Below are 123,423 nucleotides of genomic sequence, written 5' to 3'. Positions count from 1 at the left end.
CATATACGTGATTTTTTTCGAAATTTTCTTGATTCTAAACTAATCCGCCGGCGGAAACATGGAAAACACTTGAAATGTCCTCATTAAAACACTTTGAATTAGAGAATCGGTAATGCTGAATTTCGCAATCGGGGTAGGGGGACCAAACAGCAACAGGAAACCATTTCCCATTTTCCCGAATCTTTCACGCTTTTTTATACTGTATAACTGCAAGTTTAAATTTTTTTCTTCTTTCAATTAGTTACTGACAGAGTGCAAAATACACGGATGTACATGCAAGTTAAACTGCGGAAAATATCGAATTGTTGTAAAAAGCAAAAATATTTTTTTAAAAAAATATATCATATTAGCTACACTATTGATAAACTGTAAAAACTTAATATGCCGAAATGACAGCCTAAGGCTATGACATGAACACATTACTCCGTATCTGAAATGAAGCCCCCCCCCCCCTTCCATGCATCTACTCATACACAAAGTAACCCGGCCTCAAATGACATTTAATACTAAGCATGCGCGGATCTAGAGGGGAGGGGTTGGGGTCACACCCCCCCCCTTGGAAAATTTTGACGGAACCGGTACTGGACCAACCCTCTTATGCTTACTATACATGTATATGCGTTTTGCAATTTTAAACTAAATTGTTCTACAAATGAAACACAAAAACTATGATGTCTCGTATTTGTTTCATGTAAAGTTGTGAACATATGGATTTCAGTCATACAATATTTTTTTTACACAAATGTGCGAATAAGAAGTGCATGTATATGATATTATATAAAACTACAGTCAATGCATGCGTGCATATATTTTTCCTGTCAAAATTATGTCGTGTCCAGGCAAATAGCATCGTTATTGAAAGTGTGTGTGTGTATGGGGGGTTGAGCTCATTCAATCCAAAAATTCTTGAAAAGTACATGTATGAAAAAAAAACACTTCAGGAATTTTGCAAATTGCTAACATCCTAATCTGTTGGAGAGGGAATTATATACCTATATCACTTTGATTTCACAGTTAATTTCCTTATTTTCACTTCATCGTTTTTTCTTCATATACTTCCAAAGCAGTGAAAGGAGGGGGGGGGGGGGTGTCCTCAAAGATAATTCAGTTTATAAGTTAAGTAAATAAGTTTATAAGAAGAATGTTTGTTGTGAATCCTGTGATGCCATGTGCATGGTGTCCAATATTACACCAAACTCTCAAATTTCTGCCTTAATATATCAAATAAAGTCCAATGGTTATTTTGTACTCTTTAATATTTATACTTGCACTTGCATGGATTTCATCATTCAAGTTAATAACTTAGCGTGCGTAGTTTGAATTGGTCAACTTACGGAACTCACAGGGCCCGTGAACTTTTTACATATCTGCTATTTGTTTGTTTGCTTTTTAAAAATTATTTTCACGAAATTAATAATTTTAAAAAAGTTGATAATTAAGAGTTCATATACCATATATCCATTATTCGAAGTTTCATATTCCCACTATAAAAGGTTAAATAATTAAAACAGATTTTGGTTAAATTCTAAAATTTATGCACATGTTCGAACCATATCTATTTTCCTTATTTTTTTCGATTATCATGGCATTTATTTCTCGCATTATTCCAAAGCCAATCCACAGACTATAGAAAGAACACATTAAGATTTGCTGATGGTATTATTTATATATAATATTGATATAATTATATCACATTTCGATAGCCTTCTCAGCGGTGAATTTACCAATGATTGTCATAAATTTAAATTTTTCTTCCTTTGAATTTTCGTGTCTTTTCAAAATCAATACACATTTTTTTTTAATTAAAATAATTATAATTATAGATTTTTTCCTCTGTTTTTCATACAGGTTTCGTGTAGGCTAAATATAAATTCACAGCATGATTAGAAATATCAAACCAAAAAAAAATATTACGAACAATTTCTTTAAAAATATGAATTCTCGCGCTTATTCATATTTTTTCTCCATAATGCAACCGACGAAGCATCTGCAAATCCTGCATTTCTGAATGAAACTTGCTAATTTCGTATGCAATCTGAATGGCTGTTCCGATTGGCTGTTCCGTCAATTGGACACTGCCGCGGACCGTCGCCGATGTGTACCAGTATTTGCCGTCAATTAAATCTCCCGACCTGAGTTGTACACGAATAGTTTCCCGAATTTTCCTTCCATCGAGTGCAATTAAAAGGACTCTTATTTTTTGTTAATTAGATGCAACCGGGCTAGCAGGTGTGCGGGAGCAGTCGATTGGCCATTGCAAGCGTCGAGTTCTTCGGAACATCAGCACCACACCCTAAGATAGATTTCACGTCGAGGCCGAATATTGTTATTAACACAGGCTATATATCGCTTTGGACGCCATTAAATTGAGTGGTTGAATTTGGGAAATATAAGCCCCATGAGTGGGTGAATTTTACGCGGCGTAAGTCTCCCCCCATCGCTACCCCTAACGCTGGGTCTTGAGCGTTTTTAGTCGACGAAGATAGAATTTTATCGGGGGACTCCAGCGATCGTCAATGCGAAAAAATGGCATGCTGTCTGAGCGACGAAGCCAAGGAACAACGCCGAATTAACGAGCAAATCGAGAGGGAAATTCGGCGAGACAAAAGGAACCAGCGAAGGGAGCTCAAACTTCTCTTGCTAGGTAAGAAGCGACATTTTTCCCCGGTCATACACGGCAATGAAAGTGATGACTTTAGATGCTGATCCCGAACCCGCCGCCATTTTGAATAATTAAGGTCTTGATTCACACGAAAATAAACCGGGTTTTCGTCATTTATACATCAAGATAGCATTTGTAAACGGTGTAATTTTGTTGAAAAAAGCTCACAAGTATTCTTTAATAGGATTTGAGTCCCGGTTAATGAAAATTCCGCCCCAAATCTTGTGAAAATTGGTGATGAATGTTTGATGCTTTTTTGGCGTTAAAGCATCTCGCACCATTGTAAACTTTGCACGTTTTGTTTGGCGCATGGGTTGGGCTACCACGTAGGGATGTACCCAGAACTTTTATGTGCTCTTTCAGGGGTGTACTTTAGACGCAATTTGGCTTGCAACAGCATCGAAGCCGCTCGAAAATGATAACCTTAGCATCAATGTTCGACGCCATTTTGAATAATTAAGTTTTTGATCACAATGTATATAGAGAATGCATACACGACCTGAAGTCTGTATGTCTGAGCTGTGTGTAGCACACCTGAGACTGTCTCATCACGGGTGTTGCAATACATAGCAAGGTATCCAGGCTGTCAAATTGGGTCAGTTGACCTAATTTAGAAGGCAAAAATGTACACGCCATTTTGATAATATTTAGTTAAAACCAAATTCCCTGTGAAAATAGCCTATTTTTAGTTTATCTCGAGAAACTGAAACCTAGACTAGTCACCTGATAATGTGGAAATTATTGAGTAACAATAGATTGCATGCATGTAACGACTTTGAAATGGGATGTTTACATCTACATAATGATGTTTGTGTTAAATACTCATTAATACTGTAGAACTGTATCGAATGACATGTTTTAGCTGAAACCATGTTCTTTGGAAAAGTACATGAACTTAATTTTACACTCAGTGTATTAGGTATAGAACAGATGATGACATTCAATAGCAAAATTTGCAAAAGTGTTGACAGACACATTAACTATTGCCTGTTTTGACAAGTTTGGCAGAGTGATGAAACTTTTGCAGTACAAGTTTTAAAAATATCAAAAATTGATGTTAATAGTATGTACGTCACTGAATAGTGGACAAAACAATTTGTCAAACAATATGTGGTAAGCTGTCAAACTTGTCCAGCAAGTTATATATATCTTGAAAAAAAACATTAGACGCACAAACTTATTTGCAGTTAAAATGGTCTTGCACAAGTGATGATCTCTAGAAAATGAAATGTTACACCCCCCCCCCCCCCAAGATTAGGGGACTTTTTTCCATCATCAGATGTTAGAGGATAACCCTGAATCTTGGAATATTGTTAAAACAAAAGAGTGCAAGTCTAGAGTAAAAAGCCATCCTCATTTCTTGTATATAAATGTATGTTGTGTTTCTCTATCTATATACTGTAATAATATTATATTTGGTGTCTTCGATATTTGGCGGAAACTAGTTTTTGGACAAGTTGGTGTGAATTTGAATTAGCGTATTCCTGAGTGTGACTATTCTTATACATATATATGCATGGCATTTCGCAATGAACTTTATTAAGCAGAAGCCGCATTACGCCTAAAGCGCTTAATAGAATCCACAGCCAAATGTATTACGTTTACAGTGCATGCTGATGATTTTTACCCAAAGTTAACACTATATCGGTCAGTAAAAGTATTTTGCTTTGTATGTACGCTTCTGTCACGATGTTTTACATCTGTGCTTGGAATCAATCTGTTCAACAACAGTCTTCAGTACTGCATGATGTGCCTATATATAGATCAAGGACTTTTTTTCTAGAGGGCAGGGTTGTCTCTAAAAATTAAAGTAGAAGGAGGAAATGAAAAAGTAGAAGGAGGTCTGGGTGTTTTGCTTATAGCTACATTGTGTTTGAAATGCAAAAATAGCCGGGTAATTAAGACATTATAGGTAGGGGAATTCCCCGCCTCCCAGGTCTTGGAGACAACCCTGAGAGGGGTTACACTCCTTTCCCTTACATACTCCCCTTTACTGTAAAAAAGATTTGACAGTCCTTAATACCCAGTGACCAAAATGTTAATGGAAGGGTGGGTGTGGGGGCATCAGAGAGTTTTCTTCACCATTTGCCTAACAAGTACCAATATTCTGACAAATATAACTGACCCCCCCCCCCCTTCTTGATCTTGTCATGGTATTCAAAAATAAATTAGGGGAAGGGGGGGGAGGGAGGTTCAAAATGAATGAATTTGATTTGAAATCATAATGGCAATTTTTTTGACTGAGATATACTAGATGCTGACTTCAGTTTGCCGTTATCAGGAAAAGAAATTGAATACACAAGTAGACGGATGCAAGTACAGCGACCAAGAGTTGGATTTCACTGTATACGATATGATAGCATAGCAGCTGTCATCAAGACTGGGTGATTCTTAGTTCAAGTTTTTTTTAGGGGGTGGGGGTTGAAAGGGGTCAAAACAAAAATCTTTTTTTTAAGTGTGTAGTGTATATTTCTGTAGCATATTGATATATAATGACAGATGTTGGACCAAGTTGTGTTCTAATAGTTGAATGACCTACTCGACTCCATTTAACTCGACTGTCACCTATAGCTCTTAGAAAAACTGTTGTATTTCATTAGTGGAAAGTATTTGACATTGTTTTAAAAAGTGAATATTTTTTTTCCTAAAGACACGATTTAGGAGATTTCCTTTTGAGGAATGGGTGAGTCGGTAGGGGGTTATAAGGAAGGAATCTAATGTCATCGACTTTATATCCTTGTGAATATTTCAAGATTCCTGCGTTGTGCCAATTTTAAGAAGTTTTATTTTAAATGAATAATATCACATTTTCACTTTTAACTTGCTTGTTCCACCTGCTTTCCATTACTCCTTCCCATATAACTCCCCCCCCCCTCCATTATTGTATAATGAATTTTGAGTTCATATAACCTAGAGAATTTTAATCTGCCTACTGCCTAGTGTTGACCATGATCTGTGCATGTTTTGCCTGTGACACAAGGATGAGCAGACATGCAAACAGCTGATTGAATGATGATGATGATAATGTGAGGGGCGATGTGAATTGTTGGTGCTTTGACGGAATTGCATGTTGTGTAATACCTGGGTGTAGCTAGGATCGCCACCTTACACTTGGTCTGAAGATCTTAGGAAATCTTTATGGATGCTCTCCTTCATGTCACACTTATTGTTGTAAGGATCTGTAGCATTTTCTCAGAAACAAAATCTTCACAGGGCATTGGTCAAGGAAAAAAAATCGGGCACAACCCATGTTTACATAACAAAGAATGGTGTGCTCATGCAGCCTCGCACATTAAACTTAATGTGCAAATTTTAGTGGAACTTTCAGATGTCTTGGTTTAGCATTGTTGTGTGTGTACAGTAGTAGAATTCGGAGAAAAAATATGAAAAATTTTAGCTCAAATTGTAGGACTATGATGTATTAAGGTAATTTTCACGCAAAATGTTCAAGTGCTTTCATGAATGTTTTTTGTAAAACTAAAAGATTGCAGGTAGACCTAGCTATGATTTCATTTATGAACACTTTATATTCATAAAAGTACAAGATATTGTACATATGTCAACGTTCTGTAAGGCAGGACTCTTAACAGAAACGTCAGACCACAAAATACAAGTGCGATCATCAATATGTTTCAGGAAAAATTGAAATGCCACATCACAATATGTACGAAAATCTTGATAGAAGTTTTCATTGAAAAGAATTTTGTAGTAGAATTTTTTCTTGACACTTTTTATCTTTTAAAAGTTCAAATTTATATAAAAAACCATTGAATTGGGCTTCAAAACCTTCAATCAAACATACATTTGGGTGTATTTCTTCAAAACATTCAATCAAACATACATTTGGGTGTATTTCTTAAAATTTTCACACAGTGATTCTCAGAGCCACAAAGGCGCACAGGGCCAGTGCTTATCTGAAGTTTGCGTTTTTGTGCTAACTGCTAAGTTGATGAGAGTCATCTCCCCCTGAACAGGACACCAGTCCATCGCAGGTTAACCCTTGGCTAAAGCTGGTACCCACTTACAACTGGGTGGACTGACATAATGTAGATAAAATGCATTGTATAAAAACACACATAATCAGGGTTGTCTCTAAGACCCGGGAGGTGGGGAATTCCCCCACCTATAATGCCTTATTTACCTGGCTATTTTTGCATTTCAAACACAATGTAGCTATATGCAAGACCCCCAGACCCCCTTCTACTTTTTCATTTCCTCCTTCTACTTCAATTTTTAGAGACAACCCTGATAATATAAAGTGAACACAGCAGGGCTCAAACCAGCAACCTTTGGGATACTAGCCTAACATATGTTAGGCCACTGAGCCATGTGCTCCTATTTTCACATAATATGATGATATAAATAAATAACTTGTGACCTCAGGTGAATTTACCTGAACCAGTGACCTCAGGTGATTTGACCACGAACTTGTGATCTTCGGTTTCTCATTTAACCTGGATTGTGACCTCGCCAGCAGGTGTATAGATCTAAGGTGAGTTAATTAAATGAACCTCATCTCGCAATCACAGGTTAAATTACATAGGCAGTATCACCTTGTATTAACTCTCCATATCAAAATTGATTTATTTATCTATGTCCTTCTCCATTGCTGTTGTCATTGTAAAAGGCAGTTTGTTTTTCTGTGATTGGGTCATTGGGGGGGGGGGGGGGGGTTCCACCGTCTACAAGCTTGGATCCACGTTGTACCGGAACATGTTGAACATTCAAGGCCATTGATGTTCAAAAGATTGTTACTTGTTCATTCAGCGCTTGAACACATACAATGCTTTAATTGTTGTTCCAAGTAAAATAGTAAACACAAAAGTTGGTCCCGTTATTGACATACACAAAGCCCTTTTAATGACAAAATTACTTCACTGTTTTGTGATTGCTTGTAAAATTGTATTTTGTGGTCAGTTTCCACAAAGAGGATGGCTTGGGCATTGCCATAGATAGGCTATTTAAATCTCTTAGGGGCAGGGGGTGGCTCTATTTAGAAATATGTAGTTTATTCAGGAATAAATTCGAATTGGATAGATAGATTATTCAGGAATAATTTCAGATTGGATTAAACTCTTTCAAATTTGCTTGGTTCTTTACTAAATACATGTATTAATAGGTTTACGATAAAAATTAGATCAAATTTTTTTAGTGAAACTGACGGGTGGATTGTTGACTATGTCAAGTCCATGCAATCAAGCCACTTAAATTATTTGTTTTTTCTAAGAAATATATATATCTGAAACAATTTATCAGATGTTCTCGGTTTCTGATAAAAGAAATACCATGCTCAGATTTGAATTATTTATGTTTGTCATTCCTTTTGAAAAATTGATGCATTAGTGATTACAATACAAAATTAAGATAAGATTAAAAATAATGGTAACTTCTTTCAACTTTCACCTTGAAAATTGTGTCATGTGAAGAAAGATAAACTAATTTAATGCGTTGTTTGAATATGAAAGTTCCCTTGTGCCCTTGTTGATCCCACTTGACACTGTCATGACTGTAATCAGATTATATCATCAGTTTCTGTTAGTACTCCCTAATTCAAAAACAGCTATCATATTCCTGTCCCTTGCCTCGTATGTTGGGTCGTCGCAGACGTGTACATGTGGAAATGCCATTACCGGTTTCCTGTATTAAGTGATGGCAGTGATCACTAAGTGATTACTAAAGGTTCGAAAACAGAACCAAATGCAGTTAAGTACGCATGTTTGTTAATTGCGTCGTAGAGGTCTCGAGTTATGTAGAATTCATGTACAGTAGGTAAAAGTGTATTGGAGTTCAAGGTTTTCCATTAGATAGGGTCAAAGTTGAAACTCCCAATAATATGTTTTTGGCATTTTGATAAAGTAAGACTAAGATAGCAGTGTTGATATGTTGACTTCTCTCATGGTGTGTAAAAATTGATTAAATGTTAAGCTACTGTGTTGGTTAAGGTCAAAGTTGTAAAATTATAGTTCAAGGTTGGGACCCTTTTTATAAAATTATTTGACCTATTTGAGTTCATGCAGTTGTCTCTGTGTGTAATTTATCCCCCTGTGAGCCTAACACACCAGTTTTGCAATATTTGCAATGATATTGGACACATTCCTACTGTCTGTTTTATTTATTGGACACAGTTGGCAGATTATACCCAGGTGAGCCTGAAAACTGGACAGTTGGTACTAATCTGTTTGTTTTATGAACCCCCAATTATACAGTATGTTCAATGATACTGGACACCTTCACGCTGTATGTTTTACTTACCGGACACTTCTGGACCCAGGCGAGCCTTATACACCCAGGGACTTTTCACTTAGAACTGGACACATCTGGTGAAGTGACCTTTGACCTGTGATGTGACATCAGAGATGCTAGGAGCCGCTTGGGGCTAATCCCTACTGATAGGATTATGGGCGTAATTATCCGTGGATAGGAAACCGTGGTTACCCAGAGGATCTACTCTCGTGTGTAGGAATTGGACGGATCCGGTTTCTCCTGCCATGACAGCTGTGTGATTTGGAAGGCGGGGCTGCTAGTTCATTTTTTCGAATATGTGTGAAAAGTGAAGAAAAAAAAAGATGTGTAAACTGCTGAAGTGTAGAAAGTCTTCTTAGTATTGATCTATGATTTACTAACAGTACATTGAGATTTGTATGCAGAAATGAATGGAATTTAGAAGCGGTTGATGCAGCTGGGCTTGTAAAATTGAGCCATTGTCTTTGTAACTGGTCATCTGGACCTGAGATGCCATTAAAGAGGGGCAGACTTTTTTTTTTGTTCATTGAAGGAGGTGAAAGGATATTTTTTTTTCTCTCTGGAAATAATAAAGCTTTAAGCCTTTAATAGATCATGAGGTTATTGATCAAGATACCAGAAAAATAACAACTATGGTTATTTAAAACATTCAAAAATTTTGCCCTTTTCCTTCAATATATGATTATAGGATATATGAAGACAAAAAAAGGTACATGTTAATTATCAGTCTTAATTTCTGAATTTGCTCATAGAATATAAAGGAAAAAAAAAACACAGAGTAAAAGTATAGAAAGTTCATAGAAAGTTTCCTCTTCTCTATGGACCATTGACCCAATTTGCAAAAGTCGGGAAAGCCCCTATATGCATTTACATTATGCCAGTACTTTAAGGATGTTTATTCCCTGGAACCCTCTGCGGCATAAGACAGTAGAGTAGTATTTATTTTAGTACTAGTAATACTTTGCACTGACTGGTACTAACTGTAGGCAAAATAATTAATTGGAACTAAGGTGATTATGGAAATACTTGTACTTAATTACATGAAGTCTCTGCTTCATACAGCACTTTCAGTGTAAAAAGGAAACCTGAATAAAATTATTGTGAAAAAGACAATTGCTTCAAAACATTCAATATGTGCGTTGAAATAAGTCTTCGAAAAGTTCAGGTGCATTCCTTTAGTAGATTTAACATTTTTTGACTTCGTAATCCTATGATTTTGAGAAATTCTCTATAACAAGTATGATGATTAAAAGAAAACTAATTCGCTTTCAGATCAATAAAATTTGATTCTATTTGTTTGGATTTGATTGATTCAACCCCAGTTGTGCTTTTGTGTCAACACTCAAGAAAGAGGACAGATAGTAATCCCCAGCCAGAGATGCAAAAGATTAAAACCCTATTGGATCCTCATACTTGCTACAATGATGACCAATAACTCATTATGACCTTGACCTTAAGTGAATTGATGAAGGTCAAGGTCACACAGATTTATTTCATATCTGCTCCTGAAACTCTGTTGTCAAGAACATCTTTGTTCTCAAGAACAAGATGTTCACATTGTCAAAGTAATGTGAGTTCTTCATTGCTTGCTACAAAGATTCCCAAATAAGTTGACTTTGTATTTTTGCCATGACCTTGACCCCCAGTGGTATTCGTGATAAGTCAGGGTCACAAAACTTGTTAGGTTGTTAATTTGGTTGGTGGGAAGCCTCTCTCAATATGTTGGTTGATATTTTGGATCACAACTTTTTGCCGTCATGACAGTGTTGTGTTATGTTGTTCGATTTCATGTATTCATAAACCATTTACACATTTAATGTATTGCTGGGTTTTCTCTCTGCTGGTGCAGATTTTTGTGTTCTGGTAACAGAACACACGTTGAAAGTTTTTAGCAATTTTTGATATTGTTGACTCATATTTCAAATATATACATATATTAAACACTTTTGTTTAAAATCAATTCTTTTCAATTTGGATGAATCTGTAAGGAAGCTGTTGGAAAAATCCCGTCCTAAGGCTTGAGGATTGGTTTTATTACAAATTTATTTTTTAAAAACATTTTGATAAAGTTAAATTTTTTGGGGCCCAAACTGAAATTAGCACTGAATTTAAGCATCAGGTAGAAAATCCAGTGATACGACTTGAAAATGGCCTTAATGTTAAGGGTTTTTAAACATTTTTAAATCAAAATTTTAAAAAAAATTATCGGTTGTAATTGCAGGAACTGGAGAAAGTGGCAAAAGCACCTTCATCAAGCAGATGAGAATTATCCATGGATCCGGATACTCGGATGCGGATAGGAGTGGCTTCATCAAAATCGTGTACCAGAATATCTTCATGGCTATGCAATCCATGATTAGGGCCATGGATACCCTCAATATACCATATAGTGATCCAGCCAACGAGGTCAGTTCGAGCGCGGAGTTACTATATTGTCAGTAGTTACTGTAGATTCCCAAAATAAACGCGAGAAATTAATGTCTGCGTAAAATAGCAAGAAGCACATTGCGCTGATTTTAAAAAATCTTGCTTTTATTTTTCGGACAAATGTAGAAATTGTATAAATGAAACAAGGCTAAGAATTTGGAGTTTGCGATTTTATATTGTCACGATTTGATGTAAACTTGTTGTTTCGCGGAATTATGTACTCGTGTTTAATAAGGAATTTACAGTACACCATGATTACATTGATGTTTTCTTCCCAGTTAAAATTTCCAGACAAAGAAACTATAAAAATGTATTTCTTACTGGTTATTATCGACTGATTTAAAATTCACAAAGAAAAAGGATTTTTTTTCTGTACATGTATGTATTTGGAGGGAGTTTAAAGAAAACTCTTTTCAGCTCCTTATAAGGTGATAACAAGCAATGTAAAGTGTTGAATTAATTCATGACGAAAATAATGGTTCATTTTTTTATCGTCAAAACAACCTTATTTCAAGACAATTTATTAATATCTAAAACAATGTTGGATTATTTCAATCATACATGATTGTATGTTGAGACAACGCAAAATCATTGCATGACACATGTGATTAAATTTTTAAGACCGTTTAATCATGTTTTGTGTGTCTAGGAGAATTATCTACTGGCCCGACAAGCAGACTATGAGCCAATTTAAAATGTAAAAAAATTCAAAATTATTACATAATATATATGTGCTCTGTTTTTGTGTAAAATGTTGAATTTATTACATGTCTGTTAATTTAAAACACTGTGCTAAGTCTGTGTAAATTATTACATGTCTGTAGAAATGCTAGGTCTTCTAGCCTGACATGCAGACTACGAAACCATTTTATACTGTAGATTCTGTATTTTACGCAAACACTTTATTTCACTATTCCACCGCTTTGCAACAAATCGCCAGAATATAAAATCTGAGTGCCAAACTCTAAGTCTAGTTTTGTTATCCCCTCGCGCAACTTGTTGCGAGGGGATATAGCCCCCTCCCCAATTTATACACCACAAAGCTTGGGGATTAGGATAAAATATATATTATGAATTCAAATTAGTTTTAAGAAATAATTTGTGTCCTGTTTATTTTGATCTGACAAAGTTCCATGTATTTTCTGAAATATTGCATTCTCCCCTACAACAAGTCATGTCGCAAGGGGATGCTCCGCTTAGTGGTGCCCTTGTTTAGTTTACATTTGTCCAAAAAATAAAAGCGAGATTTTGTAATCCCCGAGATGTGTTTTTGACTTTTTCCGTTAATATTTATACCTCGTATTTAATAAGGAATCTACAGTATATTTTTTAACTTCAAATTATTCCAAGACATACTTGCTCCACATTTATAGATTTTTGAAACATTGCATGACTGTATATGTGGTCGGTGTTTTGTAGGAGAACAGTCTACTGGTCCGACAGGCCGACTACGAGACCATCACCACCTTTGACGAGCCCCACGTACATGCCATCAAGGCCCTGTGGGCAGATGAAGGCATCCAGGAGTGCTTTGACCGTAGGAGAGAATACCAATTAACAGATTCAGCTAAATAGTGAGTATTCAGTATCTGCATTCAAGAAGGCTTAATGGTCAGGGCCATTTCATGGGCTATATCTAGTTCCTTAAAAAGAAGAGTTCTGCCACTTTCAGATTACTGTAGAAGCAGAAATATTCATTGAGGATATAATTACGTTATTTTCGTTGGCAGTTTTTATCAACGAAATTCAATCCATGACAAAATTTTCACCCAAGTATTTTTATGTACAGAGTTGATATGTAATACATTTTAGAGATTACAATATGACGAAACCTTCGCCAGAGTTCAATATAGTCTCATTCAACTCTACGCTGGGCTGTCCCTGTAAATCCTTAAGTCGGAGATTTACGGTGTCAGCCGAGCATTTGGTTGAACGAGACTAGAGTTCAATATTGCTTGGATCCATACAATTTTCGAAAATATTTCTATTACTGATACATAGTTTGATTGAATTATTTTATCTTTAAATATTATTTTACATGATTCATATGGGGGTTTCTGGACATTCTTGTCGAAAAAGTCCAAAAATTCATGTTATAAAACTGTGCGTAATTCAAATTAGAAACTACATATACTTGTCATGCAAAATAACATATCATTGATTTTAAAATAAATAAACATCGACAAAATCAACTCCCGTCAGTTCTTCAGTACTTTGATTCATTTTTATCAGAATGAGAAATCATATTTGAATCCATTAATTTGAATCACGGAAATGTTTAAAAGCTTAAAAAAATTTGTCTTGTGTATGTTAAGATAATGTTAAGGTTTTGGTTGGAGGTGTGAAGTTGTTGCTGACAATTCATGTATTTATGAACAATTTGGTCATTTGACCTTTAAAATGAGGTTAATTTGTACAAAATTCAAATGTAACGTCAGACGTATTGATACGTTTTTGACGTTAGTCTTATTATGACGTAGGCAACATTCTTTATACGATATAAAATAATTTTTTAGCCTATCAGAAAGCGCGTTACAACCAGAATTAATTTATTAACAATTTGGTTTCTTTTTCTGTCTACAGTTATCTAGATGACGTTGATCGTATCGCAAATCCGAATTACCTACCCACGTTACAGGACATACTGAGAGTAAGAGTACCCACAACGGGAATTATAGAATATCCCTTTGATTTGGATAGTATCATCTTCAGGTGAGGGATAGTGTTTGGTTCAGTGTCTTATTCATTTGGATAGTAATGTATTCAGGTAAAGGTGAAATGTCAGAACAGTGTAGGTATGATTTGGATGGTTTTATCGTCACATAAGGACATTTGCTAAAGTAGTATGTGTTGAATCCATCTATGAAATGAGAATCTGTTGCAAAAATTTGTACTTTTACAGTTGTGCAAGGGCAACGATATCTCTCTCTCTCTCTCTCTCTATATATATATATATCCAAAAAGAAATTATTTTCTAGGCAAACATATAATGATGTTTTGACTCGCATACATTTTTAATGGAATAGACTGAAAGGTGCAGACTTTATCCCTTCTTTGTATGCCAACACCGAATATCCTTGATTTGAATTTCTTACCTCTTTTGTAAAAAAATAAATAGCATTTGATCCGAGTTCAAAGAAAATTAAAACTTACTATACCGTTTTAAAACTGTTTCCTACGTAAGATGTCTGTGAATCCATTCAGGCCTTTGATTTTAAGTGGTTTTGTACCCTGTGTTACAGAATGGTGGACGTGGGGGGTCAGAGGTCAGAGCGAAGGAAGTGGATCCACTGTTTTGAGAATGTGACGTCCATCATGTTTCTGGTGGCCTTGAGCGAGTACGACCAAGTGCTAGTGGAGTCCGACAATGAGGTGAGCACACCGAGCGGTTCAGTGGTGCGAACTATGAACAAAGTGGTTACTGGTTCAAGTATTTAGTGAACACGCGCAAAGACCAATAATTTTCACGGGGGTTTGACATTTGGTTTGATCCTTGATGTCACTGGTTTAAATGTTGCCACTTAAAAAAGTGGTTTAAAAAGTTAACCTTTCTGTCAGTGATCGAAATCTAGCTGGCTATTTTATAAAAAGTGGAAGATTAAGAGTATCTGCATTTGTTTAATGTCATAGATGGCCTTGTTATTCATCCAAAAACTCTTAATGATCTCCATTATTGTTATGGAGGCTCCATCTTAGGTTTTAGTTAAAAGTTGAACGAATAAGATTGTGTTGAAAACTACTGTAAACGTATTATATTTTGCATGTACGATATTTGGCAGAATATGATTTTTGAACAAATTGGCATAGATTTGATTTAGCGCATTTCTAAATGTAACTATTTATCTACTTACATATTTTACATTTAGCGATGTACTTGATTTAGTGGATGCCGTTTTGTGCCAAAAACGCTAAATAGAATACACAGCCAAATGTAATACGTTTACAGTATTTGATAGAACCTTTTGTCTATTTTTAGAACCGTATGGAGGAGTCCAAGGCCCTCTTCCGGATGATCATCACGTATCCATGGTTCCAGAATTCCTCAGTTATCCTATTTCTTAACAAAAAAGACTTACTAGAGGAGAAAATCATGTTATCACACCTGGTCGATTACTTCCCGGAATTTGATGGTAAGTCGGCCATGTTGGCTTCATCCATCCCAAGTTTTTGGTACTGTGGTTTCATCAATATTCGTTGAATACCAATTTTCGTTGATTTCGTTGTTAAGTTTATCCTTGAAATTAAATATTCATTGAACAGCAATGTCTACTAATATTTTGTATTGATAGGGTCATTGGCCACGAATTTACGTATCCTTGAAACAGTGATTTTCACTTCATCCACGAAAATTGACACCCTTGAATATTAATGAAACCACAGTATACAAGTCTTATTACAATAACTACGGAATTGTTCTAGTCGCGAGGTATAATCCGAAGTTTTTGGTGTAGTAGTGTGTGGTATAGTCAGGTGTATGGCATTTCTACTAGCTCTGGCCTGTAAGTTACTGTAAACGTATTATATTTTTTGCGTGTATGATATTTGGCGGAAAACAGTTTTTGAACAGGTTTTCGTGGATTTAAATTAGCGTATTCCTGAATGTGACTTCTTGTACATATATATGCATTTCATTTAGCGATGTACTTGAATTAGCGAGAGCCGCATTCCGCCAAAAACGCCAAAAAGAATACACAGCCAAATGTAGTATGTTTACAGTAACCTTTTAGCTGGCATGCCAGAGGACCGGAGTTTAAACCCAAGCAGAGGCAAAAAGTGTCTCTGTTAAAACACCATCAGTACAAGTGTTTTTTACGATGACTATATACTGTTCTTATGTAAAGCAAATTTATGTAGCTTACGTTGGCAGACGATTAGAAGACCTACAGTAATTACATCAATATTCGTTGAATTCCAATTTTCTTGGATTTTTGTCATTGATCCAGGAAACTAGATGTTTTTAAAAGCAGTGCCGTGAATTTCCATATTGTTGAACCTGTCATTTACAATAGATACACAAGAACTGATGTCTATGAAAATTAATGAAACCAAGTTACTGTGGGATGATGAGAATTCATGGTGGTTCAATTTTCTTGGTTTTCGTTGATAGCCCTCCTTCATGAATTTACATCTTTGACTAAAACAAATTCAGAAAGAGTTCTGTTTCTTACTGAACCTGAAAACCGAAGCATCCTCAAATTTACATCTCGACCAATATGCATAAAATCCACTATCCACGAAAACTGGCCCTCATGAATATAAATGATTCCAAAGTATATTAAACATTTACTGTTTTGTCATATTTTAAAAGAGATTCGTAATGCAATTGTCTTAAAAGAGTTGTTGGTTATTCCATCAATATTCAATAAATTTATTTATTTCTACCAAAAAGTAAATGATTTTAAGAAATGAAAGACTGAAAGAGATGTGCGACAGGAGTCATCCTAAAAACATTGATCAAAGGGAAATAACTCTATTATCTTTTTCGGCCATACATTTAACATTGGGACAATGGTAATGTGATATTTTTATACAATGTTATTTGTTATTTAAAGATGGTACTGGAGTCTGACACTTTAACTTTCAGGTGCAAAGAAAGACGCCCAAGCTGCTCGAGAATTTATACTGCGGATGTTTGTGGATCTAAATCCAGACCCTGACAAAATTATTTATTCTCACTTCACCTGTGCAACAGGTAAGATAGTTCAATACTCGAAACATTTACAGGAAATCAGTTTATTTCTTGAAGATGCAAGGTCTGGTCTATCTTTCTATTTCCAATGATTAAATATTTTGTGTGTGTATGTATTTTGTTTACATGTTAAGAGAAATCCTGTTATATTTTATGGGATTGTTAGTAAGAATTATTTATGTTATCTGTGACATCTAAAATTTTAGTCTTTCATAATGTTGAAAGTTTTTTTCTGACACATTTAAAAAAAAAATCTCTGTAAGGCCTTCCCTTTTTTGGGGGGAGGGGGGGGGGGGTCATGAAATTCTCACACAGATGAATTTTATATATGTTCCTCCACAGATAGTCAGATATAGTCAAGATTGACTCCCCAAAAAAAGATATGTTTTTATCGCTGCTTAAAAGATCAATTTATATATCAGACTCGTGAAATATCCGCTTTGATATGATTGAGTAATTTTGTTGTTGATGTTTTATTTTTCAGACACAGATAATATCCGCTTTGTGTTTGCTGCAGTCAAGGATACCATCTTACAGCTTAACTTAAAAGAATACAACCTTGTGTGATTACTGTGTGGATGCACGTCATGTAAACAAAAACAAAAAAACCTGGAGGTCGAAAGGTTAACTGACGCTTCGATCTCAATAGGTCAAGGTCATTTTTCACTTTGACCCTGGTCAATTTTGACTGACCACACACACATACACACACACAAAAAAATAAACCTTGAAAAGTGTCCTTGTACATGAGAAAAAAAAACTTTTGAAAAAAAAAATTTACAAAAAAAAAGGAACAAATGAACTTGCAGTGTTTTCTCATGGTGCGATGCACAGCCAGTGAGTGGATTAAGAGGAGCCTGAGAATTTTTTTATATATATTATATATACATCTATATATATATGAATATATCTTCATCATCTCGCGATAGGCAGTGTTGGGGATCCATTTCAAAGCCGCAAACAGCCGATTTTTTTTTAGCCCCCTTCCTTGCATTTTTTTCAACGGGTTTTTTTTTTTTTTTGGCCCAGCCCCCTTTTTTTTATTTTTCTGTGTTACAACACCGTAATTCTTTTTAATTCCCCCCCCCCCCCCTGATGACCAGCTAATGGCAGAGGACGTTGAAGATGTTGTTGCATTCAGATGGGCATTCGATTGAGAAAAATATACCGACAGATTCAGAAGAGGATTTGGGGAATTCTTTTCCTTCTCTTATTTTTTTTTTTTTATACGCAAATGTGTTGTGAAATTAAAAACTGGTCCAAATCAGGAAAAACACACACACACACAGAAATAAAAAAGGCAAGAAACAACCTGTTTTTCAAAGAGGCTGTGAAAGTTGGAGAGATTTCTATCGATATAGGAACGGAAGTGAGAGAAACTAACACACCATCAGAAGCACCAGTTATGTCTGTTTTCATATCCTGCAACAGATGTGTTTGAAAATAACCCCCCTCCCCCTCCCCCCATTTGACCCTCAACCCTTCTTCCAACTTTGTTTCCTCCCCAATCCCCCCCCCCCCCCATTTTTTCATGTCCTCATGTCCCCCCCCCCCCCCCCCCCCCTGTGAACCCCCTTGTGGTGACTAAGAGACAAAACCAGTACTAAAATTGTGTGTTGTGGATGTGAACTCAATATTGTGGTGTAATTCTTGTAAAATTGCCAAGGGATTAAAAAAAAAATTATACACATATACATATATATATAAATATATATAACTCAAGTTTAAATGTGTTTCTTACACTACAGTCTAGGAGGAGATCGGATCTGTGATTTATAATTTTTTTTTCCCTAGGTCTAAATTGTTTTTTTTTTTTTTCGTAATTGATTGACCATGGCCTAGGGGACATTATTGCTTCATATGATAGAGAGAAAGGCAAAGAGAGAGAGAGAGAGAGAGACTGATTTCTATGAATACAAATGTGCAGAGACGATATGCGTCCTTGTTTTTTGTTTATGAATGTTGTTTAGTTTTAATCTTATTCTGTGCATAATGAAAATCTGTATAATTTGAGGATTTATTCTGTTCTCTTTGTGTGTTTATATCTAATGTTCATACAGCAAGGTTTAATATTTATATATATTTTTTTCTTCTTTTCAAATCCATCTTGTGAATGATCTGAAAACCGAGAGCCCAATATGAAGGCACACACAACTTCAGTTGAGTGTGTTTTGTATATGTACGTGTATAATTATTACTGACTGATTAAAAGAACCTTAAGGCATCTTTAGAGTAATTATGTCAGCCTGTCACCTAGATACAAAGCAAGTTACTCCTCCGTGTTTTGAAATGTTCCCCCTAACAAGTCCACAAATAAAGTTTCCGGGGGGGGGGGTTGTGTTAGAGTTCAAAGTTGAAAGTATGCTATAGAAATATCATAACAATTTCAAGTGAAGTTCTGGTTTTGAGTTTTATGGGAATGGAATTTTTTTTTAAGGGGGGGGGGGGGGGGGGGGGGGGGGGGGGGTCGTAGACCCTTATAAAATGACTTTAATTGTAAATAGATGACAAACTGGGTCAGTAGAAAACATCTGGAAAATAAATATTATCTTATTTGTATGATTACATTGGATGCATATTTTTTTGTTGGTAAGATGCAATGCTATGTCCTTTAGTTATTTCAAAAGACTTCCAATCTTAACCGTAAAGAGAAAAAAAAAACCCACTAAATAGTGCTAAGAAGTGTCTTTAAGAAATTCGGCACTGGATTTGTTGAACTGATATATGATCTTGTATGTAGTGATCTACATTCCACCTTGAACTTGCCCAGATTTAGTAAATAATTGGATATAATTCAGATAGGGATTGATTTGTCGGTATCAATTATTGATTTAAAAATTTTGGATATCAGTCAGGGTTTTATTTCCATTGATTTGGCTTGTCTTGAGTTTGAAACTTAATTTGACTAAAATTTGGAACTCTTCAACATAGAAGGTAGAAACAGTCATCAGAAATGTATCCTGCTGTTTACTGTTAAAAACAAAAAAGATTGAAAATTTTCTGTTCTGTTGCATTTTTTCTCCAAAAGAATACACAAATTATACTTTGTACCTTGTCAATAGTAGATTGTCATATTGCCCCCCTACCTCCCTCCAAAAATAAAATCTTGATATTAGGAAAAGGTTCACAAATCTCTACTGGTACAGCTTGTGCTAACTTGTTACATTTGATATTGATTACCATCTCTCTTACAAGTAGGTTTTTTTTCTGACCAGTTTTGGGGGATGCTGGGGAGGGGGAGGAGGTCTAGTTATTATAAATAAAAAAATTGAGAATCTTTCATTTATAATGTGCAATATTGATTGTAGGAGAACGTCGCATGTCAATTTGTAATAGGCTTGATAACTTTTTTTTATTAGGCATCTACAATATTTATTTGTGCATTGTCATTTTTGTTCTGTCATTGGAACACTATACTGTGTGTGCATGTTGATAATGAAAACAAAATGACTTGATTGATAAGGTTAAAGGTCAAAGGTCAAAGGAGATTGAATGGCTTTAAACCTATAGGTCATCTGTCTTATTTCATGGTCCAACAGAAAAAATGTATTCAAATACTGATAGAATTTAGAGTTTGTTAGACCCCAACATTTAAATTTTTTGTTTTCTCACTTGGGACTTGTGTATATATCGTTTTTTTGTACTCTTTTCATTGGTTGACACAAGTCACATGTATGACATGTGCTATTTTTACAACATTGGTCACATGGTGTATCATGTGATGTATCATGTGACTAAAGAATTCCCCCCTTTCTATATGATGATGATGATGATGATGACCCCTCTTTAATGTAGAATTTCTATGGTAGGAGTTTTTTTGAGTCTGTGTATCATATACTATAAATGTCTGTGGCATTTCATGGTTAATTTTTTAGGGGGAAAAGACATTAAAGTGGCCCAATGATGAATTGATGATGTTTGATTGGGGGCTCTTATTATTTTTCCAACCATTTTTTTTTTAGCTAAAAGCCAGGGGTGGCAAAAATTCTGTAATTGTGAGAGTGCTTATTTGTGGGGATGCCCTTGTATTTGTGAAACTAGAGAGAGAGAGAGAGAGAAAGAGAGATACAGAAGATTTTAGGGGTGAAAGAGTGAGAGAGAGAGACTTAGGGGATGAGAACTAGTGAGCAAGTGGTATGATATTTTTTTTCTGAGTATCGTCAAGTGTAAACATATTCGCTGGGGTTCCGACATTTCATACAACACATCAAACGCCTGTCCATGTAGCCACAATGTATCAGTAGAAACAAACCTCTCATCGCAGGCCAGAGATAGAGAAAGTCTTTCTTTTTTTGTTTTCTCTTCTGTATGTACCAATACATGAACCTGATTATAAAGGCAGTTTTTAAAATATATTTTCCACTGAAATTTGAAAAAGAAATTGGAAAAGGATTTTTTTTGTTTTTGTTTTTTTTTTTACTTTTTTGAGGGGTGGGTTCATAACTTGTTCAAAATTCAAATTTTTTAAAAAATTTCATTCAACCTAAATAATTGATATCTTCAGTTGAAACTGGGGTACAAAGAAATGTTTTCCAAATTTTTTGTTCAGTTTTCCAAGAAAAATCTGTGTTTTGTATTAAATTGCAAAAATTAACACAAGATGGTAAACTAAAAATATGTAGTGATGACCCCCTTCTGCATGCTAATAGATTTTATGCTTATTTTTATGGTGGAAAAAGGGTCGTGTTTTATATATATACATTATATATTTTAAGAAACTGCAGTCTTCTGTGTGTGACTGCATCCAGGCCGTGACTCTCTTCTGACAGGTTTCAAAACTTGTATATTACTATTCTCTAAACGTTTGAGAGACCCGGCGATTTTTTGGGGGCCCCAGAACTGAGGGGGGCCCTGGCAGTTAATTCGTCAGTCCATATTATTTATTGTCACCAGTCAAATAAAGCTTAAACTGTACGTCGACTGCGTTAGTGTTTTTTTTCTTCTCTTTGTCTGTTGTTGCCGATTCTGGATTCGGATGGTTGCTTTTTGGATTACAACCCATATACAGCAAAACTCGGTTATAACGAAGTCACTGGGACCTAAGAAATTACTTCGTTATATCGGTAATTCGTTATAACCGTTTAAGAAATTCATTAAATTTACATAGCTGGGGATCCAAGATGACTTCTCTATATCCGTAAATTCGCAATATCCGTGTTCGTACTAAACAAGTTTTACTGTACCATGTTAAATACCATGGGTTTCTTATTTTATGCGAGTACTTAATTTGCGATTCAACCATTTTGCATCAAATCACCAAAAAAAAAAATTGTGAATGCCAAATTTTTTCATTATCAATGATAGTTTCATTCAGTTTACATCTGTCTAAAAGATAAAAGTGAGATTTACAAAATCCAGGACACATTTATTAATTCCTCGCATTTAATAACGAATTTATAGTAACATAATTATTGTCTGGGTTTGAGGGCAACATATGATTTGTGGACATACCCAGTCCATAACTGGAACACTATTCAATTTGAATATTTTGAAACTATGATTATATTTTGAATATGAAAATATTACTGGTACATAACGTACTTAAAATTAAACAATTAATAATATATATCTCTTCACATTAAAAAAAACATTCTTCCTAAAAACATTTTATTAGAAGAATGACAAAAGCTGCACTCAATGTCATGTACATGATTAAAATTTATAAATATTAATAATTTTTTAATTTTTCAGGATATTTATCGGTTACTAAATCTGAATGGTATAACTTTTTAAAACACTAGCACAATTCTGTAAAATATGTTTCTTTCTTGATTAATAATAATAATGTAATTTCACTCGTCTAACACTTGCAGTTTCGCCTTGTAACGAATTCGCCAAAACACAGTTGTCTTTAAAAGAGAAATAATTTGAGACATTTGAATTCACCCAGAGGCGAAATTATAATGGGGCAAACATTTCCCTGTAATCCGTACTACATGTAAAGCATTTTTGAAGATTTGATGTATCTTGTTTCGTAAAGAAGAACTATAAATAGCCTTGGCGGATTTTCATTAAGACATTATGAAAAAAGAAAATTAGTATTAATACTAACTTGCATATTATATGCTAATCAGATAACTACATGGTAAATTTCCACTGTCTAAACAAAGACTTATGGAGAAAAATATTGATACTAATTTACATAAGTTATGCTAATTAGATAACTAGTCATGGTTTGTAATAATTTTTTTCATTCAATCAAAAGCTGCTTTACATCCTCCGAGGTTCTGGCTGCCTTTCACAATTGCGTTAAATTTTGGTCTCTTCTTTAGTTCATCTCCTTTACTCAACACAACTTGATTGGAAATCCCAGGAGTTCTAAAAATAAAAGAGGGAGTTATTGATAACCGCTTAGAGTTAATGAACGATGTGCGTAGCAATTTGAGCAATTTAGAGCAAATCTAAAAATTATTATGTGTGTCAAAGTTTGAATTTTCCAGTAACCACTATGATCCAAATAATGAAAGAATTTTTTTTTTAATATTTCACTATATAATATAAGTTTTCTTCTAGATACTTTAAATATAATATATTTTAACTTGTGAAAGAAATAAAATATGATAAAATTTAATCAAATCAGATTCTCTTCAGTTACAAGTTGCAATACAAGTACTGTATATTCCTTATGTTATGCTAGTACCTACTTAGTTTCCAGATAATTTCCATTAAATTTAAATTACATTCACTGAACAATTTGAAGAAAGGAGGATTGAGCGTATAAATACAATGAAAACATATGGCAGGACCGGGAATCGAACCAAGGACCCTTGCAACTCTATCAGGAGCTCTACCACTGAGCCATCATGCTGATATCCATGGTCCATTTAACCCAAACTACTACAAATTTTTACAATTTCATATAGATCACAGCAATCTGAAAATTTAAAATCCCCAAGGAGTGATTCTAACGATCTTGCACAGATATTAAATCTTTGTGTTTAATGAGTAAACTACAGCGACTGTCCATTTTTACGTACGCCATTAGGATATCAATCGTTCTCTCTGTATCCTTGGCCTTCTTGTGACCTTTCCCCAAAACGAGACACTCGATGTCATGACACTAAAAATAGAAGTCGGGAAAATTAAAACTTATCGTAGATGTCAACAAAGAAAACAAAACATTGGCAATGGGGAATTAAAATTTCTGCTGCAAAATATCACCAATCTTTGAGCACCAAGTGATGTGCAAATTGTGTAGATATAGGAATAAACACCTTTTTGTAAGTTTTCAGGGCTTTAGGGATATTGCCCTGGGACAGGTGTATGGAGGCCATCATTTTGTATGTGTCCGAAACATTTTCTGAGTAGTCACCATAAACTTCGCATTTATCTTTCACACTGGAGGAGAGAAGGCTGAGTGCTTCCTGTAAAATCAAATGAATAGAAAAATGATAAATGAGTTGAAATTTTACAGTATTTCTGATATTTTTAATTCTGTGCTCCCTCTCACCCCCCCCCCCCCCCCCCCCAACAAAAAAAACAAACAAACTACATGGTGGGGTACAAAAGATAGATAAATGAGTTGAAATTTTACGGTTATTTCTGACAATTTTAATTCTGTGCTCCCTCTCACCCCCCCCCCCCCCCCCCCCAACAAAAAAAATAAACCACATGGTGGGGTACTGGGTACATGAGAACAATTTGAAAACTCTTTTATTCTCAGTAAAATTATCAAACCATATCTAAAACTTTTATTTTTAAACTGACCAATCAGAGAAGAGATTATTATGCATAGTACTTGCAAAAAAATTGAATAAAACAAACCAAACCTAAAAATGTTCTAAATGAGCATTATTTAAACTGACCAACCAGAAATGAGATTACAATTAAATAACTTACAGCGTTCCTGTCCGTTCTGATGTAGAGCCGCGCTAGCTCGTCCTGTACCAACAGTGTCTGTTTGTGGTGCGGACCGTGAATCATTTGGCAAGTCGCCAGACTTTCATTCATGTATTTTTCAGCAGCAGCTGCAAATTTTATAATGAGAAAAATATTTTATTTTTCAATAAATGTGAAATTGTCAGTACCCTTTAAAGGTTTGTAGATCTGCATTTTAAACTCCGAATTATACAAATGTTGACTGGGGTTGAAGGCAATGTTGGTCATGTTAGCCCCCAAGGAAAAAAAAATATTGTCCAACAAAAAACAAAGGAGTTTGTAAAATTGGACTCTTATTTTCTTTAAATTAATCTCCTTTATGTTGATAAAGTCTTCTACCCTATGTTGGTGGCTGTCATTTTTTATCTTAAAAGTTTCTCCCTTATGTTGAGTTTGTTCTCTCTATATTAAAAGTCATCTCCCCTATAATTCTAAATCAAGAGTCATCTCCCCCTTGATGCTAAATCAAGAGTCATCTCCCCTTGATTCTAAATCAAGAGTTATCTCCCTTATGTTGGGGGTGTACCACATTAACAACAGTACTGAGTCCTTCACCTTCACCATCTTCATCCCCTGTACTACTGTATGCCTGGGCCAGGGCCAAGGAGGTGTCAATCAACTGGGCGTGGCCATCCTTGTAACTATAGCAACACAAATTAACAAAATCAAATGTACAATTATTACATCAATTTTAAATAATGGTTTTACGATAAAAGTTAAAAGGGCTGTTGCTCTGCATTACTGGTATTCAATCAGTCCATTTCAACAAAATTTTTGAAAATTGTTTTTTTATAGACATAGATTAAAACATGTAAAATCTATTGGGTAAAATTAAAATAAGACTGGAATTAATATGTTCTCCTATGATATTCTGTACAAGCAATGCAAGTCAATCTCATACAAATTAAATTTATATTGACATGATATACCTTTTTATTCTTGCCAATTTGAACAAAAATAATGGATGCATGAAAAATATTTTCACAAATCTCTATATAGCAGTAAAATCAGAATATCTTGATGTATTCTGTTGAGTTATGTTTGTACCCATACTTTCAATTACAAATCATGGTTATTCATGATGGTTTCTTATTTCTACAACTAGTACTCATAAGGATGGGGGTGGGTCCAATGGGTGGAGGAGAGAGGCTTGTCTATAGATCTACTTACTGTGAGCCAGCGATGGAATGTGCCTGAAGAAACATGTCTATGGCTCTCTCATGATTTGCGTATCTTCCTTTACTCTGTTCCAAGTTTCTCGGTCAAGGATTATACATCAACTATCACATATTAAAATGCTTAAATGGAGAGAGAGATGAGAGGAAGACAGTCAGACAGACAGAATTAGCAGCATTAAAGTCTGTGGTTCAAAACAAAAGAAATAATGACATAAACTGTGTGTATTGAGCAAAAAGAGACATACAACTACATTGTAATTATTCTTTTATCAACACAACTTAATCCTTTTATAAATTACCATTTCTTGACAAATTACTATCCAAGTATGTAATGTAGCAACTATAAATGTTGCATGAAAATTTTTGACATCCTATGTCATGAAATAAAAAATTGTGTAAATTTAGACACATGGTGGAGTTCAAAGTTTAGAGGTCAAAGGATATTTTTCCACACTCCTGATACACAGGGATCAGAAGGATGGAGTCGTCGCCATAGCGATCCTCCATCAGCTTCAAGAGTTTGTCATACTGAGACGAAGCCAATGCATACTTCTTCTGTTTCCATTGTAATCTGCATGCAAAAACAAAAAGTGTTAAATAATTAAAGCCATTATTTATAATATTTTATTGGAATCTAATAAAATATTATATTTTTAATTAGATACATTGTCTTTCAATTTGGAAATCCATGTTTTGGAGCTATTTTATATACTGTTAAATGATCAGAAAATAAATATTTTTTTTATTAAAATAAAATCCATTTCATTTCATTTGATGTTTTCATACATTATATATGAAATGAATTTTTATATTTTTTCTTCAACCGTAACATATTGCTAATTAAAGTGAGTCGCCACAAATTCTTAAAGTCTTTGGTAGTAATTTCTGGAAAACAAAATAATAAGAGGATCTGAAAAAATCAGAATTGCATAATCTCTCTTTTTAGCGCCATAAATTTCCCATGATACCTTGCAGTGGCTTGCGTGAGCTTGATCTCGTAATCATCCAGCTGGTTGTCGTCCACACAGGACAGCTTGTTCAGCTCGCCGATCACTTTTTCCGTCTTGGCCAACATCTGATCTGCTTCGTTGTACTTCTTTAACGCGGCCAGAGCCCGGCCCTGAATGTAGTAGATCTTGAACAGAACGTCGTAGATGTCCGCTTTCTCCTGGTCCGTCGTGTAGCTAGTCACTGAATTCAACATAATGGATTTGGCATTTTCTGTGTGGTATTCTGCCTGTACTGCATAACCTGAAATAGATAAAATGGAAATTTTCATCAATTACTACACCCTATATGGAATTAAGGAATTACCCAAAGTTTCCTTATATGGAATTAAGGAATTACCCAAAGATGCGGTACTTTTTACCTACTTGCTAGCAGAATTTATATTTCTAAAATTTTGGTGTCAAAGGATAGTTTTACTGAATGAAAGACTCCTTTAAAAAATTGTACATTGTTTGAACCTTAGATTTGAATGGTAAATTCTGGGGGGATATTAATTCTTTGAATATTTATCTCACACATTCGATGGGTAGTTGGGTACATTTTCTTTTTATTGACTACTTTATTACTAATACATTGCACAAGAACTTTTCTATAGTATATCAATAAAAATACAAAACAATGTCCAATGATTCCACTTTGGAATAAATTTTGAAAACATAAATTGTGACTTGGAAGGAAAGTGATCAATATCCAGAAGTGTCCTAAATTTTTTATTGTAGTTTTTAGCAGCTGCTTTTCTTTCTTTTTTTTTTTTTTTTTTTTTTATTCATTTTAAATACAAATACATCTATACCATCATTCACACCACACCACTCCCACACAGATTGGGAAAGTAAATATAAAAATAATAATACAATAATGATAGGGTCTTACTACACATTATGCCACGTCAAAGAGGCATACCCATCTTGACCATTTCTTTTGGTAAAATCTATTTTCCAACATTAGTTTCTCTAAAGAATAGTAATTTTGTAAATATTTCACAATATTCTCAAATGCAATATTAGCAGATTTTCTGGATTGACTAAAGATATGTCTCTTAACTAACATGATAATTAGGTTTATAGCTAAGTATTTCTTTTCTGGAACACCAAAAATAACAGTTTTGGCATCAAATACAATTCTTTCACCAGACTTTCTAAAAATCCAATCAGACATTAATAACCATATCTGAAAAATAGATGGACAGTAAAAGAAGAGATGTGTAATTGTTTCTGGTTCTAAAAAACATATTGAACATAGTGGGGAATTTTTAATTTTACACATGTGTAGTATTTTGTTAGTACCTAGTATTCTGTGGATAATTCTATAGTTAAACCATATCAGTCCTGAATCTTTTGTGGCAGATCTAGGGTTTGAATAAGCCTGTTTCCAGTTAAAATCTAGAGGTAAATTTAAATTGAAGGCCCATTTGTTTTCACAAATAGGTTTATGATTAGATTTTACCATCAAGTGATCATAGATATTCCGTGCTCCTTTTTTACACAAGCAAAGTATTTTGATAGATTCAGGTTGGTATGGTTTGATTATTACTTGATGTGAAAACTGCTTAACATTTGGCCAAGCACAAATAATTGCACGTTTCAAACCTTCGTAAGTAGTAAATGGAATCTTAACTGGATATTCATTAGTGATTCTCTCATAACTAATGAATTCACCTTGAGTATCAAATAAATCATGAACAATATGAAATCCTTTCTCATAAAGAGCCTTACAAAATACATATTTATTTTGAATCTTTACTTTATTATTGTACCATAGTGGCTCAAGCATGATATTGATATTATCAGTCTCTATACTTTCTAAAAAATCACATAAATAAAATAAGGTTTCTTTCCAAAAATTATTTCGAGTGGCTTTTGCCCTCTGTCTACAATATTCAGGTCCAAACTGACATAGTTTATAAGTATGACACCCAGTTATTTCAGAAAAAATACTTATCCAGCTTGAGTTAGTTGTTAAAAGTCTCCTAATCCATGTTAGTTTAAGAGACTTAATAAATATTTCAACATTTGTCATTCTGCATCCCCCTTTTTCATAATTTAATTGCAATGTTTTTCGAGATATTTTGTCTATTTTATTTCCCCAAATAAAATTATACAGTGTTTTTTCAAATTGCCGTATCCATTGAGTACTTGGTTTTGGAAGAGAGGTAAACAAATGTGTGAATTTTGATAAAAGTAAACTTTTAACAACTGTAATTTTTCCCAATGTTGAAATATTTCTTTTTAACCAGTGGTTAATTTCTTTCTGAACTAGTTTTAGTTTATTATCAAAATTCAGTTGTTCCATGTTTTTTAGGTTCGCAGTATATGTTACTCCGAGAATTGTAAAAGGTTCTGTCGTCCATTGTAAACCAGTATCACTGCAAATTGTATTCGAATTAATTTTTGAGCCAATCCAGACTGCTTTTGTTTTGGAAATGTTGGGTTAGAGTCCAGAGAATTTTGAAAACTGCTTTTCTTTCTAATAGGCAAAGTTCAAAACAGTTAAAATTAAATTAAATGTGGATGACAAAGCAGAGCCCATCTGACACTTACTTTTCAGATCCAGATAGGCTTCTGCCAGATTGGCATGACAACGAGCCAGCTTCCAGTGTCCGGCTCCATGCAGAATCCGATTCAGAGCCAGACATTTGGTAAGCTCTGTGATGACTTTATCCACCTGTAATAATCCATTCATCTGTTTACGGTACTGTAAGGTATGTGATGGTTCAGAGAACTGTTTACAGTACGGTAAAGTATGTGATAGTTCAGAGAATTGTTTACAGTATTGTAAAGTACAATGTATGTGATTCTAAAGGTAAAAATTGATATATCAAACATTGCTATCTTGAATACAATCAAATACAGCAAGATCTTCCTATCAGTGTTTTCCACATGGAAAAAATCTGTACAGAAAACAATTACCGATATTTTCATCTCCGAGTCTGTAAAGATAAATTTTGAGAATAAACTAACCTTGCCATTTTCTGTAAATCTCACTACTTTCTTTTCAGCAACTTTAAGTTTCTTGTCAGGGGGTGTCATGTCAATTTTGGAGCGGCCATTTTTGCGAGGGGATCGTTGTGACATTCTCTGACTTCTGTGTGTGGGAACGACGGACTCATCGTCACTTTCATTATCTTCCGAGGCAGACCTTAAGATCAATGTAATTATGAGATGATTAAGAGAGTTGGTTATCTAACAAAAAGTAGCAAGTTAACAATTTGAACTTAACAAGCATTACCAAACAAACTCTGCTGATAATCAATAAATTTAGCAAAATTTTTCATTTCACCTCTAAAAACACTTTCAAGAAAAGAATATACTAATTCACGTAACTGTATACACAGATGCATGTATTTTCACCCAAGGTAATCTTTCTCTATCGCGATTACAAAAGATTTTGCCTGATTTTAAACTTGCAGCTCCTTTCTAAGTTATGTTTTAAATTCACCCTCTGGCAATTTGATTAAATGACTGGAAAGATTTATGTGTGTAGAGTTATCGCCTTACCATCCATCATCTTCAGAGTATTCATCAGAGTCGTTATGATGTCGTCGAGGCGACCTTGAGGAGCCTGGGGTCCTGCTTCGACCTTTGACCTCTACAACCATTGGACCACCCACACCAATCCCGAACTCTTCCTCATCAGACATTCTTTAATTCTTCAGTTTGTATGAAATACCTAAATTTTATAATTATTCATAGAAATTAGGAGTTTACTTTGAAGTAATGAATGAAAAAGAAAGAAAATTGTACTTAATCAAAATACTGTTGGTAGTAGTATGAGTGTTTGGTAGCCCAAAGATCTACTCTATGGGTTTGTGTTAGTTGAAAAGAATTAAATGTATTTATAGGGGGGATGTCAATAATAAGCAATATTCACATTTTCCAAAGTCTTTGTCTGCAATAACCTTTGGGCTTTTTTGGATTTGATCATCCCTATCTTATTTGATCACGCCCCGCCGTCACCAACTTTCCTCAAGTCAATACCTGGCTACAAATCTGAGGTTTGACCTCAAATTTATGTACTTTTCTTTAAAGGATTTGAGTTGAGGAACAAGTTGAGGAATTTGAAAAATTTGGTGACGATGGAGCCACCTCATATTACTCAGAGAATTATTCCTTACATAAATCTAAGTCAAAGGGTGTGTGTGTTCTCATCAGCTTCCCTGTTATTCTGCCTTAGAGAAGAAGACAGTCAATGTGATAAAAACAGATCTTTGATGATCAATACATGTATTACATCTGAGCTACAAATCCCTAACCAGCTAGGAGCATTGAGAATCTGATTTTGATCGGATTGAATGAACAGGAATAGACTTCATCTATCCTAGTAAACCCTCATATTTTGTTTCTGCAAAGTGTTTTAATGTTGGAACTATATATGCAGATCTTAATTATACAGTTTGTGCTTCAACTAATGATTTTACTCATGAATTTATGATGCAGATATGATATCAAAATGATTCTCAGACGCATCTGCACGCTTTCTACCCAAAGCTCACTAATGAGAACACCCACTCTTGTATGAGTCGCACGCCATCAAAACCATCATAATACATGACTTACACTGTAGGATTTAAAATATTAATGCACTCTTATAGTCCCCAGTCTTGGTACTAGCGTAAGGACATTTGGTTTCCCTTTCATAACATATAAAAACTTATCAATCATCTTACTTCCATTTACACCACAATTTTATAATGAAGGATACTCAGACATATGTCATGGCAAGCACCTGCTTTCATCATTTGCAAGTTCAGCATCTTCAAATCACACCATAAACGCGTGAAATAATTTCAGATAAATTATCAAAAACAATCTGTGAGTGATTAACTGTACCTAGAAGTGTGCTTTCTTGCTCAAAACCGGTGTATTTTCTAAAAGTGCTGCTTAGCAATATATTTGTTTATCTTCTTCTCCGCCATTTTGAATAAAAAGATACATTGTACTTAGAATTGATGAAGGTATTGATTATGCACAAGAATTTGAAAGTATTTTTACCTTTAAAATATCTAAGATCTTGACAAAAAATATTTAATTTTAGTCCTAATGTTTTACCTATTTAAGCGACAGAAAACGTGTTTTTCTACCGAGACATTTACTGTATGACTTATCTAATTGATGGATAGCAACAAACATGGCGAACACCGGTCTCTCACAACTGGTAACTTTTCTTTTTCATTTTCCTGTCTGTTTTTTGTGTCTTCAAATGAGTCATATGATATCATCGAGTGGACCTTTCCATCAATTTTTTCACAGAAAAACAGCATTTATAATATTGCTCATAATTGCAGCAAAAATTGTTAAAAAGTACAGTACAGCTACTGTCTTCTGTAATAACAAAATGTTTATTTATTTTTAGTTTGAGTAGTTTTATTGTTATAGTCAAAGATATGAATGCATGTAATACATGTGCTTATATGATTTAGTCATATGATTTAGTCAGGAATCATTCCATATTGCAACCATTTGACCATTTACATGAGGAAGAGTAGCATTAATAGATGAAAGCATTGTCTTTAATCAGGAATCCCAATTATAGCCCTTGTATCATACAATGTCATAAGTCAAGTGCTTTAACACTGCATCAACATCCATTGCCAAGTCATTTGTGAAACCAGAGACATAAATAACAGAGATTGGCAGCTGATCGAAATCTCGCGAAATCCCGCGGTTCCTATTGTAAAGTGTTCCCAGTTTAAATCAGTATATCTTTCTAATAAACAGTTATATTAAAATATAAACAGCTAAAACCTATTACCAAAACATTCAAAATATTATACTTTCATGAGTTTATGTCATATAAACAATATTAAAAGAGGAGTTTCAGGAGGCAGTTTGCTACCCATCGTCCGAGATTTCGCCAAAGTTTTAAAGCAGGCCAATATATTTTCTATATATTAATCTTATTTTTAAATTTTTTGTTTCAAAAATGTCTAGAACCTATGCACACTTTCATTAAAACAATATACTTTTGGTTTAAGATCATTATCTCAGTTCACTAAAATGTAGTTCTCAAAGTAAGGTTGGTCCATTTTTCAACAACAAAACACGCTAATGGCGGAGTAGCCAATCTCTGTTATTTATGTCTCTGGTGAAACTGAATCATTCAATCAAAACTAAAAGTATGTAAAAGTAGACTTGAGATCTGAGAGATTAAGCGCCTGCAGCATGTGTTGTGGGTTAATTTGTAACAGGATTGGGGCAATGAATACCACAGGAGTCGGCAATCTTATCAATAAAAAATACCTAATTCGCCGATATAGAGCTTTAGGGGTTGAATTATCCGAAGTTTAGGACAGAGTTAAGTTGTTTGACGCTAGTTCTCTTGATTGTTATTGATTTAATCGCCAGTTCAAAGCAAATATCGGCGCGACAGCATATTTGTGAAAAATCGCGTTGCATTCCTATTCGCTTCGCTCACTTTGTGAGCGAAGCTCATGGCTTGGTTTTTACTTACTTTGACTCTAGGTATTATTTATTGATAAGATTGCCGACTCCTGTGTGAATACTGATCAGACCGAGATTCGAACCCAGGTCTCCTTAATCTCTAGTTAGATGTTCTACCTACTGAGATATCTGGCACCAGGCTGCAATTGAACCAGTCTGTCGATTCTTCCCCCTTAAATGATTAAGTTCCCACTGGCAGGAGATAACCTGTCAGTTTCAGGGGCTGACACTGTAATAGGATGGGAAAAATAATTATTGACAAGACTTGGATTTGAACCATGACCCTTTGAATCTCTAGTCAGGTGCTCTCCTAACTGATATGATAGCTGTTTTCAGCTGTCTAATGCTTGCAATTAAACTTGTTTGTCTCACAGGTTTATTTCCTGGTTAATTCATGGATTTTTGTTCTCTTCAAAATTTTGGCTCCTATGATGTAACATGTACACAAGATTGAGACTTCTTACATTCAACTGAGTGAAATTTGGAAACTAATAGTATATAATTAAGCTGAGCTATAGGTTCATAATATAATTTTAATTCAATACACTTTCAATTTGTGTTTCAAGATACATTTTTGTCTTTTCTTGCAGTACTCGATAATATTCAAACAGGAAAATGGTGAGTTATTTCCTTGAAACTAATCTAAAAGCTGATAAATGAAAAATGATTCTTCGATTTATAACAGATTATAGCAGATTTTACAGATAATTTGAATATTTGCCTTATCTTTTTATACAAAGCTCTCCTTCTCAAGGATTTTGATCAATTTTTTTTCAAAATGGCCAAGCAATTCTATTCAAGTTATTAAATGCATTTTTTATTTGTTGTTGTTGTAAGCTCATGAGGACAGTATCTGGAGCTGTGCATGGCAGCAGAGTGATAGAGACCGGTCAGAAAACATCATCACTGGGGGCATCGATGACCTCGTCAAAGTCTGGAAATGGTGAGGAGGAAAATGGCATTATGTCCTTGTATTGTGATAATATTATTGCTTGTAACTTAAGTTAGAAATGGTAGCCCCAATTTCAGTTTGGCCTCTTTCGGACTCGTTGTCAGCAGGCAGATTTAAGACTGGACAAATTTAAAAACAATATTGAAATCGCTGTATTGATTAGAAAGAATAAAAGAATATCAATCAAAAGCTGTGTCTGGGCAAACTCAAGACTGAGTTAAAGCATTTGCAAGTATAGAAGGGCCCAAAAAAAAACATGGGGCAAAATAACAATGTATACAGAATTTATAGACTGATATTTACCCACATGTATACAGTGAGACACATATTTTATAATCAGAAGTTGATTTTTATGTGCTTGCATAGTAACCAGGATTTTAAATAAAAGATTGAGAAATATAAGAACTTTTTTTGATCCAATGTTTAGCAGGGGTAGAAACTCCCAAAATATACAACTTGCAAATAGGGAGTTCCAAAAAATGAAATTGATTTCACCAGGTTACACGCAATTTTAGAATGTTAGCTTTATTTACCAAAAAATCTACAGCACTATTATCCATTGATATCTGTGTGTTGTGGACGTCTAATGATATCTATTGATATCTGATAATATCTGTGTGTATTACAGGACAGGAGAAAAGCTGGAGCTCAGACATGTCCTTGAAGGTCATCAACTCGGGGTCGTTTCCGTGGATATGAACCTGAGTGGCACATGTAAGATTGTTTTAAAGTTAAGCTCCTGGTAAAGAGAAAAATATCAAAGTCAAAGTCAAAGTCAAATACATAAATGATCAAATTGATAGTTTATGAATCCATAGATTTTTTATAAAGAAGTTTAAAATGATAGTTGTGATTTTGATACCAAATGTTACTGGTTCCAGTTCATTGGAATTCAATCTCCAAAGTGTCATCATGATGCTAAACAGAATCAAATACAGGACAGCACATTAGCTGTTCCCAATAACGCTCAGTATTGTTATCCTGGATGATGAAAAAAAAAATATTGTATTTTGAAACCCTGTCAATAACTTCAATACTTTGATTCCCCAAATTCAGGACAACGTTTAGGGGTATGATACAGATATGTAGTTTTGACATATATTTAAAAAAAAAATTCAATTTGAAAACCCTGACAGTAATCTCAGTACATTGATTCGCCAAAGTTGGAACAATGTTGAGGGATATGAAGTATGAAGTTGTGTAAAATGTACATTTGTGTTACTTGGATTGTTTCAGTGGCGGCCTCCAGTAGTCTGGACAGTCACGTCAGGGTGTGGGACGTGGACACGGGTAAATGTATCAAAAGTATGGAGGCTGGACCAGGTAAGTCATCACAGAAAGTATACGTACAGAAAAACACTCTTATAACAAAGTGCCAGGAACAGGAGATTTTTCTTTGCTATCAACATAATTCATTGTATCCATCAAATTTACAACATGTAATAAAGTCCCAGGGAATGAAAATCACTTTGTCAAATGTCAATTTATTATAAGCGTGTTCACTATAACCATGTTTTATTGTACCTGTTTGGTATTAAATAAGTTATTTTAGACATATAGAGGGGAAATTTATATAAAGTAAAAATTATAGCTTATGTAACGATAGATCTTTCCTCTGTTTTATATTGGCATTTGCAGTCTTCAAACTTTTTTGCAATAAATCAACGAATATTTACCTAGGGTTCTCAAAGGTCGACAAGGTCTTGTAAAATTTACTGGTTCAAAGTCAAAGAGAGTGAGCTAGAGTTTAGCATTTGTTTCAGTGGGGGATTTTCATTACTGTTATAACATTTTTTAATGTTGACTTTTTGATAGAAGAGATAAAGTTTCTTTTTAGTGTTTCAAAATTCTTTGGTCTTGCATCTTGTTGGCACCAGGGAACTGTAAGTGATGACTTTTTCTTTGCAGTGGATGCCTGGACAATCAGCTTTTCACCAGACTCCCGATTTTTAGCAACAGGAAGCCACAGCGGAAAAATCAACCTGTTTGGGGTGGAGTCAGGACGTAAAGAAGAATCTCTGGACATCAGGGGAGGCTTCACTCTAAGTATTGCTTATGTAAGCATCTCATTGCTGAAGTTCAGGTCTCAGACAAAGGCAAACTCTGTCTGCATTCTCTATCTGTTTGTTTTCATTGTTTTCTCTCTATCTGTTATCATTCCGTTTTCTCTCTCTATCAGTTTCCTCTATTTGTTTGTTTCTCTCGATCTCTGTTCTCTATCTGTTTTCATTCTGTTTTCATTCTGTTTTCTTTCTCGATCAGTGTTTCTCAAAATTGTTTCATAACATGTATTGGTAAACTTATAAAGATGATGTTTGAATTTTTTCCCCCTTCTTTCATTGAGTCTGCAGGGTTTACCCGGTACATGTATTTAATTTTGTCTTTATTCATATGAATTTTCTTTTCAATCAAGAGCCCTGATGGGAAATTAATTGCCTCTGGTGCTATAGACGGAATCATCAACATATTTGACACACAGACTGGTCGATTAATACATACTCTGGAAGGTAGGCATTAGATTATTGAATTATCCTCAGTTCAAGTCATACTAGATACATAATAAGAATATAACTCACTGTAATTTTCATCCATTCAGCAGTCACTAAATATTCTATTAAGTGATGCTTTTAATTGTTTAGAGTTTCTCTTAGTTCACAGCGACGTCATATTTTCAAATGACTGCTTAAATAACTGTAAACAAAAGAGAGATAATATTTGATTGGTGCAGAACTTTTGATCAGCCAATGAAAAAGTGGGTTAGGTTCTAAGTTAGTTAGATCATAGTCATTCCCTCCCTTCCTTGTCGCTAAAATTTAACTTATTAATATGATCTAACTGTTACATTTTCAAATATGAATCAATTTTAATAGATTGTGCAGTCTCTACAATTTGTAGAGACCTACACAAACTTTCCTTGATATGTCATTTTCTTAAAGAAACAATTATTTGAGGCTAAACTGTGTGTGCTGGAAAGTAGAAAGTTGAAGGGGTGATTTATAAAGTACCCATAGAATTAATGATGGTCACCTATAGAATGATTCCAAAGTAGGATGTAATGATATTAAAAGTTTCTGGTATAGAAAAAAAGTATCAGATTATTATTTTCAAACCTGTTTAACTATTTAAAAAGGTTTTTCAAAAAAAAAAACTCTCTCCTTATATGGATATTCAGTCTTTTATGTGTTTTTAGAAATTTGGAAATTTCACAACAGGGACACAAACTTCGTTTGTTGTTGATTTAATTGAATTTCAACAACAGGAACCAATTTCAACACTTTTAATTATAGTATTTACAATTGTTTTCTTATTTTCATATATCCATTGTTTTCAGTAAGTCCCCTGTTTTTAAAAAGATATATAATGTGTTTTGAAAATTATTGGGTGTAAATAGGAATCTTCCAATCCGAGTTTTGAACTGTTCATAATTTTTATAAACCGATCAAAGAGTTGTCTTTCTTGCAAGAAAAAATAACAATTAATCTTCCAACACAGACTTTGAACAGCTCACAATTAAAGGGTTGTCTTTCTTGGTGGATACTTTCATCCCTTAAACAGGAAAATGATTGTATCCTGAATATGATTTAAAGAGAGTTGTATTTCTTGCTGGACACCTTTATTGACTTGTTGAAAAATCAAATTGTAAGAGGGTTTATATAGGTTGTTTTTGTTTCCCAATCCATTTGAATATCAATAAACTATGTTTGAATTAAATTAAATGCATGTATTGTGGAATTAGTAGAATTTGTAATGGCTCAATTTTTGCATTTTCTAGGGCATTCTAAATAATTACAGCTCCATTTCCTCAATCATGTACTAAGTAGATATGCAAAATAACATCCCCACAAACAAGTAGAAAACAGTGCTAGCTGTAGTTATGTTTTTTGGAGAGAGAAAAATATGTCAGAATAGAAAAAAATCAGAAGGCTACATTTTCGCAGCTACACATGTAAAATTGCAACATATATTCTCAACATAAGTTTCGAGTAATATATGTTGAACATATGAATTTTTCACAGCATATGTTGGAAAAATATTGTTAACATGATTGTTTTAAAAAATATGTTAAACATATTATAATAGACTCAAAACATATGTTTAACATATATTTGTAGTAATCATATTTGAATCAACACATGATGAAATTTTTACCTGTGTATAGGTTAAGTACAGCAGTATGTGACTTTATGATTAAGAGGTGATTGAACCGGTTTATTCTAATCCAGGTCACGCTAAGCCGATCCGGTCACTGTGCTTCTCGCCGGATTCCCAGCTGTTAGTGACCGGCTCTGACGACAACCAGATCAAGATCTACGATGTGTGAGTGTTCTATACATTGTATGGCTGACCTTCATTTGTATTTAAGTCATCCACCTTTGTCTGTAAACTCTTGTGAAGGGAGAACTTTCATGTGTATTAAGATAATCCCCGTTTTCCTCAGTTATCCTTTTTTTGCAGTTTGTGTTTTTTCCATTGTATTCCATCATTTTAATTCATCATTCTTTAGTACTCTTCCAAATAAAGTTCAATTATGTTTTTTAACAAGTGAAAGTCATAGCCTTATTTTAAAAAATCTTAAAAAATACATTATCCTAGATTTTTATTCTGCTCTGAGATATTCTGGTAAAATTCCCAAAATATAATACAATGTTCCATAAAATGACACTTTATATTAGTTGTGTTTATTATTTTTATCTCTCGTAAAATATAGGCAGCATGCTAACTCAGTCGGAACCCTCTCTGGCCATGGATCCTGGATCCTCAGTGTGGATTTCTGTCCGGATAACACCCACTTTGTTTCCAGGTGTGTATTTGACAGGCTTTGTTCAAAAATTTGTATAATGCAAATTTTGGTCTTTTTTTAAATATGTCTGAAATTTTGCAAGACTTTATGGAATATGGAATGAAAACTGTTTACATTATGGTAGTTATATGCTCATTATAATTGGAAATAAAACCTTTAACTCAGGAAATGGAATGAAAAATTCTGGATTGAAATATTTGATTGATTGATTAACTGATTTTAATAAAAGTAAATCGTTTCTTGACCTACAGTTCCTCAGACAAGACGGTGAAGATCTGGAACGCTGGCAGCAGGCAGTGTGTACACACGTTCTACGATCACTCGGACCAGGTGAGGGTGTGAAGACAGAAGAAGGAAATCTCTCTTTCCATAAGACCTCTCTCTCTCTTTTCTCTCTCTTTCTCTCTGACCACAAAGGACCAAAGGAATTGTTTTTTTGTTTTTTATCACAGTTATAAGTGGAAGTATCACATTTTTCCTGTGTTCTGTATCATATTGTGTGCTCTACTCTAATTAAGTCCAAGATGTTTTGTTCTACAATCTATGTTTCACTCTTACAAACTCCCTATGTTCTGTTCTACAATCTATGTTCCACTCTTGTATGTTCTGTTCTACAATGTATGTTCCACTCTTGTATGTTCTGTTCTACAATCTATGTTCCACTCCTTGTTGGTTCTGTTCTACTCTTACAATGTCCTCATGTTCTGCTCTACTGTCTATAAGCCACTCTTAAATGCCCTTACTTTCTGTTCTATAGTATATGTTCTATCGTAACAGTTTTCTTATGTCTTATTCCACATTGTATGTTCTTCTCCTACAGTATCCTTATGTTCTTTCACAGTGTAGTTTCTACTCTATCAGTGTCCTTATGTTGTGTTCCATATTATATGTTCTACTTAAACATAGAACTTTTGTTCTGTTCCACAGGTATGGAGTGCCAAATACAACAGTGCAGGGTCTAAGATCGTGTCCGTGTCTGACGACCGGGCCATCCACATCTACGACTGTCCACCTGTGTGATGTCATCACCATTGTTACATCATCATCTTATTCATCATCAGACTTGTCATCTAAACCAAAAAAACTGTTGTTTCTTTCAAACTCCACATTTGGGTGTTTTTAATCACACAAAGCAATGTGTGTGTGTGAAATTTAAGGGAAAAAAATGTACAGACATTGAAAAAAAGCTTTTTTATGCTGATTTGTTGAAGTACTTTTACACATGATGAATTGTGGAATTGAATGTTGAGCCTTAGAAAAAGCCATGTCTTCGAAGAAGACATTTACTGCATTGTTATGTATACATATGAATCTTTATGAATTAAAACACCGTGATGTTATTTTTTATCTGTAAAAAGTACTGTATGATTTCTGAAATGAATATAATGACATTACATGTATTAGGAAAAATCCCATTCATACAAAATATTTTAGAAAACATATACATCGTTAAGATTTGTAATATTTGTTCATAAAAATGGGCAGATTTTCTGTGAACATATCAAATTATATTTTAAATAGATCATTCCTTATGAAAATGAACATTGAGGAAATAAAATTTAAAAAATAAAGTTACGCCTTTGTGTTGCACTTTTTTTTCCCTCAATTTTTAATATCTTCTCTACAAGGATTGGAGAGTATTGAGAAATTAGCATGTTGAAGAGTTTTTCTGCAATGCTTTTTTTTTTTAAAAATTCAGTAATTAAATATACACCGGATATTTATATGAGAAAAGAACATAATGAAAATTGGGCTTAAATGCTCTTCTGTCACAAAAAGAACTTAAGTAAATGTTTAAAGGTTAAAAGAGTTGAATATGCGGTAAGAAAAAAAATTAAAGAGCAGAAAAAATCTGCTGTAAGAAGTGGTTATATTATATAAAAATGATGAAGATTAGTTCATCTAATTTTAATTGCTAATTAGAAATACTAATATTTCTTAATTACCCTTGTCAGCAAAACACGCCGAGCTAACGAGGTGTAACCACATCACAGAGGAAATTCTAACGCGACTCGCACGAGTTGTCACCGAGGCATTCAAAATTAATAATTGTTTTAATGCTAACTGCAATGAAATAAAGGAAGACTCGGAGAATGAAAAATGCATATATGTATCTCATCCTTTCTTTTTTCGGGGGGGGGGGGGGGGGGGTATGCATTATTTTCTTTCCTGATAAAATCTCCTTAAATTTTAACGTAACTTTTAAAAGAACTGGAAAATAATATGACGTTTTGCTTTATTTTCAACGCCTTTTAAATCCATCTAATAATCTCAATTTCAATCACAACTTTTAAAAAACATGTTAATTATAAGTTAAAAGAAAGTCAATTTTGAGTTTAAATAATTTCTTAAAGCCATGACAAAAACTTCTTTCTTCGGGTAAAAATTAAAATACGTGTACATTAATCTTAATTTTTCGGAGATAATTTCTGAATTTTTATATTATGTGGATCCGATAGTCTAACTTTGCTGTAATTGAATGATGACTGATCAGAGCTTCTTTTGATTTGTGGGGTAGAGGGGGGGGGGGGGTTCTATCGTATCGAAATATCAACAGAGCTATTACAGAAGACTAAAACTCACTTTATGATTAAAAAGGTTTGACTAAAGGTTTATGGCTAAATTTGCCCCCGAAATACTGGTAACGTGACTGTGTGATATGTGTTACAGAAAAATGTGCTTCGCGCACCTTCAACGTAAGTAATACCAAACATACGTATTTAACTCACGTAAGTCATACGTATTTTATCAATCCATGTTAAACGCATGCGTACAACATACATAAGTGATTATTAAAAAAACACGTCTAACATACAATTTGCTGTATATATGTATTCATTTACAAAATTTATCTCTAATAGATTATGTAGTATTTTGAGAACCTGATCGCCAAAAATGAATAAATGGCAAAATAAAAAAAAACTTTAAAAAGTTTAAAAAAAATTTTTTCATATGTATATACATGTGTCAACAAATCCATAAATATGAACATTAATAGATTTGTATATATACTAAATAAAAACAAACAAATATTTAGCTTCGATCTCTCCACGAAGTTTTCGGTATGAACATTGTACCATAATGACTAAGTATAACTCTTCATAACACTTAGACTTGGGATGCAATAAACGACCAGGTTTCAGATGCTTATGGTGTCCACTAGGAGTCACTCGTACCTTTGTGGGTGAAGATGCGAAAATGTGAAGTTGCGAAGACGAATTAGCATAGCAACTTAGCTTCGCACGTTCATCTTCGCTCTTTACCGTCGTATATTTGAACTTTTGCATTCAAGCATATTCGCTCTATAGGCGAAAGTGTAAAGGTGGAAATGCCCCAATCGGAGCATCTTCGCTAGCCAAGGGGTTTCGGTCCACTTCGCTCCACATTTATGCGGAGCAGAGTGGACCGAAAACCCCTGGTTAGCGAAGATGCAATCTATCGGAGGAGCACCATACCGATGGTGCTGCGATTTGTGTGTAGAATGTGTAACATTCTAGAGCGTTTGAAAACTTGATAGCTTTAGCAGCTACTTAGTACATGTATATGTGGGCCAAACCTGAAACAAAGCTGGATACTAGTACATGGTTTATGTGTTGATTATTGTATGAAAGGACAAGTTATAAATTCTATGGTGAAGATTGATTTTAAACTTTAATTGTAGGCGATGCAAATCAAATTATGGCACATCTGAGAAAACATAAACTTACATGACTCAATTGCAATGTATGACTATTCTATATGAATGAGCAAGTTATAAGGTGGGTTTTTTCCCCTGGTAACTCCATTTCGTTTTGAGGGTTTCATTCATCGAACTTTAACAGTATTTGAATATCATTAGTGCATACTGCTATTAATTGCAGTTTGACGTTCATGCTGTAATATTTACATTTTCCAGCGCCTTTGTCTATGATAACACTACGAATCATTTTTGTAATGTATAGTCCAATACATTTCATCAACGACTAATTTAATATTTAATCGTACAATTGCTGAAAATTATATATCATATATGACTAAAATATAAGTCACAAGGAATCATTCTTCGATTGTTATGAGATGATCGAATACCGCCGGGATTTATGAGATTTGATCAACTATTTGATCACTTCATACTCATGATTTCTTATCATAAGTCATTAAAATAATTTATTTACATTTGCAAATATCGTGTTTCCTTATATAAATCTATATAGTAAACAAAAAACGTTCCTTTATGTGTGAACTCTGTTATGGGTTATGACTCGAAAGGTCATATTTTTGTCGTCGGAGTGACCACTACGTATTTATTGTTAGGTGTTTGCTCAAAACATAAAAAAATCACGGTTAAATTATTATTATGAACCTTTCGCATTTCTTAAACGTAATGAAAGGAATAAACAGGCATGTAAAAATATTCATCGGAATGTGAACTTGGTTGGTAAATGTTAAAATCTTTAGAGGATTTAATAACATGACCAGCCAAGTTCATATCCCGATATAAACGTTTTGACTTAGTGTTTATTTCTTTTAAGAATAGATATAGATAAGATTTCTCTTCATTCCGTTCGTTAATTCACTAATTTTATATTTTGTCATGACTTAATTATTTGATATATTTTGGGGGCAAAATGATATACAAGCATACATATGTATTATAACGTTCAGCATACATGTTCGTCTTAGTTATTTACAATTATGTCAAACAGGCATTCTTCATAAATCAAATGACGTGTTTTTTTCCTGTGAGAAACTTTCGTAAACACAACATTTTGCCAAGTGTCAATATACTTGTGACATTTTGTCCAATGTCAAATTTCTGACTTCTCGCGAGATCCCCGAAAACACTTCCTTCAACACCTCTGTTCGTTTTTACGATCCCGAATCCTTGTAAATGATTGTGTATAAAACAAAAGAAGTTTATTTTCTCCACTGCGCACTCATAAAAATCCCCTGCCCCCGTCTCCTGATTTATATAAATAAACATGTCAAGGGACCCACTCTTACGTGTCAAAGGTCAATCTGTCCTCGTGAACAAGAAACGAAAAAACTGTCGTCTGCGACAAGCCGAAATAATTGAAAACGCATTGGAGACTACAATCGTGTCGATTGATGACGTCAGAGATTCAAACCCTCAGGGGTGGTGTTAACACGGACCAATTGTCTCCGCCCCTTAAATAATATTAAAACAATCGACTTACTAAATACATGCATCTATGCGTACTATATAGTAGTATATTGTTAGGCCTGAAGCACGTGTTATTTTTGAAATACACAAAATGTAACAAGGGCCTCTCTTGTTTTGTACGTCGATCTTTCCAGTGACACTTAGACCATTGAGGATGAAATAGTTCCGTCCGAGAGGAAATCTAAATCGGGGGGTAGACCAGAAATTAATCACAGATTTCCTTTCTTTTTATTATATATTTTTTTGTTTTTCAATTAGAAAAGGGGAAATAGGAGAAACAAAAATGTTTTTATCGAGAAGTAGTGCTATATTGTTTGTGATGTGTCTAAGCATCGGAGAAATTTCTTCACAGGTACGTATTAGACATGTATTAGACTTCTTTCATAATTTGCTTTCCTTATTTTTTTCTTTCTTTCTTTACGACTCTTGGGAAAATATTTCCTTTCTTTTAAACGCCTTAATTGAAGCTGTAAAAATTTTTTGAATTAAATTAAACTTTATTTCTTGGAATTTGCAGCAGTATTGGGGGGGGGGGGGCTTAAGAATGATTTATATAAATTGAGCTACCTTGCCTTCCTCATCTTCCTTCAGATGAAATACATTCACGCAATTAATTCTATACTAGTAATTACCAAATCATGACGATCGTAATTTTGAAATGTGTGATTTTAAGAGATGAGGTATTTCCAGACTATATCAACTTCCATTACAGAGCGCTACGTATTAATATTTTCATTAATAAATGTCACTTTATGACCAAAAAATATTTATATGAATTATTTTTATAGGTAGATGTGATAGCAATTTATTGACTATCCAGTCTCCATAATCGGCTGATTTAGGGTGGGTGGGTGAATGGGGTATTAAGGGGGCTCTATATATGGTCGTTGCCATTTTTATGCTGTTTTAATCTCCTAAAAAGAAGAACACTGTGTAAAGGTACTTTGGAATATTATCAAAATTTAAAGCTAAAATACTTTTTTTGTCTTTAATAAATGTCAAAAATGCCAGACGAGTATTTTCAAGTTTAAGTATATATATTTTTACGTTTTAAATGGGTATTTTCCGATATTCTTACAAAGAGCTCTCCTTTAAAAGGAGTTCAATGCAGTCTAAAAATGGCCACAACATCGAGCCCCCTTAAGGTAGATCTGATGGTTAATTTGTTGACCAATCAGCCCCCTTAATATAAGTAGTATCTTGCTGTAACGGATCAAACACGAGGGACATACAGACTTGTATAATTCTGAATGAATTAAGGAATAGATGGAGAATGTCTTCTTGAAAATAAACGAAATTATAAGTTTTGAAAAGAAGGGCATGAGAAATACGTTTAACAGGGTGGTTAAGGTGCATTTATTTTTGGCTGTTTGGACTGTCATTAAACGGCCTTGGTGATATTTTATAATGATGATGTATACTAGACTTTTTATCTTTAAATAATCCCAAAAGTTTATGATATGCATGCAAGAAAAATAGACATGTTTTGTTTTTATACGATACCGGTATGCACATTTCGAATAACAATTTTACAATGTAACAAAAATTATAAAGATATATAATCTTTTTTCCCATTTTGGGCCCAGAGGGGATATGCAAGTTTACAATTATAAGATATATATTCTTAAATGAGAGATCACACATACAAAATAGTCAATACACTGTATATGACTGTGCAGGTGCTGAAGCAGTTGGGTAAATCCTGTGCATACATATACATGTATTACTGGTATGCCATTAACATAGCAACATGTACTTACGGAACCAAGAAAACTGAGCCACCGCAAATTTTAATGATTCCTCAGATTGAACTGGAATCTCTCATATTTAAACACGTTGGGGTCTTTAGTTTAGAACAACAGAAAAGCTAAATCTTTTAGATGCTAGTAAGTGGTTAAAATTTGTTTAAATTGATCTCCTTTAGAAAAGCTCGGCCTATTAATATCCAAATTCTAAAGGTAAAAATATTTTTTTCTATACTAAATAATAGCTTATAGCTAAAATATCATATCTTAAAAACTCATGCAGATCTGATGGTTACGTTTGTTGACTATTCAGCTTCCTTAAAATTATACCAAGAACGTGGATCATCTGTGTGAAGAGAACGTATGAAACGTATAAACTATATAGTATACACATCTTACAAACGATAGCTAAGGTGTTTATATATACATCTTACAAACGTAAGCTCAGGTATTTATATACACATCTTACAAACGAAAGCTCAGGTATATATACACATTCTGCAAACAAAAACTCAAGTATTTATATACACATCTTACCAACGAAAGCTCAAACCATACAGAGGAAGTCGTTTAGATTAAGGAGGCTCAACATATTAAGCAACAGATTTGCCATGAATTTTAAGTTATGACTTAAGCTATATAAACTAATATTAAGTAAAAAAAAAAAGTCCATATATTTAGCTTTAAAATTTGGGTATTTTCCCCATATTTTCATGTTAAGCTCTTCTTTAATTAAAGGAGATCATTACAGTCTAAAGTTGGCCCGACCATCGAGCCATCTTAATCTTGAAGATATATTTTACAGAAATGAGAAACCAGTTGAATTTGTCATGCACGGTAATTGTCAGAAACGATGATGGCCCTTCTTATCTTTCTGCGTCATGACACTTCGTTATTAATTTAACACAATTAGTGGAATGATAATTAATAACAAGATAAAAGAAATTCCTGAAAAATGATACTAGAATAAAAGGAATTCATCAAGCTCGTTTTAGAACATCAAAGAGTGAAATTCGTGCAATTGTGTTAATTTTTAATTTTAATAATCCTCTTTCTGAGGAGGGGAAGGGGGGGGGGGGGGCAAACATAGAACTTAATGTACATTGATAAGATTATTTTAAAATGACAATGGTGGAAGAAACCTACTCTATAAAGAAGCAAATGATTTGATAAAGTAATTTTAAAATTTGTTAGATGTTTACCCGTATTTTATTTTATTTCTAGTTATGATTTATTTCTTAAGCATAAAAAAATATTCAAACAAGAAATATCGTACATAAACCCTCTACTATACACATGAAAAATAAAACAGGCGGGGATGGGGGGGGGGGGGGGCATTTGAAGTTTAGAATTTAAAAGGTATTTTTTTTCCTTTATCTGCTTAATTTGAATCAACCGTTTTTTTTTAATTTATTAAGACATCGAATGATTTAGTTAATATATAATTTCGCCAACATGCTCTTCACCCCCAATTATTTTCTGTTTTTATCGTACTGTGTCTTTCCTTGTTTAATTTTATTGAAGTATATTTGAATGTTTGAATTTGCTTATCACGCTCTTGTTTGTTTTAGGGAAACCAAAGAACCTCAAGCTCTCACAGACGAGTATCAGCGAGTAAGTATTTTTGTACCTTTTAATTGAGAGAGAGAGAGAGAGAGAGAGAGAGAGAGAGAGAGAGAGAGAGAGAGAGAGAGAGAGAGAATTTTTTTGTATTTTTGTAAAACAACATTTTTGCTTTAAAACATAAAAAGCGTTCAGGTTATCAGATCAATCAAGCATTAAAGCTTTTTGTATAATGCTTTTTTTTGTTTGCTTGCGATTTTTTGGGCTTAGGGGTGCTTCTAATTATTTTCAATTACTAACCATACTTACAGTACATGATATTATTTTATAATCTTGATGTTAAAATATTCAAGAAATAAACATTTCTTGATTCAAAATGACACAAATATCGCACAATTATACATTAATTAAATATTATTTCTTTTCAGATGGCAGACCTTTCGAAATTGTCCAAACCAGGGATGGGCGGCGAGTGCTGGTTTTCTTGGAGGAAGGTGGAGGCAGACGACAAGTTCAGACATTGTCTCCACGGAGCCTCGATGTTGCTGAAACATTCCCGCCAAATCCAGACTCGTTATCACAGAGACAGCGGGAAGGTCTCGAGAGCTTACGAAGAAACTTAGCACGACTTGTACGGAGACGTACGAACTGGAACAGGTACACAGTAAGTCTTGGCCGGGACGGGGTTCCCGATTTGGAACGAAGAAGAAGTAGTCGTCAGAGGGCACTATCAAGAGACGACGCAATTCACATGCTTCGTGTCCTCAATCGGTATCTCTCTGGAAATCTCGTAACAACGTCTCAAACAACGAGATCTGCAGCGACTTCTGCTTCCTCTTTATTCACTTCAATGATGACGCCACCGGTAACGTCATCTTTAAGGAGAAGTACCACAACTATACACCCATCATCATCAACGCGCACCACAACAATGCGACCTGTTTCTTTAGTGACGTCACCAAGACCGACGACGTCACGGCTCACTACGTCAGAACAGATGTTGACAACACTCAGGGAAGAGGAGCAAAAAATCATTCGAATGTTGCAAACAACTACTTCACCTACAACAAGCTTGTCGACCGACAGCGGAATAACAAGTAGCCTAAAAGAAAAAGAAAGACAACTCATACAGGAATTAGCTAATTTAGAGCGGACGACTTTATTGCCCCCGACTACGCAAGTGAGACAGACGTTGCCTCCTCGAGAATCCACGCTCAATGAAACAAGAAACGAAATTGCTAAGATAAAACTAGATCTTCAGCGTGTGAAAACTGCTCTTCTCCAAAGACTTCGAAGAGGAGATCTAACAAACGAGCGCAATACCCAAAGGAGGTCGGAATTTTCTCGACTTCGAAACATGGAACAAAGCCTTACTAATCGGTTGCAAACGCTGCAGACGAGGTTGAACCAGATGATTACACGTGACCGCCGTATTCGACCAATCACAAAGAGTAGCAGGGATGAGGTCATGAGGTCAACTGAGATGATAATGAACCAACAGCGTTCCGGGACGATTTCTAATCCTGTCAACCAAATGGATGCAAACTCCCGACTTGAAAGCGTGTTGCAGTCTTTGGAGAAGACGTTAAGTGGAGGAGAACAGTTATTGCTTATCCGAGTCTTAGGAGAAATAGAACGAGGCGTACAAATAAACGAAAACAACGCACAAATCAGTCTACTCCTAGACAAACTGAAATCGGTGATGACAAATGCCGATTTTACATTTATAAGGAGTCTTATCTTAGGAGATCAAAGCAATGTATCGTCGACTCTTGTGAGGAATGAACCACAAAATAACTCTCCCTCAGCCGTTTCAGGCGGCCCTTCTTCATCTACATTCCACACAGAAGACGTAGATAAGATAGCACACGTCGTTCAAACTAACTTCCAGCCTCAAGAGCAAGAAATCATCATGAGCCTCTTTTCGGTAGATCATCAGAGTAACTCACACCTTCTTCAACATCCATCCGTGCAACCGATTCTTCAAAAATTGCAGCAGCTGTTATCTTTTTCAGAATACAAGACGTTTGAAAGTCTTATGAACGGACAAACTGATCCAAAGCAACACATGGAAAGTAATGTTATATCAAACACGAATGTACAAACACCGCAACCATTGCCACAATTAGTACAGCATTTACAGCATTCGTCAAACATCGTGCAACATCCGCAACAACAAAACCAGCAACTACAGCACATGCAACAACAGCAGATACAACAACAGCAAATACAACAACAAACGCAACAGCAACAAATGCAACAACAGCAGCAAATGCAACAGTTAAATGCATTAAGCAACCTCTCTCCATCCACATCTGAGTTTGTTGGCCAGCAGACCATGATTCAACACCAGAACCAAATACCACTGCAACAATCCGCGCACCTGGCTGGCCAGGCAGCATTACACCGAATGATGAATCCAGCGATGGCGGCGCAACGTTTACACGGTTTGGGCATGAATCCAATGGGACTCCCTATGTTTCCTCGTCTGCCGTCTGCCATGATGCAGGAACTTATGTTTGGAGATACAACAGATCCACCGGAGATTCCTACCCCGACCACTGCGGCTCCTGTTATACAAGAAACGTTAGGAGTGCCAGGGATAACAGAACAGGCTTTGAAAGTACCAGCGATGGATCAAAAGATGCCAGAAAATATTCCTGTTACAACTCCGAATCCTGCTAATCATGTTGGTAACCATTCAGTGGATTTCACCTCACATCTCTCGAATATCATGAATGTGTTAAAGAATTCTGGCATGCCTAAGAACGTAAAGCTAGAGTTCCATTTGCCACAAAATACCAAGAAGGAAGATGCCAAAAAGGCGCAACCAGCTTTTGAAAAGAAGGATGGAAATTCAGCTATCTTGTCCAATACGTTACAAATGGTTCAGGCACCGAAGATTTTCCCGTACAAAGTGGGTCACAATGTTCAGACCGATAGTAACTTTAATTCTAAAGATAACATAGTTATAAACAATCACCAGTCACAAGTTTTCATGCCTTTGATACATCCTCAGGAAAATAACAGCAGCAGCATACGGGTTCAGATTCATGACACCCAACCAAAAAACAAACCAGTTTTTGCTCTCACTCCATCAAAAGATCAAGTTATTGTCCACAATTCGATGAATGGCGTCCAGAATCTTCCTCAGAAGACGCAATTCGATGTCATTAGAGAAACCCCGATTGTCTATCAAAATCCACTGCCTCTAGGAGGTACAGCTTTTCAAAACAACATTCCACAAAGCAGCATGACCATGAAAACTTCGAATTTGATAAAAACAAAAGCAGAGGAGGTGAGACCGTTTCCCCTTCGACAACCACCGAAACCACAATCTGTAGAAGACTTGGAACAATTCAATAAAATAAATTTTCAATTCCCGTTAAAGCAACTTGAATCACAAACTTCAACTCATGATATTGCGTTGCCAAACGAAAATGAGCGCAATCGAGTTCCCCCTAGACCGTCAGATTCAACTTTTCACATTCCAGACCTACCCGAAAGGAATTTTATCCCGTTAAGAAAACGTTTTTTAAGCAACTTAAGAAATGAAATAACGCCAACTAACGATCAAGAACGCAATCGAATTCCCCCCAAACCATCGGATTCCACATTTCCTGTTCAAAATGCAGACGACAACAACATTATTTCTCAAACTGTAAGAGAAGAGCCATCTAATAATATATTAGGACCGATTTCACTTCAGAAACTATCGCTTCTAAACAGCCAGAAACATGCAAATTTAGAACACAATAGACACCCTTCTTTGCATAATCCTGTAGGTTTCGTGAACGACAAAATGGAATCAAAAAGTTTCAATCAAGGACCACTGAATAACCATAACAACCAGAACATCATCAAGTACAATACGGATTTCGCAGCCGATACACAGGCAATAGGAATCCCTGTTACTCTGCCTCCCCAGCAGATGACGTCTTTCAGTGTTCCAACAACAAATCAATTCCTGCGCAAAGCGAACGAACAGACTATGAAATGGGATGAAGTTACAAGTAAGAAGGTAGAGACAAGCGCCAACAACCAAATCAAGAACATAATTATGAACGCTGGCGGAAATGTCCACACCTCGTTTTGGGATACCTTGATAGAGAAGACTACCAACAAATCTGGACCTTCCTCTAATTCTGTGATAAAGATTAACCTGGATTCAAACATGTTAAAGTCGCCATTATTTAATACACAGACGACAGTTAATAATAACAATAATGAAGTTCCGAAAGTAGAAGAAGAGGTTGAAGCAGAGGATATAACAACAACGACTACTACTACTACTACTACAATGAAACCAAACGAGGAATTCCGAATGGAAATCCATACCAACCAAGACGGGGTGAGTAAAATAAGCATTATTCCACAGTCAAGCCCGAGCGAAAGTAAAGCTTCAACACCCTGCAGTCCTTCGTCCGAAGATTTCAACTGCTTTGGAAAGTCTCCATTCGATTCTGTGAAATCTATAGGAACGTGGTGCCTAGCAAAGTGCCTCCAAGGTTCATGTATAGAAACAGTGTGTAGCTGTTCTTGCGACAAGAAGCAACATTCTACAACATATCATTCTCAAGTGGAAAACATGGCTTCCGCTCTTTCCACCGGGAAAAACACTGACTCTGGTCAAATTCAGTCAACGCTGAACGAGATTTACTCCTCCCTAAGAGAAAATACACAGTCGTCATCGAACACAAATAACGTTCAAGCACCAATGAATGGCAATAACCAAAATAATCAGAACCTAAATACAAATAACAATAACAACAACAACAACAACAACAACAGTCCAAATTCTGACTCAGGAGATTCCATGAACGTGCAGTTTTTATTGCGTTCCATTGAAGGTATGATTGAAAATAAACTTCGCATGATGGCACCAAGGACCACACCGAAACCGGAGGAAGAAGAAATAGAAGCAGAGGACTTGCAGAAAACACCAGACCCCTCAAATAACTGGAATAACAATGAAAATCACAATCGAAACAATGGTAACAACATGAATAATAATTGGAATAATAATAATGGTAATGATGGTAATAACAATGCAAATAACAACTGGAACACAAATGGGAACAATAATAATGCAAACAATAACTGGAATAATAATGGAAACAGTAATAATAATAACAATTGGAACAATAATGGAAACAATGGAGGAAATAATTGGAACAACAACAATAATAACAACGGAAATTGGAATAATAACCAAAATAATAACTGGAACAATAATGGAAACAGCAATGGGAATAATTGGAATAACAATGGAAATAACAACTGGAATAATAATTGGCAAAACGGAAATAACTGGCAGAATAACAGCCCTGGTCCATGGCAGAATGGAAACTGGAATAATGGACCAAACAACTCAGGCTGGAATGGACCTCCTCCTAACTGGACTCAGGGACCGTGGAACAATGGTGGAGGAGGCGGATCCTGGGGTGGAGCTAACAATCAATGGAATAACTGGGGCGGATCAGGAAACTGGAACATGGCTTTTTCTCGCCGAAACCCATGGCAGAGGCATGGGGGAGGTGAAGGGGGCGAGGCAGCGGATTAAACTCGATTAGTGTCAGACAATCCAGGACAGTAAAAATGGAAGATAAAACTTATTAGCGAAAAGGGCGAAATGCAGGTTATGATTACTAGTATTTAATAAGCACAGGAAGGTGAAAGGGGGATAACTCTTGGAAATAACTTCTGAGAGATTTCTCCAATTTATTCGCTCTGTTTTATTTCGTTTCGTTGAAAAACCAGTGAATGATTAATGATGAATTGATTGAGTGTCTCTGCTGATTTGCAAACCTTTTTCTCTATATTTTTAAAATCCATAGCTTTTCTGGACTTCTTGGTGCATCGTTCATCTTCGTCTCCCGAACTCTTGATGCCGTGTAGCGAAGCGCAGGATTTGTGTCATTGCGTTTCAGTCGTTGTTTCGATTTCATTTGCATAATATTTTTGTATTCGTCTGTGTATATATGCTTACTGTTAAGTGTTCATTTCTGGCTTAAATTTATTTCATAAAAAAGAGATGAGCTGAATATATACATTTGCTAAAGAATATTGTTGAATTCTGGTTTAACAATATCATATTTTATTTGTCTGAAATTTGCGCTGAATTCATACATATGTCTGTGTATCCAAGATTTGCATAATATAGGACTACCGTGAAAGATATACTGAGAGAGAGAGAGAGAGAGAGAGAGAGAGAGAGAGAGAGAGAGAGAGAATAAATATTGACAATATGGTTTAAAATAAAATGTTTTTGTAATTACAAAATTCTTTCTTGTTGTTACTGAATCTGTAAAATTAGAGTATATTTCATATACATGTATTTCATTCAAATATATTTTAAAAAAAATAAACAAAAAGATTTATTCTAATCATTTGGAATATAATGTAACAATAATATAAAATGAATCAAACCAAAAAAAAAACCCCTCTTCATTCAGCTCTTATTTTGACAAGAGCGAGATTAACTTTTAAAGACCTTTTAGTTCGTGTCTCAATCTGTTTATGCATAATTTTTAAAATGTACATGTATAATACTGATTACTTAATACTGTTGAAACTAAAACAAAACAAACGAACAGACAAACATAATTTTAAAAAAAGATTTAAGTACGAAACTGTATAGATACTGGTATAATAATAATAATAGGAATTAAGTTGAATTGAGTAAAAAAAATCTTCAAATTATATGACAATTCATAAATAATGATGAATTAATTAATAAATAAAATAAATCATAAATAAAAATAATTAAAAAAAAAAACAACAAAAAACGAAGGTCCGGTTTATTTCTATCTGAGGACCTACAGGTAATATATTAGGACGGAAAACTACCTCATTGCGCCTAAGACATTAGTACATGTACATGTATACGAACCTACTGTCATTTATTTGATCAGGTGAAAACAAAAACTTAGATAAATGAAAATTATGCAAAAACACACATATATCTATGACAGATAGTTGGTATTAAATATAGTTCCTGATTTAAATATCATTATGAGGAATCACATTAATATAATACTTAACATTATAATATGAATATTTATTATTATTCATGAATATAGTTCATGATTCATTCATGATAATGAATATTCATGAGTTATGATGAAAATTTTGATGAATTTGAAATTAAAATTGTTAGCTTTTAAAGATGATATGAGAACTTAAATGTTTCGTTAATTTGAATTTAAAAGATCTCATTTAAGAAGGCTCAATTGGTCATGGACATTTTTATGGTAAATTGGTATCCTTTGAAAGAAGAGTTCTATATAACAAAAAAGTTCAATTTTTAAAGTTTTTTTTATTGAAGTTTAGCTTTGAGCTTAAAAAATGAAAACACTTTCCCGATAACAACATACAGTAATTACTAATTTTAAAAATTGGGCACTCTATAATAATTTCGTTTAATAGTGTTCTCAAACCTAAAGAGACAAAAGCCAGCTGTCGACAGAGATGAGATTTTTGATAATTCAGTTAAAAAAAATAAACTGAGTAATAATGTAAATGAACAATTGTTTTCCCTTGTTTCCGTTATTTCGATTGCGGTAAATAACATTTGTATGAATCAAAAAATCTTAATAAAGAATTTATTCTTAGTCTTTATATTAATGCATATAAAATTTCTGACTCTCGTCTTTTGTTAAGACAGGGTTACAAGAGTTATAGAACTTTTCCCCAATCTCATCGTAATACAAATTACAAAACATGTTCAAAGTAAGAGGTAACCGATACATCGCTATGTCCATAACGACTTAACGAAAAGAAGGTCAGAATGCAAAGCATGCGATTTTCGGATCCAATCAAGTCCTTCAAAATCAATTCAGGTCTTTAAACTAAACGATTAAGCATTTTTAGCAAATGGTAGCTTTTATGAGAACGTCCCTCTATAGTCTGCCTCAAGATATTTACGCTGCACATATTGACGATTTTTAAACAAAAATACACATACATGTTAAAGAAGTGCAATTAAAATCGATGAAATGAAAAATTTTCATGATAACATCATACACATATTCATTGTTCCCTCGTAAAAATTCACAGGAACGAAAACAGATTTTCTACGGAGATTTATAATTGGGAATGTTGACATCTTCTCTCCATTCGGAAGTCACTTGGAATACCTCGCACAACTTTTCAACGTTATCATCCGGGCTTTATAATGGCTGATGCAATGCAAACTCCTGTAGACTTTCTTTCTTTTTTTTTGCTGTGTATTGAAACCTGACAAGCTAGAGGGGGCGTTTCAAAAGTGAAATCATGGGATTTTTTCATGAATGAACATCGTCTGAATCAAGGGGTATTTATAAATATCAAATAATTTAACAAAAATGCGGCAAAAATATCTTGAGACAGACTCTTAATGTTGATAGCTTTTATACGAACCCAAACCTTCTGTATTTAATGATATACATGTATAAATATATCTTTTTACAAATATTTATTTATATATATATTTATTGCGGGGATAGGATGGGTTAAGAGGGGAAATGCAATGCGTGTAGTATTCGGATTAAATCAAGTTCTTCAGATTATCTCAGGTGTTTTAGGATTTTTCAGCCTTATACAAATTATACATTTTATAAGAATGTACCTCTGTATGAAAGCTTTCATATGAATCAAAATACTAATAATTTTTTATATATTTCATGTATTTTATTAAAAACTCCATTTTCATGTTTTAATAAATTTTTATGTATGAATGATTAAATAATTTTTGATTTTTAGTGATAGTTAAGGATTCTTTTCTGCTTTTGTTTTTTTTTTAGAAAAAAATCAAATGACACTTCGTCTAATATCATAAATTGTTTTAAAAATTAGGCACTTTTATTGTACATGTATCTTCTCAAGGATATAAATGTCTCCACAACTACAATTGCAGATTTTTTATCTTCCCTCCCTGACGATAAATAGCCTGGTCTTCTGCCATACAGAGAGAAAAAAAAAACGATTTTTGCATTCATTTCAGAAGTTGACATTTAAGTCATAAAGCGACACGTGTAGTGTTGCTACTCGCGCCTTATAATCATTTTATGACAGGTAGCAGTTGTCTGCCCCTGGCGGTGATGGCGCCATTGAACGGCCATGACAGTTTTTATTACCAAAAGCGGGGAGAACTAATTAAGGCACGTAAGCGTCCACCGAACGAGTTCTGAATGGCCCCCGTGAATGCTGGGGGCCTGGGTCTAATTGGACATTTCTTTCTTATATTTCTTTTTATATAAAATCGACCCTCCTTTCCTGTTCGTAAATTAGTATCATCTCCGAGTTTTGTATCGACTGTTCATGTTTATTTGTTAAATGTTGGTTGATGTTTTTGTTATTTTGTCAATTACTTATTTATGTCTTTGGTTGATTTTTTATACGTGAACTTTTAAACTATAATGAGTCTCGGTGGCTTAATTTTCGTGGATTTCGCGCACAAGCCACCACGCACGAAATTACATGCACAGCGAAATTAAATACTTAATATGTAATACATGTAAGTCCAAATTAGCCTTTAAAACATTCCGAAAATTGGGCCCCGAGATTTTCTTTATAATTGAACATATCTTATCCATCAATAAAATGTATGCCCATACTACACTGCGACTCAGTTCCAGTTATTTTATCATTGTGAAAAAAATTTTGTCTACCGTGCCTTAGCAATAGTGCTGGTGGTTTCCGCAACCAGTGGGATAAATGTTCCGCTACACTTTGATGGGAAAAATGGATTTAAATTTACTTTTGATGAAAATATTTCGTAAAGTTGTATACATGTATAGTGGGTTCACCTGTTGCATTCCCAAGATAGGCTTTGTGCAATATTAACCAATGAATGAACAAACAATTTCTTGTTGGTCATGGCCATTATGGGACCATAATAATCTCCCCAAGAAAAACATTCCTTTATGAAAACATTAAAAAATAATTTCATAAAAGCTAAAGAAAGTCTTTACTGAAATCACTGGAACTAGTTTAGGGCTAAAAATTATACCCCCCCCCCCCGCCTTCCCCCGAAAAAAAATAAAAGTAGATCTGCATGACGACTAGTTTGTTAGCCCGCACACTAAGCCTTAAATAAATTTTGTACTGCAGGCGCCTTTTTAAACTAGCATGCAGTTAAACAGTGAATACATGTATTGTGTTATGAATAGAGGGTCCTAAACACAACTAAAGATGGAACTGAATAGAACACTGGAGAGGGAAAAAATAAATAAAATCATTGTGTCATGTATAGAGGGTTCTCAAAAAATCAGAAGTTTGGAACTGCATGTACAAGTATAAAACGGTGGAGAGAGAAAAAAATGGAGTACGATCCGCCACGACCTACCGCGCAGAGAAAGCCGAATGACTCATTACGACACGATGACGAATTGAAGCATTCTTTGTTATATATATTCAGTGCTGCGATAGTTGCTGACCTGTTGAATGCAGTTTACACCGAAGATTGAATATATTTTATTAGCCCGCAATTTATTAAATTGAAAATGGTGAAAGAGAATTTCAAGTTAAATAATAAAATCTTAAATCCAATATCCATACCGATAAAAATGGATAAAAACAATTTTTTTTTCTTTTAACGAATATTTTTTTAACAAATTTTTTATTTCAAAAATTAATCCACAATTTGAATTAATTTTTACACGCCTTTATCTTTTTGTTCATCATTTATGAAACGAAGTCGATAAAAAAGTATCCTAAAAAATAACACATCAATAACATTATCTTGTGTAGATTGTTAGAATTAAAGCCCCGCCCCCCTTTCTACGAAATACACGATACTTTATATATAAATTATTTTAAAAATCTAGTTTTATCAAATTTTATTCCTCATACGAGACACTGCTTAAACATTGTGGTATAAATGGACAACCTTGCAGAACACCAATTAATACATATAAATTATCTGCTTGTCATAAAAATAATAAGAAATATTCTCCGAAAAAAAAAACCATATTAAAAACGAACTTGACAATGAAAAAAAATCATTGTCTTTATTATTAAACTAATAATTACAATGAATTAAACAAATGAACAATAACAATATATAAAAGAAACAAGTCAAAGGGGAGGGGTTTGAATGCATGACTTTAAAATAATAATTATCATATAAGTCCTTGCAACTGTTCTCCACCAAGCATAGGCAGAACATGTCATAAAATACCACAGTCCTTCATAAATTATTTGTTATAGTTATGAATGATATGTTCGTGGCGACTTGTACTAAAGCACTATATATTTGATCGATAAAATAGCTGTATTACATACAGTTCATATAAGTTATTAAGTACACTGATGATTTGAATTGATTGTTCTTAAAACATTCGTTGCTGCACTCGAAAGATAAACAGTCCAACAACTTTTAGTGTGTACAGATTTGATGGCCATATCTTCTTTTATGTCTATAGTTGAATCTGTTCTTGGCAGTATTATTTGTTTGTTCCTTTGTTCAAAAGCCCAAAACCACAAGCCCGCAAGTATAAGATCAGCCCCGAAAAAGGCGCAACTGGGTTCCAAAAAATCGCTGTCAGCTTATCGTTTTTCACGACCAGGCGATGGGCTGATATATAAAAACGTCCGGAATACATACATCACCTCTGTCCATTTATCATTATGCCCCCTTAACTCGACAATTTTAGTGTTCATCAACGTCTAATACAAGAATCAAATAAGGTCAAGAAAACTATTCACGGATAAGTTAATGATCATTCCTAATCAATACAGAAGCAATTAGTGATTTTGTTGCTATTTAGGCCATTGTTGTTGCTTGTTTAAACATGTTCTATATTTTAGAGAAAGTATCATTTTTGCCCTATGTAAAATAAGTGTTATTGCCGTTAATTTCCACCATTCGATAGGGCTAACTGGTTTCACGCGCACGTACGTGCTATCAAATATATAAATATATGCTCTCAACCCGGATTCAAACCAAAAAACTCATCAAAAATTTCAATTTTGTAGATCTCAATTTAGATAAGTCGATTTCAGAACTTTTGTGAACCGGAAGAGCTCATCCGGAAGTCAAATTCCGCACCCGAGATACAAGAGCATTCGCACCTTTCATAATTACAGGCGCCATTTTGACAGTTTGTGTTACACCACCCCTGGACCCCGGGAGTGCTTCCCCACGAGGGTTTTGCGTCACACCAGAGTTCTTCACCCCGAGATAAACATGATTCCATTGTCTCTCTACCATTTCCACCTGAAGCACCACCTTTCCCGCTCGCAGCGCCCCCTAGGTCGGCAAGTCCTATAACTCCTCCACCAGAATGTCCTTGTTCTCCAGGACCCCCCATATTTTTGTTTGAAACACCGCCGTGTGCATTGGATCCACCTGTTAAATCAAGTCCACCTAACACATCTCCCGGAAGTAGAGAGGCAAGATCCAGGTTAATGTTTCCACCGGAAGCGGATGCGCCGGCATGTTGAGCATCAGGACCCATGGGTATTTCACCATGGGGTCCACCGTTTGGTTGTGTCGGATCTAGAAATGTCATCTGGTCATTGAATCCATTGCTGGCTTGAAGCATAGGATCAATTAAGCCTGTAAATAAATATCATATATAGTTGACATGTTGATAGACATAATAACTGTGATTGATAATGATCGTATAAATTTTTTTTGTGCCATTTTTTTTTATTCTCAAAAATGAACCACACGCATTGAGTCGAGAAACGTAAGTAATAAAATGCTCAAAGCAGGGACAAAATATGAATCTTCTGTAAGAACTAAGTTAAAAGAACATGATTATGGTGGCCAGTTTTAGACTATATTGATCTCCATTTAAAGAAGAGTTGTTTTTTTTTTTTGAAAAATTTTATTGACAAGAAAAGTTATTTTAAAGCTATGAGAAATTCTCAAAAAATTATAAAGCTACATATTCGAATGGAATTTAAATTGGTTTTTTAAACTGTGATCGACTCCTGTTGTGTTCATGTAGTTCTGTTCTTATATGAGGCATCCGGCAAACTCAACCATTTGCGCACGCATTACGCATCGCACTACTTTGTTAATCTGCAGTAGCAGCTTCATGTAAATCTTTAATTGATAGTGTTATGACTAAAGAAAATTTATTTGAAGTATTTGTCGTGAGTTTTAAACATTAATACAGTTACCTAATGATTTAAAACATGTTTTGTTTTTCTTTGCATGCGTAAGGATTTCATCCGTAAGTACATTTTGCCGAATAAACGTAAGTTATAATTTGTTCCATGCTATTTTGGAAGACAATAAAACGGCGCTAGGCTATCCTATTTGATGCATGCTGTATGATTGACATAACCAAAAAACATCACACGCCGATCATTCTTTCAGAATGAATACTTGTTCGATATGAATTGAAAAAATCTAGGTTATGGCCAAAATTTGAGCAATCGCAGTAACTTGTAGGGAAAAAAATATTTGAATCACTGAAAATACATATATACAGCGCACATGAATTAAGGTGGAACAACACATCATCACAAAATGGCTGACCTCTGATTGAAACGACATTTCTTTTTATTAAAAGGATTTTATGGACGGCAACATGTTACTTACTCCATAGCCGAGTGGTTAAAGTGTCGGGCTTCCGAGTTCGAATCCAACATGGGCTTTTGTTGTTACTTACTGAATTGAATTTTTTAGATATCATTTTTTATCCCCAAACTACAAATTTTTCGCTTATTTGATATATGTACCATTTATTCATCACCATATCTTTCATAATGAATTTGAGTGACTTTTTCCAGGTATGTTATTCCACCTTAATAACACCTAATCACATGTCCATTAGGGCCTACTATTATATAACGGTTTTTTTGTCATTATGAAGCCATATCTACATTTCTTTCGATATGGAATTTTTGTAGAAAAAAAATTGAAATTTAATTTCGTATATCTTCAAACAGGTTAGGTGTAAGATGCTAACTAAATTTCTTTATAGCATAAGTAGTCCTATATAAGGTGTATACGCTTGCCGTAATTTCTCTCACATCGCTAGCTACAGCTTATACAAGCCCGTGTATAATTTATGACTGCATAAACGCTCGCGTTATATCAGGTGAAATCGTTGTTCCGGGGTCATAAATAAGATGGGGACGAATCACACACATCCCTGACACATTTTATTGTCACCGGGGGTCTGAGCCGAAATATACACGTCAGATTACCTCGGAGGTAAAGGTAGATAATCAGAAATAAGAAATACGAGAGTTTTACGATAGCAGTGCAATTTTGAATAATTAATATATGAGCGCTTGCTGTGGAATCATCATTGTTCGTGGATGACCAATGTTCGAGGCTTTCGTGGATAACCCTTGCCCACGAATTAACTTTCCCACGAACCTATATTCAATAATTATTTGATTTTTATTTCAAATTTTCCCGATTACACTACCAACGAACCAGGAAAATTTTTTCTTCCCACGAACATTAAACCCCCGCGATTAAAAATGATTCCACAGTATGGGAAAAAAAATCTTTGTGCATAGCGAAAATAGGTAGCTTTCTGTATACTAATATTATTTTAGAGGCACTTTGACAAAGAAATAGGATGATCGTTATCATTTGTACACTTTATTCATCTTCTCGAGAAGAAGAGTTCTGTAGGAAAAGTTATGTTTCAAAGTTAAAATATATGGATTTTTTCTTTACTGACTGAAACTTTAAGGGTTAAAAAATTCATATCTAGAATTTTAAGGAAGATCTGATAGTTATAATTTGTTGACTATCAAATCCCTTTGGATGGTTAGTATCAACTGTTCATTTGACGTAGGCATGTCTAAATATCAGTCAGCTACATTAATTTGTTTTCCAATGCATGAACTTTAAACGAAATTAAATGAAAAGTTAATATAAAGTTATATAAAACGGAAAATCCACTGTTTTGTTAAAATGGTGCTAATGTTCTCAAACCTTTATATTTCTTTTAACACAACAGATATAAAGGAGAAATATTTGTTTGTACACTTTTCACAATTCTTCTGGGCTTCATAATCAGCAATAAAAATAATGATATATGATTTTTAATGAATGAAAAATTGTTGTTTTTTTTTCTCAGATGAAAGCAAGCCATACCATACTGTAACATCATGGTTTTTTTTCAACTTGTGCCACTATTAATATTTTTATTTAAATTGAATTTTTTTTTCTAGATCTAAAGTTGGTGCCATACTGTAGCAATAGACGTAAAATTTTAAAAAAGGATACATGAACGATTGTATGATAACAAAATATTAAGGAGGCTGGGGGGTAAACAAATATAACATCCGATATATACATCAAATTTTTAAATATTTATATATATTTTGATTTCTCAATTAATTATCGTTTATTTTATTATCATTTATTAAAGAACGTTTTAGTTATAAATAATTAACATTTTTCAATGTTTTTTTTTTAATACCGAGTTCTTCTTCTTTAGGAGATTAGTTTAGTCTAAAAAAAATTACCACCTCATTTATCCCTCTTAAGATCGATTAATAAGTGTACTGACCCTGATTATCGAAAGCCTGATTTCCTGCTCCTGCTCCTACTCCTAAAGCTCCTGCGTCTGCTGGGAAGGCGTCAAGCCCTAGTCCTCCTGACTGTCCTACCAACCCATCAAACCCGATTATTCCTGACTTCCCCCCTGTACCGGAGCCACCACCTCCTTGGATTGATTCGGGTCCAAAATGTCCATTTTGCAAATCAATATTTCCGGGAATTCCAGCAATTGCGTCAATGCCAAAAGCGTCTTGGGGACCCCCCTGGAAAATGAGACCACCGGAAGCTCCAAGATCACCATGTACACCTCCAGCGCCTGCGCCATTAATTTGTCCGTCCATTAATATTCCGAGCGGGTTTTCCATTCCTTGGTCTACCAGTGCGCCACTGCCCCCAATACCTCGACCCCTGCCGCCCCCACCAGAGGCACCACTGAAAAATGCCGAGGGGTCGACGATATCACCTGGAAGTAATCCAGCCCCACCTGGGTTAGCACCAAATGGTACAGATCCTGATCCAGATTGCATGACTCCCTTTGCGCCAGGGTGTCTACCTTTTCTGTTACCGTTTTCTGGTTTCTTATTGCCGCCTTTCTTGATTACATCCACTTTGATGTCCACCGTTTCCGTGACTTTTTTCGGACTTTTTGATTTTTTCCTAGACTTTGAAGATGGCGCCCTGCCTGCTCCGATATCCAAAATTGGGTCAAATGGTCCGCCAACCAGACCACTCAAGTCTTGGAGGGCATTTGTATCTAATCCAACAGGACCCATATCCGGAGCGTTTATTCCGAGAAATCTACCCCTGGTGCTTGCTCCGAGACCAGGATCAATTAGAGCGGGTCCGTTCATCTCCGGAATAGAATCCATCAGAGACAATTCGGGCTCAAGCATCTCTGGAATTCTCTGAGTTCCATCAAGTGGAAAGTCTAGACGATCTATCGCTTGTAACTTTGAAAAATCTATTGGAATACCCTGATCAAATTCACCAATAACACCTATTTGTCCGGCGCCGTTATTTGTAAATGACCGGAAGTCTCTCTCGTTGCCGATTATGTCATTGGAAATTCCCACTCCAACGTCGTTAGATATTCCTCCTAGATCATTCCCTAATCCAAATCCTCCACCAAGTCCTAGATCACCACCTGCGCCTACTCCATTTCCAAAATCTAATTCATTGCCAACACCACCTCCAAATCCTTGTCCAGTCCCACCGGATCCAACGGCGATTCCTAACCCATTATCAAAGCCTAATTCGTTTCCGAAATCCAATCCGTTGTCAAACCCAATGCCTGGGCCTTCTATTCCACCATTAATATCTTGTCCGATGCCAATTCCACCGCCACCAAATCCACCTCCGCCACCATTGCCTCCAAATCCACCTCCGCCGCCAAATCCACCGCCACCTCCGCCGCCACCACCAAATCCTCCGCCTCCGTTGCCTCCAAATCCACCGCCACCTCCACTGCCACCACCAAATCCTCCGCCTCCGTTGCCGTCAAATCCACCGCCGCCGCCACCACCAAATCCTCCGCCTCCGTTGCCTCCAAATCCACCGCCACCTCCGCCGCCACCACCAAATCCTCCGCCTCCATTGCCACCAAATCCACCGCCGCCACCACCACCAAATCCACCGCCTCCATTGCCTCCAAATCCACCGCCACCTCCGCCGCCACCACCAAATCCTCCGCCTCCGTTGCCTCCAAATCCACCACCCCCTCCGCCGCCAAATCCACCGCCTCCATTACCGCCAAATCCACCGCCACCATTGCCGCCAAATCCTTGACCGCTTCCACCGCCAAATCCACCTCCTCCATTGCCACCAAATCCCACTCCTCTCCTTTGTCCTCCATTTCTGCCGGAGAATCCTACGACACCACCCCCAATAAATTGTCTATCCACTACACATTGGCAGTTACAGGAAATTGGACAAACTCCATCTGCGCATGCCTTAACACATAGCCCGTGAGAAGCGGGTGAATATTTATTTGCGCGGCATCTTAAGAGTTGTGATTTCTTGCAGAAAGGTATGGTTGATTTTTTTCCAAGCGGAAGCAGTTTAGATCCTTTAAATTTCCCGCCCATTGATGGGACGCATGTGCAGGAGCATGGTTTATAGCAAGGTTTTCCGTTTCTGCATATACTAAAGCATTTTCCCGACCTCATATTATACGGAGCTGGCGAACACACCAGAGTTTCGTATTTTGGGCATCGAGTCGGGCTCGGCCTGTAAGGACGGCCTTGTAATGGCGGAGGCAGCCTATACTTGGGGATCGGACGAATCAACACGCCTTTCCGCTATAAAAAAAAGACCAAAAAATAAAATATATGCATGCCATAATAATATTTCGAGTTTGAACGAAAGACAATCCAGATCCAGATACACATGTCCAAACAAATTTAACAAGGTACATTAAAAAGATTGAAATTGTGATTAAGAAAACGTGAGAGTTTTTATTTAAAAAACGCTGCACGAATATTAATTGGATAAAAAAAGTATTATTGGAAACAGCAATTCATAAATTAAGTCAAACAGTATTAAGTTTCTACTGGTAGGATATTTGGTGATACTTCATCGAGGATTTAAGAGGCTTGATAGTCAACTAATGAACCATAAGATCTTTCTTAAAATTATGATTTGATTTTATTTTTGGCTATAAACTAGCATAAAGTTAAGAAAAATTTTAATATTCAAAAAAATTGTATTTTTCTACATCTTTATGCAAAGATATTAATATAGCCTAATAATGGCCACGAACACAAAACACTCTTAATCTTAGAAAACTTACTCCTCTGTTTAAGTATTGGTCCCCTTTCTGGTATCCGGATTTAAAACGAGGCAATGACCTCTGGAGATGAAAATCCCTTCCAATGAATTGTCCCAGAGATCTATAGCCGGGTCTTCTGTTCGGATAATACCCGGCATGTGAGTTCCGGTATCCTCGGTATTTATCCACATAGTGTCTGTACACGGACTTACTAACGGGTCTCACCCGGTATTTAGAATAACCCGAAACCAGCGTCACGGAAAGGACTAATAACACGAAAATTCCCTTCCTCACGTCCATGGCCATTTGTAAGACTGAGCCGTCTCCTCTCTAGGCCGACTCCCGCTGAATGCGTCGCGACTCGCGGGGTCCTGATGGTTTTATAGCCCGACCCGAGAGAGAGAGAGAGTTCTACCGAACCCTTGTTGTTGACCATTTGTCACGTTCGATGCGGTCACACCAGCTAGCGCCTTTATATTTACAGACAACGCATTAAAGACGATACACGCATTTATAGTGCAAATATTGCAGAGTTTGTTATATATTGGGTTTTTCGTTTATTTTGTCCTATAAGAATATGTGTAAGCTTAACATTTCTGAAAATTTGTCTTATAGAAATAGTTTATGCAGTATTGTTCTAGAACATCAACGTTAAACAGATGTATTAAACTCTTCAATGCATAAGAATAGAAAAAAAACAGTGTAGCAACTTAAAGACAATTACAGTTACACTTAATACACATTAATTAAAAGAATAATTGGAAACTGAAATTTTAAAAAATTAGAAAAAAATGTAAATACCTCATACCCAATACCTCAGATATGGTAGGCATTTGAAGATAGTGTCCCTGTCAAACTGTGCCACACCATTTCCCACATGGAGCCTGGGCCCAGAGAGAGGTTGAGTGTCCCCCTAAGAACCCGCCCCTCTATTATACAAGGAGAGGATATACATAGGCTATGCCTGTTGTCCAATCCTATTGAATTTATTTAGTAAAATATGTTTAGACCCGTCCCTCCAAATCAACCACCACGGATACCAGGTCCCCCAACATCATGTCTGTCAATCAAAAAATATGTCAACCAGAGAGAGAGAGAGAGAGAGAGAGAGAGAGAGAGAGAGAGAGAGAGAGAGAGAGAGAGATTTCCAGATCATTAAGTGACATTTAATTTATTCATATTTGCTGCAGTTTATAACTTTTGGGTTAAATAACTTCTGAGGTGCTACGTTTTTGTGCTGTATTGTACACGCTAAATACATGTACATTACATCGCGCACAAAATATGTATGGTAGTTTTGACAAATTTAGCATCATGATAAAATCTTTGACAAAATATTTATATTTTTAATCCTTTAACTTTTTTACATGTATAGCTTTATCGTACTTACCTTCTGCATTCTTCTTTAACGCTTTCACCAAATTCATCAAGTGGAATAAGTAATGTGGTTTTATTTTATATGCAGACAAAAAAAGATGGTACCAGATCTTAGATTGACGAAAAGGTTTATTTAATAACCCACATTAACTTATTTGGCAGTTAAATTGAAATCAAATTTCTAGAGGAAGTAAAATGACCATCATATGTACACATCGGTCAAAAGTTATTTGATTTCAGGGTTTCAACACCTGCACACCTCTCCCTTTGCAATATAATTGCGTGGTTCAGTCTTGCAGTGCTTTTTTTTTAATTGTTTGGTTTGGTTTTGCATGTACAGAACTGTATCCCTGAGGACTATCAATGCAATTTTTCCTTAACAGTTCTCCTAGTTTTTATGTCTTTCCTATATACATCTCATTATTCAAAATGAAGAAATGTACAATATCTATTCTAAATCCATACTGAATAATATTATTAATAAACATATATTCATGTACGTATAAATAAATGAATAGACTGTCGCGCACCTGTCACATTTTTATTATTTTTTTTCTCTCCACCACAAGCTGTCACTGACCACCAGCTCTAGGGGCGTGAGTAATGTCGACTGTGATAATTCTATGACGAAATTCATAAACCAGTCGGGCTCATCATACCGCTTGGCACAAATAAAACTGCGCTTCCGGTTAAGCACTGAATCATTTCCGTCATTAGCAATATTTTTAATGGCATCTACTGTGCAGGTGATGACTATGGTTATTGTCTTCTTTATATTTTTTCTCACAAGAACAAAAAGTGTTTGTTGTTGAAATATACCCTCCCCCCCCCCCCCCCATTCACAAAAATGCTTCTGACAACAACAATTTCAAACTTTTCTTTCTTTACATGGCATCGACATCGTTTACGACGACATCATCGCATCGTCAGCAAATCCATTAACATGAATACATGATTGAACGGATTATTTCCAAACACCCATTAAAGTAATTGAATCAAACAAATTAGGTTACAGACTAATTGCATTTTATATTTGTTATTTTATAAGGAATGACTATAGCTAGTCTGTCCCGAGTTATTGCTTCCATCAATTTTTAATGACTTTTAATAAAAATACACACACCTGTGAACAAAATACATTTGAAATCGATGAAAGGGAATATATCCAAGATATCTTCATTGAACAATTATCCCTTTTCAATCATAAAATTTCACAGGAACGAAAACAATTTTCTTACGGAGATTTGTAATGGGAATTGTTTACAACTTTTCTCCATTCGGAATACACTCGGAATACATCGCGCAATTTTTGAACATTATCATTCGGGCTTTTTAATGGCTGATCCAATGCAAAATCTCCGTAGACTTTCAATTTTTGGATGTTTTGAAACCTGAAGCGGTAGAGGGGGCGGTTCAAAACAGATAATCTGGACATTTTTCATATTTTAGTGGATGAATGTAGTTTGAGCACAAAGGTATTTACTATTATTGAAATATCAAGCAAAAAGCGGTGGAAGCAAAAACTCGGGACAGAGTATACTACTGTAACAAATAAGTTTTGTTTAAATTTTATAGAGCTTTTATTTAAAAAAAACCACCAACTAACTGAAACAATTTAAAAAGAATGAGATAGAAAGTTGTCAATTTTACAAATCTTTCCCCCAGTCAAAAAGAAAAAGAAATACCGGTAAATTAATATTCAAAATCATCTGTTTTTCAGTGGACGAAAACAAACTAATTGAAATAACAATAACAGTCCTCTTGAGTAGCTGTTAACGTTGCCCTCGTGATAGAAATGAAGGATTTTATTGTCCAATAAACGCCAGTATTCAAATAAACCTGATGAATATGTATGACATGGTTATTGCGCGTTGCATAAATGAACATAAATCATCGCGCCGGTGTAAAAAATAAAGAAAATAAATGACCAAATAGGCCAGTACAGAGTGTAAGAGAAAATGTGTTTCAAATGGATGTAATCGGTCTAAAGTTTATTCTGAGAAAAAAAAGACAATGAATTTATTGACCCTCGTAAAGTACTGCAAAAAGCCAATTTAAAACAGACGGGCTAATTGTCAACATGCCTATTAAGAGTGTATGACATCTTTCTATAAAAAAAGCAAACAAAGGATATTAAACCACCCAAATCGCACATGAGAGATATATTTTTGTCTTAAAAAGCCATCGTCAATCATTTAAAAAAAAAAACACGATCCGAAAGGCACCGTCCACAAACAAACGAAGATCATGCATTTCTTATATTTACAGATCCGAATAGTTAGAGCAACAAAAATTAAAAACACACAAACTTAAGTGATTGTACGTTAAGTATAAAGTTATCCCATGTCTTGGTATGTCAATACAAGTTAATTAATTGTTGCTACATGTAAATATACCAGCCTATTTACATGTACAAGGTTTAGGAAGATAAAGATAAAACTTTTATTATTTTCCTTTGATTCCCTGCCATGCACATCATAAAATGGAATTAATACGGTATTTATGATATGTTTTGAAGAGGATTTGCAAAAATTACCTCATAGTTTCATTGAACCTTCGATCGGCGTATAAATGTGCTAAAATGTTCAATAATCGCACTACGTCACATCAGAAAAATTGCAAAATTGTTTTAAATTGCACATGGCCTTTTGTATCATAATTTTGCTGTAGGTCGCTCATGTCAACATTGCATGCTAAGAATAGGCAAGTCAAGCGAGAATCTTTGTACAAAATTTTACCAAAAATGAGGTTCGTTCCTCTGTTTTTGGGTAGCCATTTCGGGTCCCCTCTATTCTAGAAATTATGCATCAGATATTGATTCTACTCATAAATTCAAATTTTATAATGCCAATTAAACTATCTTAAATAAAAAAATTGAAGGAAAAGTTAAAGAGAAATAATATTAGACATTTGAAATCGCCCAGTCTCAAATCCGTCCGCTGACAACGAGGGCGAAAGGGACGAAAATAAAACGGGGGCGAATATTTCCCTGTATGTACACTGTATCTAGATTTTATAATTAAAATACATGGATTTTTTCTCTACTAAAGAATAGGCTAGCTTATAGCTAAACAAATATTAATCATATCTTAAAATTTTAGGCGGATATGATGGTTTTATGAGTTGACCACCCAGCCCCTTTAAGGGGGCTGGGGGGTGGCTGCTATTTTAGACAATATTGATCTCCATTAAAAGAAGAGCTCCATATAAAGATAATGGGAAATGATGAAATTTTATATTAAAATAAATGAAATTTTTCTTTATCAAATAGTAGTTGATAGCTTCAAAATTTTCAAATAAATCTGATGGTTTTATATTATGTTATATTTTGACCCCCTAGCCTCCTTAAGGGCAGATATGTGACTATATAATTTGTAAGTCTATTTGTCTACACTGTCAGAGTATGCTTTGATTTATCTTCTGCTTGTAAACAGCACGAATTGTGCTATAATGAAATATACTATACATGCAGTTAAATGAATGAATTGAATGATTCTCCAAATTAAAGCAAGAAGTATGCATAGAGACCTAAAAATTATCCACGCATCGTAAACTAATTTTAAACACTTTGAAAATTTAAAGGTGACTTACATGTATACTCAAGTTATAGTAAATCTCCGATAAAGATGTGCTGATAATCCCAAAGAGTTACAATGTTTACTAAATCGATTTTTATAAATGAAACAATTAATTTTTTTAATAATCTGATTGTGATTTTATATTGTATCGTTTATTGCATGGTCAAAAGCTGTACAGCTCATAGACAAACACAAGACAATTACAGTACTACATGTATACACATGTTAATATACATATAAACGGGTCACTTGTGAAAGTCCAGGTTTATGCATGGAGTTTTATGATAACATAGGCATTCTGAACATTAACCTAATTTGCACAAAATCCTTTAACTTTTGTGTTGACAATAGTTGAAATAATTTAAAGACAGATGGTTCAATATAGTAAAACTTCTTACGGAATTTGAGCACTGTAGTGCGCATACACATCAACATTGCGTATCATTGTAACAGGCTTAATTGATCTTGTTACAGATTAATTAGCGTCAATTTTTGGTGACAGTCTTGTTTATATCAGCTTCTCGCTGAAATCAGTAGAATGTCGACACTTTGTCGGCATCAAAGTCTTCAATATATAACCATGCGCGCTTATCTTCTGAATTATCAAGAGAGATACTTTTTAATTGTTCTAAACAAGAAGAATTTGTAAAGCTGTAAATTTTGAATTTAATGGGTGGGTGTAAATTCAAAATTTTAAATTTTGTTTACAACATGACAACTATAGTTGTCATGTTGTAAATTTTGTATTTACACCCAATCAGTAGTCATGTTGTAAATTTTGTATTTACACCCATCCAGTAAATTCAAAATTTACATGATAAATTCGACAATGAAACATTTTGCTAGCAACCTCAAGGTTTAATGAAGTCTTCTTTCATATAACTAAAGAAAAAGTATCTTTTTAGTGTGTGAAAACAATCTCTCTCTCTCTCTCTCTTTCTCTCTCTCTCTCTCTCTCTCTCTCTCTCTCTCTCTCTCTCTCTCTCTCTCTCTCTCTCTCTCTCTGTATAATAAATGAAAAAATAAAGGAATGAATAAAAAAATAAAAAAATAAAAAAATTAATTTATTTATAGAATGAAACCAGCTTTATGTCACGTCATCACCGCCAATTATTTATTGCGAAATTGCTTTGACTTTTGCTTTGGATTTTAAAAGTACCCCGCGTGAAGAAAAATAACCGCATTCAGCTTCCTCTGCACGTCTACCCAACGAGGTGTGGGGTACGCTGGCTAATTATGGCTAAAAGTGAAAACGCATTAACATTCAGGTAAACAAGGAACTACTGCTTTTTCATTGACTAATCCAAACTTCTGAGTCTGTCTGTCTGTCTGTCTCTCTCTCTCTCTCTCTCTCTCTCTCTCTCTCTCTCTCTCTCTCTCTCTCTCTCTCTCTCTCTCTCTCTCTGGGTACGGGACATTTTATGTAACGGAGCCAATACCGTGTTAAGTTACAACATTACAATTACAAGCGTGGAGTTAAATTAAATTGAGGTTGAATAAAGCTTTTAAATTTGTGGCAAATTAAACCAACTTTGAGAGTTTGTTTGCTTAATATGGCAAATTGAACGAACTTCCTGTCACATTCATGTACACGCAAAAAGCATGATTCAACCTCAATTTAATTTATAAACTTACTGACGATTAGACGAAAATGCAACTAAATAGCGACCCCGCTTGTATAATGTGTGAGCTACACCTATACTAGTAACTGATGTAAAAGGGTCTTAAAATTGACAACACCTGCCAAAGAACTGGTACGTATTTGAAACTGAGAATAAGTGTACGACTCTGTAAAAAAATAAGGGTTATGATACTTATTTTTTTTTCAAAGAAACAGTTACCATCTTTTACAGCGTCTGTGCAGACAGTCATGTCATTTAATTTCTAAAAAAAAAAAAAAAAAAATCGGAATTTTTTTTTATAAGAGATTTATATATATATGTGTATGGATAAACTTTTGAAGGGAGAGAGAGAAAAATAACAATTATAGTATTCTTATATATATTAATGTAGAGTGCACTGTATCATGCAGATCAACAATACTGATGACACACAAACAAATGATCAAAACAACAGTCGTATATTACCACTTCATTAGCCAAGGTATATATCATCCTGTTTTTGTTTTTGTTTTTTTTTAAAATTAGCACTTGGACTTATTACCTCCCCAAAATGTCAGTGTGTTTTTGTGACGTTCATATTTTTTTTTCTTCATGTGAACCTCACCTTTTGTTAAATGCTCCAATTTGGTCGACATCATCGCCACGTTGCCATGGCAACGCAGGACTTAAATGATAATTATCACTTTCCAGAAGGGAGGGGGGATATGTTATATATTATATATATTTCGTACCTAAAACGAGCAGACGATAGGTATTTCCGGCGCGAGACCTAAAAACACAGTGACCAACGAACCGGGGTAAAGATTTAGACACCGTGATCTTCTACTAGAGAGAGTCGTTTACGAAGTACCCGGATTATTTTGGAAGATTTTTAAAATAAAAAAAAACGCGGAGGAGTTATCTAATTCTTAATCAACCGATTCTTCGACATTGATTACAAAAGAGTTACAAAATTGAAGGAACATTTTAGTGAAATATGATATTAGGGATTTTAATCTATGCAAGAATAGTGAGGATTCGATTTTAACTGCCTTTTGGAAGTAAATATACGATACTTCTGTTTCAGAAGACTCAAAATAAGGAAAAAAGAAGTGAGGGAAAATACGTTACAGAGAGCTGATCTATGTTAACAGATAATTACAAGGTGAAAGAGGAATCAAAGTGCCAAGGCAAAAACATTTCATTATAGTCTTCCATTTCTTGGATAGAGTATTATAAGTGAAAAATAGAAACAGTCGACATTGTTAAACATTCCAAGCCGATCGTTTGGTTGTAAGTAGCATTTTTTTAAATCAGAAAAAAGAAAAGCTCCCAAAACTTAGTAGTCCTTTAAAAAAGGGAAAGAAAGAGTAAATCTGCCATCTTGTAATCACCAGCTTTCCGAATATCGCTCCACTTCCGGTATCGAAGGGTTCCAAATGGCTTTCGGCGGAGTGGAACCTTGCGGACAGAACGGGTACAGACGGATCAGTGACGCCATTGATGCTATATTTAGTCAAGAGTCATGCAGTTACAACAGATTTCTTGATTTCTGGGGTAAGATTTTTTTTATTGATTGATCGATTTAAACATTTTCATTAAAATCATTGGCACTGAATTACACGAGAAATAGCTGACTGTACATGTATATTTATACCCCCCCCCCACTCCAAAAAAAAAGAACCTGGAAAAATAAAATTTTCACATGTTCACCACATTTTTTGGGGGGTATTTCTGTCTTAGAAAATTACTTTTCTTTCAAATATATTAAAAGTTTTGTAAAATGACACTAAATGAAGCATTACAAAAAAAAAGGTTTACCCGTGTTTTGGTCCATGGATAATATCAAAGTTAGTTCCTTCGCCAAACATTGGCAAATTGGGGTATATATTGGGTTATAAAAATTATTTTTTTAACGAAATAACAATTTTGGTATGCTAATGTGTTCCCCTTTATGTTCTGTTCTGCCGGTAGAATTGTTATCTTTTAAATCTATCGCCGCCTCGAATCTATGAGAATGTCATACTTTTTTCTTCGGTTTTATATGCATAGTGAAAAATACCAGGATACGATTACTCGAGTAAGCGCCATTTTGGCATTTTACTATATCAGTTAATGTCATGGAATCACAATTTCTCAACTTATAAACTAACATATAATTTTATATAAAACCATAATTCAAAAGAAAGTTATAACTTAGCGCTTAAGGCTCAATCGCAACTTCTCGGGCCTTTCCCGCAGGCTCGGAAAAACACCTCGAATGTATTAACTAGGCGTCCATGACAACCCCCCTTTTCCGAGCTTGCCGGAAAGGCCTGAGAAGTTACGATTGCTTATAAGGCTATGTGAAAATAAAAAGATGCGCGGAGTCATGCGCAACCGAACTGTACTCGCCTTCGTTTACAGGTCATTTTTCGTCATATCTGAATATACCCAATATTCATGCGTAAAAAGTGCTTTCAAATATATTATTCCACAGTGGTCACAATATAACAACGATTTTAAGCACTTTAATCAAGTTCTATGCTTGAAATATATTGATATATTTTGCAAAAAGTTTGTAGAAAACTCTGCAGTTTTTTATTTTGTAAAACTTTAATATTTTTCATTGAATAATTTGATTTGAACATATTTTATTGTATACATATATATAAGATACACATATAAATGGTTTGGACACAAGTTCTGACAACTTACTAGGTCTTTTCCATTAAATAGAAAAATCATACAAAACTTGCAACTGTTATTACATGATATAGAATTGTTAAATACGATATCGATAAATGAAAATAAGTGATATATACGAGAATAAAAACATGCACATAAACTATATCAAACAAATCTATACCTGGTTTTTTTTTTTATATACAATTGAACTAATGAGAATAATTGCTTGTTAATATCAAGGGATAATGACTCATCGCCTCGTGATAAAAGATGAGTATTAATTATCGGATAATGAATAAATAAAATGACTCATGTGTTTCACATTTTTTGTCACAGTCTAATTTGTACGTTAGAAATATCATCTTATAACATATCATTAGACGTTTCGTGAAAATGGAAATTCGTACTTTCTTGTTGAGAAAACTATCAATGTACAACACAGTACAAGTATTTATACCCCCGAAAATTTCATGACTTTATGGATTAATGGTTATATTTTTACAAATTGTTCACTGTCATTGATAACAGTGTGAATCGATTTTGTAATGTACAGTCCAATATATTTCATCAATGACTATTTTATTATTTAATATTCATATATTTTGCAGTGGGTTTTTTTTTTCGTGATAATACAGCCAATCGATGATGTAATGTATGGCCCAATACAGGTCAATCGATGAATTGTAGTGTATATGGCCTAATACATGTCTCATGAATACTCAGTTACTAACTATATTAATATCAATTATGTTCTTATTCGTTCCACTCAACCGAACATAAATTATTTACAATAATAACAAAACACATGATTAGTGAAGGAAGCGCTTATTTTGCTGCATTTATTTACAGGTACAAATACATATAAAGATTCTTCAAACTTCTTTCTGAAATAAAACATTTTACATAGTGCACAGTCCTTGATTTTTAAATGTCACTAAATAAGTGGGTGGGTGGGTGGGGGTTGTGCAAATGCGGCAAAGAAAAGCCTTCGAATGAGTGAAAATCGTGCTTAACTTGAATACCTGTTCTACAGGTTATATGCTATAAATAGTAGCCAATGGCTACAGGTTTAAATATATAAAACCAAAACATATAACATGTGTTCTAGTACCTATGATAAATTAATATCGAAAAACCGCTGAAAATTATATAAGTGACAAGGAACCATTCTTTGAATATTACGAGGTAATCAAATACGGTCAGGTGTGATCAAATCTAGTATCATAAAGCCCGAAGAGCTTTCTTGGATTTGATCACCCCGAACCGTTTTTATCACCTCATAATACTCAGAATTTATTTCTTATTCCTTAAAGCGTACAATTCCTGAAAAGAATCATCCAGATAATCTTGACGAGCCAAAAAAAAAACCAAGAAAATTAGGAATTTTCCAAAATCGTCAAAATCCTAATCTGTGGGGAGAAGGGGGGGGGGGGGTGTATTATATAACTTCAATTTTAATCCTAATTTCCTTATTTTTATATCAATTTTTTTATACATGCTCCCAAAAAAGTGGGGGAGCCCACTCCACGATAATTCATTTTTTCATATGTAAATTTTAAAAAATTAGTCGCTGCGAGAAAAAGTGGGGGGGGGGGGGCCAATCCTAATCCGTGGGGGGAAGGGGGGGCGTGCTATATAACTTTAATTTTAATCTTAATTTCCTTATTTTTATATCAATTTTTTACATGCTCCCAAAAAAGTGGGGGGGCCCAACTCCATGATAATTCAATTTTTTATATGTAAATTTTAAAAAATTAGTTGCTGCGAGAAAAAGTGGGGGGACCAGGGCCCCCTGCCCCCTGCCCCCCCACCCCCCCCCCCCCACCCCCCCCCCCCCCCCCCCGATGCTTCGTGCCTGCAAATATATAGTCTTAGCTCGAAAGCCAAATACATGTAATGTTGTGATTGTGTTTTGTTGTAAATTTTGAATTTACCGGATGGCAGTAAATTCAAAATTTACAACATGACATATATGGCTGAGTGGGCAGCAATGAAATAGATAGGCATATGTCACATTGCTGTTTGACGCGACTACCCAAAGGCCAAGCTCCCAGATGGTTCTATTTTCATCTTTAAAATTAGTTGATGATAAGCCATCGTACCCCAAAACTCGTTGGGTGAACGTGCAGAGGAAGACGAAGGCGTTTATTTTTCTTCACAATGCAAAGCAAAAGTCAAATGCAACTTTGCAATAACAAAAAAAATTGCTGCTGCTGGCGTGACTAAAAGCTGGTTTAATTAATTTACCCATTTATTCATCTTTATTCGTTCTATTTTTCATTCATTTATGGATTTGCCAAAATCTTTGACAGTTGATGTCAATTGATCTCAAGTTATCGGGCCTATGCAAAGTATTTTTTCCACATGTATCGTACATGTAAAAGTGTTATTTTATACCAAAATTTAGACTCTGTTAAATCAAAATTATTATGTATGGAAATAATTACCATTGTTTGTCCATATCATCGATTAAATTGGTGCTCGGTGAAAGTGATTATTTTTTTTTTTTTTTTTTGTGTACTTTTTTGAAACTGAACTTAATTTTTCATTCAATTAGCTTACGTTATAGACCGGTACTAGTATTTGTTTTTAGAGTGATAATTTTGTTAGATGAAATATTTTCTTGCCTGTTTGAAAGTTCTCATTTTATAATCATCAAAATCGTGGTTGACTTTTTGTAATTCATGATACTAAAAGAGGCCGATGACATGTGTTACGGGATATTCCTTTCAATGATATTTTTAAAAATTTATACCCGAGAGAGTCGACCCGGTTTGGTGCAAATCTTAGGCGAAAAAAGCTTAACTTCCGAGTTCTGCCGGAAAGGGCCTAAAAAGTTGCGACGGTTGTCCGCATAACTATCTGCCGCAGTCCAGACTTTCCCCACAGATCGATTTTAGCAAACTGCACGGAAACACCAATGACTATGGGTAGTATTTGTGCAACAGTATGTTTAATTGAAGACCGATGCTAAACTTACTAAATATATAGAACTGACAGCGGTTAACATCTAGACTGTGAAAACAAAAGAATAACGTCAACTTGATTTAAGAATGTAAAATACATGGCATTTTGTCGAGATAAACTTTTTTTCTAAAAAAAAATTAATGCATTTATACAGCTATCCTTGAACTTTTAATATTTATGTTTCCAGAGTCTTAATTTTGTCTGATAACACTTTGAATCGATTTTGTAATGTATTATCCAATACACTACAGTTCACCAATAACTGATTTAATATTTTATCGTACAATTGCTTACAAGTATATATATAACATGATGACTTATAAGTAATAAGAAATCATTCTTTGAATGTTACGAAGTGCATGATACTAGTAATCAAACACGACCGGATGTGAACCCTCTCGATCGACTGTATTTGATCATGCACCTATAGGTGATTCCTTATCCCTTACAATTTTCAAGAGAACATCATTTTTACTTGTATATGTATAGCTATATTATATATACTGACAATTGAATGTGACAAAACTACTCAAAAGGTGTTAAACGTGTTTTTATGACAAATATAAAATGTAAAAATGGTCAAGAAAACAAAGAAAACAAGAGTGGAATTGATTTTATAGGTATACTACGCCCCTTACAAATAATATTTATGATTTGGGGACATACTTTTTTTCAAATTATCTTTTATGATATTCCCCCTTCAAGGATTAGGATTTTTATCATGATATCGTTAAGTTGTTTTGTGAAGGTTTTTAGAATGAGTCTGCTCCCCCCCCCCCTTCATAAAAAAATGCTACCTGCCTGATATATATACATAAGTTAATGTAAAAAGAGCATTAACTCTGTGTATAATACAGCGGTCTTCCATACCCTCTCCTATTTTTCTGCACTCATGACTGAGGGAATCATTTTTTTTTTAGTTTTATGGGGTGATCAAATACGGTCGGGGGTGATCAAATCCAATAAAGCCCGAATAGCATTATGATCGATTTGATCATGACCCTGACCGTACTTGATCATGCATCTCATAATATTCAATAATTCCCAATTACTAGTACTTATCTTTATATAATTTTCAACAATTGTACTATTAAAAATCAAAATAATCATTAATGGAATGTATTGGATTATACATCACAAAAATCGATTCGTAGTTTCTTCACAGATGAATTTAAGACGCTGGAAAATCTAAATGTATGTTTACATGGATAAGGTATGTGGTCATGCATGGAAAATAAGTACATGTATACTGTATCTCATTATGGCCAGCGAAAATCATCGCTGAAAACCATGCACGGTTGATATTTGCGTCGGTTTGCTTAATTAATTAGCTATACATGTACATATATTATAAACCAGGTGGAAATGTGGGGAATCTTATAGCCTGGGCCGGGTTCGTCTCGGGGTTCATTTCAAAACTGACGCCCTAACCGGTGAAGGCGTCCGTCCAAAAAAAATAAATAACCACGTCGCGAAGCCGTCATGCCGAGACTTTGGGTGTTAGGTTGGGGATTTTTTGGGGAGAGACAGGGGTGAGCAGCTCGGTCTTAATCGATTCTGTACTCTCGGTGGAAAATGTTATCTCGGCAAACCGTGGCGTCGGAAGGAGCGTACGATATGAAAGAAAGAAAATAGGTGTATATATACACGTCTAAATATAATGATTCTACCATTCATGATCCTTTGATCTATGTCGAAAAATGAATCAAGGATTTGGATTTAATAATTGCATTTACAGTCAAAACTTGCATGTATATCACTGGAATAGTGCCACTATGCATGGGACAGTACTAGTAGCGTAAAAAATATGGGATGATGGCGTACTTGTCATTTAGAAAAGCTAATGGCAACAACGCCATTATCCCTTGATTTTTACGATAAGCTGATACATAAGATAAATCCTTTAACCATTTTATATATCTTCTATCGAATTTATATACATGTATATTCCCTCGTATTAATGTGCTTATGAGGACTTGGAATAGAATTCAAATATTATTAAATTTCATATAAATTGTCTTTGCAAATATACATGTAAGCTAGACTAGTGTCAGTGAAGATAATTAGCTTTTAAGTTATAAAGAAGTTGATACAGATGCCATGATCAAGCCAACATAATTTAGTTCAAACGTTCTGTCATAGTTCTAGTCAAAACTGAAATTAACTGAACTATGAAGTTGTAGTCAAAGGGACGGGGCTCCTATATATTTATTGATTACGCAAACACGACAAAAAAAAGGCTTCTTCTGTGATACATTTTTGCGTCATTTCCGCTTCAACAATTTTCTGTCGTCAGATGCACTTAATGCAACATGCATGAGCACGCAATGTTTTCTGATCTTTATTGTCTTTTCTTGTTTGATATTTTCGATTTTTGAGCAACATACATTTTCTTTCTTTCTTCAACTACTAGTATCCTCATCTCTGGATAGTTTTCTTTTGGTTCGTTTCATCTATACATGCACTGCATTGCTATGGTATCTATTTTCTCAATTTCATGCACGGGGGACACCTTTTGCTAAAAAAAAAAAAGGCGGGGGGGGATTGCTTTGTAAAGTTTCAGCAGCGGTACAAAATTATACCATTCATGCACTTATTATAAAATATATTGATTTTGCAAGCAATATCTATACTGACTAACAAATCATCAAGTTGTTGAATCCCAGACTGGTTTTTGTACGAAAGAATTAGCTGTTTGTGACTAAATTTGGAAATACGTGTACTGTACATAAGAACTCATCAGTTTTTTATGCTTCAGCTCACATGTCAATCAGTAAAGTAAAATACTCTCACGGGAGGTTGAAATTGCTGTCATCAGCAATTTACACTGAAATGACACCATTCAATGCAATGAATCAGTGCCGTACAAATTGTTACGTTATTATGTTACATCATTTTTTTATTTTGATTAAATTTTAAATTTTTAAAATTTTGTCCCTAAACCCCCTCCCTCCTCCTCGCCACTTTTCTTGTCATTTCAGAATTAATTACCCCCCGTTAACTGTTACTGATATTCTAAATTTTAACAAATTAAGATGTGATAATTGATATGAAAGTTAAAATTCCCTCCAATCCCTCTCCCTTACAAAAAGAAAAAAAAACTTGCACGAGATATCTGCAGCACAGCATAACAAATTAAAAGTTTTGAAAAGAAAAGACGTAACCCTAACCCCAACCCCATTCTTGGTCAACTTCTGGAGAATCAGAAATACTAGCAGTTTAATCAGACTGAATGATCAACTCGACCCCCCCCCCCCCCCCCCCCCCCCCCTCCTTTCCAAGCTTTCCGATTTAAATGGTCTTTTCTGTGGACTTTAAATCGAGTGTAACTGCTCATATTATGTTCTTTGAGTTAATTATCTTCATTGCCTCCAGATTAACGGCTATAACCTTGCTTAATCCCTCTGCGATCAATACGTCACGAAAGTTGAATACCCTAATACACAATGACCTGAAATCTAAGGCGAAAGCCTTCATAAAACGTAACAGCGCCATCTATATAACATATACGGACCGGACAACACATGTATAGATTACGGCATTTTATACGCGGAATATAAACCTCGCCTATAAATACCAAGTTTGGATCAAAGAAATTGAATATAATAAAAATTATTATTATTCGATTGATTTTAATATCATTTAAATTTTCATAATGACAGATGGTGTTTTAAATTTGAGAAAATATATTATTACACTATCGCACTATTTATGCTAATATTTTGTAATATCCCTCCGCGCGTGACCTGCTGGCACAATTTGTGTCTATTTTTGGACGTAGGACGGATGTAAGTGTGTGTGCTCTGTGAATTTAGGTCGAAGTAGGTTAAAATAGGGAAGTTTTCATGAATGCTGTGGCAAAATTATGTCAAACGAAATGAAAGGTAAGAGAAGACTTATTGATGTAAGAGGCATAGATTTTCAAATTTGTGAGCTTTGATTGTGTGTTTGCATACGTGTTTGTGAGAAAATGGCGCTAAATTTTCTCAAGCCATGTGGTGTGAGGGGGTGAGAAACGCCAATTCTCTACAAAAACAGAAATGCACCAATTTTAAGCAGATTTTAATGCAAAACAAGGAATCTTGGTTTGCATGCACAACGTCACTAAGTACCTGAAAAGAGCTTCATATTTGATAGAGACCAGGTGCAAAGAAGGACAGAATGAATCTCGCTTCGTATAGGCCTATCTCGGCTGCAAAAAAACCTTGCGATCCGACACACCCCCATTTTCCACGCGCTTGTGTCGCTACGAAACTAATACCACATAAGATCATTCATGTCTCTATTGGTGCATTTATGGAAAATCATTTCGCATGTGTCTTGTGGACGCCCGAGTTATGAATGGTTTATAGTAAACAGTCCATTATTTACACAGATATGGTCTAAATAGAAATGACCTTTGATCCCAGACGAGTCTATTTTCGCTGGATCGGGGGAACAGGATAACTGTCTTGTAACTGGGATGAAGTTTTTTTTATTTAAACTTTAAAAAGTATGAGAATTTAAATATTTCAGTTTCATTTGTGGGTATATGGCTTATTTACACCTTTCATTATTTGGTTAGATAGACATAACACTAGTAAAGAATAAATTGCACCCAAGTTGGTTCAACCTTTTAGCATGAGGACAGACAAAATCAGTTATCTTATAGTTGTGATCATTTCGCAGACAACCTGTGGCTACCATGGTATTTTTCAATGGGTTTTATAGCTCTTAAAGGCCCACTTTTCACTCTCAATTTGTGCATTGTCCACAACATATGTTTTGTTATATCCGACAGGTTCAATTTTAAGAGAAGCAAACCCCCTTTGCTGAGTTCACCAATCCACCATATGATTAATTGTCATATATATTATATAGTAAATTTATATATCAGAACAAAAACTTACATATTACTTGTTATTAGCATATTGGTTGAAAAATGAACTTTCAAATATTCTTGTTTTTTCTCTTGACAAAAAGAGGATATTTCGGTGGAAATTCTAAACAATTCTGCTAGGTTGTATGCAACAGATGTAGTAATGATTGTGCATGACTGTTTCAATCATCTGTTCACTCTCTCTCTCTCTCTCTCTCTCTCTCTCTGTTGATGACTGTATAACAGTCTAATGACCTGACACGTATCTCCACAGTTATATACACACTCTTTTAATGTCAGCTTTTTGTATTAATGTATAAATTGCATTAGAGAACAATAATCAGTTTCTCTCTCTTCATTATCTCTTTCATCACACAGTTCTTTCCCCTGCCTCCTATCTATGTTGAGAATGTTATAACAGTGTCTAATTGTCTTTGGCGTCTTTGCTGTCAGACTATCTCTCTCTCTCTCTCTCTCTCTCTCTCTCTTAATGACAGTAAGAACAGTCTAATGGCCTGACTTAATTGTCTTTGACATCTCTCTCTCTCTCTCTCTCTCTCTCTCTCTCTCTCTCTCTCTCTCTCTCTCTCTCTTAATGACAGTAAGAACAGTTTAATGGCCTGACTTAATTGTCTGCAATGCAACATGCATCTTATTAAATGTTGTTTATCATCATTATCTTCAATGTGTGGTGTGGTTTTTTTTCTATCAAGGTCCAAAGATACTTGAAGTAATGCCACTGCTATATGAAATGTAAACAACATTCCGTCGTAGAAAGTTACGCAACTTGGTGTATGAGTGTGTTTGGGGGGGGGGGGGGTTTGGTTGATATCAGTAGAGCCAAAGTCCTGACTTTTGTGGGAGAAGATAGTAAGAAAATGGGGGGGGGGGGGGGAGGGGGGGGGGGAGGGTGGAGAGGATATCATTATAAGTTATATACCGTTTCATGTCTTGAATTAGTTCACTCATTACATTAACCAGTGACTGGTATTGAAGTTTCCTATCATTTTCAAAATTGTAAGTCAAATTTTATCATGAGAATTTTTGAGATTTACCTCAGTATCATAGCCTTTATACATCATCCTGTCTTTTATACATTCACCCATTACATAGTAATATTGTAGTCTCTTATTGTTTTTGGACACTTTTGAGTCTTGTCTGGATATCGTTGAAATGAAGTTGTTTCTGGTCTTTAAAGTCGGTTGAAAGTTTTTATCACCAAGACCTTTCTTGCTATTTTTAGGCTATCTCATTCTATCTTTGATATCTTGAAATCATCAAATTTCTGATAAAAATTTGTTGTGGAGAACTTAATGGGAATAAGGGAACCTCATAGAATGTTTGAACAATGTTTATATATTTGGATAACAAAAATACAGTACTTCATTTATAATTTATATTACTTCAAATAAAATATAATTCTACCATAAAGTTTTAGGTCCCACCAAGGAAAAAATTGTAAAATTTTGGGAACAGTAATCAAATTCCCTTTCCAGAATTTAATTCCAAGAAGCTATTAAAAATGAACACTTGGCTGGAGGAATCAGGAAAAGAGCTTTCCAAATTTTCTTGGATGTGAAACTATTAATACCAGTAGTTCCAATTTTAATTAGAAAGGACCTAGTTCATCGCATTCTCCTTTTATGTATTGTACTAATGCTAAGTATAGCTCTGGTCAAAGCGCTAGAACTAATTTTCAAAGGCTATGTGCTCTGTCCTGTAGGTCTGATGAAGAACCAGTCTTGTATTAGAAAATCTTTTCTACTCTTGGAATCTTTTTGATCATCTTGTGTGATAGAGCGCCTAAATAAATAATCTCTCGCTTTTCATGGTTTTGGCATTTAAGATTGAGAGAAAGAGAGAATGAGAGAGAGAGTGAGGGGAGGGGAGGAAAATGACTTAAGTCTTTGTTTGAGGTTAGGTAAAGATAAATGCATATACTGAAAAAAAAAATCATTTAAGTTTTATACAAAGACTATCCAAAAATTTATAATAAGAGCCCCTTTTTTCCCAAAAACCCAAATAAATAAAAAAAACTTAACCTTTATGACACATCATCTCATCTTTGAACTCAAGGCTGCTTAACCCACATTTGAAACCAATATATCACAATGAAGACCAAACAATTACTAGTCCATTTCTGGACAAAATGATCTATTTTTTAAAAAAATCCAAAAATTCTTTTTCGTCTTTTAGTTTTTCTCGGATATAAAAATGAAGAAAGGAGTAAAAATGGAACCCCCTCCCCTCCCCTCACCCCCTCTCCAGATAATAACATTTTAAACTTTAAAAAAAAAAAGCCATATAAGTCTCTTGAAGGTAAACATGTAAAGAGTGCAACATGAAGAAAACAAATGAATTATTTATCAGTCTTGGCTGAGAAGTGATTTCAGCCGTGTTATGAACTGAGGGGTTGTTGAACTCCGCATTGGATTTTTATCTTTTTTCTCTCCTCTCTCTATCCCTCTCTCTCCTCTCTCTCTCTCCCTACCTCTGCATATGAACAGTGAGGAGTCTACACTACACACAGGGAAATTATTGATCCATGGAAGAACCACTGGCGAATTGTTCGCGGTTGATTGATCCCGAGGCGTTGACTCCCCGGTCAGTGACCACGAGTTGAGAGGAAACCTGTGTTGCTTCTCGTTGTTTCTCTGCTTGATTTGTGTATTAAAACAAGGGGTTTTTGTGTATTGATACAACCCCCCCCCCTCTTCTTTCCCCAAAAATGTGTGTGTATTTACCTATTCAAACAAGGCTTTTCTGTGTATTAAAAGTTTTTGGGTAAAATTTTAAGATTTTGGATAAGACATCTCTCATCTTGAAAAGAAAAATCCCAAAATTCTGTGGAAATTTTTTTTCTTGATGGATGTTTTAATTGCAGATTGTGATTTCTAGCTGGTGGTTATTAATTTGAAATGCTAGCTGGAAAATTAGTCATGTGACAAAAATATATGGTGCTATCTGGATTAATTCAGAGCAGAATTTACACTCGGGATTAGTTTTACAAAAAAAAATGATATTTGAGGATTGTCATTGGCCTGATATACCAGCTGAAGTTTGGGATTATTTGTTCCCTCAAAACAGTAGTCACAGTAAGTAGATTGGTTCTGAGAATCCTATATAAATATGGGATTTTTTTGCTTGTTGATATCAGTGATTGTGATAAGGCTGTGAGATTTCCCAGAGAAAGAATATTAGAACCATTTTAACAAGACCTTGGACTTTTGGTTGGACGTAGCTATCTATTTCTTGCGTCAAAACAAGTTAAAATGACGTGGTTTCAAGCAAAAAATGCACCGATTGCATAGTCTTAGCTCAAGAGCCAGACAAATCTTGTTGATTTCAAAGAGCCATGGCCGAGTGGCCAGCAATGAAAAAGACAGGCCTACGTCACATTGCTGTTTGACACGACTACCCAAAGTCCAAGCTCTTGTTAAAATGGTTCTACAATATTGAGTCTGTGGGATAAGCTGTTCCCATGAAATTCCTTAGTATTCCATGTATTCTGAGATCCCAAAAAGATAAATGGGATTTTTTTCTCTTTTATTGAGATAAAAGACTTGTGAGATTACTTTTAGCTAGAAAGAAGTAATATTGTGATTATTGAAATGTCAGATTATTTGTTCTCATGAAAGGCTATAATAGATAAAAAGGACTCTTAGTAAATAAGTTCCATTGTGTCTGGTAGAAAGAATTTTCAATGTTCCAAAAAGTCCTTGAACTTTATTTAAAGGTCATAAGGTCAAAAGGTCATTAATTGATTGCCCTTTTAGATGTGCATACATATATCATGTACAGATATATATTTTTGTCATTGGTTATATGAGAAGGTAATGATAGCATGTACAATTTAATGAAAGTTTTTTTTTATGATATTACTGTTTTACAAGTGAGAAGAAAAGTCACTGTGATCTAAACTTTATTTATAAATTTGGGCTCATTACAACTCTGCCAGTTTTGCCATTGTTTCTCATATAATAAACTTAATAACAACTTGCATGTAATTTCGTGGAAATGATCAGTTGTTACGAAAACAGAACATGTGATGAATACCTTTCAAAATTACCACCTTATTAAGCATTTATACTGTTTTGTTTTTGTGTTTGTGCATGTATATGTACGGAATTACGGCCTCTGCTAATTTGCTATTTAATTAAGCATTAACTGGCACAAGCGTAATTGTAATTGTGAAAAAGGGAGGATTTATTATAAAATTAATTCATTCTTGACCCAAAAAATTCAAATATATACACTGAGAGTTGAATGCCGTTCCTAAAAAAAAAGTGTTACGTCTTCAAGAAGCGATAGTGCAAGAAAACTTGTGTGTTTTTAATACTGTTAAAAAGCAAAACAAGTGTGCGATATGGGTTTCGGTTTTGTTAAAATCATAAACTTTATATGGAATTTTAATGACCAAGGGAGAGAATTTGCAATGGTTCAGTGGTGTTAAACCATTAAGGGTTGGTATAACATAACATACATATCATATTACCCTGTTATCTATTATATAGTGTAATATTCTTGACTTCTGCATAGAGAGAGTTGGAGAGAGAGAGAGAGAGAGAGAGAGAGAGAGAGAGAAATAGTATAAATTGTCTGATTCCTGTTAACATCATACCCTGGGCTAAAACGATTTTTAAAAAAATTTCTCTAAGGCGAGAGAAATTTAATTTTTAGTTTTACGGATTTTTTTGTAAAAAATTTGGGTCGGAGGAGGGAAAATAAAAAAAATAAAAAACTGGGGGCAAACTTTTATTAATCAAAATTACATATTATTTGCTTGAACTTATAATATTAAGTTTAATTTGTCCACTATCTATTGTGTACTTTGTGTTTGTTTCAAGATCATTGGTATTAACCTTACTAAACTTGTTAAGGATGACATATTTTCTTTGCTTTTCATAAAAACTTTTAAGCCAAACCATGCATGGCTGACCTCCATCTTAAATACTCCATGTTAGAGAGACGCTTACACTTGATTTTAAAAGCTCCCTTTGTCAAACGTTTTGCAGATTTCAAATAAAATAAAGTAATTTTAAAACCAAGATCGGTCAAACTTGAAAATTCCGGAAAAATTTCCGAAGATACGAATTTTTTTTCATTATTTTTTTTTTACAAAATCGGAAAAATTGGGTCGGCGGATCCGTAAAACTAAAAATTAAATTTCTCTCGCCTAACTGCTCTTAAAACTTGGATCTAAGTTTTGATACAACTTATTGAAACAAATTTTGTTAGAAACATTTACTTATAATTACTGCTTTAGTATCTTCTTGGTGATTCTAGAGAGTCGGAAAGTAAGGGGACTTTTTTGTATTTTACTAATCAACATACACAGTGCACATGTATATCCCAAGATGGTGATGATTTTCTCCAGTTAAGTCGGGCACATGGTAGCTGTTGAAATTAGTGTGTACGGTAATACATAGAAGGAAGGAGTACTATTTCTTAAGACCCAGCTGTAGGGGTTTTTTCGAAGTCTTGTCCCTCGGACCCCATTCTAATATTAACAGTTTTCTCCCCATCCCCACATTTTTTTTGTTTGTTAAAGATTAAAGATTAAGTATACAGCAGATCGGAGTACCAAGTGTGTAATACTGATATTGAGGTCAATGAAACACAATAGTACGGCCCATTGTATGATAAGTACCTAACAGCAGAGTGACCTGACCTTATTGACCCAAATGTTACCCGAAATGACCCCAAAAGTCAGAAGGTGAAGATAAGCTTCAGACCCTACCGTAAAAAGCATGGACATCATTGAATGATTCTATATAGTGATGCATAAGTTGTCAATTGAAAAGGGGGAGGGGTAATGTGAAAGCTCTCTTCTTGCATTTAAAAAATATGTTTTAGGTTTACCTTTTTAAATTATTAATTTAAAACTTGAAAAATCCAAAGTGTTTTTTTTTCCTCGTTTTTTAATTGTGTAACAGTTCACCTGCAAGTTTGAAATTATACTTTTTTTTTTTACTGCTTTACAAGAAGTTAGTTGTTTGATGCAATAAATACATGTGATTTCCACAAGCAACATACTTTAGACCTTCCTTTCTTTTTCTTCATACAAATGAAAAAGTGATCTTTGACAATAAATATCAAGGCCTCCTCCATGAGCAAAGCTAATTGGTCACGAATCTTGCAGACATTTATAACATGCATATAATACTGTAAAACAACTTTTATTCATGAGATCTTTTTTTTCGCAATTAACTGGGTATAAACTGGTTCCCAGCAACTTATTCTCACGATCAAGATGTAGACTATCTGGAAAAGAAATATCAGAGGTATTTGGGAATCAATTGGTTCACAACGAGAAGTATTTGCAACAATGAGGCTCTTGCGATTTTTGTGAAAATTTCTTGCTGGTGGATAATTCTAGGTTTGCTGTACAGTATTGAGTAGAAATTAGTGTATAAGATAAAAGATTTAAAGACAGGCCGAAGCCTGATATTGACAGAGCCATGTGTCAGGATCTTACAATAGTGATAACTAGATAATTAATTTGGAGACTGAGTCATAGCCATGCTGTCATATTTTTCATCGTATTTCTCTCTCTCTCTTTCTTAGTACAGAGGGGGGAGGGAGGCATACAGGAGGGAGTGTATCGTCTAATCAATTTGTAGCACAGGTGTTTGGCAGGATCAATTCATGGCTGTTCCTGTTAACACCCCCTGATTTTGCTGTTGTGAAAATGCTACATGTAATAAACTGATGTTTGGGGGGTTATATTACATGTAATTTAAGGTGGTATGGGCCATCTGTCAATATTATTAATGTGGATTAAAATACATTAAAATTAAAATACTTTCACTGGTTTAGAATTTTCAAATTTTCAAATTTTACAGTACTGGGTATTTAGCCAAAAATTATGTTTTAAACATTTTTGGAAAGGTAAAAGTTTTAAAAACCCCAGCAGGATTCAAATTCATGACTTACAGATTTGAAGCGAACCCTCTAACCCACTGCACTGTGCTGTTAGTGTTATAAAATTACACTTGATTTTATTTTTTATTTCAATACGTCTTTATATGGAAGCGTCCCATTCCACTTTAAGTCTGAGATTTTTTTTTTAGAAAAATTCCTCAGAGAAGATTCACAATATTCTGACTATGAATTTAAGAAGTTGTCGCCATATAATGATTTTACGGGATTAACCGAATTCCTGGATTCCTGGCACACTGGGCAATCATTGATTAAATATTTATACTTAATCCTTTGTGATAGAAACTGACATCTCTTTGTAAATGCATAGTGCTTTTCACAAAGAATACTCCCCTACCCACCCCCCTTCCCCCAAGCCTACCCCCCCCCCCAAAAAAAAAAAAAAATTAAAACTCCAAAACATCTGCAGATGACAACATACACCAGTTAAATAAATTAAAATGCATTTCATATGTCTGGTATCAAGCATTCCATGTTTTATTGAACTTCTATTTAATAAGACTAGACGGCCCCCATTATCATTAATCAATAACTTCAAAATGAATCAAATTAAAGTCATTAAAAAAATGCTATAGTACAGTATTATTGGTCTGTATTGGACAATGCTCTACCAATATATATCACCCATATGTTCACATTGCTAAACTGTGGTAGCATTTATTGGATTCCCTCGGTCCCCATTCAGTTTTATTGATGGCTGTACAGAGGACGTTCACACCAATATGATGAGCGCAGTGAGCGCTAGTGTTACATAGAATAGGTGAATAACCTCTGTTTATTGTGTGGTGTACAAGTCAAGGTATAGATAACAGAACCTTCCCGTACAGTCATTAATTAAACAGACTCGTGTTCTGTCGTCTGTTTTGTTTGTTCGTATACTATTGCATGTATCTTGACGACAAATATTAAATGGTTCAGCTGGTGTTAGAAAGGGTGGGGTTTTTGTGTGTGTGGGGGGGGGGGGGGGGGCAGGAATTGGGATCTAACGAATTTCTTGCATCTCACATGATTTTTGATTTTCACTACCCACCCCAACCTTCCCCTTCCCCCACAAAAAATTTAAAAGAAACTGACCACCCCTACCACTCAACCCCCACCCCCCCCCCCCCTTATAAAGAATTAAAAAAAAACCCAGAAAAACTCCAACAGCCAAAAAACAACATAATAACCCATAAAAATCAATGAATGAGGACACAAAACCAGATCTATACACTAACAAATCCTAAAACAGAAAGTTTGCTGGGGAGGAGTGGGGGGGGGGGGGGATATCGGAGTCAAAGGGGAACGGCGAAGACTTCCTCCCAACATGCTATTGCAAGGTGATCCTTATCTGTAGAGGTCTAATCCCTCTCCGTTCAAGGACAGGGCACTTTGGGACAGAGGTGGATCCAGAAATTTGTTCAACTTTTACCTTTAGAACACGAACGTTGCTTGTGGTCGTAGACGCCTGACAGTTTGCATTCTTTGGCAGATGTGTTTGATTATTAAAGTTTTGAAAATCCAGACCAGCATCCTGTCTTTTGATTAATTGAATCGCAGGTCTATGAAATAATTAACAGATTCTATAGAGGTGTGATAATTATGAATTTACAAAGTTTGAATATTTTAGACATATGTCAAAATTTGTGAGCATATGTATGGGCTGGACTTAAAGAGAATGAAATGTATTTTATTAGTTCCCAGTGGTTGCTTTTAAAAAGAATATAAGTTTGACCTTTGTTTGTGTGTATATCTCAGTCGTAATGTGGCCAAGCTTTGTGCATTGTGATTGTAAGTGGACAGTCTGGTTTTATAAAGTGATTTATGTACATGCTAAATGTGGCCACTGTGTTTTTAAAAAAAATAAATGCACATCATAGAAATAAATATTTGTTGAGTATTTATAATGAGAACGCCTTCCTTGTTACAGATTTTTCTGCCACAGCCCTTGACCAGACCCCAGTTTCCTCCCTTGACCATGGTTCGGTGGCGATGTCGTCGGAGGGCATGATGCAGATTATTCCACCGCCCGCCGTCAGCGTCAACAAGTCACCACACGGCGGCATGCCACTAGACAACCTCAAAAGTTGGTGTCAAATTCTTAAATTTCGTAAACTGTGTAATTACAGTCTCTCTCATAATTTGGTATAATGAAGAAGCACATACCCCGGTATATTCTTTTGGGTTAGAATTTCGTTGTTTTTTAAACTAAATAATATTTTGTTGGGATTTAATTTCGTCATATTGTAATCTTTAAACTGTATCGCACATAAATATGTATTTATGAATACTTTGGTTAAAAATGGGTCATGGATTTAATTTCGTTGATCAATACTACATGTACTAACGAAAATAACAAAATTAAATCCTCAATGAATATTTATGCTTCTACAATACGGCCCTCTACAATATATTGAATTTGGAAAATGTCATGAAATGCCGACTTGTCTGAAATATTCTTTATGCTGTAATATGCTGTCTAGAATAAATTACAAATGAATGTAGTCTCTCGATAACTTTATTTTTTATTTTGATCAAAATTTAAATCAAAATTTTATTTTGATTTCAGTTATATCAAAGCACCGACAATAAACAATTTTGATTTGTTTTAACGGTGTTCTATTGTATTTTTCATATCCATGGACGTTTGTGTCAGTCGGGTTTTTTGCATTCGAGGAGAAAATCTTGTGGATTATCATAGTTATTAGAATATTTAAATACTTTTAAGTTGGAAGAGGGTATTCTGTCTATAACTTGAACATGATTGCAAACACACAGTTTTATCAAACAAATAAAAATTTCCTATTTATGACCATTAATATTAAGTAGTAGAATTAATAGGTAAAATTAGATGAGTAATTTTTAATAAAAAAAAGTTTGACTGTAGATGAAGTATAACTGAGCCCCCCTGCTGTATTAACAGTGTGTGTGTATTTTTCAGTGATGCCGGGGACAGACGCTCACTCAGACAATGTGATACATAGCTCTCCCCCACAGAAAGTCAAGCCTGACAGTAGTCGCAAACCATCCGAGTCCACAAAAGGTAAACTCAGCAGTTCCATTGTTGTAATAATTAAAGTAGTCGCAACCCACTGTGTCCACAAAAGTTAAAATCATCAGTTCCATCGTTGTAATAATAAAAGTAGTCGCAAACCACCGAGTCCACAAAAGGTAAACTCAGCAATTCAAATGTTGTAAGAACAGAAGTAGTCATTAACCACCGAGTCCACAAAAGGTTAACTCAACAATTCCATCGTCGTAATAACAAAAGTAGTCGAAAACCATTCAAGTCCAAAATAAATAGACTCGGCAATTCCATCGTTGTAATAATAAAAGAAGTCGCAATCCATCGAGTCCGCAAAGGTAAACTCAACAATTCCATTGTTGTAATAATAAAAATAGTCGCAACGCACTTAGTCCGCAAAGGTGAACTTTACAATTCCATCGTCGTAATAATAAAAGTAGTCACAAACCATCGAGTCCACAAAGGGAAACTTAGCAGTTCCATTGGCGTAATAATAAACGTAGTCCTCCTGTAAATACTGTCTGTAGAATATTTTGGTTTCTTGATGACTCTGTATATTTGCTGCCTATATGCTGCATTCTTGTTCTGAGATGGTCTTTTCTGAGTTGCAACCTAACACTGCTACCAATGCTTAATTCTTGTATGAGGTACCCTCTATAATTGCCACCAATATATTTCGGCCCTCTTAATGCATTACGTTGGAGGTACCCCCAGTAATTGCTGCCTTTCTTTTTCAGCCCAGATCGAGGTGATCCCCTGTAAGGTGTGCGGTGATAAGTCGTCAGGTGTACACTATGGAATCATCACCTGTGAGGGATGCAAGGTAAGACAGGTCGCTCTGGTCAACTACTCAGTCTGTTCTTAGACTAAGATAAAATGATAAATGAAATTGGTATCGGGGATATTTGTTTCAATATTATGAAAAACCATTTGAGCCTAAGCTTGTTTCATTCATTGATCAATTCAGGAATGATTTAACATGAAATTAAAGTTTGATATATTTGGGGGATGGGGGTACTGTTCAGTATATTTTTATGGGATCATCAATCTCTAATATGTAGGTGACTAATCTTATGTTTAAAGGAGAATGTTATACAAGGGCAACTAGAACAGGACTGGCTCCGGGATCATGAAACTGTCTTAAATCTTAAGTCAGACTTAAGTCAATAAATTTGCACTTAAATTTTAAGATTGTTCTTAAAGTGGATCACAAAAAAATGACTTAGGGTTAAGTCTGAAACGTTGTCTTAAATCTTAAGACTGCTATTAGGCAGACTTAAGTTTATAGATTGTTACTAAGTAAGTTCAAAATGGCGACACTCGTTGGATTTTTAAGAAAAAAAGATCAGCAAAGAAGGTTCCTCCATCGTCCTCGGGTTTTCTATTTATAGTCTAGGTTTTTCCCCTTTGTGGACTTGCTATTGAAGTTATTTCCCTTTGTTAAAATGAAAGTGTGTAAACACGTCTGAATAATGACTGATTTGTTATCCAGTAAGAAACTATGCTAATATTTGTGTGAAGCATTTAAATATGAATTTTTAAACTTTGTGATATATGATAATGTTTACGATGCAGCCGATAGGAATCTTCAAACGAAGAAGAGTTCCACTTTTAACAAATTCTGTCGAAAAATCGCGCGAGTTACTATGGAGTTTAGCTAAGACAAATCTTAGCTAAGTTTTTTCTTAGATCGTTTTGTGATCCACTTAAGTAAGCAATCTTAACTAAGTCTAAATCTTAGATTTAAGACAAAATTCTAACTTAAATTTAAGACAGTTTCATGATCCCGGAGCCTGGTCTACAAATCGAAAGGCATTAGTCAAATTGTTATTCATTAACTTATGGAAAGGACTTCAATGAAAAATATATCTGGGTTTTAGTGTAAAAGCTTCATAAAATTGAATTTGAATGCTTATGAGAAGGAATTTTACAAAGCTGGTATTTTTTTCTCTCTTTTTTCAGGGATTTTTCCGCCGGAGCCAGGCCGGTCCCGTGAACTACCAGTGTCCTAGAAACAAGAACTGTGTCATTGATCGAGTCAACCGGAACCGATGCCAGTTCTGTCGCCTTCAGAAGTGCCTGGCTCTGGGCATGTCCAGGGATGGTAAGTCAAGCGTAACCCCTTCATTCTATTCATCTGAATCATATGTAATGTTTGACTCATGTGAGTGATTCTTAGCCTAATGATGACCCTGCTTTGTTTAGGAGACTTTACAATTGCGAAATTAGCAGAAATGGCTGCTGAAGCTTTGATTATACAATTTTGAAATTGCAGAGTAAAAAACAGTTTTTGTCTTAATACTGTAAATTCCTAATTAAACGCGAAGAATAAATATCCGTGCAAAATTGCGAGAAGCAAATCTCACAAATTTTAAAATCTCACTTTTATTTCTCGGACATATGTAAACTACTTGAAACTATGATAAAAATTGGACCGTCGCGATTTCATATTCTTGTGATTTGAGGGAAAGCAGTTGAATCGTGGAATTAAATACTCGCTTAAAATAAATTGGAGCATGATTGAGTCTGGTTGTTTCTCATTAAAAGAGATATCTGGGTTTTTTCCGAGTGCTACTATTCCACCTTTCAAACTATATATACATTCCAAGAGATGTGTAATACTTGTCAGAATTACCCTGTGTTCTTTGAAGTTTTACCTGCATTAAATTTGATGTTTCTTTATGATTCAAATTCAATGTTTTTCTCTTTGCAGCTGTTAAGTTTGGAAGGATGTCGAAAAAACAGAGAGAGCGAGTGGAGGATGAGGCGAACTACGTCAAACAGTCACGCATGAACGGGTACGATACCTCGTGTGGAATGCCACCTAGCAACAACAACAATCAGTTTTCTATGTAAGATTGAGACCATGTTGTATCCAAGCAACCCACTAATAAGTAGCAACAACACTGTATCTTAGCAACCACATGTAGCAAACCAACGGCAAAAATCCAAGCAACCTACAGTTATAAGCAACAATATTGCATCTAAGCAATCACATCCAGCAACGCAACCACAACTATCTAAAAGCAGCCCCACTTATAAAAGCAACAACATCTGAACAATCATGTTTAGCAATTGACAAAGCAACCCTCCTACAGTAGCTTTTGTATGGTATCTGAGCAACATAACAGCATGCAACCCACAAATAATAGCAACAAAACTGTATCCAAGCAACCAAATGTAGCATAACAACTACAACTATCAAAATACTTACAAACAGAAGCAATAATATTGTACCTGAGCAATCAAAAGTAACCCTTTGATATTTGCAACAACACTGTATCTTAGTAACCATATCTAGCAAATCAGCTTGAACCATCCAAGCAATCAACTTAATTGTAGCATTCACTTTGTTACGGTACAACGTAAAGCATCCCAGCAACAGCGTTGTTTCCATCACTATTATTCAAGCAACCCACTAACAGAAGCAACAGTAGTGGATGTAAAAAAACATACTGTATAATCATTTATATTTGTGGGGGCCAATTTTCGTGGATTGTATGGGGATGTAATTTCGTTGATGCGTCGGTTACTGTTTCAGTAACAAAGATAACTCTATCTAAAATTGTTTTCGTTGAGGATTTAATTTCATGGGGGAGGGCTACCCACGAATACCATGAAAATTAAGCCACCACGAATTCTAATGATTCCACAGTATATATAAAACAAGCAACTACAACTCTTCAAACAACCCATTAGTAGTAGCAACAACATTGTATTAAAGGAAGCAAAAGTATAAAAAAAAAAAAAACTACTTAAGAAGCAACACTAGTCTATGAAAGTAGTTAAAAGTTTTGATGAACTGAGGAAAATATTGATCTCCCATAACTATATGGAAAACAAACAATATACAAATATCTTATATTGATACATGTACTGTGGAATCATTAGATTTCATGGTGGCTCAATTTTCATGGAATTTGTGGGTCCTCTCATCCACGAATTGATAAATAAAGATTATAAAGTAATATTTCTTTTTGTATGTAAAAAGGAATACACGAAATTATGTCCCCACGAACCTGTAAAATTTAAGTAACCCACGAAAATTGGCCCCCACAAATTTTAATGATTCCACAGTATTACGTTTTCTTCAAAAGATTTACCTATATCATGTAATGATATTTCATTCTCATCAAAAGATCTATTTTATACATTAAGACAAATGACATTTTTCACGTATAAATTGGGGAGACCTGATAAGGGACATGTATTACATCTGCAATAACATCAGGAAGGCTTGTTATGTTTGTATTTCATCCTGTAGTAAGCTAGGGTAAAACTATTACTCAATCAACCTACGCTAGCTAGTTAATTAAAAAAATATGTTAATTAACACCCTTAAAAGCTAGACAATCGTGGTTGGAATCCCACAGAAAGTCATGCATGCACCTGCTACTTTGTGCCAACTGGATGACTTTTCTTTGTTTTTAGGAATAATTTATGCCTCGTGTTACGATTGGCTCCATCAGAATATCACCAATAATGCAAATGCTCAAGCATGCATCTATAAACAATTGCATGTCTTCAAAGCATGATTAACATTTTCATTCTTCCCCCCCCCCCCCCCCCCCCAAAAAAAAAAAGCATAACAGTTTAACACTGATGTAAATTAGAATGATTTATTTAGAAAAGGTTTTTTGTTTTTAAAAACTAAAATATCAAGCGAACTATAATATCAATGAAAAGTGAATACTGTAATAATACGGTGTTATTTTCACCTTGTGTAATTTTTGCCCTTCTACACTTGCAAACACTTTTCCCCTGTCTTGAATTTGCCCAGACACAATATTTTTAAAAATAAATGAGAAGTAATTTAAATCATTGCACTTTGCCCAGTCTTAAATCCGCCTGGTGACAACAAGGGGGAAAGGGGCGAGAAAAAACAACCCTGGGGGCATATATTACAGTAAACGTTTAATTAGTTGGACCATGACATCAGCAAGAGTGTACTTGGTAGTTTTTGTTGGTAAATGACGATACCAGACAGGTGAATAGAACCATTTTAACAAGACCTTGGACTTTTGGTAGGATGTGACTATCTTTTTCTTGCGTCAAATCAAATTAAATATGACGTTGATTTAAAGGGAAATATACGCAGATTGCGTAGTCTTAGCTCAAAAGCCAAACAAATCTTGTTGATTTCAAAGAGCCATTACTGAGTGGCCAGAAATGAAACTGACAAGCCTACATCGCAATGCTGTTTGACACATATACCCAAAGTCCAAGCTCCTGTTAAAATGGTTCTAAATACTTGGCAACCAAGAGACAACCATTAGCATGGTTTTATATCTTCATTAAAGAACAAAATTTTGGCTCATTGTAAAAAAAAATTGAAACAAGTGCTTTTTGTTGATAGCTCTATGTGATTAGGGAGGGGAAGGGGGGAGGAGGCATCTTTTTAGCTTATGTTTATGCATTATCTTTGTTGTTGTTTACAAAGCATAAATTTTTTTTTGGTTGCTAATTAAGTCAGCTGAACTAGCATCAGCATCAAAAATATCAGACAATAGGATCTGAAATAACAACAAAAGCATGCAATTAGAGAGGGGAGAAGGCCTTTTTTTTTTGTTTTTGTTGATGCAGTATCTTTGTTGTTGTTTACTAAGCATATAATTTGTTGTTGTTGCTGTTATGAGATCATTAAGTTTGGATAAACACACTGAACTAGCATCAGCATCAAAAATATCAGACAATAGGATCTGAAATAACAACAAAATACATTGACCCAAGTGGTATACAAGTTAACGTACCGACGTGAACTAATAAACAAGACTTCAACGGAAAAAATAAAATACGCTACTTCAGTGCAATAAGTCTTTGTGGGTGTCGCTAACGACTAATTACAGATGATGACTGCGGTAATTATATTATTAGTAGCTTTGGGTGGGTGGTACTGTGCCGTACCTGTTTGTCGCACCTGTCTCTCACCTGTGTGTTGTGTAAGAGACAGTGTAGGTGTGTAAGTGGCCCACCTGGATGGCTGATTTTTTTTTTTTTAATATACTTACCTGAGATGGTCTGTCTTTGTGTGTGTTTTCCAAGTATGTAGGTAGATGTTTGTACAGAAAGGGGTACATCCAGGTGAATAATACACCTGTGGGTTTTTTTTACCTGTGTCTTGTGTTTTTGTCTATTTTCCTCAGTCTATCAGAACATGTAGGGGTTGATGAAAGGGCTGCCTTAGATTACTAACACACTTAGCTTTACTTGAGTCTTGTACTAAGTGTGTACTAGTTTGGCATTTTTTTTTTAAAAAATTGAATTTTACAGGTTATTATTAGTGGAAAGGCATATTTCTAAATAAACATTCAAAACTTAGTTTTTACCTGATTTCTGTGCTGTGTCTGTGGACAGAATGAGTTTACAACCATGCTTTGTTTTTGACTTGCGACTTTTAGCAAGTGTGAAAACTTTTTTACCACACACGTACCCTAAAAAGCAGGCAAACTTGTAACTTGGCTCTTTTTTCCCTATCTGGATAGTAAAGGTTACCATGGCAATTTTGTGCAATCAAGTGTGTTTTTATTATTTTTTCAAGTGATTAGTGATGATTATACTGGGATTCTTCGCTGTGCATTTCTAATTAAAAGCAAGAAATTAATGTCCGCATAAAACTGCTAGAAGCTCATCTCAAGAATTTTAAAAAATCTCGATTTTATTTTTTCAGAAAGGTGTAAAAAACAAAAAAAATACTATGATGAAAATTCAGTGTTTGCACTTTCGTAATTTTGTGATTTGATGCTAAGGGTTGAATTTTGGAAATGAGTAATCGCATAAAATAAGCAATCTACAGTTTTAGTCTATGTAAAAAAAGCAGGACTACTAATATATATGTGGGTGTTTTAGTCCATCTATCCCCTTTAGTGGCAAATTATCGATGGCATATGTATTCGTCACATTTGTTAGCAAGGTGCCGATTAATCGTATTTAGGGTACGATTCAAATGTACATATTATGCCTTTCATGATGACATGTCTCTTCATCCACGTGTTTCATTATCTGATTTTCACATCAGAGGGCGATGCTTGTTACTTGGGGAAAAACAATATTACTGCTCACCCAATACCCTCAACTTGTCTGTGTGTGAAAAAGTCATTGGTGTTCAATCTCTTCCTCTCATAACAACACTCCTTACTGGCAGATTAAAATTGTAAAACAGCACTGCACGTGTTAATGGGAAAGAGAAACTTAGGAGTATCTCTGTAATGTGAATGGCGGGTGGATAGGACTTGAGAAGGAAGTCTAGTCTAGACTCGTTAACTGACTGAAAGTTTGAAATTTTCTATTTTCTGTAAAGGATTGTGTTTTTCCTTTGTTTCTGCTCCTTATATTCTGTTTGTTTCCTCTTTTGTTCTAATTCCTGTATATTCCAATATATTTTCTCCCCCCCCCCCCCCCCCCCACCCATGCCATTTCAAGCAAGTCTTCTGGCTTATACCTGTATTATCATTTGGGTTTGGCTATGGTGAAGGCTAGTAAAATTGAAGATGGATACAAATATATTTTGCTTAATTCGCCTGTCTTTGCAGAGAACAAGTTTCTAGTTTTTCTTTTGGATTTTGCTGATGTGTTAGATTTGCTTTGTAAGGGTGTAAGTCAGTAAGGTGTGAAATGAGTCAGGGCTGATAGATAATTTATTTTTTGTTCCAAGAGAGAGAGAAAGAGAGAATCATCTTTTGTCCCGTTGTCTCTTAACATTTCATCCTTGCCAATTTTGAATTATAATTAAAAGGTTGAAAAGACTTTTATTTGGTCATATGAAAGGTCATGGTCTTAGAGGAAGGTCAGGGTCATAAAAAGAGGTCAAAGGTTAGATATGCTTCCAATTAACTTTGTAATTGCCGGCAAATTGTTTCATAAGTTCATCTTGTTTGTGTGAAATCTATCACTAGCTTACCTGTGTTATACACTGATATAACACCACATCATCACAAAATGGCTGACCTCAGATCGAAACGACTTTTTGTTTTATTGAAAGGATTTTATTGACGATAATATTTAACTTACTCCATAGCCAAGTGGAAAAAGTGTCGGGCTTGTGATCCGCACATGCCGAGTTCAAATCCCGCTTGGGCTTTTGTTGATACCTACTGACTTGAATTTTTTAGATATTCATTTTTTATCCTTATAATGCTAATTTTTTGCTTATGACGTATGTACAGTTTATTGATTATTACATCTTTCATAATAAAAAAATTTACTGTTAATTTGAGTGACTTTTTCCAGGTGTGTTATTTCACCTCAAGATGTGACATTTTCGTTTTAAAGCTGTGGGGGGTCGGGGGATATTGTCATTTTATATAACACAACAGGAAATTTCTAATTGATTTTCTGTTGTTGCAGTGTTATTCATTTTCTTACATAAAGACATGATGGTTTTATGAAACAACAATTAAAGCAAATGTGGGAAGTGTTGATTAGTAAACAATATATTGACAGTTAATTATCGTTTTGACAAAACTGATAATTTGTTTACCATCAATAGCAATCTTTCATGACTTTTTCTTGAAATGACAAGTGTCTTGCACAAATTCAATGACAAAAGAGCGTTCATATGAAATTCTTGTGAAAAAAATTTGTGGTAGGTAATACAAAATGATGTCTGATGCACTTTGAAATAAAATTAAAACAGAATTCCCCGAAGGAGGCTCGGTGGTCCATCAGATCTACCGCAAAATTTTAAATGTGAATTTTTTGGCCATAAACTATGATTAGTAAAGATAGAAATCAAAATACATGTACAGTCACACTTCGTTATTTCCAACGAGATGGGACTGTTTTTGGATTTCGAGATATCAAGGGTAAAATACATAAAAAAAAAATAAGTGGTTTGGACTTACAAATCACTTTGACGTATCCAATGTATTTGAGATACCAGTGTTCGAGATATCGAAGTTCAACTGTACTTTAAATACTTTTATAGTAGATAAAAAAAAAATGAATATTTTCCCATATCTTTACATTGAACTCTTCTTCAAATAATTATTGTCAATGTATGGCCAGGGTCACCCACCCCTCTTAATTAATGAATGGACTATTCTCCAGACCATTAATATAACATTTTTTGAGCTATGTTTTACAATAATCTATGAAGAACAGAGTGTGTGTGTGTGAGGATTAATCTGACAACAAGATAGACGTATTTTTTCTGTGCATGTTACAGATACAATGACTGTCACTTGATGTATACCTCTAATGGCTACGCCTACACCATGCCCTCCCCGGCCTCGGAGAGCCAGCCAGAGACCCCCGTGTCTCCGGAACCACCAGCCTACAGCACCACCCAGGCCCCCACCACCCAGCCACCCCACCCCATTGCCCTCCTTAGGGCCGTCGACCTCATGGACCCAGGTAAGATCGCTCAGGTGTTCTGTGAATCTGCTTATGTTACTTCATGTTAGTAAAGCTCAAAATTCTTCTTAAGGTACCTTACACTTATATGTGCCTTCTTTTCGTAAGGCCGAAAAAACTCTTGATAAGATACACGTAGTTCTTCTTGAGGTAGATTTCTTCAGCTGGCACAACTGTCATCAAATTTTAATTAACATTCTTAAATTATTTCATTGAAAGATATAAAGCAACATGTATTATATTCCTCTTGTACACAAGATCTGTTGCATTGTATGAAGTAAATGAGGCTAGTTTGTTAGTACATAATGAGGTTTTTTACATGAGTTGATTTTCTTGACAGTGATGTTAGGGAAGGCTGTGACCGAGGCTCACATGAGGACGTGTTTATACACGAGTGAACAGATACAACACATCCAATCCAGCATAACACCTCAGGAAATCATAGACGCCTTCAAAACTATGGTGAGTTCATGCCTCAACCTCAGGAAATCATAGACGCCTTCAAAACTATGGTGAGTTCATGCCTCAACCTCAGGAAATCATAGACACCTTCAAAACTATGGTGAGTTCATGCCTCAACCTCAGGGAATCATAGACGCCTTCAAAACTATGGTAAGTTCATGCCTCAACCTCAGGAAATCATAGTCAAAACTATGGTAAGTTCATGCCTCAACCTCAGGAAATCATAGACGCCTTCAAAACTATGGTAAGTTTATGCCTCAACCTCAGGAAATCATAGACCCCTTCAAAACTATGGTAAGTTCATGCCTCAACCTCAGGAAATCATAGTCAAAGCTATGGTAAGTTCATGCCTCAACCTCAGGAAATCATAGTCAAAGCTATGGTAAGTTCATGCCTCAATGTCAGGAAATCATAGATGCCTTCAAAACTGGTAAGTTCATGCCTCAACCTCAGAAAATCATAGACGCCTTCTAAACTATGGTAAGTTTATGCCTCAATGCCTTAGCAACCTCAGGAAGTTGGAGACAACAATCAGATCTATCGTAAACTCACGAAAATCATAGACACCTTCAGAGCTATCATATAGAATTTTCATGCCTCAACCTCAGAATATTGGTGGCTTGATATGACTGTGGCCAATTAATACCTAATAGTCATGATTTATAAAATAACTTTATAATTTTCATGCAGCAAGATTACACCCCAGTTTCAGAAATGAAACATTTTAAAAATTTTGAAGAATTTATAGAATATTTCACCTCATGCAATTTCAAAATATTCTTGACTCATTTAAACTGATATCTGATAATAATATATTACATCAAGTCAAAGATGCAAGTAAATAAACATCAATTCCAGAAAACACAGACACTTTTCAAAACGGTCTCTTGGTGTACAATGAGACACACCTCTGAGAAAAAAGATAGTAAGAAAACAAAGGCATGGAAATGTCACAGAAAACAAATACGAAAATCAAATTTCATGAAAGAGATGAAGTTACCCTACAGTGGTAAGTAAGAAATAATCCAGATTTTTTATTTTGTGGTTTGCCAACAGACGCGGAGTCAGTTATGGTCAGAAGTGGCGGAGAAGATAACGATTGCCGTGCAACAAATCATAGAGTTCGCCAAAATGCTGCCCGGCTTCATGGATCTCTCTCAGGACGATCAGATCATGCTGCTGAAAGCAGGTACAGAGTGGTGGATCCAACTATCTCAGTGCTTGAAGATATAGCATGGGAGGGGTGGATTCTTTAGTTGGGTTGGAATGGGGGGGGGGGTGTAAGTTAAGAATACTTTATATGTTGTAGTAATTTTAAGAGGATGTGAGTGGGTAGTTGATGACAATTAAATAATATTAATATATATACAGAAGCAGAAAATAGGAGTTTTTGGCAAAAGGAGTGTGCTATTTACTGATTTTCAAGCTCCTTAGTTGTAATATAGTGAAAAGGAGAAAGAAAAATGTGGGGCTCATCAATTGAACTCCTAATAAACTTGTAGAGTTGTAAAGTATGAATGCGGTTCCAACAGGAGTATTATCTGCAGCAAATTTTTTTTTTCAAGGGAATAAGCAAATAATTTGAGAATCTTATTCACTGCTTACACAATATAAAATGTGCCACATGCTGATGTTCTGGTCTGCTGTTTCAGGGAGTTTTGAGCTGGCTCTGATACGTGCCTGTCGTGTGTTTGATGAACGCACCAACAGTATCATCTTTGGAAATGCCATAGTACCTCTCTCTGTATTCAGCGCCTTCAGTAAGTCATTACATTTTCTACTAACTTGAATTTTTTTTTTTTTTTTTTGCAGCATTCAGCAGGGTTATTTTTTTTTTTCATTAAAGTTTTTCTTTTTAATACAATATAAAAAAACAAATTTCATGGATATAGATGGCATACTATAGAAAAAAAAAATATTGCTACATTTTTGTTGATAAATTTGTAAATAAAAAAAAAACTGTTACAATAATGAAAAGTTGGGTTAATATGATATATTGTCCTGTAGTAAAGGAGATAACTCTCACTTCAATTAAGGTAATTTTAAGGTGTAAGACAATGTGTTTCCATTGAAGTATGATTTTTATACATATATAACATATACATACAAAATGTAAAGAGAGATAACTCTAGGTTTTCCGTGAATCATTCGATCACTTTTATTGCTGTAGATGAAGAGGAGTGCCACCTACGTGAGCAGGTGTTTGAATTCGTTCGGAACGTGATTCAGTTGAAGCTGACGGAGAGTCAACTGGCGCTGTTCAGCGCGGTGGTCCTCATCCGGGCAGGTCAGTGTTAACCCCCTACTGGTGACCATAGGGTCTGACCACTGTACTACCACAGCTGACCAAGCCCTTGGTTTACTGGGGACCCCTTGTAGGCTTACTTTTTCTGTAACCGCTGTATAATAATAGCTAACCAAACCATTGTCCTTATGAGGGTTCCCTTTGGGATTTTTCTCTATCTAGAACTAAAGTTATGTCAGATACTCAATGCTTTGAACTGTTCGTTTACATTTGAAAAAAATAATTTTGTGTATAAAATGATACATAATCAACAGAACACAAATTTAAAAAAATAGGGGGGAGGATGTGAATTTTTTAATATCAAGTTCAGATTAAATTGCAAAAAGAGATGTTATCCATTTCTTTTTTCAAATATTAGACATCTATTTGCCATATTTTTGAAAGCTTTAGGCCTAAGAATCTGAAGTTAAAACATATGTCATTGCCAATGCACAATATATTTATCAAATTGTTTCTTTTTGGGGGGGCACAGATCGTCCTGGATTAAAGGACATAGCGGACGTTCAGAAACTGAATGAGAAAGTCCTGACGGCCCTGAAACAGGAGCTAGGGAAGACGCACGCCAACGAGAACGTCCTGACACGCCTGATGCAGCTGACGTGGACATTACGACAGCTCAGCTCCCAACATATAGTGCTTCTCAATAAATACAAACTGCAAAATCCAGAGGTAGAGTTCCCTGCCCTTCATAAAGAACTCTTCAGTGTTGAGGGTTTAGAAGGTTCCTAAGACAGATTTTTTTTTCTTCAAAAAATGGAGGTGATTTTAATTTCTGGTTTTTTCTCTCTCTTCTCAGAAATGGACAACATTTTAGGGAGGGAGAGATAATGTTTTTAAAAAATTGTATGATACAGTGGCTATATTGTTTTATAAGCAGTTCATATGTTTGTTGATTTTTTAAATTTTTTTTGGAGGATGAAATATATTTTGAAATGGGTCATATTTTACCTATTTAGTTTATCATTGTTAGTTTTACATCTATAATAGCATGTGCATAGCATGTATAGGACAAAAACTAAAATAGTCACTTTATAAAGAAAATAATCCCTTGTAGACATGTGAATCAACTTTTACCCATACAGGTTGTTTTCAAAACATTCTGGTGAATTTCTTTGAAATTTACGCCCGCGAAGTTTTTCTTATGAAGAACAAGTTAGAAATGATAAATATTGGAATTACATAATCTTGTAGCTGGCTAACAGTTTTAATACATTCAAAGATTTTGTTCAGGAAAACAGTGAACACCAGAACAAAAAAAGTTCCTGTGGGTGGAAAGTTTTTTCCAGAACGAGTTTTGAAATTGCAATATAGAGGGAATAATGTATATATATAGAAAAAAGCATCACATCACGGCATGAGTTGGCCTAACAAACTCGGTGAAGGCAATCGTGTGGGGGAACATTTGTGATAGGTAGTTTTTCAACTGATGTAAATTTAGTTTAAAAAGTTATCTCCCTTTGATTATGGTGATAAGTTGGAACTAAATGATGTCGCCTGAAAACTATACTATTTTCTCCTCCCACACATGTTTTTATATAGACATATATATGTATATCAGTATTTTTACTTATTTTTTGCCCCCCCCCCCCCCCCAATCTTAGTTCGTGGAGGGCTGTTACTGAAATAGAAATGACTGTTTTTCATTCTTTCTCTCTTCCAATACATCTCCTGTGGATTAAATGAGAATTTAAAGTTTTCGTATGAGAAATGGCTTTGTCATTGAAAGATTTTACATGTAAGGGGAATTACTGATTTGTTCAGGAGTTTAGATGAAGATTATTTTTTCCTTTATTGAGTGTTTATTTTGTTTTTTGCCCCCTCAGGAAATGTATTTTATTAACATAGGGTTGTTTGTAAAGGTATTCTGTGCTGTAAAAAATAATGAAATCAAAAGAAATTCTTTGTTGTTTTAAAGCTGTTGTTGTTTTTTTTTTTTTTTAAATTTCACCCACTTTTGGGACTATAAATGGGGTGAGCCAAGGAGAAGTTGTTTGGCCATTTTCCTTCATGTTGTTATGATTTTGTTATCAATATCTGTGTATTTCTTTTGTGTGAAAAAAGTACATAGATGGATGTAAAATTCATTGCCCTGCTTAAGCTCAATGTTGATTAAAAAATGAAGAATTTCTAAAACATTTTTCCTGGCCAAAAATGACCCTCAAATATCCTCTTAATTTGTCTGGTTTAGTAAAAATAGCTTCATTTATTTATATTAAAGCAGCATTTCAATTCAGGGTTTCCCACATTTGTAGCAAACTGTGTGTGCATGAAATGTTTTAAAGCTTTAAAATCACCTGCCTATTCATTAAAATAATGTCCCTAGTCAAAGAAAAGCATTATCTTGAGACACTGATAACCACAGTTGCACTGTTGTCCATCCTATAGCAATGTCTGATTTAATAAGCACCTCATTACAACTCTCTGGGATAAATATGTGAAAAGGGGCTAAGGAGGAAGGTCTTTAGGTTATTAATTTAATCTTGAAAAATCAGAGAAATCATGTTGGAAAAACCAGTCGAATATGTTTTTAGATCTTGCAGATTGATTGAACAAGATTCCAATTTAACAGCTTATTTAACTTCTAGTTTTGGCATAATGAATTTTTATATGCCTAATTTATCTCTGGATTTATGTGTCCAAAAAAATTTTTAATTGATAAAAAGTTTTAGACATCCAGCATTCAGTTACTGCATTAAGCAAAGATAAAGTGCTGTGAAAAAAATTAATTCTTTTCTCAGTGGAATCCCAATGGAAATTTACATTTAAAGCTCAGGGATGGACAACTGATGGGTGTATGGAGAATAATTTCTTAAAAATGAACTCAGCAGAGTTGTGGATTTTTTTGTTGTTTTAATTAAGTACCATGTGTAGTTGCTCTACCTCGATTGGCTATTCACAGCTTGCAATGGATTTAAAAAGTACAATGAAAGGGTGTTACTTGTCTGTATAAAAAAATATTGTGTTTTGTGTGATATGCCTTTCACCATTAATTTGCTGTCATTTTATTTTTTTTTCAAGAGTTTCTTTGGGGATGGGGGAGAGAATCATGAAATGTTGTACCATATACAGTGTGCTTCACAATTTTTTGACCTGTTGGTGAAAAACTTACATTCCTCAGGATTTTAGTGCTAAGGTTTTATAAAAGGTCATTAAACATCTGTCTTCAACTTGTTTTTCTGATGTTGTCATTACTTTTGGTGACAACTGTATATCATTGCCTGATAGGGAATTTTTAGGTCACAGCTGTATTTCTTGTTCTCCTTTTTTCGGTTTTTCTGTGGGGAAAAATACTGATGCTGTAGAAATAAAGTTATCTAGTCTATAAGGCACTGAAGTGAGTAGTAGGTTATTATGAGATTTATTGCCAGGTGATACTTTTGAAAATTAACTTACAGTTAAAAATTTTTTTCACTACTATTCAAAGTGAAGGGGCCTTTTTTTGGAAGATATTTTTTAATATAAATAAAAAGCACAGAAGAAGGTTGTTTGGAAACAGGGCAGCAAAACGTTTTAAAGAGAAATATCAGAGTACATACATGTAGAAAATTTAAGTGATAGGGATTTTTGAGGCAAATTCTTCTGTACAGAAAGTGAAAGTACAAAATGAAAGTTGCTTTATAAATCAGAACACTTGTAAAGAAAGTCATGATTGGATGATTCATATTAATTTCTTGTTATTATGATTTTAATTGTTGATTTGTTATGTAAATGGTGTTATGTTAAGAATTACATTTTTTTAAAGCTTCCTTTTTACTGTGTAATTTTGGTCAATACATTTTTGTGTACACACATTGTAAATATGTACAGTATATACCAAAAAATAATGTGTACAGAGTATACCAAAATCATGTGTCAGGATCATCATTAATCAGTGTTTTATCTACACATTTTGTTTTCAAAAGATTCATTTTTTACATGTCATTGTTGAGACTATGTTCAGATGAATGGCCATTCTTGTGGCACAACTCAGTAGGCGGTTGAATCTAATTTGCTCTCCTCTTTGGTCTACAAAATTTCTTTCCTCTTTCACGATAGCTAACTATTACTTACATACATTACTTTGTGTCCAGTGTAATTTCGGCATCTTTCCATAATCGATAAACTTGATCACTGGAGTATGTTATTTGTACTACAGTGTTCTTAGAAAAAGAAAAATTGGTCACTGGGCAGCTTTATTTTCCCTACAAGAAAAATGTGAATCAAGATGGTAATCTTAATAAACATAAGGCCAATGTGTATTTTCAGTACTTTGATTTTACTGTACTGAAGAACCCCACGCAAGGTTAATACCACTCAACATCAGAAAGTTGTTGTAAACTGATAGACTTTATTTTTTGACCAGACCCCTGGCGACCTTGACATTTTGTAGGTCAAGGTTACGCCTTGCTGAGTGTTTAGTTGCCACAGAGTTGTTGTTCATCTGACCAGTGTCCCCCTCCTTTGCCAAGTTTAGCTGCCATATTTCATGTTCTTGTTACTGTAAACATTATAGGTTGCCGTAGAGACACGTGTATCTGTAGATGCGAACTCTTTGAATTCTGTCGTATTATGCAGACTTTTTCCCCCAAAACAAATTTTTTTCCCGATTTTTTTTTGTACAGACTTGCTCAAAAAATGTTCCTTACTCGTCACATACTGTTTTGGTACAGCCTTGTTCAAAAATTTGTTGTTAATTCTGCTTCTGGTCTTTCCAAAATGTATTGTACATCAGATGATTTTTCAAAAACAGATTTTTTCAAAAACAGAAGTGAAACTAACTAGTAGGATGCTGTCATCTTTTTTATTTGACATCTTTACATCACAGATAATCAAATTGCTCAAAAACTTTGATGAATACAATATCAAATATATTGTTCATGTTGTAAAAAAATGACATGAAATATACATGTAGATTTATTTTGGACACACCTGTAAAAAATATACATTATGGAGGCCAGTTAATAACTTGATAGTATTAACTTCTTTATCTTAGTTGAGTGCATATGTACTAAACATGGTTTGAGGTTTCAAAAAATCTTTGGGTCTTTTGTTGCAAACATAATTTTTTTATCAAGAATTTTTTTTTTTCATTTGTTTAAAAGAAAAAATACACTTTCCAAGTTGTGCACTGAATTTTCAGTGAAAATAGACATTTTGCTTAAAATTCTCTATGGTAAAAGAATATTTTTACCCAAGTATTTGTCATGCAAATTTAGAGAAACACATTTAATTAAACTGATAATAATTAAATGTAAACAAATTAACATTGAGCAAGAAACAAAAATTTCTTTTTAAAAAAATTCCTAAACCAGCCCAATTCAATGTCGATTAAATTTTGTTTGCAGCACATCTCTTAAAGATTTTTGCTAACACATAGTTACAAACATTTATAATATATTATTTAGTCTTTTTAATACACAAATATGTCCCAATTTAATTATGAAAGATTGACCATGGACATTGGAAGGTCAAATTGTATATGCTTGCAAGGTTATGATATTCTTTTTTAGCACACAGTTTGTAACCTACAAGCCAAAGTTCAAGGTCAATATTTTACGTTTCATAACATAATCAAAAAGTGTATTTACTGGTGGAAAACTCTTTTTCCCCTTTTAAATGCATTTGTTAAATTTTTTTTATTCAAAATAAAAAAAAAAAGGTGGAGATAGTGTGAGGAAATTTTGTGTAACTTGATTTTATTATGTGCTGCAATGCTAATTCTTTTCTTTTGCATTTTGCTTTTAGCATTCTGTGGTAAACGTATTTGTATAACTGGAAGCCCCCTCTCTCTCTCAGTGTCATGTGGTCATTTCATGTACGCCCTTCAGACTGCACACATACGATAAATATAGTATATATATATTATATAATATGAATTGCATTTTCACTTTTATCCAATGAAAAAAAAATATTTTTTTCGTGATTTACATGATGGAATATTACATATATGTATATGTACATTGATGTATCTCGTTGATCAATAAATAAAAAAAAAACATCAGTGTACCGAAATGCTATTATTTGTTGTTTTGTTTTCAATACCAATAATTCGTGCATTGTGTTGATTTTGAGTTTACCGCCAAAATATGAACAAAAATGACGTATATATAATATATACGGCGGAATTTTTAGGGAGAAGATTTCCCACATTCATATAGTTTCAAATATCTGCGTCTCATGTTAGCCGATCTCTCTATTGAGTAAAAGAAAGATTTTTTTTCGTTACAACCCAAAAAATTTTCAACGGGAGAAGGTGTCCTCATAACTTTTCAATTATTTTAGATGAGGATATGAATTTATGTAACAGTTGAATAACAGCGTGTTCTAAAGCTATTATAGGAGTATTCGTTGGTTTAAAAATTCGTTGTAAATTAATTTCCTCATATCATAATCTCTAAAATGTATTGCGTATCAACTTCTGTAATTTTGAATGCCTGGGTGGAAAATTCGTCATGGGTTAAATATCGATGATAAATACTGCCAACGTAAATAACGAAATGAAATCCTTAGCGAATATTTCTGCCTCTACTCGTGCGCGGATATAGAGGGAGGTTAGGGGGTCCGGACCCCCCCCCCCCCTGTAAAATTAAAATTTCTTTAAATTAAATTATAAAAATAACAAAAATATGCCTCAGACCCCGCATGGCAAACTGAAATAACCGTCGGACCCCCCCCCCCCCCCCCCCCCCCGTAAAAATTTGCTTTAAATTTTCTTACAAATTTTCCAAACTACCCTGAACACATTTTAAAGTAACAAAAGAAAAAGATTGTTTTCAGTTTTTCCAGATATACAAAACTGTAAAATGAAGAGTTTGTCATTAGTCTTTGTTATACTTTCATCATCTTCGCTAGCCAAGGGTTTTCGGTCCACTTTGCTCCCCATAAACCCTTGGCGGATTTCATTACGAAAACTCGGTGACAAGCTCCGTTTTATGATTGGCTGCAGCTGCGAGTAGCTGATCCAATCGCAGTGCTTGTAAATATAAACACATGTGTGATCTTTGGTAAAACATTCGGTGCTTTTAACAAGTTGAGACACAAGTTCTCGAGTACAGTGCCTCGCCAACGATGGTCTAACCAGATCGCTTTAAAAACCTATATATTTTACTGGGATTGACCATAGTTCTACAAACTTGTCAAGGCTCGAGTGATAGCATAGGAAGTAAACATGGCGAATGTACAGAAGTTGCCTATCCCGTTAGTATATACGTTCCTGCTTATGGTTATTGCTTTTAAATGTTCAGTGAGCTCTGTTTTATTTAATTTCTTGGGTCCGCAATATTCACGACAACGACAGCTGATTTTATGGCATTGTCTTTTATTAATTTTCAATCTAAAGTTGAAAATGATTAATAAAAGACAGCATGAAAGCTTTCGGCGACTTTTTCACTCCCGGTACAAGTCCTTACAAAACACTATGAATAACATTCCGTGCTTTCCCTAGGTTATAACTTAATTCGTATTTAATAGCATCGTTAATTATGTTCCGATATTCGGTAGTCAACATGTTTTCAAGTTGTATTAATGCCGTAGTGTGTATATAACCTGTTGTTTAATTCGATTAAAATGTAAATATGCAAGGGGCGTAACTCAAGTTGCTCGCTAGATAGCGCCACCACATCACCGAGTTTTCGTAATGAAATCCGCCAAGGGTTTATGGGGAACAAAGTGGACCGAAAACCCTTGGCTGGCGAAGATGTACTTTCATGTTAACTACTGAAATCTGATTGGTTCAGTTGATATCCGTTCTATTACCCTCAGCGTTAGCAACAGACTTAACAACGGGTAACACAACGAATTGTTACATGAGCGTAAATTATGCGCGTACGGTTCGCAAAGAATTCACGTCATTTCTACATAAAAGCAGCTAAGTTTTCTTTAAAATTAAGACATTCAGTATAATAAAATAAATAGTGCCTGTTTGGGAGAATAACAGTTGAAATTGACACCCCTCGAAAAACATTGTCAACCTCCGCTTCGGGTCGGTTGACAGTGGTTTCCTCGGGGTGTCAATTTCAACTGTTATTCTCCCAAACAGGCACTCTTTATTTACTATCATATAGCAAAATGATTTAACCCCCGTTGTACAGTCATCTGCAACCGATGGGTCAAAGCTTCTGTAACTGAATAATCGGGAGAAGGTAAAATCAATGCTATTGCTAATTAGAATGATCTGACTGATTCAAGATGGGGCCACAGTGAGGGGGGGGGGGATACTGATTAATTAATTGCACCAAATCCACCCCATTTTTAAACCATTTTGTAAGATATCTTTACAAGATAATATACAGAATTTATATTGTTACATAGAAAAACAAAAACGTAAAAATGGACAACTTTTAGAATTCCAAATTTAAATGATAAGTTGACAGATGATTGGAGAAAAATGGGGTGGGGTGGGGGTCATAATACATGTACATGCAAGCGTATAGTACTGATCATGCTTCGCCTCTTTCAGTCAGTCAAACCCATTCTACCAGTATGATAGTGGAATCGCCCATTCTCAAAAAACTTTGCTACGCGCGTGAATATTGCTTGTAGCAGAAACTTTTCATATCCCACAATTAATAAAGCATGTGCAGAAACAGATGCGCGTGCGGGAAGATGCGCTAGCACCACCTGTTCTTACACGTGCGTAAATCCTCCTTGAATATATTGAAATGTCGTGAATTTTTATTACGCCGGTGGAATTCTGTTTCATTTTAAAACCACGAAGATCAGGTAAGTGTAACATTGCTTATAACTTGACGGTGTTTAAATGCTTAAATGACTGAAACATTACATAAACAGTGGATTAAGCTGCCCTATCCCACACGCCTGTGTATTTATCCCTGCGGTCGGTCAAATGTTATAGCGACCATTCATCATTTGCATTCGACCGAGGAGAGAAAGAGGAGCGCTTGAATCTCCTCCAAGCAGACGAGAGGTTACAGGTTACAGTTCTCGTTTAGATCTCATTTATTCGCGTCTTCACGCCTCAGTTATATTTTCTACCGCGATGTTGTCATCGTATAATCAGTGATGTTTATATGCAATATTATTCATACTTAAATCGATTCGTGCCAAAAAAATCGAAGGAAAATATGCAAACACTTGTTTCACTTGGATTTATATAGATTTCTATAGTGTATTAATGTAGAAAAAGATGACAACAATCAATAATCGCAAAAACAAGTGTGTACATGTGTGATGACATAAATTTGAGATTTCTGACCCCTGTCTAGTGTAAGTACGTTTGAAGTTCTCTACAATTTTAATGTGCGCAGTGCCATTATCAGTTTTTTTATGACTTCAAGGCTTAAACTTGTTTTACCAAGATACGGGAAATTGATTAGCCTAGCTATGATTTTCTAGCAAGTATATGTATGACTGTACAGTAGTTTATCATGCACTGTGTATTTGCATTGATTTCTTAAAGATCAGGGGCAGATTTTTTTTATTTCAAGGACTTCCTTTATTAAAACAGGCTAATGAAGCGAATTTTCGTACTTTGAAAATGGTACATGCACAATTACACAAAGGGAGGACGTGTGTAATCTTTATTGATAGTGCGTTTTATACATGTATCGACAGAAGGCTTCAGAGTTTATTATAGGGGGCTTTAAACTGTTACCGATACAACCTGCATATCTTCATATTAAATGACCCAACCCAATCAATTCTCTCTCTCTCTCTCTCTCTCTCTCTCTCCTCTCTCTCTCTCTCTCTCTCTCTCTCTCTCTCTCTCTCTCCTATGTGATTCAGAGTTGATTGACATTGCCGTAATATCAAAACAATACAGTGACGAAATACCTTATACATGATACAAATGTTCTTACCCTCGGGGCTCGTCATGAATATTTGACATATGTAAAGTTACGTTATTAAAAAAACAGCCCATGATTTCTAGAGTCCTAAAAATTGCCATCACCGGTCTTTTAAATGGGAAATAATTAAAACAGTACTGTATTTTTCTGACTGTGTAAATATTTACATGTAAGATTTAAGTACCTTAATTATATGGGTCAATCCAAGGTTGGGGGTAATTTGATAGAGTTCATTTGCGTTGAATGATTCCTATAAAAATCTGTGGCGATTTGTAGAATAATTACTATGTTCTGTATTCCTGATACCACTTATTTTATTGACTGTTGAGATGGGAATTGAGGTTTGGTTGAAGTGAAGGCGTGGGGGGGGGGGGGGGGGATAAGCGCGAACATATGTACGTTAGCGAGTAATCGTATGCTAGAAGATTCTTTATCTCAGCTGATTTTGTAGTTTTTAGCCCGTTTTCTGATAAAAAGTTGATCCATGAATGAAATTTTTTCCCCATGTCAATGGAACCGTGCTGTCGGTCGATATCGCGGAAACATATTAAAACCGGGACGGAAATTATATGTTTATTTAGAACCTTGTTCATTAATTATCTGTAAATATGTCAGAGTATAAATGAATACTTTTGGAAATTATTGAAAAAAATATCGAAAGAGGAAAGAACCGGGTCATTCAGATCTGACGATGAACGGATTACCTCCCCTTGGAGATGACTCCGCTCACGACAGGGTGTCGCTGCATCATCTGTGATTGTTTCGCTCCAGCTGCTCCAGTGTTTGTTGTGATAATGAGTAATCGCACGAGCTGCAGCCGACCAAATTGTGTGTTATCGAACTTGTAATAGTAATCCCTGCCTTATCGCATGGCTGTCTGAACGATGCAAGATGAATGAGATTCCAGAGAAAACTCTCTCTCTCTCTCTCTCTCTCTCTCTCTCTCTCTCTCTCTCTCTCTCTCTCTCTCTCTCTCTCTCTCTCTCTCTCTCTCTCTCAGAGAGGTCGATATTACTATTGTCCCATCCTAATAAAACCACCTATCCTCATACTCAACCCCTCTTAAAATCTAAGTCGATCCCTATTTTATAAGTTTTCTAGAACCCACCCCCTTCCAAAAAATAAATCTTCAGCCAAGAAAAGACAAGCCATATGTTACGCGATAATGACGATGTATCTTTGGATTTAACTACTTTATTATCGATGTTCGTTAGAGGAAATATTCTCATGGCGTTACGGGCTTCTGTGAACTCTTCAACAGGATATCGCCTCTCCGTGATAACAGCTCTACTTCTATAGATGTTGATAGATGGTATAGTTACAACGGATTAAGCTTAGATTGTATACATAGTTATACAACAGAGGCGTAGGTTGTATAGTTACAACACAGGCTTAAATGTAAGAGTTACAACAACTTAAAACAAAGGTGTAAATTGTAAAGTTACAACCGAGGTGTTGCATGTAAAGTTACAACAGAGGCGTAGGTTGTATAGTTACAACACAGGCTTAAATGTAAGAGTTACAACAACAAATAGCCTAAAATAGTTACAACAGAGGTGTAAATTGTAAAATTACAACAGAAGTATAGATTGTAAAGTTACAACATCCGTGTAAATTGTAAAATTACAACAGAGTAGTACATTGTAAAGTTACAAAAGATGTGTATATAGATTGTAAAGTTACAACATTTGTATAAATTGTAAAATTACAACAGAGATGTAAATTGTAAAGTTTCAACAGAAGCGTAGATTGTATAGTTACGACAAAAACGTGATTAGAATAGTTACACTAGACGCGTAGATTGTATAGTTACAAGTAGAATTACGAGAGTTATAACAGAGGCGAAGAAAAAAATATTTACATGTACAACTGAGGCGTGGATAGTATGGCTAAACCAGAGGCGTAGATTTTATTGTTACAACAGAGGTGTAGATAGAATAGTTACACTAGACGCGTATAGATTGTATAGTTACAAGTAGAATTACTAGACTTGGAGAAAATAGCTATAACAGAGGCGAAGAAAGAATAGTTACAGCAAAGGCATATGCTATAGAATTGTATATTTACAACTGAGAAGTGGATTGTATGGTTAAACCAGAGGCGTAGATATTATAGTTACAACAGTTGCACATATAGAACAGTTACAACACAAACGTAAAATTTTAAACGCGAGTTGCTTTGATTCAAGGCCTACATGCAGGCAATTGTTCCGCGATTACGTGATCAGGAAGTCAACGTGAAAAGTGACGTTCGTCTTTTAAATGTGACGCCCGTATTTTGATGTGTCGTGACATGTCAGAAAACGAGAGCTTGGATACTACCGTGGTGTCATCAATAATCGTTGAAAACCAGTTTTGGTGGATTTCGTTGCTACTAGTATGTTTATCAACGAAATTAAATGTTCATTGAAGTGCAATTTCTCTTATAACATTTTGATAGGATCATTGGCCACGAATTTACGTATCCTTGAAACTGTGATATTCACTTTATCCACGAATATTAAATACCCACGAATTTTAATGAAACCACAGTATAGTCTGCCCCAGCTTACCATCTATGTCATTTTAAAATTGTTGGTGATTATTTTAACGAAAGACAAAAACACAAAGATACCAATATTAGCTGAAAAAGCACAAAAGCGAGGATTGAAAAATGATAACCAATTTACAAGTAGACATTCACTATTAAAGTGTGGACTAGGGTATAAGGAATACAACCTTGGGTTAATATCCCGTACACCCTGATTAAACCTTGACTGCGTCCCAAGGAGTTATACATGTACGTGTATAGGTCTATAGATCTATTGTGTCGATTGAAAGAATTCTAGCTGGAATATAAACTGAAAGAAGAAACTTGCGGAATGCCTGAGATTTTATCTCGATATGACGTCAAGGAAAGATGATGTAAACAAAGACGAAATTACATAATAAAACGACAGACAAATTTTGCCCTTAGAGCGAAATAAAAATAAAATGAACAACCTTTACAGCGCCAGTCATTCTAAACTGTGTATCTATGTTTATAAATAGATTGATATATCTACATGTAGATGGGTGGGTGGGGAGGAACATTAATGTAAACGCCAGCCACTGCTCAATATACAGAGCTGGTACACGCCCTGGGTTTGTGTAAATAACACTGGGAACACACTGAGAGTGTCTGGCGATGATCAACAAGTCTTATTCTGTATTTTGTGAACAAAGTCAGGTCCCTACTGTTCTTTTGCGCGTGTTTCTAATTTAATATCGCATAAAGCATTGTTATATGGCTAAAAATTAGGAAGGGTTTGTCATAAGCAATGGGTAAACACACCGTGCATCATTATCAAAGTTTTCTAAAATTATTAAGCTTTTTTAAATCACTCATCAGATTTTACTCTTTAGGAAGATCTGCAAAATCACTTTTTAAGACAAAATTTTGAGGTAGTACATGTACAATATAAAATACATAACGGTGGCATATACTCAGTATCGAAGACATCGTCAACTGCAGAGGGATTTATAATTATAATTAGTACTTGAAATAGATTTTTACATTATAATTAACATAGATTCATTTTGTTTTTCGTTAACTTACCATTGGTAAACTATAATAAAAAAAAATCCGTCAGTTTTCATGAATGGAACATAAATGTTGGAGGTTTGAGGATATAATTGATAACTCTCCGAGTATTACAATATGGGGTTTTCGGGCTTTGCCGAGGAAAAATGATATCATTGAAAGTTAAAATCTACAATGATCAATGAATAAGATTTCCTGAGTCTTATATATCCCCACCCTTCTCTTACAAATCTTGTCCCTGCCAATATTGCCCTCTCCCCTCTACTTTTGCTGATCTATGGTGGATTTTGCGTTTCATTCCGTCTAGCAGATTATGGCCACTTGATCTCGACTAAATCTGACACTGCATGGTCAGTTAAATAATACCTGGTTCCTAAAACTAAATCTCCTTTAGTATACCCATACCTGTATACCCTCGAGTGTATTTTTACCTGTTAATCTGCTGTAAGAAGATCCCAATGTAAGTTATTTATACCTGTCCGTATATAATCAGTTGCTGTTCATTAAAATACCTGTGTTATGAAGGTACCTTGCTCAAAACCTGATACTGGGGGTTTCATTGTGTTATTGGTTCTTCAGGAATGACACAGTAAAGGTGGCAAATGTTTGCTATTACATGTACTCAAATATCCTACCCGTATAAATCGGTTGTTCATTTGGTAGATTTATTTTAATAAGTGAGTGAATATGCACAATAGTTTTCTTTTTGTCGTCTTCAAACCTTTTTTCTGGATTTCAAATAATATTTATTTTTGTTATAAGATAATCCTGCTTACTTTTTTATTATTTCAGAAATCTGCATTTTTTGAACGCTTTCTTCAGTTCGCGATTTGATTGGAGGAACAATGTGTTACGTCATAGTCACGTGTCGTTCGTTAGGATGGACGCTTCTCAGTGTCACCGTAACCTTAGCAACCGTGGCAGCAGTTACATCCCCTCATTGGTTGATCGGAACCCCTCGGGAAACTACCATTCAACTCATCAATTCGTCTGAGAATTATATGGACTCGGAAACTTTCCGACCCACCGTAGGAATATTCAATAGGTGCACAAAACTTCAGTTGAATTTCCAAATTGCCAAAGTCAGAGACAACTGTGCAACATTCGTCGTAGCGTTTATGGCGGAGGATGACTATTTTCCGCATGCGTGGAAGGCATGCGTGATCCTGTTTGCAATCGCTGGAACCTTTCTGCTTTTTGCCATGTTGTGTTCGGTTATGAGCCTCTTTGTTCGTTCCATTTGTGGCAAGAGTATTTTCAATGTTGCAGGATTTATACAAAGTATAGGAGGTATGATAACATCTGAAATTTCTGGTAAAAATGCAATTTACTTTTCATGCGTTGCATTTTACTTTGGATTAACACTATCGATGTTAAAATAGATTATTCATATTTTTTTCTAATGAATACAATGAAATAAAGTTTGAAAAAGTCACTTTAGAACATCAACGATATAAATAACTTTAGCATAAAAAACTTTTTTTCCATATCGGTTTTTCTAAAATGTGATTATTTAATGAATACACGTGTTTCAGGCTTATTTTCCGTGATTGGTCTGGTAGTATATCCGGTTGGATGGGGCACCAAAAGGGTGCGAGATCTGTGCGGAGAATACGCCGATCCTTACGTCATAGATAGCTGTTCCATAGGTGAGTTCTGTACCATATTTGAGTTCTACGTCATTACGAAAGGTGTCACATCGAACAACTTTACTTATATTTCTAAATTTTTCTTATTGTCCATCGAAATTATTTCTGATAAGATTTTTTTAACCAAATCAATAATATGAATCACATTTTCAAAATAAATTTTTCAATATTAGGTGCAACAACACCAAATGGTTCTTACAATTTATGACTTTAAATGAAAATAAATCATTGAAACCATCAACAGCCGTTGCATGACCATTTTGCATGTTTTGGGGCCAACGAAGCTAACTTACGACATTATGGATACCGATGCATGTTATGAGGCATAGGGTGGAACCCTTTTGGATCCGAAAAGTTATACTTGAGTATTTCATTGTTATGATAGAACCATTTTAACAAGAGCTAGGACTTTGGGTAGATGTGCGAACAGCAATGTGACGTAAGCCTGTCTATTGCATTTCTGGCCACTCAGCCATGGCTCTTTGAAATCAACAAGATTTGTCTGGCTTTTGAGCCAAGACTACACAATCGGTGTATATTTCGCTTGAAACCAGCGTCATTTTTAACTTGTTTTGATGCAAGGGATAGATCGCTAAACGCTACTGAAAGACCAAGGCTTTGTTAAAATGGTTCTAATAGCTCCTATATTTTTTGCACAGGCTGGTCCTACTACCTCGGGATAGCCGCCACAGTGCTGGTGTTCGTCACCGCCGTGCTGTCTGTCCCCGCCGATCGATCCACCACCAGCAGGAAAGTGGAAGAGGAAATGCTGGAGGGCAAAAATCTCATCTGTGTATTGTGATGTCACTTCCGGATTAACATTACTCGGTACCTCTCGGACGTTGTCGTTACTCTGACAGACACGTGTTCGCATGTTGTTACTTGTATGTATATACAAAATTGTGCTACAAAACTGCTGATAGTAGAGTGATATTGAAAAGGAAATTCTAAGTATAGAGGCCAAATTTTAGAAAGATTTTAGAGAGATATGGAGACACAATTTCCATCCAAAGAAAACATTTGCGCGATTTTATAAAACGCCATCTCTTCCTCTGCAATTAGTATGATACATTTTTGTTTGTTTGTTATTTTTTGTAACATGCGTATAAAGAAATGTGAAATTTCATTTTTGAACATAAAATAATTGCACATGCGTGTCATATCTGAATACTCATGTGTAGATGATTCCTGAGGTGATATGTTCTTCTATGAGTTTTTTTTAATGTCTTTGTTCATGCCTCTAGTCTTTTCCTTGCAACCAAAGACTTCCCCTTCGCCGGTATCATGAAACAATACTCAGAGATTTCATAAAGCAGTAACGGAATGCTTATATTAATAGTAAATACTCTGTCAATCTTGATATTTCATTAAAGTAGATACGTCCTTAATGACTATTTTCATTACGACACAAGGAAATATTTAGATGGTAGAAAAAAAAATAACACGGTATATATTCCAATTTACTGATGCTTTGGGATTTGGTGTTTAAGTATTCTCACCCCACAGGGCCAAACATCCCACCCCAATGTCGCCCTACCCCCATCTCTTCAAAATGCAGATGAGGATAAACGGCCCTTACAATTCAGTCTAGGGCTGTAGGCCTAGTTGAACATTTGACAATAATTTTTTTTTTATTGTTTCGAAGCAAAGAGATGACAATTAGCACTGTAATGTTGTAAATTTTGAATTTACTGGATGCATGGGTGTAAATACAGAATTTACAACATTACAGTTTCACCCATGTGTGTTTTTTTTTCAGTATTCGTCTCAACCCCTTCACTTCCACCCCACCCACCAATCAGACTCTTTGTATTGTATTGAAGTTAATTATTGGTTTGAAATATTATAGTCACATGTCCATTTACGTTTTTGTTAATTTATTTTGACTTCCGTATATTGTTTTGATGTTTTTGTTTTCTACAGTTTTGACAAGTATATATATGCATTTTAATTCATAGTTCATCCCTTTTTTCCCAGTATAATTATCATGTATTGATTTTTTCATTGTACATTTATTCAAGATAATTTATGGCCATGTTTTTTTTATGACTAATCTCGAGAAAAATAAAATTCTTTTTTTGAAAAAGTGATTAATAATTGACCTCACGTTCTATGTATATATACTTAGATTAAACCCTTGAGTATCTCGAATAATGTCTGACGGTACTGTACAAGGTGTTCCGAATATGCAAAAACGGAAGATGCATGACGGATTTGTCCGAGATTTCCGAATTATCTACCGGTTACACGTATTGAATTGGAATCACGAAGTCCACGAATTTTTTTTTTCTATTTCCAAAAATTCAAAGTTAAAAACTTAACTTTTTTTTAACTTATTGGACTTGAATTTCATCAAAAAATAAATAAAATATATATGTATCCATACTATTTAAGATGTAAGGTAATAAAAACCAAGGGCTGAAATTATCATCTGAAAATCACTTTTTTTGTTTAAAAATTAAATATAAGTGGATGGATACTTGTTTGTCTATTTAAATTTTATTGCTTACTTTGCCAGAAAAGTAAAATTAATTAAAAATAGAAAAAAAATTGTTTACATTAGAAAAATTATAGCATTTAGATATATCACTTAGAGAAAAGTAGAAAAGAGTTATTCCCCTTTGTCATTATTGAATTATGTCGAATATAAGGATGAAAAACGCTTATTAAATATCTCCAAGTAAACAATGATTTGAGTTTTTGATGTGCACCTATCATAACATAGAAATTACAAATCTACTTGCAAGGATTTAAATGAATTTATGATTTATGTAAAATGTATGACGTCACAGGAGGGTGGATTTACTTTATGTTCTAATGATAAAACCGAATTCTAATTCATGTGTAATCAGTTAAAATAAATCTGTCCGCATATGAATATGACAAAGATATTTTCTATAATATTAACACAATTGCTTTATCCCATGTGCCTTTTTCTTCCGTATATATACATAATTCACCATATCATTCATTTATTATCATTTATTTATTTTTATTTTAAACCTTGAACACGCAAAATAAGATCATCGGATGTTTCATCAAAAGACTACATCATTGTTCAACAAAATTATCGATATTATAAGAGAGTAATACATTTAAACAATAAAATTTCTTTGGTGATTCATTCGGGATATGAAGGTAGCGACATTGCAAAAAAAATACATAACCCGCTAACGCGGGTTATGTAAATTTTTTCTTCAATGATCGCTACCTTCATTACCTGAATGAATCATCAAAGAAAGCATTTTATTGTTTATATTAACATCTTTCTTTTAGCCAATTGATAAATTGATTATGAAAAGTAAGTAAAATTCACTAAATTACTGTTAATGTACG

General features: G+C 34.8%; 7 protein-coding genes across 15 annotated transcripts; 5 read left to right on the top strand and 2 right to left on the bottom strand.

Moving 5' to 3' along the window:
* The first annotated feature begins 2,307 nt into the window (after nucleotides 1-2,307).
* On the top strand, nucleotides 2,308-17,819 carry LOC105335187 (guanine nucleotide-binding protein G(q) subunit alpha). Its single transcript, XM_011438969.4, has 8 exons — nucleotides 2,308-2,644; nucleotides 11,127-11,311; nucleotides 12,752-12,906; nucleotides 13,916-14,044; nucleotides 14,575-14,704; nucleotides 15,309-15,462; nucleotides 16,917-17,024; nucleotides 17,506-17,819. Exons 1-8 carry the CDS (start codon nucleotides 2,527-2,529, stop codon nucleotides 17,586-17,588), a joined length of 1,062 nt encoding a protein of 353 aa, XP_011437271.1. The 5' UTR covers nucleotides 2,308-2,526; the 3' UTR covers nucleotides 17,589-17,819.
* A 4,939-nt stretch (nucleotides 17,820-22,758) lies between these two features.
* Nucleotides 22,759-32,047, bottom strand: LOC105335188 (tetratricopeptide repeat protein 23). The gene is made up of 12 exons (XM_066070164.1): nucleotides 31,915-32,047; nucleotides 30,583-30,754; nucleotides 30,046-30,223; nucleotides 29,626-29,749; nucleotides 27,046-27,328; nucleotides 26,522-26,648; nucleotides 26,070-26,152; nucleotides 25,455-25,540; nucleotides 24,861-24,988; nucleotides 24,236-24,385; nucleotides 23,999-24,081; nucleotides 22,759-23,339 (listed from the first exon to the last, which is right to left on the bottom strand). The coding sequence occupies exons 2-12, from the start codon at nucleotides 30,723-30,725 to the stop codon at nucleotides 23,216-23,218; spliced, it is 1,509 nt and encodes a 502-aa protein (XP_065926236.1). The 5' UTR covers nucleotides 30,726-30,754; nucleotides 31,915-32,047; the 3' UTR covers nucleotides 22,759-23,215.
* A 61-nt stretch (nucleotides 32,048-32,108) lies between these two features.
* LOC105335189 (superkiller complex protein 8) lies at nucleotides 32,109-40,587 on the top strand. Its single transcript, XM_034465395.2, has 11 exons — nucleotides 32,109-32,239; nucleotides 34,116-34,143; nucleotides 34,363-34,468; nucleotides 35,106-35,191; nucleotides 35,714-35,800; nucleotides 36,386-36,534; nucleotides 36,891-36,984; nucleotides 38,701-38,794; nucleotides 39,186-39,278; nucleotides 39,530-39,608; nucleotides 40,206-40,587. Exons 1-11 carry the CDS (start codon nucleotides 32,213-32,215, stop codon nucleotides 40,296-40,298), a joined length of 936 nt encoding a protein of 311 aa, XP_034321286.2. The 5' UTR covers nucleotides 32,109-32,212; the 3' UTR covers nucleotides 40,299-40,587.
* A 3,871-nt stretch (nucleotides 40,588-44,458) lies between these two features.
* LOC105335203 (bromodomain-containing protein DDB_G0280777) lies at nucleotides 44,459-53,976 on the top strand. Its single transcript, XM_020070161.3, has 3 exons — nucleotides 44,459-44,794; nucleotides 47,759-47,801; nucleotides 48,179-53,976. Exons 1-3 carry the CDS (start codon nucleotides 44,726-44,728, stop codon nucleotides 53,311-53,313), a joined length of 5,247 nt encoding a protein of 1,748 aa, XP_019925720.3. The 5' UTR covers nucleotides 44,459-44,725; the 3' UTR covers nucleotides 53,314-53,976.
* A 5,223-nt stretch (nucleotides 53,977-59,199) lies between these two features.
* LOC105335204 (uncharacterized PE-PGRS family protein PE_PGRS46) lies at nucleotides 59,200-66,357 on the bottom strand. Of its 2 annotated transcripts, XM_066070134.1 has the most exons (4): nucleotides 66,002-66,356; nucleotides 64,685-65,510; nucleotides 63,224-64,618; nucleotides 59,200-60,291 (listed from the first exon to the last, which is right to left on the bottom strand). In XM_066070134.1, the coding sequence occupies exons 1-4, from the start codon at nucleotides 66,284-66,286 to the stop codon at nucleotides 59,732-59,734; spliced, it is 3,066 nt and encodes a 1,021-aa protein (XP_065926206.1). In that variant the 5' UTR covers nucleotides 66,287-66,356; the 3' UTR covers nucleotides 59,200-59,731. The 2 variants fall into 2 exon arrangements, with proteins under 2 accessions (XP_065926206.1, XP_034322574.2); XM_034466683.2 differs by having other exon boundaries at nucleotides 63,224-65,510; nucleotides 66,002-66,357.
* A 7,598-nt stretch (nucleotides 66,358-73,955) lies between these two features.
* Nucleotides 73,956-111,083, top strand: LOC105335191 (probable nuclear hormone receptor HR3). 6 transcript variants are annotated; one of them, XM_066070155.1, is made up of 12 exons: nucleotides 73,956-74,093; nucleotides 91,880-92,035; nucleotides 92,891-92,992; nucleotides 93,712-93,797; nucleotides 94,937-95,078; nucleotides 95,688-95,772; nucleotides 102,138-102,325; nucleotides 102,666-102,787; nucleotides 103,844-103,976; nucleotides 104,440-104,547; nucleotides 104,958-105,074; nucleotides 105,565-111,083. In XM_066070155.1, the coding sequence occupies exons 1-12, from the start codon at nucleotides 73,976-73,978 to the stop codon at nucleotides 105,819-105,821; spliced, it is 1,614 nt and encodes a 537-aa protein (XP_065926227.1). In that variant the 5' UTR covers nucleotides 73,956-73,975; the 3' UTR covers nucleotides 105,822-111,083. The 6 variants fall into 6 exon arrangements, with proteins under 6 accessions (XP_065926227.1, XP_065926222.1, XP_034321282.1 ...); XM_066070150.1 differs by having other exon boundaries at nucleotides 73,961-74,093; nucleotides 95,688-95,826; XM_034465391.2 differs by lacking the exon at nucleotides 73,956-74,093 and adding an exon at nucleotides 81,918-82,054 and having other exon boundaries at nucleotides 95,688-95,826.
* A 2,500-nt stretch (nucleotides 111,084-113,583) lies between these two features.
* On the top strand, nucleotides 113,584-121,213 carry LOC105335193 (LHFPL tetraspan subfamily member 2 protein). 3 transcript variants are annotated; one of them, XM_011438984.4, is made up of 4 exons: nucleotides 113,584-113,792; nucleotides 119,231-119,728; nucleotides 119,974-120,087; nucleotides 120,747-121,213. In XM_011438984.4, the coding sequence occupies exons 2-4, from the start codon at nucleotides 119,284-119,286 to the stop codon at nucleotides 120,887-120,889; spliced, it is 702 nt and encodes a 233-aa protein (XP_011437286.1). In that variant the 5' UTR covers nucleotides 113,584-113,792; nucleotides 119,231-119,283; the 3' UTR covers nucleotides 120,890-121,213. The 3 variants fall into 3 exon arrangements, with proteins under 3 accessions (XP_011437286.1, XP_011437285.1, XP_065926197.1); XM_011438983.4 differs by lacking the exon at nucleotides 113,584-113,792 and adding an exon at nucleotides 113,984-114,296; XM_066070125.1 differs by lacking the exon at nucleotides 113,584-113,792 and adding an exon at nucleotides 118,897-119,033.
* Nucleotides 121,214-123,423: the final 2,210 nt, after the last annotated feature.

This window comes from Magallana gigas, chromosome 1 (genome assembly GCF_963853765.1).
Source record: "Magallana gigas chromosome 1, xbMagGiga1.1, whole genome shotgun sequence".
NCBI lineage: Eukaryota > Metazoa > Mollusca > Bivalvia > Ostreida > Ostreidae > Magallana > Magallana gigas.
The sequence above is the reverse complement of the archived record's forward strand: the minus strand, read 5'-3'. Positions and strand labels throughout refer to the sequence as shown.

Coding starts and splice junctions, on each gene's coding strand:
- LOC105335188 (XM_066070164.1), bottom strand. CDS start 30,725: ATGTCTGATGAGGAAGAGTTCGGGATTGGTGTGGGTGGTCCAATGGTT. Junction 25,541..26,069: donor CATTCCATCGCTGGCTCACA/GTAAGTAGATCT, acceptor GTGTTGCTATAG/TTACAAGGATGGCCACGCCC. Junction 24,989..25,454: donor AGGGGATGAAGATGGTGAAG/GTGAAGGACTCA, acceptor TAAAATTTGCAG/CTGCTGCTGAAAAATACATG.
- LOC105335191 (XM_066070150.1), top strand. CDS start 73,976: ATGGCTTTCGGCGGAGTGGAACCTTGCGGACAGAACGGGTACAGACGG. Junction 95,079..95,687: donor TCTGGGCATGTCCAGGGATG/GTAAGTCAAGCG, acceptor TTCTCTTTGCAG/CTGTTAAGTTTGGAAGGATG. Junction 102,788..103,843: donor TAGACGCCTTCAAAACTATG/GTGAGTTCATGC, acceptor GTTTGCCAACAG/ACGCGGAGTCAGTTATGGTC.
- LOC105335203 (XM_020070161.3), top strand. CDS start 44,726: ATGTTTTTATCGAGAAGTAGTGCTATATTGTTTGTGATGTGTCTAAGC. Junction 44,795..47,758: donor TCGGAGAAATTTCTTCACAG/GTACGTATTAGA, acceptor TGTTTGTTTTAG/GGAAACCAAAGAACCTCAAG. Junction 47,802..48,178: donor TCACAGACGAGTATCAGCGA/GTAAGTATTTTT, acceptor ATTTCTTTTCAG/ATGGCAGACCTTTCGAAATT.
- LOC105335189 (XM_034465395.2), top strand. CDS start 32,213: ATGGCGAACACCGGTCTCTCACAACTG. Junction 34,144..34,362: donor AATATTCAAACAGGAAAATG/GTGAGTTATTTC, acceptor TGTTGTTGTAAG/CTCATGAGGACAGTATCTGG. Junction 39,609..40,205: donor TCTACGATCACTCGGACCAG/GTGAGGGTGTGA, acceptor TCTGTTCCACAG/GTATGGAGTGCCAAATACAA.
- LOC105335193 (XM_011438984.4), top strand. CDS start 119,284: ATGTGTTACGTCATAGTCACGTGTCGTTCGTTAGGATGGACGCTTCTC. Junction 119,729..119,973: donor ATTTATACAAAGTATAGGAG/GTATGATAACAT, acceptor CACGTGTTTCAG/GCTTATTTTCCGTGATTGGT. Junction 120,088..120,746: donor CATAGATAGCTGTTCCATAG/GTGAGTTCTGTA, acceptor TTTTTTGCACAG/GCTGGTCCTACTACCTCGGG.
- LOC105335187 (XM_011438969.4), top strand. CDS start 2,527: ATGGCATGCTGTCTGAGCGACGAAGCCAAGGAACAACGCCGAATTAAC. Junction 14,705..15,308: donor TAGTGGAGTCCGACAATGAG/GTGAGCACACCG, acceptor GTCTATTTTTAG/AACCGTATGGAGGAGTCCAA. Junction 17,025..17,505: donor TCACTTCACCTGTGCAACAG/GTAAGATAGTTC, acceptor TTTATTTTTCAG/ACACAGATAATATCCGCTTT.
- LOC105335204 (XM_034466683.2), bottom strand. CDS start 66,286: ATGGCCATGGACGTGAGGAAGGGAATTTTCGTGTTATTAGTCCTTTCC. Junction 65,511..66,001: donor ACCAATACTTAAACAGAGGA/GTAAGTTTTCTA, acceptor TTTTTTTTATAG/CGGAAAGGCGTGTTGATTCG. Junction 60,292..63,223: donor TCAGGCTTTCGATAATCAGG/GTCAGTACACTT, acceptor ATTTATTTACAG/GCTTAATTGATCCTATGCTT.